General features: G+C 40.9%; 4 protein-coding genes and 1 pseudogene across 8 annotated transcripts; 3 read left to right on the forward strand and 2 right to left on the reverse strand.

Moving 5' to 3' along the window:
• Nucleotides 1-4,385: 4,385 nt before the first annotated feature.
• Nucleotides 4,386-47,280, forward strand: LOC309598738 (ATP-dependent translocase ABCB1-like; annotated as a pseudogene). Its single transcript has 20 exons — nt 4,386-4,404; nt 10,321-10,414; nt 13,503-13,694; nt 14,048-14,219; nt 15,475-15,599; nt 18,714-18,890; nt 20,172-20,186; nt 21,605-21,715; nt 24,680-24,805; nt 24,993-25,196; nt 25,590-25,808; nt 32,671-32,838; nt 33,718-33,864; nt 36,239-36,367; nt 37,294-37,371; nt 40,199-40,282; nt 41,157-41,357; nt 45,027-45,127; nt 46,091-46,233; nt 47,169-47,280. The product of its transcript is annotated as an ATP-dependent translocase ABCB1-like (transcript).
• A 6,995-nt stretch (nt 47,281-54,275) lies between these two features.
• Nucleotides 54,276-74,926, reverse strand: CROT (carnitine O-octanoyltransferase). Of its 4 annotated transcripts, XM_082319607.1 has the most exons (17): nt 74,804-74,926; nt 73,966-74,089; nt 69,234-69,358; nt 68,267-68,448; nt 67,958-68,082; nt 65,161-65,269; nt 63,360-63,453; nt 63,142-63,267; nt 62,600-62,701; nt 61,892-61,975; nt 61,684-61,791; nt 61,261-61,391; nt 59,767-59,890; nt 57,584-57,662; nt 56,596-56,689; nt 56,300-56,419; nt 54,276-55,189 (listed from the first exon to the last, which is right to left on the reverse strand). In XM_082319607.1, exons 2-17 carry the CDS (start codon nt 74,078-74,080, stop codon nt 55,069-55,071), a joined length of 1,839 nt encoding a protein of 612 aa, XP_082175733.1. In that variant the 5' UTR covers nt 74,081-74,089; nt 74,804-74,926; the 3' UTR covers nt 54,276-55,068. The 4 variants fall into 4 exon arrangements, 3 of the variants coding, with proteins under 3 accessions (XP_082175733.1, XP_082175734.1, XP_082175735.1); XM_082319608.1 differs by lacking the exons at nt 68,267-68,448; nt 74,804-74,926 and having other exon boundaries at nt 73,966-74,085; XR_014228968.1 differs by lacking the exons at nt 54,276-55,189; nt 56,300-56,419; nt 56,596-56,689; ... (4 more) ...; nt 61,892-61,975; nt 63,360-63,453 and having other exon boundaries at nt 62,679-62,701.
• A 20,378-nt stretch (nt 74,927-95,304) lies between these two features.
• OLAH (oleoyl-ACP hydrolase) lies at nt 95,305-102,679 on the forward strand (the record flags this gene model as incomplete). Its single annotated transcript, XM_082329610.1, has 7 exons — nt 95,305-95,362; nt 97,434-97,565; nt 99,250-99,388; nt 100,012-100,111; nt 101,129-101,304; nt 102,213-102,298; nt 102,546-102,679. Exons 2-7 carry the CDS (start codon nt 97,436-97,438, stop codon nt 102,677-102,679), a joined length of 765 nt encoding a protein of 254 aa, XP_082185736.1. The 5' UTR covers nt 95,305-95,362; nt 97,434-97,435.
• A 586-nt stretch (nt 102,680-103,265) lies between these two features.
• ACBD7 (acyl-CoA binding domain containing 7) lies at nt 103,266-111,271 on the reverse strand (the record flags this gene model as incomplete). The annotated part of the gene is made up of 4 exons (XM_082315161.1): nt 111,067-111,271; nt 103,593-103,710; nt 103,427-103,489; nt 103,266-103,339 (listed from the first exon to the last, which is right to left on the reverse strand). Exons 1-4 carry the CDS (start codon nt 111,076-111,078, stop codon nt 103,266-103,268), a joined length of 267 nt encoding a protein of 88 aa, XP_082171287.1. The 5' UTR covers nt 111,079-111,271.
• Nucleotides 111,272-112,789: 1,518 nt separating this feature from the next.
• RPP38 (ribonuclease P/MRP subunit p38) lies at nt 112,790-116,284 on the forward strand. The gene is made up of 2 exons (XM_082306837.1): nt 112,790-112,877; nt 115,238-116,284. Exon 2 carries the CDS (start codon nt 115,269-115,271, stop codon nt 116,121-116,123), a length of 855 nt encoding a protein of 284 aa, XP_082162963.1. The 5' UTR covers nt 112,790-112,877; nt 115,238-115,268; the 3' UTR covers nt 116,124-116,284.
• Nucleotides 116,285-120,189: the final 3,905 nt, after the last annotated feature.

Here is a 120,189-nt window from a genome sequence, read left to right on the forward strand (position 1 = left end):
CCCCAGCATTGGAGCAGCCAGGTGACAACGTGTTCACCTGGACGATGGCTGAAATCTTTTCGCATATCTCACAGCTCACTCAAGGATAGGAATTGGGTGGTTTCCATCTCATTTGTGAGTTCTTCCTCTTCCTCCTCCTCTTCTTGTGATCTGAATCTGAATTCTCTCAGTGCCAGGAGGCACACAAGGCACGAACATCATTCTTCCACTTCGATTGGTCTGCGGCTGCGTGCTCTGGAGTCACCCAAGGGCCACAGCGCAGTCTTCTGTTGGTTTTTTCCTCAAGACATGACCGATCCAGTTCCATCTCCTCCTCCTCACTTCATTACTGATTTCCTCCATCTCCGAGTTGATGCTCGTTGTTTCTGCAACTTTTTTTTTTTTTCCGGGAGGAGGTAGTTGGCCTCCTGCCCAACCCCCATGACTTGGAGGGCCAGTGGTTTTTCTGTCAGGGTGGCCTTCCCTTAGGCTGCGTTGGTTCGCGGCACCTTCTTCAATTTTATCCGGTGCACCCTCCAGAGAGGGATCCCCTATCCACCACCCAGGGGACGCGCCTTCTAGCCATGCAGCCCCAGCTGAAGGCTCTTCTTGTGATGGCCCTGCTTTTTCATCATCCCTTTCTAAATGAGCTGACTTTCACTTCCAAGATTTCTTCTTGTGTATAGGGGTGACTGATACCAGCAGGGGTTGGTTCCCTGGTTCAGCAGCAGTACATGTGGCCAGGGTTGGAGTAACCACAGCGCCTGTCATGGGGGCTGGAGTAGCCGCAGTGCCTGTCATTTTGCCATCAGATCCAGAGACCTTCTCTTCCCCTTGAGGGTACTGAATAGTGTTGAACAGGGCTTGGTAGGCATGGGCCAGGCCCCAGCACATTGCGGTGATTTGTGTCTCCATAGAATTGCCAGGGTGACAGCATACTTTTTCCAAATATTCTACTAATTTTTCAGGGTTTTGCACTTGTTCAGGAGTGAAGTTCCAAAACATTGGAGGTGCCCACCATCCTAGGCATTTGCCCATGCTATATCCCACAAACCCTGCCACTCATAACTATCCAGCCTTGGGGCAGATGTCTGGATAATATTCTTAAATTGCTTATTAACCTTAGACAAAACCAAAACAATATTCCTAAGTTAAGAAGTATCTTAACTACCCAAGGATGTTCAAGATACTGAAAAGTTATTGTAATGAAGGAGGAAACATCATAGAAGAAGGTAGGAAAGGTGCCATTCTGTATTTGCTCCATAAAAAACCTCTCAGAGGAACAAGTATAATTGCTAATTGTCTCCATGAGGTGGTGCTCAAAGTGCAGTAGTGGCTTCAGTACAAAACTTAAATACCAGATAAAACTCAAGGCCAGTGTTTTAATAACAAATCTCCCAGCCAAAACATCACTAATCACTGCAGAACACAGCAAACTGCAAAAACCAACACCAATCTTTAACATGTACAGAAAAAAAAAAAAAAAAGTATGGTGCAGGTCAGATAAACTAAGGTTGAGAACAGACTAATCAATATCATGACCCGCAACTGTTAACAGATATAAATTCCTCAACAAACTCTGGTTAATCTGTTATTAACTCAAACACTGTGCACCCTGTTGGGTGCCAAAAAAGGTTGCCATGGTTTAACCCCAGTCGGCAGGCAAGCACCACTCAGCTGCTTGCTCACCCTCCCCCCCCCGGTGGGATGGGGCAGAGAAGCTGAAGAGCAAAAGTAAGAAAACTCATGGTTGAGATAAGAACAGTTTAATAATTGAAATATAATAATAGTGATAATAAAAAAAAATAATAATAAATTGTAGCAAAAAGGCAAACAAGAGAGAGAGAAACGAAATTCAGGAAAAACAAGTGACGCAACCACTCACCACCCACTGACCGATGTCCAGCCAGTCCCCAAGCAGCAATCACTGCCCTCTGGCCAACTCCCCCCAGGTTATACACAGAGCATGACATCATATGGTATGGAATAGCCCTTTGGCCAGTTGGGGTCAGCTGTCTCAGCTATGCCCCCTCCCAGCTTCTTGTGCACCGGGCAGAGCATGGGAAGCTGAAAAAGTGGTTGCCTAGTGTAAGCCCTACTTAGCAACAACTAGAACATCAGCGTGTTATCAATGTTATTCTCATACTAAATCCAAAACACAGCACTATACCAGCTACTAGGAAGAAAATTAACTCTATCCCAGCTGAAACCAGGACATGGAAGAAGAAGCGATGGGTCAAATTCTGTCTGAACATGAGAAAACAGTTTATTATTGTGAAGGTGGCTGAACACTGAAACAGGTTGCTTAGACAGGTTGTGGAGTCTACATTTAGATATTCAAAACCGTACTAGACACAGCCCTTAGTAACCTGCTCTACTTGATCCTCCTAGGGTTTGGACTACACGGTCTCCAGAGGTGCCTGCCAACCTCAGCCATTCCGTGATTCTGTGCAGGAAAAATCATGGTCAACCGTGTGGATCCAACCAATTAAACAGATCCCTTCCATACGGTGGTTTCCAGTATGTCAAAACTATTCAATACATCACAAGCTATATTAAGAAGAAAATAGACATAAAAATAACACATGAAAATCACTTTCTAAACTTTTTTCCAAAGAGTACGTAAAAGTATCATGCACCTCAAAGATGACTGGAATATGACAAAAGGAATGCTTTAGAAATACTTTAGGACCTCTGCTTTCACCCCCAGTTTTGGCTGACAGCCTGAGCCAAGGAATCAGCCTTGGGTTGTGTCTCCCCAAGGAGAGAGAGGGGTGTTTTGTCACTTTAACCAACAAGCCGTCACTTCTAACAGAACATTGTTCTGACAGCACGACAGCGAGCCATGCCTTTACTCAGTGAAAGCCAGGGACTGGCAAACGTTTGTGTCAGGAATTGCAGATAGCTGTTTACAGGACAGCCACAGGAAGCTGGAAAGTGGATGCTCAGGTACTGCTGTGGTTGCTTCTCTCTCCTCTCCTGCCTCTCCTGATAAGAGAGGGGCTGCAGCAGCTCTCCCTTTCCCCTCTGCCACCTTCTCCTGCCATTGCATTGCTGTAGGGCCCACAAAGGCCACCCTGAGAACTCATAATGAAAGGAAAACACCTTATGACATTATGAAAAATTCCTCCAACATTATGAAAAGTTCCTCCAAATTCCTAACAGCTCTCACATAGCCAAACCTCATTCTGACTGTTCAAACATTTTTTGATTCTTTTTTTTTTTTTTAAGCTTTCTATTCCTTCTCAACCAACACTATCAAACTCTCAAAAGACAACACTGATTTTCCAGATATAAACACAACCATCTATAAAACTTTAAGGTCAGATAATTCAAAAGATAAAATATAGCATAGTTTAAATCCTATTATAAAACTTACAAGCATTGTCTGTTACCTATTATAAGAGCAGGCTTAAAGAGTCTTTATGAGCATTTGTCATTAAGTATATGACTTTCTGCAAATGCACTCCATCTTCTGGGCACAAGCTGTTCAAACGGGACCACACTGACTCTCATTCAGTTTGAACATGGATGGCTGAACAGTGATAACAAGAGCACCTTCCCTTGAACAGCTTATGGTGGGTTCATGGCCCAGTGTGGTGGTCTGCTCCAGGAAATGGTGCTTTTTCGGTCATCCTGATTACTTGTGAACCTTACAAAGAATAATTAAATATGAACAAAGTGACTTCCTTTGAGAGGCGTTAAGAGGAGACTTCTCAGATGCTTTCAAGAGTGACAGTGATAAAACAGGCTCTTCAAAACTATTCATTTCTGGAGGCAGTGTGCACATAGTCCTTCATAGACCTAGCAGGCTCCAAGGGGGCTGCAAAAGGCTGGCAGGTACCAGTTTTTGAAAGCTTTTCTTTAGAGTTTTATGTAAATTAAGCAAAGTCCAACCTCGCTTCTTGGTCTTAACAAACATAGTCCTACTGACTGTTGAATAACCTTCCAGAACAGGTGAAAACCGATTAAGATCACCCCCCTAGTAAGTCAGCACATTTATTTTGTCTGAGGCAGATTATCAATGTTCAATACTGAGTATTTAAAACCAAGCAAAAATACCAGTGAAATTTCATTCTACTTTAAAATATATTTTACTGTTTATTTTGTATTAATCATGATGGTAAACTGCAGAAATTTTCATGCTTTGAAATAACATATTACCAAGGATTATGCAGAGGACACCACTGTGGGTCCTGCTTAAAAACTGAAGGCAAGCTGGTTTCAAACAGCACATCAGGATATAGGTTTTCAGATTATTCGCTTTGCATTCTCTCCGTTGTACATTACTGGTAGTTTTTCCTGAGGTAAGTTGTTTCTCAAACAGACTAAAATGCATTCTGAAGATGAAATAAAGTCTTACAGAAATGCAAAGGCTGATAATATTGCTGTATCGTATCAGGGTTATGGATCTGATGGCAAATGGTAAGTATAGCAGTTAATTTAAAAATATTCCCATGAAAAATTGGACCAGATGATCTTTGGAGGTTCCTTCCAACCTGAGCTGTTCTATGATTTTATTCTACTAATGTTTTACCTTTAACTGGATAGGCTTAAATTTTACTGGTAAACAATACAAGAATAATCACAGTTTTCCTTTTTTGGAAAAGTCTTTGATATGCATTATTCTCTTCAGACAGTACAAACACAGATATAAAAATGTATCAATATCTGTATCGAAATATGGACAAATAAATCTAAATATAGATAAATTATTAACAGATAAATCCAGCTGAACCCCGCACGTCAGGGGAAGCCTGTCTGAGGAACAGAAAGCCTTGCTTGTACCTTGATGCTATGATTGAGAGTTTCTATTGGGGTTATTGAAAATTTCGAAGCTTCACTCATTCTTTTGCAAAAAGATAGTGACAGCTGTATCTATCCTCTTCTGTTAAAAGGCTGATCCAAAATACTGAGAGAGCTGAAGTCAGAGTAGTGAAAGGACAGCTAAGTTACACGCTTCCCCAGGTTCTCTGACGGAAGTGTAACTTTTTTATTCGAATGGAGGGCCAGTTGGGGTCAGAGGTCCTGCACGCTCTCCTCTCTACCTCTTTCATGTTTCAAAAAAAGAAAACTGGGAAGTATGGTAATTTATCATTTTAGTGTTCATCAACTTGCAGTCTCTGGCCTGTCAGAATAAAGCTTACTGCTATCACTGCTAGTTATACTGTACCAAAAAGCTGTGAAAATGTCAGGTAAAAATAAAATATCTCATGTTTTCTCTTTGAAAAAAGAACACACCCACAACCAAACCCCTTATTTCCCTCTGCAAACGAGACAGACTTTAATAACATTCTCAGAGCCTGGCATATTTTGGAAGAAGAGAAATGAATACAAAATTGTATCATATTTTAGAGTATCCAGTGAAAGTCTGATGAGTGCATCAGTGAAAGTCTGATTGAACAAGATGCCTATTTATATTAAAGATTACACTGCCCATTTTACCAAGCATGTTGCCTTACAGTCATTGCTGGGAGTGCCCAAGCTAGAAAAATACAGTTTAATCTCAAAGTGGCAACTATGAACAGAACAGTTTATTTTATCTCTGTCTAGGCAAAGACTGATTATTGTCACTTTTCAATATAAGTTGGTACTGCTCATAATGGCAATGCAATGAATACAGGTTTAGTACCAAAAAATCCCAATTTCAAAGCCCCAAGGTTTTCGCTATAATAGAGTCAGCTTAAGTTCAGTGCTTTAACTAACATCTTTTCAAGTGGAAACCTTCAGTATGAACCTTTGAATTTTTCAAGTGGAAGCAAAACTTCTACATCATTTTAATACTGTCTGTTTGACGCAGATCATCTTCCAACCCCACAAGCCACGTTAATAACTCACAGGATATCTTGTGATAGGACAGGGCACCGCTCTGCAAACTCACAGTGATTTTTCTGAAATTCCACCTGTTCATTTTTTCTTTCTAGTACAAGCCTTCTGACCATCACAAAGCATTGCATTCTTTCTGCCATCACCTCCACCATCTCCAAGTTTGTTTCATTTTCCCCTCTTTGCAGTCCACTTCTCATTTTAATAGCCTCGTTTCTTCCAAGTTCAATTCTGTAGGTTGAATCTTCTGATTACAAGGACCAGTCTGCCCGACTGCAGTCTAATGATCTGAAATCAAAGTACTTTGCTATGAGAGGTCTTTGACAGACAATTGGCAGTAATGTTAGATTAGCCCACCCGCTTAGTTTTCCAAAGCTACTGAAAAATATGGCCAATAGCTACCACTAGGCCCTAGCCTAGACTAGAAAGGCTAGACAGACAGCTTTAATCATCAAAGAACTTCCCATTCTCTTCTTTAGGAAGAAAAAGTGGAATGTAGATAGGAGGACACTAGCAAAGTTTGCAAGAGGACTCTTGCTACATTATCAAAGTCCCACTGTATATTTAGCTACAGCCATTCTTAATACTTTTTCATGGGAGTTGTAATTTTAAATGAGTCTCACATAGGTAGCTTGTAACCTACAGCTAGGCTGTATGGGTTTTTTTTTCCCAAATAGACTCTGCATTAACACAAAACCAAACCAGAAGACTTCTTGAAAATATTTCTGACAGTGTTCAGAGAAATACACTGAGATAACATTAGAAGTTCTTGTTTTACATTCCTGTATCTCCTCCTTGCATGTGAACAAAATTAAGAGTCAGTAGTTGTATTAATAATGCATTAGGCTTGCTTTGATGTTTTAAGTGCTCTTCCTGCTTAAAATACAATCATATTTTTTAGCAGTGGGGACAAGAAGAAACCTGAGAAACTGAATATGATCAGCCTGTCTACAGTGGTAAGTTTCATGCTATTTGTGAGTTTAGCAATCCCAATCTACCATAATGTTTAAAATTTATTATTTTTATATATGTATCTCTACCCATGTTGCAGAGCTATGCTAGAGGCACTCCACTGTTTGTGGTATAGAGTACTCAGAGATCTGCAATGGGAAGGGAAAATGGAGGAGAAAGGAAAGAAAAAGCAGACACAGGAGATGGAGTAAGCTAGCTTAAAATGCTGGAGGTTTTTATTGTCACAGCTACGTCCAACAGATGCTGACATAGGTCTATTAACAGATGGGTAGGAAGAGGGATGTAATACAGACCTGAAACATGCTTGGAGACACAGAAAGAAAGAAAAGGAAAATCCCCAGCATAACGGTAGCATATGCCAGAAAATTCATCTCCCACACTAGCTATACTTTCATAAGCACCTGGCATCACTGCCTAATGGAATACTCTTTAAAAGGCATTGTCAGAAACAAGGAAATCTTAGCTTCTATTTTCAAGTTTTTCTTTTGCAATTGATTCTAATTTATCAGTACTATACTAATTACTAACTAGTGTCTTCTCAGCCACTCTCCCACCCAAATTCATATCCAGAAAACAACAGGAGAGAGTCACAGCAGATTTTACAGGACAATTGCATTCATTTTTAAGCAGGTAATTTGGAAGCACACAGTTTTAATTTTCTTCTTTTATATGCAGGCCACAATATTTTTGCATTTTACATAGTTAGAGCAATCATAGATACAGAGGACCTCAGGAAGTCCTCTGGCCAATGTCCCTCTCAAAGTCAAGCTAAACAACAAAGTTAGAGCAGGTTGCTCAGAGCCTTGTCCAGACAAGTCTGGAAAATCTCCAGGAGCTGTAGTTCCACAGCCTCTCTAGGCACCTGTTCCAAGGCTTGACCACAATTATCTGAAGAAGTTTTCATAACATACTATAAGAATTTCTCTTATTACATCTTTGGTTACCTGCCCTCTTGAGGACTTAAAGCGAAACTGCACAGGAGCTATTTGAATTAGCTTGTTCAGTCTCCTTGATAACCATATTAAGATTTAACAGAGTAATTCAATTTCATGCTTAACTAGTAGCAGACTTGGGATTTATTCAGGTTTAAGTCAAGCCTGAGTCTAACAGAATCTGAGGTGGCTTTAGGGATTTTTTTTTTTTTTTTTTTTTTTTTTTTGGTAAGTGAAAAGATTTCTCTAGTCTCCCAAATACCTATGGAAAACCAATGCCTCTTTACCTCCTGAAGGATAACTCATTTGAAACAAAACTTCTTCCTGCAGAGGAAGCAAGAGAAAACTACTACTGCACAATATAGGAGCGATGACAACTGGCATTACACTCTCCGTATTCCCCCTGCTAGCACTGCATTCAGCAGCGCTCCCATCTTCCTCCCCATTTTCTGAAAACCTGTGGGAAACTAGTGGTAAAAATTCACACATAGGACAAAAGAAAAACACACATTGGTAACTCCTCCTTCCCCACACAGAGGACAAGAAGCACTAAACTGCTCCAACTCACCTGAAAGACCAGGGCAACTCCGTTCAGTCAACAGCCACAGCAAAACCCAAAGGTGCACACCGTGGACCCTACCTACATGCCAAAAAGCACAGTTTCCTTCACTTAAGGGATTATTTCACAGCCATGCCTTTCAGACCATCACTATGGGCTGGGGAAGGAAAACCCATTGATCCTCTCTTTTTCTTGGTTGGGGTGCCTCTGGAAATCACATCCCTGGACCGGTCTGAGCACTTGCACTTATTTTCTGGCAGCAGGGCCAGACATGTCATGCTCAAACTGGTGTCTCCTAGGACTACCCTAGGCTGGCACACTGACGCGGGTCCCCCACCACTAAACCATGTCCCTAAGCAGCACATCTACACGTCTTTTAAATACCCAGTTATTAAAAAAAAATCAGGTGCAATAAATATATAACTCAGCACAAAAGTTCTTAGATGTTTCAATATTTACTAACTGCTCTGTATTGTAGGATATTAAAAGTGACCCAAAGACTATGATTATAGGTCCACTTACTTGAACACACATACACACAAAAAAGGCTCCTAATACAAGCCTACTTCTGTTATTTGAAGAAGAAATCTTCTCATTTAAACACAAGTTTTCTTTCACTAAAGAAAACTTTCTCTTCTTCCCCCTAGAGTAGAGAAAGTTCTTCCAAGGAATGCACATTTATTCCACTTGTGTGACTTAAATGTAAAATTCTGATCTTGAGTTATAAAAGAACGTAGGTCTTAGAGAAATATTTTAGGAGGTAAAAGAAGATGAGCCTGTGTTGCATGACTTTATTTCTCCTGAGATTAGCAAATGACTCTCAGACTGATAGAAAAATGAGATTATCAGAAAAACTGTTTTTCTGCTGCTGAGTTTGAGCATAGAAATTATCAGACTTCAAAAAGACGCACCAGACAGTCCCTTTTGTCCAAATATCATCACCTTTTTCCTTTTCTTCTAAACCAGTGGGAGCCTTGCTCACGTTACCTCCGTGCTATTTCCCACAACTTCTCCAACACCACTTTGTTCCTTTACAGAGAAGTAGACAAGGTACAGAGGGCAAAGAGCTGAACCCTATATTCATACAGTTGCATGGTTCAGCCAAATGCTCCTCATTAAAGAGCATTATGCTTATTTTAATCACCTAACTTACTTGTCAAGCATTGATTTCAAAAGGAGTTAATCACTGCCTCTGAATATTTGGACAAGAATCACTATTACTGGTGCACAGACATGTAATGATATTCCTCAAAGCATCCCTAAAAGAGTCAAACTCTTAAGTGTTGCCACCTCTGTCTCATCATTTGATTTCTACAGAGCAGTTTGTGCACTGGAAAACTAATCTAGGTGTAAATCAAATGTAAATATAAAGTGCAGTATCTAATTCTGAAAAGTTGTTGCAATCACTTCTTACTGCAGAGCCAAACCAGAACAAGGCACATTTATTCTGAAATTAAAGTGCAATACGCACATTCCAGAATTGCTCATGACTGATTAGCTTCACATGTAGATGAATCCTTATACAATTTAATTACACCTTTAACCTCTGGCAACAAGAATTAAACAAAAATGTGACCCCTGTACAATTGGAAGGAAACACCTACTACCATATTCATAAATTTTCTGAACTTTACTTACTTATGAACCTACATTTGTCCTACTTCACAACGCTATTAAATAAGGTGAGTGTTCTAGCTCCAGTGTATTGTTTTTATGAATATTCATAAAATCAGCACACATACCAGAGAAAATACTGTATTTGAAATGTGGAATTCAGGCTAGTGGTTGTAGAGTAGCTGAATTTAACTGTCTTTTCAACTGTTTATTATCTTACAGGTAGAATGTTCACTTCTGGCTTCAGAAAATGCTTTGTAATATGTGTTGCATAGCAGCAGTTCCCTTAAACATGATTAGGGGCTAGGTAGGGTGCTAGGTAGCTGACTGCTCTTAATCTTCATTCAGCATTGTTGGGATAGGAGTTTACAGAAGGAAATTATTATCATGTGATTTAATAAAAATAATCAACAAGATTTTCTTTATTTTTTTCTTTAGCAAATTTTTCTTTATTGAACCATATGTCAGTGAACTTTTCTATAGAAGTTTTTTCTTATGCTCTGATGGAAGAGTTGGAGGAAGAAATGACCAGGTAATAGGAAAATTGTCATTCACTTCATGGCTATTCTTTCTCTGTAATAGAGATCTCAAGCAATTGTCCTCTAAAGATTATTCTAATATTTAGCCCACGATTAATCTTGCTATAAATATTTAATGCAACTGAAGGAATTCAGGTTTTGTTATGGCTTTAGGCTAATGCCATTGTATGAGTCAGAGGCATCTTATATTTTCCCACTCTAATCGCAATCTGCGCCAGATGGCTCCAGCAAACTTACAACCTTTCTGCCAGAAGCTCCGGAGGAGGGTTATTCCTCCTCTTCTTGTGTGTCAGGATAGCTCGTTCTCCTCCCATGCCAGTTCTCATGCCTTTCTCTCAATATGTGCTCCTGCTCTTGCTCTTCCTCCTTGCCCACATCCTTCCCTCCTCGTCCTCCCCTTGCACTCTCCGGCTCCCATTTTGCCACCAGCCCTGCCTGCCTGGCAAGCTAGCTTCTCCTCTTCCTGCCACAACTTTCCTGTTCACAGTTTTTCCTTTTCTCTGCTGCTTTCCTACCTCTCTCCATAGGTAACCACCATAAAAGAATAAGGCACAGTCCAATGCATGAATGGTGGCCACTCACCTGGTCCTGAGGGAGGAGGTCCTGGGAGTTGAACAAGTGCTGTGCCAGCTCTGCAAGGGTTTTACAGAGATTCCCCATTTCTTGCTCTTTGGCTTTCTCATTTTCATCAAAACCACAAATGTTTTCACTGATGGCTAACAAATTCCCTAAAATGTTGGAACTGATCACATGCAAAGCCCCCAGACTACGTTGTGTTCTCCGTAATTAAATGACACCAAATCAGTTAGCAAAGACAACTAATTACTTACAAACTCTGAACCATGTTTTTTCTATTAGCTTATAAACTACTTAAAAAAGACAGTACATAGGAGACACTAGCAGCTGTATGAAAACTGTGGATACTGTTTTTACATAACTCCATCAGCTAGTGAAGTTTGGATCCAGTTTTATGAAAGAAAGTGAAATGAAGTTTCTTGTAATTCAGAGAACCTACTCCCTTTCTTCCTCACCAGTGCAAAACCCTCAACATCAAAAGCTCATGATAACTTCTTAGGCAAGCCATTTACTCACTCCATGTTCTTACTGCACAGGATCGCACGTTAAAAATTTGCTGATAATAAGTGAAATTCTGAAAGACATCCCTTAAAGACAAACACCTTGTACTCTACCAGAAATAAACCAAAATGAGACAATTATGAAGTCATGCATGATGGAGTTTCCATGAAATTTCCAGGTTTTCAGTTTTTGTTTAGTCTTTGCCACTACAAACAGAGGAATAACCATCCAAAGGGCACCCAAGTAATAGTAATGATTGCCATTGGGAAGGTAAATCAAGTACTCCTTGGTACCCTTTCCTTCTATAAGGACAAAGAACAGACAGTGAAGTTGAGAGACATCAAATTTAAAAGTGGTAAAATAAATACTTTTTATATGCCCAAAAAATCTGCAGAGCTCATAGCTAAAAAATATAAATTAGGCCAAGAACTTACTATGGTCATGTATTTTTAACATTTTCTGATCTGATGAAATTGAAATAGGGACTGAGATGGAACAGTTGGTCCGATTACACTATCTCACTGACAAGCTGTTTCATGTTAGTCTAATAATGTTTTTTCACAGTTTTCTAAGGTATTAAGCACCAGTTATTTTCGGAGACAGGCTATGGGGACACGTGGTGTCATCGTCCGAGGAGTTTGCAGGTTTGTGGTTGGAGGGGGGGGTGTTCCTTTTTTTCTCTCTCTTTACCTATACCCTATCTCTTCTTTTGTCATCTTTTGCCCTTTTCAGGTTTTCCTTCTGTTTCTACTTTTTTTAAGTCCTAGTTCCTCTTTCTTCATGCCCCTTTCTGAAATGGAAAGAAAACCCTAGTCTGTTTGTTCAACCTCAGAAAAGGGTATTTGTTTTGTAAGCAAGCCAGGATGGCCTGCTCCTTGAAGGGAGCATGAAATCACAGATGGCAAATTCTACTCTTGTTGCACAAACCCCACTGCGTAGGATAAACATTAAGAATTATTGATATAAAAATTATGCAGCTCAATTCTGGAACTGGTATCTAAACATAAACATTGGGTATATTTGTCATGCAAAAAAGCTGGCAAAATCAGAGCTATACCTTTCTTAACAATTGTCATCGAACAAATAATTCACATATTGTCATATATTTTTATTTTCCAATTAATTGTTACTAATGATGTTATAAAATAACCATAATTAATAGGGATTTTGAACCAAAATTAAATTCATTCCATTGTGGTTTAGTATAAGCTACACATTTGAACAAATGCATAAATGCTGTTTTTTCCCCAGTTTTGCTGGTTTTTGTATGTTTTCTATTATGCTGGCAATGATTAAGAACAACATTCAGCTACTCATTTAATTTTAAGTTATTCATTAATGTACTAATATTTTTCAGTTTCAATATGATATAATTTGTTTAATTGCGGTCATGAATAAAATATCTTTGGCATTCATTTGTAACAAAAGCACTTAGAATAACTTTCCTTATTGCTTTTTCTTTTTTTTTTTTTTTTGTATGTATGGAGCCTTATTTTGTTGTAATTCCATGAATAGTACCTAGACTTTTTTTTTTTTATTTTTCCCTAGGAATGTACACATTTTTTAAAACTAAACTAACATTTCTCAGATGACTAAACAAAACAGTTAAATGATGATAGCATGCAAACAATTAAAATTCAATGTCTCTGTCTTTACTTCATTAAACTAAAGTGGGTATCCTGGAAGATAACTGACTTTTGTTTTTATGCCATTTAAGTATTTTTAAAATTCCTGTCTTAAATTTCATTCGTTGTAGAAAGTGTTTCTAAGAATAAATATGTCATTATAAGCTTCATTTTTTTAATCTATGTCTTCATGGACTTTGAGCCACTACTTTTTAAGTTAAAATTTTTGTGTTATGTTGTGGAAGTTAGCAAAAGATAACAACTGAAATTTGATTCTGGAAGAACTTAAAAAATATTCATTATATTGGAAAAAGAAATGGCAGCTATCCCTGTTTGGAGTAGAATTAATTCAGTTTCCAATCCTTTTGTTTCCTTTCAGATATGCATATTATTACTCTAGAACAGGAGCTGGTGTTCTTTTTGCTGCCTACATTCAGGTTTCATTTTGGACACTGACTGCTGGCTAGCAAATAAAAAGAATCAGACAAGGATTTTTTCACACTGTAATGAGACAGGAGATTGGATGATTTGATGTAAATTATGTGGGAAAACTCAACAGTAGACTTGTGGAGTAAGTATTAAATATCAGTTAATTGCCAACTGAGTATTAATTCTAATTATTGAAAATCAGTTGTAATACTTCCCTCAGAGCAATGTTATTTTATCTTATTATACGTCTCTGTAAGTTATACCGTTGTTTATACAGATCCTGACATGTGTATGGATCATTTATACAGATCCTGAGGAACAGAGATGCTGGCGAACGCTGCTCCATGCCCTCTGTGGCTGCAAACTTGTAGCTGTGTTGAATTGCAGGTGTTAGAAACATGATGGAGCACTGACAAAGTGAACTGTATCCAAAGAGGTCATTTCTGTCTTTTCCGCACTTTCTTATATGTTTGGATATAATTTGGTTTTTTTCAGTGATATGTCCAAGATTAATGAAGGCATAGGGGAAAAAATGGCAATGTTCTTTCAGGCAGTGGCTGCCTTTTTCACTGGATTTATAGTTGGCTTCACAAAAGGTTGGAAATTAACACTTGTGACCCTGGCACTCAGTCCTGTTCTGGGATTCTCATCAGCTCTCTGGGCAAAGGTAGGCAAAAAGCGTGAGTTTTCAATAAACCGGTAAGCTATATCTTCTATCATCCCATTTGGTATTTTTAAGACTTGGAAATGCAATCTGTCTGTTAGTGAATTTAGATCCTGCTCACATGGAGGAAGGTGTGAATAGGTGCATGATGACACTGGTACAGCTGAAGACGTGCAGTCCCTCCACCATGGACACAGCTATCCTCCTGCAAAGTTTATGTAAGTATAACATACCCTCGTATGAAAGGGTAAATAAGTAGTACCTTTGCCTTCTTCACTGGACTCCAGGGCAATTACACCAAAATAACTGAATATCATCGGTGAAAATAAATAAATAAAGAAATGAAGTAAAATGGCACCGCTGAGGTCATCGCACGTAACTGACAGTAAGTTCTGGCATGAACCTGCAGCAAACCAGGTTTCCTGTGATAAGGCCCATCTGTGGGCTCTGAGCCCAAGGCAAGGAGGGCATTAGCCCCCGGGGACAGCACAAGGACACAGGCAGACACGGCCCAGCAGCCAGCACACCCTGAACTCTGCTCCAGATCGTCCCTTTGCCATTGGCTTTGCTCCCAATAACTTACTGAAAACAGCACGCGAGAAGTGAATGCAGACCTCACTGAGAGAGAAATAAACTTCATCTATAGAAATACAATTGCTGTTGGCTAGGACTTTCAAAGGGGCATCAGGGTGTTGAGTACCAACTGGCTACTGAGTTTCAGTGACACTGGCCAGCCTTGCCCTTTCAGCTGAGAGGAAAATCCCAACCCTATTTAAAATGTGCAGTCCCTAATACTTCATAGTACGAGTACTCTGCTGTAACTTCCTTGCAGCCTACCGTGTGTTGGGAGGATGAACGTTCCCGTGCTTGTCGGGCAACTAATTGTCCTGACGCAAACCAGAACTGCCTGACAGTGGTGGTGCAAGTATTTCTAAGTGTAAGGGGTCTTAGTCAGCTCCTCTGGCTTTCCAAAATGATGAAAGTATAGAAGAACTAAAAATCCAACCTCATTTTTTGGCAGCAGATAACATGCATTTTTCTAGTTAATATATTTTATGCAATGCAAACATTGTCATGATGCCCTTCAAATTTCTGCCTGGGAAGTCAAATGTGGATTCTTTTATAAATCTTTATAATAAAACAAAGTAGATAGGAAATTCAGTACAATAAATTAAGAATTCTTAGACATCAGAACAACACTTGAACTCATTCTGGTTTTGTTTGAACGGGAGAGTTAAAATATTTTGCTTCTACACAGATAATTTCCGCATTCACGAACAAAGAGCTCACTGCATATGCAAGAGCAGGAGCTGTTGCAGAGGAAGTTCTGGCAGCAATTCGAACTGTGGTAGCATTTGGAGGACAGAGAAAAGAAATTGAAAGGTGAGAATCAAGTTTCCATATGTTGGCTGTTTTTATAATAGTGACTAAAGAGATTTTGAAGTTTTTTTATATCTTTGCTGCTGATTTTTTTTCTTTTCTCTGCTTTTTTTATTAGCTTCAAAAAGCATCCTAAAACACGCAGAGATGCAGTCCTTTTCCCAAAGAGAATATGGTCTTACAGCCCTCATAAACCCAGTAAGAGTTGTAAGCAAAAAAGATAGGCACGTGGCAAAAAAAGACAAGTATAATACTAAGGTCACAAACAAATGCATGCACATGTATTTATTTGTATTCTACTATGGAACTTCATTCTTGCCATCTTTTTGATCTTTTATCTAAAGATAACCAGCATGACCACAAATACTGGCAGGAGTTTTTCAGACTCAAAGTTCAATAACAACTGTGTCATCCACAGAAAACACACACCATCCCCTGACCTGCTTCTCCCTTTACACTCCATCCGCCCCTGCTGCCTGGCTCAGGCAGCTGAAAGAATTCCTTTGGGTATCTACTCCTCACTTCCCAGTTCACCCCAGCATCTTTCTTTGGTTGCCCAGTGCTGTTCATCACCCTCATACCTCTCATCACCTCTTTTGCCTACTCATCCCTAAAGCACTGTTTGCCAGCCGCTTCCTGCCAGGAGTGAGCTAATGTGATGTAGGTCTTTCCTCATGACCCAGAAGTGGGAAGGACCTCCCCTGTTACTGGGACCAGGTCCTGCTGTTACAGTAAACAAATGTATCATCTAATTCCCTTGCTAATAAGTGTAAAAGCTCCATCCTAAAACCAGGTAGTCTTTTTAACTCTGCTGCTGCAGGGAGGCTATTCTACTGCTTGACTGTCTGAAGACCGGACATCTCTTTCCAATAAAGTGTATGCATAGTTCCTATATATTAATTTGTTACTGTACCAGCACTGAACATTTGCTTTAGTAGTTCCCTCCCATGGGTTTACTCGCCTGTGCTGTTTATAGAAATAAATCATAGACTATCTCAGGTGGCATCTTGCTAGGACAACCAAATTAAGTTCTTTTAGTTTTCTCGTACAGTATAGGTTTGCCATTTCACTGGTTGTCTTTTATTTTACATAATTATAGTTCATCTACTTCTCTTATTACTACCCTCCAACATAATGTATCTAATTCTGTAAGACATTTTGGTATTCTTTTGTCCTGGTCCTCTCACTGGCCCTCTGTACTGATCCTCTTAGTTTTGTACCATCAGCAAATTTCATTATCCTGAGTATTGTTTGCATGCCCAGGTCACTAAAATAAGTAAAAACAATAAATCCCAAGACTGACTGAAAAATTCATGTTGTCAGCTCCCTTGGGTATTATAACTCCCCACTGAACACCACTGTCTTGCTTCAAACAGCTCCTTACCTTACCACTCTTTCATTACTTCAAAACTATTGTTTAATTGATAATTTATCCTATGGCTTTAGGATAAATTGGCATTAGGTGGCATTAATGAAGTCCCAATGGATTAGTTTTACTGTGTCACACCTCTCTAGAAAAGACAGTATTAAAGAAAAGTAACTGGGTTAATTCTTCGCTCTCATAACCCATGACACATTTAATTTCTTGTCATTTTGTATGATTTTATTTTATTTCTGTTTATTTCTGATTTTCTTATTTTCTTCAGAATTTGTTTGCAAGATTTATGTGCTGTTTTTGTCAGGCTACAAGCTTGTAATTCCTGAGGTTACCGTTTCTTCTGTAATACTTCAGTCCTGTGGCTCTATCCACAATTTGAAAACAATCACTAAAAGTGCTTACTACTGGACTACTGTTAAGTTTGCCAGTTTCTCCAATACTCTGGAATAAAGAGTCCATGATCACCATAAGAGGTACATTCCTTCCTTACTGCTTTCCCTTTCAGGTCAGATGTGGTAATTAAAATACCCTAATTCACATTGGTCATCCTGCTTTTGGCACCGTACACATTTGTGGGGGTTTCTTGTAGTGCAAGTTGAGGCTGAACTACGGCTTTGGAGCTATCCCCAGTGCAATTATCATCTCAATGCTTTTTAATTTCTAAGACCTGTGAAATGGAAAACCTTTGTTGCAGACCTTTTTTGTATGTGTGCATCTGTAATTACTTTAACTGATTCAACCTGCAATCATTTTATCTTTAATTTTTATCTATAACCAGCTTTATCTTAATAGCCTTAAACTAATTCTAAAAAAATGTCCTTTTGTTTGTTCAGTGACTATTTAAAAAAGAAACTTCTCAGCTATCAGTTCCCAGAGCACATGGGTCACACAGCTATTGCTGCTGTTTGATTCTTTAGTCTGTATTTATGATGCCTCTCATAGTCACACGCTTCTGACTGAATTGTTCTCTCTGTCCATGCCCAAATCCAATCTAGACTATCAGATACAAGCACCATCCCAATAATATCTTTTACATTCATCACCAAAGAGACTGTGACATAAATTGAACCCATTTTCTCCATATCACCATTTCTTCTTTCTTTACAAAGTACTGCAGCACTCATGCGACAGTTATATCATCCTTGTTACCTTTATTTCTGACCCAATACCAGTATTTTTTTTTCTCTTGTTATTGATTCTTCGACTCTTTTAACATTGCTGCACTTTCATTAGTCCTCCTATACATCAGAACTGGTTTTAAAATTGATATGAGTCTCTCCCAAATTTTATACTTTATTCCCTCAGAAAGTTTATCCTTGATCCTAGGCGCCTACTACAAGCTACTCAGATCAAGTCTGCACATTAAGAGGAGACATCTTTCAGCCAGTTCTTCCCATGGCTAGGCACTGCTTACCTTTCTTCATAGCATCAGTAATATTCACTCACAGTTGGAAGATTCCTCTGAAAATCACAAGATTAAAGCTGTTTAACAGGTTGCCACAGCTTTTTCCACTCATCCAGGAATTGTTGCAGATAAAATTGATCAGCTCAGTCTGTCACAACATGAAAGACAGTCAATACATTTTCTTCTACTCTTAGCAAGATCTTTCTCAGGATTGGATTACTGTTTACCAAAATATTTTATATATCTTTGATGTATTTTATGGGAAATTTATGAATATACACAATGAAAGAAAGTATTTTCCTGTATGTTCTGGTTTTTTGTTTTGTTCTTTCAGATACCAAAAAAAAAAAAAAAAGAAGATGCCAAACGCATTGGTATCAAAAAGGCTACTTCAGCCAATATTTCTATGGGTATTGCTTTCTTTTTGATATATGCATCATATGCCTTGGCCTTCTGGTATGGACCCACTTTCATACTCTCCAATGATCATACAATCAGAGAAGTCTTTACAGTAAGTATTCACTAGTAGCTGAACAATGTTTATGAAAAATACTGAACTGATCCTGTATAATCTTATTGGAATACGTGACTTTAAATTTTAAGTGGGGTTGCTTTTCAAACTTTAGCTTTTCAAACCACATGTTTCACTTTTTCACCCCTGCTAACAAAAACAAAATCAGTACAGTTCTGCATACCACTGATATTTCTGTAAGTTGGGTAGCAACATAAAAATCACATACTTCAAAGTCCCTTGTTAAAAACTCAGCTTGGATCAATAATAGTTAGCTGTTAATTTTTTATTCAGTCACACCAGATCTTGGCTAAAGGACTGAGGTATAACTTCTAGGAACCATGATTCATGCCAGGTGGTTGCATTCAGGAGAGAAAGACAGGGCATCAGGTAGCATTCCTTTTGTAACTATGTTAGCTCCTGCCTTAGACACAGTTCATTTACCTACAGTCTTTATCTACTCTGATATCAGGTTGGACATTTTGTTGGAGGGCTTGGGGTATGATAGCGTGGTTGAAGGTTTGATCCCGGTCACAGCCTGCCTGCTAACAAGTTTACACCTGTGATAGGTCAGTAGCTCTTGAAGCCATCCTCTCAATTATGCTCAGGTGCAAGGCTCTCTAGCAAGTCTTTGAGGAGTGGCTCATTTAATTGTTCCCACTTCTGACCAGGTGGGTAAGTCCATTTTGTGGCTGGCAGGACCAGGGAAGTGATCATTCCTTTGTACTCAGCACTGGTAAGGCTGCACCTTCAATACTGTGTTCAGTTTTGGGCCCCTCACTACAAGAAGGATTTTGAGGTGCTGGAGCATGTCCAAAGAAGGGCAACGAAGCTGGTGAAGGGTCTAGAGAACAAATCCTATAACGAGCAGCTGAGGGAGCTGGGGTTGTTTAGTCTGGAGAAGAGGAGGCTGAGGGGAGACCTTATCGCTCTCTACAACTACCTGAAAGGAGGTTGTAGTGAGGTGGGGCTTGGTCTCTTCTCCCAAGTAGAAAGTGATAAGACAAGAGAAAATGGCCTCAAGTTGTGCCAGGGGAGGTTTAGATTGGATATTAGGAAGAACTTCTTCACTGAAAGGGTTATGAAACACTGGAACAGGCTGCCCAGGGAAGTGGTTGAGTCCCCATCCCTGGAGGTATTTAAAAGACGGGCAGATGTGGTGCTTAGGGACATGGTTTAGTGGTGGAATTGGCAGTGCTAGGTTAATGGTTGGACTTGCTGACCTTAAGGGTCTTTTCCAGCCTAAATGATTCTATGATTCTATGTTTTTGTTCATTCCAGGGCAAAGCCAGGCAGGTGAGTTTGTACTACTAACATCCTGCAGAAACCAGCTGGGAAGCAGCTTTGCTCTCATGTCCTCAGTGAAAGCCACTGGTGGAGCAGGGAAAGCACCTGCAGCCAGGCTTCTGCCTTATCTGGCAAGCAGTACATGACTGCAGAGCAGGGGGTATCTCTGGTCCTTCCAGCAGGCCGTACTCTTTGTCACCTCTTCTGGACAACTAACAATTTACACTGTAATGTAAGCTTGATTTAATACTTAGATATGATTAGAATAAAATGCAAATAAGTCTTCCCAACATCTGAAATGGGTGGCAGAGTTGCATTATTCAGAAAAAACACCCAAACACGAAAAAGTCAGACCCAAGGCTGAAAAATTAGCTTAGAAATTAGAGTCTGCTTTTGGTGTGACAAACAATTTTAGGCTCACACAAAGAGGTTTCCAGTTTCCTCAAACATTTGATTCTGTTCTTGCCAGTACTACAATGGAGTAGATTACTGTGCCTTTACTTTTTGGATTGAATTACTCTTGGGTTTATGTTGTATGAAAAAAGAAAGAGATTTTTTCCTATGATTAATGACAAAAGTAACTGGTGAGTAATTTGTGTTCAGGTGGAATTAGAATGCTGAAGTGTCTGCTGACAGTTTTACCTCTGAGATCACATCTACTTTGTAGTTCAGAGATGTGAGTGCAGCTGTTGTAATTATACCCACGCTACCTCAAGTAACTAGCTGAGATACCAGTAACAGCAGCACCATGCCTGGCAAGGATTGGTTTGAGCTATAATATTTACTTACCAGACTTACGGTACATACTGGTTGGCTGAGGCTGTAAACTGGTACATACTGGGTGGCTGGCAGGGGCTGTAACCTTGCTACTATAGTATCATAGTGACTACAATGCTATTTTAAAACTAATCTTGGGTTGTCTAAACAAGTTATATTTCTGCCTTTGGATATTAGTACACTATTCCTGATTCTAGACTGTTCTGGGAGGAATGAAAACAAGTACATTAAAACCTAGCTGCCTGTCTCTGCTAATATGGCACAGCTGCTGCCTCCTACAGTATATCAAAGGAAGGAGTGTAATCGTGAGCACAAATTACTGTTAGTATGCAATGGCTGGATGCAAACGTGCAGGTTACTCCTTCCTTTCACTGATGTTTTAGGTTATTTTCTGTGTTCCTTAATTTGCACCAGTGAAGACTTAAGGCCCTGAGCATTTGCCTTGGTTACTCACCTCTGACAGCAGATCTGCCAGTGACCTGGACTGGCAGCTTCATGCATCCATGAGTAGTTGCAGCTACTTTGCAATGAGGCCTGCTATGCCTTGTTATACGGTAACATTAATGTCTAAGATTTCACAACCCTGTGTCATGCTAAAATGTCATTAGGAATCTAAACAATGTTTTTTTCCCTTTTCTTGACATGCACAGGAACCTCAAATTGACAGCATGTCCAATGCAGGCTACAATCTGAAACACGTTAAGGGAAATTTGGAATTCCAAAATGTTTAATTCAATTATCCTGCTAGGCCAGATACTAAGGTATTACGCATGGAGGTGATACAGATTCCATTTAAGATAACTTCATTGCCTTAGAGAAAAACAATTGCTATACTTTAAAAAAAAAAGTCCTAGAAATAATGGAAACCTTTGCTTTTATCTAGAATGGATAACACATTTTAGCCAGAACTGGTTAGTTAACTAAATTAAGAGCCAACCTTTTAAAATAAAATGTAACTACATGAAATTTCCACTAAAAACTAAAGGGTTGGAGATTCTTATAAGTCACAAATATAAAGAAAAATGCTAATTGTAATAATACTCATTTTAACCCAGTAAAAATATGATAGCAGTATACTGATATGCCAAATTGTCCACACTTTAAGTCTGGTAAAAGTATTTATCTGAGAAACTGGCAGCAGATCCAGCACCTGATTTATTGCATTTACAATGCAAAACCTGCCCTTTGAAGGAAGAGATTGTTTTGTTTGAGAGCTCTCACTAAGTTAAGTCTTGATGCAATTAACTGGGGAAGAGTTCTGAATGATTTCTGAAAATATATTTATTAAAAATGTCTTGGAAAATCATCTTCTTTTCCAATGTGAAGGAAGTCCACCTTCACTAATGTATAAAAGTGGATCTGTTTCCATTTTGTTCAGGTAGAATATGAAGATGGAGAAGAACGGGGCTTTCTTAGTTGACTTTTAAAGAAATAGACAAAGAAAATATTCCAGCCGTCCAGTTTCTAAAGAGATCAATTGAAATCATTTGGCACTTAAGTTAGCTGCCATTAGAATCAATACAAAGACTATGAAGACTACTGTTTTCAGTGAATTCTGCTTCAGGTTTCTAAAACTTTTATCAGATTATCTGGTATTAGAGAAGGGCTTTTGTCCTGATTTCAGCTGAGACAGAGTTAATTTTCTTCCTAGTAGCTGGTATAGTGCTGTGTTTTAGATTTAGTATGAGAATAATGTTGACAACACACTGATGTCTTAGTTGTTGCTGAGTAGTGCTTACACTGGTCAAGGACTTTTCAGCTTCCCATGCTCTGCCCGGTGCACAAGAAGCTGGGAAGGGGCACAGCCAGGACAGCTGACCCCAACTGGCCAAAGGGCGATTCCGTACCGTATGACGTCATGCTCAGCCTATAAAGCTGAGGGAGTTGGCTGGGGGGCAGCGATTGCTGCTCAGGGACAGGCTGGGCATCGGTCAGTGGGTGGTGAGTGATTGCATTGTGCATCACTTGTTTTGTATATTCTTTTATTATTATTATTATTTTCTCTTCCTCTGCTGTCCTATTAAACTGTCTTTATCTCAACCCATGGGTTTTACTTTTTTTTTTTTTTTCTGATTCTCTCCCCATCCCACCGGGGAGGGGGCGGGGAGGGTGAGCGAGTGGCTGTGTGGTGCTTAGTTGCCAACTGGGGTTAAACCATGACATTCTTCCTCTATCTATTACAGACGTCACATTTTTAGCACTTAATCCTGGTGAGAAAGAGCGAAGGATGTTGCATAACAAAGGAAAACGAGAATGATGAGGAAGCCAGAGGAGGCAAGGGAACATAATGTATTAATGGAAACACCATTGCATATTGCCACGTTGTCTTTGCCTACTGACAACAGTAAGGTCTAAGAGAGTAATGCAGAACAGAAGACCTCACTCTTCATTCCTAAACTTGTGCAGATATATGTGCACATCAATGGCTGGGAATTCATCCCATGTGATAACTGCAGGAACACTTGCCCAGCAAGGGCTGCCAAACCTGCCCAAGACATGGAGCAGGTGTTTGTGTGATGACTGTGCCAGGCTTGTTGTTGTCACAACTACATTTTAGCAGGGTTCAAACTACCTAGGCTGCTTCTCTAATATTAGCTTGTGGTAGGATGTAGATAAAAACCTAAACACTGCCCTCAGATAGGCCCATTCTGCCTTTTAGCACTTTTTATCTTGCATGGTTATGTGTGAGAAAATACTGTGAAGATACTTTATACTTCTCACTTCAGTGGAGGACAAAGTATTTGGCCCACGGCTGACTGAAATAGGTGAAATGTTTCCATTTGCATCTTCAGGTTTTGGATCGGGCTCTTAGCTTTTATCTTATTCCCAGGGCTAGCTTCCATGTAAATGTCTAACACTGTAGTAAGTATATTACCGTGTAAAAACTTGCAAAACAAAGAATTTTGATTGAGTTCTAAGGTAGCTTAAGGGTTTAAACTAGGTTGTCTCAGTTCATACTTGCTCATTTTGCCATCACTTGACTCTCACAATTAAAAATATTCTTGATAAAAATGGCCGTTTTTCAGTGGGTTTAGTATTACTAAAACAAAAGAATGCTTTCTTTACCCTGTTGTTCTGAAACAAGAATAGTCCTGACAAATGTTTAATGGAATATCGGCTCTCCCACTTCTTTTAAGCTAAGAACCTCCTCATGATGGCTTCCTACTGGGTTACTCATAATGAAATAATATGATGTTTTATATAAATCTGCACAAACAAAACTATAAATTGTTTCTCTTTCATAACTGAAAAAGAAGTATCCAAGAAAGTGTTCCCTTCCATCTCATTACACAGAGGTTTACGTATGTCGCTCTGCTTTTTGAAGTTTTAGAGAAAGCTACAGAGAAAAGCTCCCATAGGCCAACAGCAGTGTAAGAGGGGAAAGAAAAGTTCTTGTCCTCCACAACTGCAGTGACTGCTGTGTGCCATCTTCACCACCATTCTGAGATTGGGCAGTAAGTTTGCATGGAAGGAAGACCTTCACTTTTGCAGTAGGTGTGAAATGCCACATTTTGAAGGGATGAGCAGAAGGAAGAATCTCTTCATAGTGTAGTAAAACTTCATAAACTCCACGTCAGCCCTTCCACAATTTCACATTTAGTTCTTCCCCTTTGCTAGCTAGAGCTCTCTTGCAAAATATTGTTGTAGTCTTTAGAGTTTCTTCACATTTACACTGACATTTTCACATACTGTTATGTTTTTGGTTACTTTTCTTATATGCACAGATACTGAAGGGCTTGAATCTCAAGGTTAGTTGTGGCCAGACAGTGGCCCTGGTTGGTGGCAGTGGCTGTGGGAAAAGTACAACTGTTCAGCTCATCCAGAGATTTTACGATCCCAAGGAAGGCACGGTAAGATACCTCAAGTGAGACGACTGCTGTGCGTGTCACAGTTGTTGGAAGTCTAGTTCTGGCCTCACTGCCCTTGTTCCGATGGCACAGTAAAGTCTCCCCTAAAAAGGCACGTGCCAACCTGGGGAGAGAAGTTTCTTGACCAAAACACTTAGTAAACAATTTTTGTCTGCTTCCCTTTGTTTAGGTCACGATTGATGGGCAGGATATTAAGACCTTAAACGTAAGGTATCTGCGGGAGATTATTGGTGTGGTGAATCAGGAGCCCGTGCTCTTTGCTACTACTATTGCAGAAAATATTCGTTATGGCCGTGAGGACGTCACCATGCAAGACATTGAAAAAGCTACCAAGGAAGCGAATGCTTATGACTTCATCATGAACCTATCCAACGTAAGCAAACCAGCTGTCCTGCTGAAATAATTTTTCCTAAACCTTCTTGTGCCACACAGTTCATTAGAAGGGATTCTCGTAAACAGAGGGAGCTATCCCTGGAGCTGTGAATAAGCAGAGCTATGCAGAGCTTCCGCATAACTTTTGAGAATAAGGTTAATTTGAAATCTTTAGGTCATGACTTGGTGGGCGTTTGCAGAACTATTAGAATTCCAGGGACACAAGCGATTAGGCAGGTATATCCAAGTGGGTGTTTACCCTGTAGCGTTTTAGAGGAAGGAGAAGATGCTGCCGGGGTTACTAACACTGATGTGCCTTTTCTTTACGTTGCCTTTCTTTGCTGAAAGGTCTGTGCCACTGAGTGTTTTGGAAATGCGTGTGGTTGTCTTGTAGAAGTTTGAAACTGTGGTTGGAGGGGCACAGCTGAGCAGAGGCCAGAAGCAAAGAAAAGCAATTGCCCGAGCCCTGGTTCACAATCCTAAAATTCTTCTGCTTGATGAGACAATGTCAGCTTTGGATACTGAATGAGTTGTTCAGGCAGCACTGGACAAGGTCAGTATTGCTCATTCGTTTAAAGAGCTGCAAGAAAGAGAGACCCCTAAAAAGTCTAAGGTAAGCCTGAATTTGGCAAATACTCTCTGTTCATACAAGGACTGGGAGCTCTAAATGGGGATGAATAATGAGATGCTTTAAAAAATAAATACGTTAGCAGTCAACTTTCAAGTTTGCCAGCACTAGCTCTATCAAGTCAGGCAGACTTCCCAGTGGTGAAGTGTTTTTGTAAGTGCCCATGGAATTCAGTTAATGACGTTACAGAATCATAGAATTACTTAGGTTGGAAAAGAACTTTAAGATCAGCAAGTCTAACCATTAACCTAGCACTGCCAATTCCACCACTAAACCATGTCCCTAAGCACCACATCCACACATCTTTTAAATACCTCCAGGGATGGGGACACAACCACTTCCCTGGGCAGCCTCTTCCAATGCTTGACAACCCTTTCAGTAAAGAAATTCTTCCTAATGTCCAATCTAAACCTCCCCTGGTGCAACCTGAGGCCGTTTCCTCTCGTCCTATCACTTGTTACTTGGCAGAAGAGACCAACCCCTACCTCACTACAACCTTGAGGTACTTGTAGAGCGCGATAAGGTCTCCTCTCAGCCTCCTCTTCTCCAGGCTAAACAACACCAGTTCCATCAGCCGCTCCCTATAGGACTTGTGCTCCAGACCCTTCACCAACTTCGTTGCCCTTCTTTGGATCCACTCCAGCACCTCGATGTCTTCCTTGCAGTGAGGGGCCCAAAACTGAACACAGTATTCAAGGTGCAGCCTCACCTGTGCTGAGTACAAAGGGACAATCACTTCCCTAGTCCTGCTGGCCACGCTATTTCTGATACAAGCCATGATGCTGTTAGCCTTCTTGGCCACCTGGGCACACTGCTGGCTCATGTTCAGCCGGCTGTCAACCAACACCCCCAGGTCCTTTTCCACCAGGCAGCTTTCCAGCCACTCCTCCCCCAGCCTGTAGTGTTGCATGGGGTTGTTGTGACCCAAGTGCAGGACCTGGCACTGACCCTTGTTGAACCTCATACAATTGGCCTTGGCCCATTGATCCAACCTGTCCAGGTCCCTCTGTAGGGCCTTCCTACCCTCCAGCAGATCGACACTCCTACCCAACTTGGTGTCATCTGCAAATTTACTGAGGGTGCACTCCATCCCCTTGTCCAGATCATTGGTAAAGACATTAAACAGAACTGGCCCCAATACTGAGCCCTGGGGAACACCACTTGTGACTGGCCGCCAACTGGATTTAACTCCATTCACCACAACTCTTTGGGCCCGGCCATCCAGCCAGTTCTTTACCCAGCTAAACACATGCCCGTCCAAGCCATTAGCAGCCAGTTTCTCCAGGAGAATGCTCCAGGGAAATGATGTCAAAGGCTTTACTAAAGTCCAGGCAGACAACATCCACAGCCTTTCCCTCATCCACTAAGCGGGTCACCTTGTCATAGAAGGAGATCAGGTCAGTCAAGCAGGACCTGCCTTTCATAAAACCATGCTGACTGAGCCCAATCCCCTGGTTGTCCTGTACATGCTGTGTGATAGCACTCAGGATGATCTGCTCCATAACCTTCCCCAGCACCAAGGTCAGGCTGACAGGGCTGTGGTTCCCCAGATCCTCCTTCTGGCTCTTCTTGTAGATGGGCGCCACATTTTCTGACTTCCAGTTGACTGGGATCTCCCTGGTTAGCCAGGACTGCTGACAGACGATGGAAAGTGGCTTGGTGAGCACTTCTGCCAGCTCCCTCAGTACCCTTGGGTGGATCCCATCCGGCCCCATAGACTTGTGTGTGTCTACGTGGTATAGCAGGTCGCTAACCATTTCCCCTTGGATTATGTGGGTTTCATTCTGCTCCTTGTCCCTGTCTTCCAGCTCAGGGGGCTGGGTACCTGGAGAACAACTGGTCTGACTATTAAAGACTGAGACAAAGAAGGCATTAAGTACCTCAGCCTTTTCCTCATCCTTTGTCACTATGTTTCCCCCCATATCCAACAGAGGATGGAGATTCTCCTGAGCCCTTCTTTTGTTGCTAATGTATTTATAGAGACGTTTTGTATTGTCTTTTACAGCAGTAGCCAGATTACATTCTAGTTGGGCTTTGGCCCTTCTAATTTTCTCCCTGCATAACCTCATGACATCCTTGTAGTCCTCCTGGGTTGCCTGTGATGGGTAGGACTGAACTGTAGCAGACTGTCCCAAACAAGCTTTAGTCTTTGGAGCAGTGGAGAGCTCAGTATGGGCTAAGAGCTAAATATTCCCAACCAGGTTTGGGGATCCATGTGATCTATGTTCTTATTAATACCCAGCAAAGTAATTCAAAACCAGCTCGGGGGCGTCTTCAAGAGCAGCTGCTTCACGTTGACTGCTGTCTAGACGTAACTTCTAAACAACATAGAGAATTGAAAATAATAGCAAATCTTGTATTTCTTGTTGTCTTCTCTAAGCTAGCGTATGAACCATTTACAAAATAGTTCCACCTATTCCTCAGGCTGAATCAATCGTATTCTCTGGGTTTTTTCCTCCCTCTGTTTCTCCCTCTCACTATGCATCTATGCTTATCCCCTGGGTGAACACAAATTACCTGCATTGCATAAACATTTTCAGCAATGATCACAGTTTGTCTATGGACAATATCTCCAGAAAGCATTTTGCCTTCATGTGCTATTCTGCCTCAGGAGAAGTACCTTACTCTGCCCACTTGTCGCGATTTAACCCTAACCGGCGACTAAGCACCACACAGCCACTCGCCCACTCCCACCCGGTGGGATGGGGGAGAGAATCAGAAGAGTAAAAGTGAGAAAACTTGTGGGTTGAGATAAAGACAGTTTAATAGGTAAAGCAAAAGCTGCCCACACAAGCAAAGCAAAACAAGGAATTCTTTCACTACTTCCCATCAGCAAGCCGGTGTTCAGCCATCTCCAGGAAAGCAGGGCTCCATCATGCATAACAGTTTCTTGGGAAGACAAAATGCCATCACTCTGAATGTCCCTCCCTCCCTCCCTTTCTTCTTCTTCCCCCAGCTTTATATGCTGAGCATGACGTCATATGGTATGGAATAGCCCTTTGGCCAGTTGGGGTCAGCTGTCCCAGCTGTGTCCCCTCCCAGCTTCTTGTGCACCCCCAGCCTCCTCGCTGGTGGGGTGGGGTGAGAAGCAGAAAAGGCCTTGACTGTGTAAGCACTGCTCAGCAGTAAGGAAAACATCCCTGTATTATCAACACTGTTTCTAGCACAAATCCAAACCATAGCCCCATACTAGCTACCATGAAGAAAAATTAACTCTACCCCAGCCAAAACTAGTACACCACTGTGCAGGGCTGTCTGGAAGAATCAGGCAACAGAATCTACGTTCTCGTCTTCAAATATATTTTAGTATCTATTTTTTACTTGGATGCCTAATTGCCACTAACTTCAGTGACAGTTAGACTCTCTGTCCACTAGTCCCAATTCCTGATAATTCACTCTACTCCGTGAAACTAAGCTAGCTGGAACACTCAGGGATCTTCCTCCCAGCCCACGCCCTGTAAAGTGAATCCCAGAGACAGGAGGACAGAGAACTGCTGATTGAGATATATTTGGTGGGATCCCAACTAACTGTTGTCATATAAAACTTATACAGCTAGTTTAAACAAGTTACAAGTCTCTCACCTTTCCTGCCTATCTTTAAAATATGTTGTATGGTGAGATGAATCTCCCTGTTGACATTTCTGGCAGAGCACGCCAGAAAGATTTGCTCGGACTAGGCTAGCTCTGATTGCTGATGTTAAGCAAGACGAAGCTAAGCGGTTGTGTGCCAAGCATTCATTTGTCCTCCTCTTGCCTACTTTTCCTCGCTGTGCTGAGCATGTACCTCTATAGAAGGTTTACATCAGATCTAGAGTAGACCAGTTTTCCCTGCAGGCTTCACCAAACCTCTGCTGAATCTGTGTTTACTGTTTATGTGGATGGGGCATTCTGTTTTTTGTAATGAAGGCCCTTAACTTGATTTTCTTCTACATTTTGGTGTGATTTTAACTTTTTATGATCATCTCAGACATAGTGAAGCTTTCAGACTAACAAAAAAATGCATACCATTTTTTATAGGAGGGTTTGAATGGCTGTCATTTCCAATTCTTAAAATCATGTGATAATATTAAGATATCAGGTTTAGCTGGAAGTTCATTGAGAATATTCCACACATTACAGTTTTCTCTTTTATTTCCTAATTGTAAAACACTTATTAAAACATTATTCTAGCAGTTCAAAATGTTAAGTGAAGATTGTTAAACTGAATTATATGAAGCTTGGATTCACTATTTGGGTCCTTAGATAGTAATATCAATTTATCCCAGCACACACTGTCACGATGTGCCTGTAAAAACATCTTTGTCATGCCAAACTACATACTTATAGGATTTATTTTATTATTCACGAGTAATTAAAAAGATTGAAAAACAATGTAATAGAAGTATGATTTTAAGTACAATTTTAGATAAATATTTTCAGCTAAGCCAAACAAGTAATTTAGAGCAAGTAAAATTGCTAAGTGATTAATTTTTAATATTTGTGAAATGCTCTGAAATAGAATTGTCACTGACATGCTTAATGAGAGATAGTCTTTTTTCAGTGGAAACTGGATACATAACCTGGAAGGATATTGAAGGGGCAGTTTCAAAAAAAGAACCTTTAAATATTTGTGTTTAAAAAGTAATAGTCTGACATAAAAAACCAGAGTACCTTAATTTATATTTTCAAATAAAATATGTTTTGCATTATTTGATTTAAGTTACATTTTTGCTTTAGTTTCCCTCAGAGGAACTGAAAAATATTGTGAAATTCAAAATTTCTCAGTTAACAATTTCGATCTTTACTAGAACACCATTTCCAAGGAAAATTTTTCAGTTAAACTTTTTGTTCAACTCTAATACAAAGAAAGGAAATATTATAAGTACCTGACAATGTTAATGTGGATAGCTTTTATCATATTGTGTGCTATTGACCTAACTGGATTGAATTGCTCCCAAAGGTACCTCCAGCTTTGTAGTGTTTTCTCAGTAGAGAAACTCTATGGGGAAAAAAGCTTCCCTGAAGAGTGCTAAACTTCATATTAAGTGAAATATGGAAGTGTAATTCAAAGTTGAGAATTACAGGAATTCTAAGCAAAAAAGTTTCTTTAAAAGTACAACATTAAAAATAAAGTATGTGAGAAGGTAAAAATGAAGATTGTGGCAAAAATGAAGTTCCAGAGCTGATAAATTCTCAGACTACTTTTCCAAATCGTAGAATTATAAAATAGCTCAGGTTGGAGGGGACCTCGGTGGCTCATCTAGTCCAACCCCTGCTGAACTCAGGGTGGACTCTGAGGTCAGAGCAGGTTGCTCAGGGCCATGTCCTGTTGGGTTTGGAATACTTCCAAGGATGGAGACTCCACACCCTCCTCAAGTCACCTGCTCCAGTGTCTCCCACTCTCATTGTGAAAACTCAAACTCTTTTACGCAAGTACTTCTGCGAATCACCAGCATCTTAGTGACTCAGGCTCCTGAAGTTTTGTCATTCAGACATGGTCTATCTTGAATATTTTTATAATTTCTCAAGCTATTTCCTGAACTTCTCAAGCAGTTTCTCTCAGGCCTTAACTTTGAAGCAGCTGGAAGTTTTGCTCCTATTCTTCATGGCTCCCTCCTCATGTTGAAAGTCCCTCTTGTTGACTTTCTGATTCTCTTTTACTTTAAGGGCCTTTTATACCATTTTTGCATTTTAAAGAGGCTTTCTGGTGGGTCTCTTCAGTTAACTTAGTTAACTCTCCTGTATGTTTTCAGAACAGTTTAACATGACATAAAATGAGAAGAGAAATCTATGTGGCTAAAACTTCCCTCCCCTTACAAGTGTTAGTGTATTGGCAAGTTTTTTACTGAGTGTAGAAAGGACTTAATGAAAGTTCAATACTTGATTAGTCTTTGTAAAATTACTCTTGTTCTTATCAATCTTCCATTTACTTAACAGGAATTGCTTTTATTTAGAATTGATCATCATTTGAAAGTACAGGCTTATTTGGAATCATAGAATCATAGAATGGTTTGGGTTGGAAGGGACCTTAAAGATCACCTAGTTCCAACCCCCCTGCCATGGGCAGGGACACCTTCCACTAGATCAGGTTGATCAAAGCCCCATCCAACCTGGCCTTGAAAACTCCCAGGGATGGGGCATCCACAACTTCTCTGGGCAACCAGTTCCAGTGCCTCACCATCCTCACAGTAAAGAATTTCTTCCTAATACCTAAACTAAATCTACTCTCTTTCAGTTTAAAGCCATTACCCCTCAACCTATCACTACACTCCCTGATAAAGAGTCCCTCCTCATCTTTCCTGTAGGCCCTGTTTAAGTACTGGAAGGCTGCTATATGGTCTCCCCAGAGCCTTCTCTTCTCCAGGCTAAACAACCCCAACTCTCTCAGCTTGTCCTCATAGGAGAGGTGCTCCAGCCCCCTGATCATCTTTGTGGCCCTCCTCTGGACCCCCTCGAGCAGGTCCATGTCTTTCCTGTGCTGGGGGCCCCACAGCTGAACAAGTACTCCATGTGGGGTCTAATGAGAGCGGAGTAGAGGGGGAGAATCACCTCCCTCGACCTGCTGGCCATGCTTCTTTTGATGCAGCCCAGGATACGGTTGGCTTTCTGGGCTGCAAGTGCACATTGCCAGGTCATATTCAGTTTTTCATCCACTGATACCCCCCAGTCCTTCTCCGCAGGGCTGCTCTCAATCCATTCTCTGCCCAGCCTGTATCCATGCTTGGGATTGCCCTGACCCACGTGCAGGACCTTGCACTTGGCCTTGCTGAACTTCATGAGGTTCGCACGGGTGCAGCTCTCTAACCTGTCAAGGTCCTTCTGGATGGCTGTAAACAATTCTTTAGCATCATACTGTGTTTCATTTCAGGCATCAGGAGCTGAGGATCAGTTACAGGAAGAAGGTAATGCACCAGCTGCCTCAGAGGAAGCACAGCAGGGATCAATACTGACTGGACAGAAAAGACAATCCACTCAGAAAAGCATAAAAAGGTTCAGAATACAGAATGATGAACTCTATGTAAAAGCTGTTCAGCTTGTGAGTGTCTCTGTATTCTTACCTGCATGTGTTTTCCATAACTAATGGAATGAGAACAAAATGGGATCCCACTCAAGAGGGAGTAAATTTTTAATAAAATGTGTGAAGGCAGCCTACGTGTCTGGTTAGAGACATACATTGACAAATTCACAGAAGAGTTCTATGGAAACAGTCTTTTCCCCTGAAGCTAAAATTAATTTTTCGTTGTGATACTTGAAATAGTTTATTTGAATAATATCACGAAACAAAATTACTTGAGTATGGGAATAGTCTAAGTAGCCAGTTAATTCATTTAATTATAGAACAAAACCAAAACCAGGTAATTAGTCATATAACTCAAATAACACACCCTGAATAGAGAATATTTACTGTTTTTATTTAAATGTTTTGCTATCTATTGTCTGTGTTGGCAAATAAATTCCTGAAAATTAAGATATAATGATCAAGCTGGCTAATGACCTAAACTTGCAAGCAACCATATTCAGCAATGAGTAAGGAGCAATTCTTTTAACATTCAATACCATTAAATGCAAAAAGTGGTTTAAATTTGCAACTTCTTTTTCTGGATAGTCCCAGGAAGGGTAAGTGGAATTTATGAGTAATCCTTTCATGGAAAGGCTGAAATTGTTGTTGTTCGAAGAAATGAGAGCTTATATAGCATTCATTAGTCTTTTCCTTCTTCTTTTGTGTTATTAATATTGGGTACTGAGTAACAGTAGGAATTTCTGCAGTTAATTAATATGGTTTTTAAAGATCAGTTAGTTTGAGGTTTCCCAACATGGAATATGGGATAAGGAGCATATTGCAAAGAATATACACATCCCTCATTTCCATCTGTTAATGTATTCTATTTATCCTGATGGAATCCTTTTATTTTAGGATAAAAGCGTACCTCCAGTTTAATTTTTTTAAATTATGGAGTTGAATAAAACTGAACGGCCGTACATTGTTATTGGAACTTTATGCGCAATTATCAATGGGGCCTTGCAACCCGTATTTTCAGTCATCATTTCAGACATTATAGGAGTGAGTATAAAACAAAGAAGTAAAAATCTTCATTGTATGCTTTACCTTTTGTCATTATTTCCTAATTACCTTTATGATACACCAAGAAAATGATAATTTTTTTTCCAATTTGCACTGCAAAGGTGAGGAATGGGCAAAGATCCTTGCTATGGAGAATGCAGAATGTCTGCTCAATGTCTCACAGAGCAGTGATGCAAACTGCACATCCTCAAACAGATCAGCTCACTGCCGCTGAATGAGGAGAGGTTGTCCTGTGACCTCTCCGAATCTGCTTCACCCTTACCCCTTTAGACAAGGCAGTATGTCAGCATGAGCAGTGCAGGCCTGAAAGGTGATCCTTGTGCTGTCTTGCTCACGTGTGCTCGGCCATAGCCTTTCAGAAGGTATGATGTGGCACAAAGCAATGCAAAAGCAACAAGATGAAAGGGATGTGAGATAACACTTCTGAATAGACTTTTTATTACAGAGAGAATTTCTGTAAACCTGAATTTATGGTGTTTGTTAGAAAATGAAGCTACATTCTCAAGCAAGCAACACTATTTGTACTGGTGGGAATTTTCTAACATTTTCTGTCAGAACACGCTATTTTGTTGGAACGGTATTAATATTGATACAGTGCAGGATATTATTGCGGTTTTGACCATGCAGGAGAGAGACAAACTGAGTGCGAGAGTACAAGTATATGCATTTATGTGTGCTTATGTACTCATGCCATATGGTACTCATATGCCGTACCAAGAAAGAATATACAGTCGTGTTACTTGCATGAGTTGTAGAAGACAAAGATTATCTTATCTGTCTCCTACAGGAATCTGAATCAGTTTAGAAACAAATACAACCCTGGAAGCTGAACCTCAGGTTCATGTTTTGACTCTTTTGGGATGAGGCTCTCGGTCTTGTTTATTCATGTTTTTCACAGTTTCACTACAAAACAAGAAAAAGGAAAAAATGAAAACACAGCAACATCTGCATTTACCAGAGCACTTTTTACAGCCAGTCAAGCTGTAGTATATAACATGAAAGATACTGAAATAGCCTATCTTAAATCTTTTGTAATAGTACACGAGGTGTTACCTTCCAAAGAACTGTTTGGGAAAAGAGTATTATGCCGGTATTACTTCAGCTCTTAAGGCAAAGAGTAATAGAAAACATCCCTGAGGGAAGGGGAGCATGCTATGCAGTTGCAATCTTTCAGCAGTTGTCCCCAAATCAGTCCAACATGGAAAATAATCTGACAAAGGGCAGAAGATAGATATATATTGGGAAAAAATAGAAGTAAGGTCCTTCCTTTCTAAAACATTAATTCACTCTCAAAACTTCTAAAAATATTTTCAGGTATGATAGGATTTATAACAAAACTATATTAGAAAATTGAAATAATTGCATTGCAAATTTTATTGCTATGGACCAAGGTATAAAACAAGGTAAACTGGAGTCACTCTGAGCAAAAAGTAAATAAATTTTTCCTAAGGCAAATTAAATTTCATTAAAAAATTAAAAATACATAATGACAGTTACTCAACATCAAAAATATGCAAACACAAGGCAACAACAAAAAATATACAACATCCACAAAGATCTATTTAAAAAACTTAGAGAGCTTGGAGACCTCAAACCTTATAAAACAGATTTGTGTTATCCAGACTTAGGAGCATTATCTTTATTTCTCTACAAACTTGTTGAAACCAAAACTATATCATCTTCTTGCTTCATGAACTATGATTTTTTTACCATATATAAAAGTAGGATGATGGCTTGATGATACTACATCTTTAATATTCATTTATCCATTGCTGAGATAAATAAGTACATGGAAGCTTTAAATGGAAAATTATTTCCATAACAAAGCAAACTCCCCATACAATGTAAATCGTATTTATTTTTTTTTGTTAACATATAGAAAACAAACAATAGAAGTCTGTTTATCACTGAGTCTCAGCCTAAAAAAATAATGGGTCTGTGAAATATAACACATCATATTAAGAACAATTTCCATATTTCTCTCTCAGTAACTAATCATTGTTTAACGTGCAATAATCTTCAGCCAGTGACTCCAGAAATGCTATTGTAGAGTCTGAAGACATGCCTCTGCATTTTGCAGGTGTGAATTGCAATAATAATTTACTGATGTAGGTTGTTTACTGATGTGTGTTACCAAGTTTATCTTGCCAAAAATACCAGTCAAGCCTTCATTGACGAGACATGTAATCACTTCAGATCTATAAACTTCAAAGAAAAAAAAATCTTAGTTCAACAAGAACTGGCCTTGTTATCACTTTAAGTGTCTGTAATGCATATAGCATGTATGTAACGGTAATGGGAAATTATTGCGCTGTAACTTAAGTAAATTAATTTTCAAAATCTTCTCTTGTAGATGTTTGTAGAAAAAGCAGAGGCTGCCGTCGGGGACACAAATAGCATCTATGCACTGCTGTTCTTAGGTTTTGGACTAATTTCTTTTGTCACTTCTTCAGGTAAGTTTTTGTTACTGCAATTGTTCATGGTATTTGAGGCACTATATAAATTTATATATATAAATCAATTCAGTTGTTATGTGACTTGATGTGCATCTCATTTACATGCACGAATAATTTTAGTTATTGCTCAGCTACCTGTGTTGGCCTTGCCCAGTCATCTGTAGACTTCTGAACACAACCTTGCTACCTTCTGCCAAGACAACAGGCTGCCTTTTCTGAAATGACCTCCAGCCCTTGCCCTCTCTTCAGGCAGAACCAACCTCCAAATTTCTACTTCTATGATGCCCTTGGGAAAGAAAAGAAATTGGTGGTGTAGCTGTTATGGATATTTCTCCACCCAAATGTGTCTGCCTGTCTCCCTCATCTCATTTCTGTGTAGTCTGACCCTGCATGGCCCTGGCCCAGGAGTGACAGATTCGCCAATACATCTTTGTGCACACAGAGTTGTGTTGTAGTCAGTGAGTATCGGTGCAGCTTCAGAGGCTTCCCCTAGAAAATAACCTGTAGCACTACAGTTTTTTGACTGTAAGCTCTTAGAGAAAGAAAGGGAAATCCCTGGTATTTGTACAGTGCCTAAAACAAGTATAGGGTCTTACTTATGATACCACCGAGCCTGTAACTTTGAAGTGAACAGTTTCAGTTTGAGATCAGGTGCAACAAAAAAATTCCTGCCATTAAATTATTGTCTGGTGGGGCTTGAAGACTGTTACATAGTATATACTTGTTTCTTAAAAAACAACGTCTCATTCTGTGCTCTACCCGTATAGGTTCTAAATTTAGCTTTTAAAAACTTTGATTACCTCAGATATTTTTTACTTAATTACTAGAATATTTTTTACTTAATAATATTCTTTTTAATATATATGCAGATGGTCACTTAACTATTTATCTTAAACAAACAAAAACCGTGATTAGGCAATAAAAAAGGTGGTGTTTTTTTTTCCTCAAACAGAGTTTTACATTTGGCAAAACTGAGGAAATCCTTACAATGAGGCTTCAATCCATGGCATTCAGAGCAATTCTGAGATAGGTAAAAGCATTATATATTTTGCTTCCTGAGGCTTTAGATATGCTTGTTTGTTTACATGCCATAAATTTTCTTCATGTTTATTTAAGTAGTCATGCTGCGATCATATCCATAAAGATACCAGACTGATTTCTTTAGCTCAATTTATAAACTGACTGGACTAAATCTTCATAACAAGGCCAAGTAGATATTTTAAATGGTTTTAAAACCTTTTTATTAATATAACTAATAAAGTTAATCTTGAAATCAGTGTAAGAAAGCTCAGAGGTGATGGTGGTGTTTATTTAGCTTATTTAACAAAATCAAAGCACCCAGAAAAAGTAGGCTGTACTCTAAGAGGCTGAATCTGAAATTCAGATCAGCCTTCAGGGTCAGCTAACTCCATGTATAGTGGAGGTTACAGGACCTAGATATCTGACTAGCTGCACTCACTAAACTGGTGGCTGCTCCTGTGTAGCAGGCACAGAGCCAAAGGCAGCCATGGTGGTGGTAAGGGGTAGGAACAGGGCCCTGCTGTCAGGCGAAGTACATTCAGCAGCAGGTGAAATTTTTTTTAAATAGTCAGCCTGAAATCCAAGCACAGCAGTCTCTAGTTGCTAAGCAGTAAGGAGGATGGCAAGGATCCTAACTGTGTGCATAACCAGCTTTATCACCAGCGTTTGATGGTTGGCATTAGTTGCTTCCTGGAGCCAGTGCTGTGGCGAGCTGCTCAGCATCCCTCTTCCGCTGCAGTGGCTGTAATGTACCAGTGCAAACGGGTAAGCCCTACCTGGGAGGCACAGCCTGCACTCATATCTGCCCTGCAGGCTTGCCAGCACTTCCAGTCCATATTTCAGCACAGCTACAACTAACTCAGGTATTTTTGCCTCTTTTGCTTCCATTCCTACCTTTACAAGTTGCTTTTCCTACCAAGTAATTCTTTTAAATTCACCATGTATTTTAAAGAAATGTTGGTATTTAGTATCTTATTATCAATCCACAGCGTAAATTCAATCCTTCCCTGAATTTTTATAAAATTTTACTCCCAGCTGACCCAACTGTAGGTGTGCATGTGATCCCTGAGGCAGTAGAAAGCGGAGCAGTGTGAGAATACACACATTGCTCCCTTGCCTTTCACTCGCCACAGACAGTGGCCTATCCCGACCATGCTAGCCTGATACATCTGCAAGGCTGGGACCAAAGAGTCGCTTTCCAAACAGGCATAACCCCACCACTTCTTCAGCCCATACAGCTGAGTGAAGTTTTCCTGGTCTCCACAGAGAGAGACCTTCCTTCTTGAGCAGTTCCCTGAGCCGCATCAGCTCCCCTTTCGTTAATCCCTTTCACTGGGGCCCAGGTGCCCCTTCTTTCTGGTTTATATGGGAAGGGATTATAGGTCACCTCCTTGGAAATTAAGTCCCATGAGACTTTTTTGACTAGCCCAGGAGGAAAGTGAGGTCTGTCAGACCGGGCTGAATTTCAACAGATCCCTGGAGGAAGGGCTTGAAAGACCCTAAAGGTAACAGAGAGGTTTTCATGGTCTAAGGAGTCAAGTAATGTCATTATATTCACTTTTCTCACTCTGGTGTGAGAATAGTGTTCACCTGGCATCATGTTCAAGTATCAGGCACTACATCAGTGGGACCTGGGAAGATTTTGTGTATTAGCACCAACACATGTGGTACGTTCTCCTTATCACGTAACTCCAAAGTAGCCATCTGGCTGTGTGAGCCTAGAGCCACATTGAAGCTGTTTGTTTTACACCTTTTTTTCTTACTGTATTTAAGAATACAGTACTTTACTGCACTTAGAAATAATCCTTCGCCCACAATAAAACCCCATGAAATCACAATGTAGCACGTTTTTTGATGTCTAAAGCTTATGCATTTATATACTAATGGTAGGAAATATAAAAGCTCTTACAGTAACCTTATAAACAGATATTACACAAAAATACCATACTGTTGATAAGAATTATGTGTGTATAAAGCAATACGGATATTTAGATTGTTTCACGATAATAATCTTTTGGTTTTGATATTTGACAAATCTGGAGGAAAGATAGAGTGAATATTTTATTTTTACTTTCTGGGTTTAAATAAGACAAGTGTTTTGCATTTAATTCAGATATTTTAGTTTTCGAATAAGTGCTTTAGAGTCACTGCTCCCTCTGACCAATTAATCTGAATTACTAATGAGATACAGAAGTATATGATTGACAAGATTTTTTTCCCCTGAAAATAGTGTTTTCCAGATGAGGAAGAGGTAGTCTTGAGTGATCTCCCAGCACTGCATATCATTTTACGTCATCTCAGACACCACAGAGATTTTGCAGCAACACTCAGACTTTCGAAACACTTCACAGCAGACTTACAGGTTTTCACAGGACTTGTAACTGACAATTAAGATGTATTTTTAGCTTTATAACAGGAGAAAGTATATTGTTTAGTTAGTAGTCTTTGCAGATGCATGTTATACATCCAAGTAATTGTCCCTAAATGGCAGATTCCTTGGTATTGCTATTTAGTGAGCATCTGATCATCAAAACCATGCTAAATGCACAAGCAAAAATTTCTTATAAAGCTATATTTGATATGAAATAATGTGGTCGTGTTTGTGCTATTGCAAAAAGGATATACAGATTGTTAACACAACTTAGGTTTGAGTTTTGTATTCCCGTATCTTTATTAAACTTTTTGGTCTATTGTATTTATGGTTACATATAAAAAACATCGTATCGCATGTGTCATCCTGTTGTAATCCAAAGCAATTAAGTTCTCTTGTGCAACCTAATTAGATGATGTGCAGACTAAAGTTTTTAAGATTATAATAACTCTATTTCATGTTGTAGGAGATCAGCTGGTTTGATGATCCCAAAAATAGCACTGGAGCATTAATTACAAGACTTGCTAATGATGCCTCACAAGTGAAAGGAGTAAGTAACAAGCACTGGCAATGTTCATACCTGGTTTGGCATGGAGTAAGTTACAGACTGGATTTGACAGGTAGAAATCCCGCACACACGGTCATCTGGAAGCTGTTATTATTTATTAAATAATATAATATAATTTATTAAACAATTATTTATTAAAGAATATTTTGGTGTCACACAAAACTTTAATATAATAATAGTAGGTCAGATATGTATTTTATATATACATCTATCTTTGCTTTTAGTTCATACTAATGTTCAGTCATGTTATCACTAGTATAAATGAGTCATCCAAGGAGTCCGTTTATTTAAAGTTATTTATCCAACCTGCTTAGATGTCTAGACAGCATTGTGTTTCCATGTTAAATGTTACAAACATTAACAAAATGCTTAAGTGTATGCCTCAAAATGAGGATTGCTCTCATTGCAGCACTGTGTTTGTTCACACGCTTAAAGTTAAAAGTGGCCAGAGAGAAAAAATGGTCATCTCGGACCCCCAGTTAGGAAATGTCACGTTTCAGGAGACGTGGCAGGTTTGAAGTCATGGTTCTATGTATAAAAAATATGAGATTTATGAAATGTCATTGTGTTTTCTTTGGCAAAACCTGAAAACAAGGACTATAAGTCTGAGTGAATAGATGGAAGCAGAGGAGGAAGGCTAGATAGGATGCAGAAGACTTGAGGGAACGATCTGTACAATAGAATGGTTTTTCAAAAGATAAAGCATACCGTTCTGCAGAATATTTAGACAAAATTAGGCACTTTCAGATGTCCTCTGGTGAATAAATCTCAATTGTCTAGGTAATAAACATTTACTGTCTAGTTTTCAAATAAAACAGAGTAATTTACAACAGTTTCGTTCTTATCCAGGCTACAGGTTCTAGGTTCCAGACTGGCACTAATTGCCCAAAATGTAGCTAATCTTGGGACTGGGATTGTTTTGCCATTGACTGATGGATGGCAGCTGACTCTTCTGTTTTTAGCCATTGTGCCAATTATTGCTGTAACAGGAATGATTCAAATGAAGATACCTGCTGAACACGCAAAAAAAGATAAGGAACTGGAAATCACAGGAAAGGTGGGTTCGGTGACGCTTTTATCTGTTTTTATGTTGTACTACATAGTGTTGCTTAATAGGGACGTTGGTGATGGATCAAGAATGTACTCCTCAAAGTAAAAGACTGCATTGCTGTATTGTTCTGACAAAATGGTAATGTAGCAAATATGAAGCTGAAAATTGAAAATGTGGGCTATTCATTTATGATCTCAAATAGTTTGTACCATTCAGAGCATACTAAGCATTTTAAAAGTCCTGGGTCCCTCATGCCTGTCCCAAGTCTGCGTTTGGGTTCCTATTCTTTCTCAGCACTCCGCTTTTTTTCCCTTTCCTTCATTTCTTGCCAGCTTGTTTCCTTGCAGAGCCCCTCTCTTCAACCTGTCGCGTATCTTCTATTTCTCTTACCTTGTAGTTCTCTGTGGGCTTAGTATAAAAAGGCACAGTATAGACACTATCAGTAACAAGGACGCATGAAAACATCACGGTGACAGTGTAGCTGACCGTGCCCTGCAATCCCTTGCTCTGGTTTTCATTCCTTCCCCTCTCAGCTGAGAAGGGGAGCAGGAGCCTGGGAACCTGCTTCAAAGAATCTGCTTCAATGTGAGCGTGGCAGCAAAGAGTTCATTTCATAACTTGGAGAAGAACTGTTTTCTCACTTCCCAAGACGTGCTGTCTCAGGACAGACCGTGCTTTGTGAGGACTGGGTTTTGGACACTCCCCAAGCAGCACAGCACCTGTGGGATCTTCTCTTCTGCCGTTTCCCTCCCTCCCATTACACTGTGGTGAGTTGTGCAGAGGAGTCGGGGCACAGCAAACCTCTCTTTCCATGATCTATATTAGGAAAGTTTCTCAGAGGCATTTCTGTGCTTCCAGGCTGATTAGCCAATGTTTTTGGATGTTTACTCCTAGCCCTTTTCACAGTAAAATAAAAAGAAAGGATATTCCTCTTGGTTTTGCCTGCCAGGCATTTTGGTATAAATCTACATAGCAATGATTCATTGTAAGGTCAAATCACAAGGCATCCGCAGAATATTGTTGCCTGACACACACAAATGAGTATTCTCTAATAATATTTTTTCCCAATAAAAATGTAACAAATAGTCAAGAGAATTCAAGGGAATTAACTCATCTTTTATTTATCATGAATTCTACAACAGTTTTCAGCTGAGGCTGACAATGCAACTTGAATTTAACAAGGAAAGTCTCACAACAATCTTTTGAAATAAGTATGCGGTGCAATCATTATATGATCTGGCTAAAATTGTTAGCTATTTTCTATGTCTCTTTCCAGATCAGCCTCAGCTGATAACAGTGGTTGGGAAAAGGCAAGAGAGGGTAATGAAGGGACCAGAAGTGAAACTTGGAAACCTCGTGAGCCCACAGGTTGGCTGTTAGAAAAACAAAGAAACAGTCTAAAAGAATCTTTCTTCTAATAAGAGCAAATTCTTTAAAGGTTGTTAGTGAGACAACTGTAAAGCTTCTCAGCCTCAAGGCATATTTAAATTGGCTGTGCAGAGAAAAATTTCACTTTACCTGTCTGTAAAACTATTTTTATCAGTAACACAGGCATAAAGACAACACAATGTTTGTCTTTGTAGGGGAGCCAGATAATACTTACATGCAGTTATGTTAGTTTTTCCACTTTATTTAATTATTTCAATATCTTATCCTTCATGTTACTTAGTTTGTTGTCTTTCTTCTTTGTAGATTGTCTAAGCATTTATTCTACTTATTATGTAGAAGTAATGATGTAGAAAGGAGGGCCTGCCAAATGCATGGGTATAGTTAAGTTTTTGGAGGTTAGCTCTCATATGTTTAGAGCTGCTAGGCTTTTCCTTTTTCTTACTGAGTTGAAGGCTGAGTCATGTTTGCTTCCAAGCTGTTTTCTGCACTTACAGTAAAGGCTGATGATTCACAAGCCTAGAGGTGTTTTGCTACACATTAAAATAAGAAGTTAAAAGAGATTTATTTTTAAAAGAATATATATGTTGAAAAAAAGAAACCGGTTCTTCTTTACATGATAGGGTAATTAAGAAAAAATACAAAATACTGTCACTAATTATTCGTAAAGTTTTGCCAAACAAGTAACCTTCTTGAGTGCATTCTTATGCACTGAAATATTTTATAGTTATCTCATAGTCAAGTTGTTTACAGCTGATTATCATTATCTCATGCCAACTTCCTTGGAGACTACTTGCAAGAACAGTTACATGACTGTTAGGTGGTGACCTGAATATGTGTTTGTGGCAGATTATATTAATCAGAACAATTTTTTGCAGATCCTCAGTTTCTGGCAAAATTTAAAACATATTTCCATAGCAATTCAGCAAAATGTTTCACTCTCAACATATCAAGCAAACCTGAAGGAAAATAAGTCCCAGGCATTTCTAGCTCTAGGTAAAAATCTACTCTACTCTTTAAAAGAGGGGTTCTTCCTGGAAAACTGCCTATGGAAAAATGCCATCTTCACACATGAGAGAGAAAAATAAATTACTCTCATTGAAAGGTAGTGCAGAGACAACATAGCTAAAGGAGAGTAAATGTATTTCATGCTTTCCTTATGAGCAGCACAGTTCATCACAGACTTATCTACTGGAGTCAGTTATCTCCTGGTACAACGCCCAAGCGCACGATTTGGAGTGGTACAGACAGCATGCGGGGCTTCTGCGAAGACAGTGGGATTCCACAGTGTACAAATCTCACATGAGTGATAATACGTGAGAAAGAATTGAGCTTGAGTCCCAGGTCTTAGGTGACTTTCTAGACAGTGGATAATTTTTTTTTCTTTTCCCATAAAATGAGTACATTGGAACTAACCTATGAGCTGGAATGAGTATAGTGCTCCATGAATATACCTTACCAAATGGCTTTCCAAGATGCTTTACATTTTGAGTTTTGATTTGCTGGATTCTCGACCAAGGCTAAACCAACTGTTGTTATGAAAAGATTTGCTGATGATATTAACTACAAGTAAATCCCCTTAATATTTGGGGAGCATTAAGAAAATTAAGGCATGAGCTTCCACTAGTTTTCAATCAAGATTGGGTACCTAGCATCATTAACCATTTTGGAAAGCCTTTACTGTTCTTTCTTCAGTGGCAAAACAGGAAGATTTTCAAAGATATAAAATTAATAAAATTTAGATGTCAAGCTGCCATATGGGCCAGGAAAATCTATCTCTACATTTTTAGGAATGGCCTGTGGTTCTGAGTTTTTCCTTTAGGAGTTTTGAAAGATGCCCCATATTCCAAAAATGCTGAGAATGCACCCTGGAAAAGATTATTTCTTTACAGGTGAGCTCAAAATCACTAGTTGCTCTTGAAAATGTGGACATATGTTTACCCTGCAGTTGCAAATGCATTTGCAGGTGGTGCAGGCTTGCTCAGTTTATCCTGACTGGGCTCCCGCAGCAATGCCAGCTGCATGGCATCATCCTTGTGACAGGTTACGCGAGCCCACTGGAAAATAAAATCCCATTGCCAGCCAGTGCTAAAATATATGCTGTCTCAACTTCGCTGCTATAATCCATGCTAATTGAATATATTTAATAGCAGCATATCTACAAACGTTGCAACCACGTTTTCAACAGTATTATAAACATACTTATGTTGTTATTCTATTTATCGGATTATGTTTAAAAATTTCCATATAATCTTATTTCTGCTGATGAATATCTGCTCTCTGATATGGATTGCTTCAGAAGCCATAGAACATATTCGAACTGTTGTTACTTTGACTCAGGAAAGAAAATTTGAGCTTATGTGTGGACAAAGTTTGCAAGCATCGTATAGGTAAAAGAATGCTTCTTTAAAAAAAGTTATTGAAATGAATGAACATAAATTAACACCAGTAAACTGAATCACAATTTATCTCTGTCAGTGCATCATAAAATCTTTCATTCCAAATTCAGCTTTGACATTAAAAATATAGATTATCTTTCCCTTCAAGCTAATGTGCTTGACATTTTAGGTAATGTTCTAAATGTAAAGTTCTAAACGACCTTTTTTTTTTTTTTTTTTTTTTCAAATTCTCCAAGGTGATGTTATTGGCTGCTGTAATTCTGGAAATAGAAGCCTTTATTAATTCTTATAACCATGAGCCCTTTCTTCTGAGGGAACCTCTTATTTAACAAACCAAAAGTCAGTTTTTACCTGTATGTTTAGGTAAGATTCCTATAAAAATCTGTGGGATTTTCCTGAGGAAGGAACCAAAAGAGTGGAGCTGCATAGCAGCTTCTGTATTTGTTCACTCTGCTATTTTTTCGAAGTACTACTGCAGATCACGTAAAACCTCATGGATGGTCACTTGCTTTAGTTCAATGTAAGATAAAGCACAAAGATTTGTTCTATTGAAGTCGTTTCTGCGTTGTAGAAATTCTAAAGTTCTTGATAATTTTTCTCATGTGGCAGTTAGTTGAAACTTTGAATTGCAACTGTATTATAATTTTGAAAATAATTTTAGTGAATGTATGAGGTGAAGACAATACAAATTGTATGTATGTGCTCAAAATATTTAGAGTTAGAGCAACTTCTTCTGTCCCAATAGTCTCATTGATTTTTGCAGACAGAGAGGAAACTGAAGCGTACAGGAATGATGATGTCTTAGGTTAGGGTCTTACAAAGAGCTGGAGATTATGTTACTTCAAAATACTAAGGACTTGTGGTTTCCTTTGAATTATAGGATACTCTTCACATTCTTGATTGCTACAAGTGAATGTACAATATGATCACAATTATATGTTTTTTCTGTTACAGAAATTCAGTAAAGATGGCACATATCTTTGGATTTACTTTTGCCTTTACACAAGCTATTATGTACTTTACTTACACTGGGTGTTTTAAAAGTTTGGTACCTATCCTGTGAGAAATGGACATATGCGGTTTAAAGATGTGTTTTTGTAAGTATCTCTTTGTTAGGTTCTTTTTTGTCCATGTGGGAGAATATGTTTGATTTTTCTATAGGTATCATGAAATCATGGAGTATAGAACTGAAAAAAAATCAATAAATACTTCTGTCTTCCATTCTTCACCCTTACATTCCCCTTCCTTCCTCACACTATTACAAATACAAAATAAGTGATGCTTTTAGACTGTCTTTAGCTACTTACATACAATTTCCCTTGTAATCAGCTTGCCCAGGGTAAAACGAAGGCAACATGAAGACAGGTAAAGCAAAGCCATTTCTTGTTTTCATGGCCAACAAGGTTTCTTTAACAACAGAATCACATGGCTTAGCTGTAGGGAGTGTAGGTGGACAAGATTAAAAGGTAATTGGAGCAAGTAACGAGTGAAACTGAGGTGAGGAAATTATAAGCCCTGGGAGAGAGAGGTGAAGAGCAGGAGAAAGGTTCAGCAAACACCCAATCTGGAAAATGCCCAGCCAGAGCTGAAAAACCTTCTCCAAGTGTTTCCAGTGAGTTGTTCCCACCAACTGGCACCTTTCCAACCTTCTCTTTCCTCCCTCCCTATCTCCAGCACCTAACCAAATGTTTTGCTTTTCTCCCTGTAGCTGAAATCCCTGTCCGTATTTGTCAATAGCCATCTTGTCTCCCACGCACATCCCATGCTTGCTTTCAGTGCTTGCCACACTCTTGCCTGGCATAAAGTCCTGCTGAAGCTAAAGCTGCTGCTTACTCTAATTACATCAACCCCTTCTCAAATACCAGCATTACCCTCCCTTCCCCTGCATATTCAAGCGAATCCCTTCTCCTCATGTATCTTCTTTCCTACTGCCCTTTGCTCATCCCAGAAGCTCCTAATCTGCTCATTAAAGCTTTTCTTGCCTTTGCCACATCAATGTCAATGTATTTTTCTCCTTTTTATCTTTACAGAGGTTTTTTTCACCTATGGTGTTTGGTGCAATGGCATTAGGACAAAGCAATTCTTTCACTCCAGACCATGCCAAAGCCAAGATGCCAGCTGCCCACTTGTTCGTAGAATCATAGATCATAGAATCACAGAATACCAGGTTGGAAGGGACCTCAAGGATCATCTGGTCCAACCTTTCTAGGCAAGACAGTTCATGCTGTTTGAAAGGAAGGAAGTGAAGGAGAGAAGCCTGTAAGTAAGCACAGTGTTATGCACAGCATAGCATACTCCTCTAATTTCAAGCCTGTTTTTCCTTTTTTTCTCCCACTCCCATAATAGCTACTGGGAACAAGTACTGTGTGAGTCCATTCACATCTGACTCATCCAACCAAATTGGGGTTAAGCTTTGCTTTGTGTCTTCTCCCGCCAAAACCTCAGCTGTCTCTTGGTGAAACATCTTTAAGAGCCAGTGGAAATAGGGTTAATGCAGCAGAGATCATTTTTCAAGACTTTTTTGCATGAAGCAACCTGAGTATGGATATTGAACATATAACTAGGCCTCTAATATTTAACCAGAATTTTTTGAGGGATAACTTACTTGCAAGTTGTCCATAACAGATTGTCACATACTTTAGTAACCAACAATGTATATGAACATATGGGTGCATTGTGGCCTGTCATATAACAAAGGGGACAGAACGTTCCAGAAAACTATTACATATATATTATAAACCTTGTGTTTATTATATATATGTGTATATATGCATATATACACACACACACAGATAATAAAGGAAAATAGCTATGAAGTCTTATGAAGTATCATACATTTGCGCTGTTATGTTGATTGGTCATTTGCATATGTCTATATTTACATTTTATATATACTCATTCATATGAACTATATTTCTTCTTGTGTAGGCATAGATCCACATTACATATATCATATTACATTTTATAGTAAATTAATTAGAAAAGATCTTTAAGTAGAGGGATTGATTCTGCGCGTAGATCAAAACTAGTAGATTATTCTCAGTATCTTTAAAGACAACAATGAAAAAAATCAGCAAAAAACATGCCAAGAATCTGAACGAGGTCCTTGCAAAGCAGACAGAAGTCAGCCACCTAGAGTTATTGTTAGTCTTGAAAATGTAATCTTGTTTAACAGATGGTGTAAGAGAAGCTGTCAGAATTTGTGTTTATGGAACAGAATTTTATTTAAAATATGCCTGCAGAGTAGAATATTTAGGAGAGAATTTGTGTTTTCACAATAGCTCCTTACTACATATTAATTCCTGGGAAAAAAAGAGGTCTGATCCTTTGGAAAAACTCCCACTGATCTCTTTTATAAATGCTCTTCATAGTCTTATGATCCATTACATTAGCCTAAAAAAAGGACCTAACTCTACTGTTTTAATCAGAAAATATTTGGTAGAAACATAACATTCAACGGTGTGGCAATTAACTACCCAACCTGACCAGAGGCCAAAGTGCTCTGAGGTTTGAACATGAACGTAGAAAAAGGACAAACTCTGGCTCTTGTTGGTAGCAGTGGCTGTGGAAAGAGCAGTGCTGTTCAGCTGCTTGAGAGATTTTATGATCCACTCGGTAGAGAAATGGTCAGCGTTCCACATCGAAGTGTAAGTTGCAGGTACATGATACATGCTTACTCTATTTTCTAATATAATTTATTTGGTTTTTCCCCCACTCTTAAGTAATCTCATTACATGTTTGCTAGTGTAACTATTTGCTTTTGTCAATGTTTCTAATATAATTTTTTGTAATTTTTTGAAAATTAAGGGCAGGAACACATGGATTTTCAATATTCTCTATGCAATCATGGGGAAAGTAAAATTTCTGAATTTCCCATGCCATTTCAAGTAACTAGAACAAGATCGAATGGACAGAAGTTGCTGCATTGGCCTGACCAGAACCTACTGGTATCACTGAGGTTTAGTTTAATTACAGTAAGGATGGATTGTTGGAAATTTAACAGCGGCACTGCTTAGGGTAGCCACCGAACTTCATTGCATCGTCACCTAGCATGTAAAAACTCAGTCAAGCGAAGATGAAAAAAACTTGAAAAGCTCTTCTGGGATCTTGAAGCATCTGGAGGCTGCAGATAGATGCCTGTGCATTCCCAGGACAATTTTGTACTTGCCAAATAAAGCGATCTCATATTTAATCTGTTTCTTCACTTACATCCGTATTTCATCCATAGTCAGGGCTTCAGTTCAGAGGATTTGGATCTTTCCTCTAAAAGTCAGAGAAAAATGTGACCACCGGCCTTCCCAAACACAGATATCTGCCTCCCACCATAGTCCCAACTCTCTGTGAAAGGCAAAACTGTCATCTGTAGCTCAAAACTGCAGCCTGAAGTACAGATAGCCTCCTTGACAGATGGAGATGCTGGAGTGACCTTTTGGCTTCTTCTCCCTGGAGTTTGTATTTGGTTCCTGATGCTTGTCAATGAGAGAGTGACCTTGAACTGTGAGAGATCTTTTTCTGAGACTGGAAAGAAAAACTTATTCAGTGCTTAATCATTTAACTGCTTCTGTTACATTCTGAGAATAAGAAGACGGATTCATCTCATCAACCCACACAGAAAGCAGCTGGCAAGTCAAGTTATTCCTTACAAAGGGGTCCCTAGTCTCATACATGCACAAATACATTTTTTCTTGTAAAGATAGAAACATTTAGCCTGTTATTTTTCAGTTGATCATTGTATTGAGGAATCCAAGCTCTGGGTTAGGGCTCCCTGCAATGCCAGGTACTGTATAAACAGAACGAAAAGATGATCTGGGCTCCAAGAGTCCAAAGTCCCAGTGCACCCACAGGAACAGGACAGTGGTTTAGTCCACAGCTCATTAGCTCTGCTTTAGATGATAGAAGTCATGAGGATAAAGCAGAAATATGGACTGCTGTTTGTTTTATTTCAGACAAAATAAGTCTCTGCATAACGGAGACGGTTAAACTTATAATTGTGGATGCTAATGCCCAGGTAAGGCACGGTGGGAGAAGAGGAGGAGTTTAAGTGCTGATTATATAGAGTTTTACACATGTATCTCATCTTACATGAGCAAGTGGTGGTAGATGAATTTTTGTCACTGATGTACAAGGATGATATTCAGTTATGGGATTAGGGACTGCTGTCCATTACTGTCCCCCATTACTGCCATTTGAGAGGCGAGGACATCTGACTCCCAGATCAGCATAACAGAGATGGCATAAAGCTGCTAATAAAGGAAATGGCTGTGGAAACAGTTTGTGGCATAGATCTTCCACTGGTTTCTGAAACAGATCTTTCTGTCACCAGCATAGTACCAAATGTCTCCAGTACCGATAGCAAGATGACAGAGAAAGTAGATCTGTATTGGCTCTTTTAGTTCGGTTCATAAACAAGGGGGGTGCAATACAGTGGTTTCATACAGCTGGAGTTTTTCAAGGTTCACAGAGACATCTGATGTTGTTGTATTGATTGCAAACATAACTAGGCTTTAACACTCATCTGCCCATCTCTGCTGCCGTGCATAAGTGCCTAAGTTAACAGACTCAGGGTATGAAATGGCCTGAGGGCCCTGTCTGCTAAAGGCCTTTATGTTGCTAAATTTAAAAAAACACAAACAAAACACAGCCATCTGTAAAGTGCTATGATTAAAATATATTCTTTCTGACTTCTTAGCTCCTGGATGGCCAAAATGCAAAGACTCCAGATATCCAGTGACTGAGAGCTCAGATTGGTATCATCTCACAAGAACCAATGTTGTTTGACTGCACGATTGCTGAAAACATTGCATATGGGGACAATAGGCAGGAGGTGTCACGTGAAGAGATTGTCAGTACAGCAAAAGAAGCCAATATTCATTCCTTCCTTGAATTACTACCAAAGGTAATTAGGCCCTCATTTCCAACTTGCAACTGGGGAAAAAACCCACAGTGCCTATTCATGCTTCCCTAAGTAAATACAGGTTAAAAGCATTTAAATTTCTGTGACTTACCAAACAGACATTGAAATTTGGGATTTTTTCCCCCCCAAAAGACCTGAAGGACAAGCAGAGAGCGAGGAGGTGACAGTGGCTGCAGGCATTTTCTCCGTCCCACTGCTGCAGATGCCTGAATGCGAGGGGTCTGCGTCTCTGCAGGAGAAGTGTCTGTTAATAAAATAACCTGGGTGATACTGGTACTCAGGCAAGTCATTCGAGATGGGAGAGCATGGAGCAAGAGACATGCAGAAAGTACTGAAAAAGAGGCTGGGTACTACTTCCCTTTAATTAAGTGCTAAGGCAGCCTGAGGAGCGCTGGTCTCACCCTCCTTTTTTCAACATCTCATTAGTCAGGGATGTAAAGTCGCACACAGAGTTGGCTTGGAAAACCAGGGAGAGACCTGCCACCTTGTGCCTGCTTCCTTCTCTCCCTTTTCCTATTTATACCTGTTGTTACCTCCTGGTTGCATCTGATCTGACAAGGTGAGTCTCTGGTATAGCGGATCTTTTTGCTGCAAAATAAATAGCACCTTGGAGGAGAAAGCAGTTTCTACATTGGTTGTGAGTAATTATTCTAGGAAAAAAAAAATCCCAGAAGCTGATCTGCTCATGTCCCGCTGAACAGCTGCTGGCAGGTGAATGCAAGCAAAGGCTCTCCCTACCCACTGTCTGCACGGATCAACTGAAGCCGACACCTCCTTGTCAGCTCGCTCTTGGGGAAAATATGGGCTAGGACAAATATTTCTCAGTCAATAAATTCCCACAGGATTAGGAGGTTGGTGGGTTTTCCCTGCAAAGCCTCATCCCTCAGATGAGAGATGTACATTTGTTCACACAGCAGATAACAAACAGGGGACACACAGACCTGGAATCAAATTTCTTGAGTGAATTTGTGTCAGAATCCTGCTGTTAGATGAAGCTTCCTCTACACTGGGTACAGAAAGTGAAAAGGTACCTTGGCTTTGCAAACAGGAATAGGGATTTGCAAGTTGGCTGGTCATGCCAACAGGATGCTTTTTTTTTTTTTTTAAAAAGCCAAACAAACAAAAAAACCTTATGAACCCCCCCCCCCCCCATTCTAAAAGCAATTCAGTATTAGCAATTTTCAAGATAATTTTATTGCAACATTTAGCATCTTTGTGGGCACAGAGCCCAGAACACCAGGTGACATTAAAGAACTCCTAACCTTCAGAGTACTACAAAAAAAAAGGGGGGGGGGGGGGGGGGGGCATCTTAAAAGTATGTGTACTAAGTTCACCATACCTAGTGCTTAGAAACTAGAAGGGACCCATCAGCAGCTCCTGGCTGAAAAAGGCATCTGCTGTTCTCTGGGCAATGTTCAAAGTGGGCCACGCAATGGGTGACAGGGGGCAGTACCTGGTGCTGAACTGCAGCTGTGCAGCTGGTTCCGTCCTTTGTGTGAGACTATTAAGGACATTTCACTACTGCTGGTTTTGGTAAAATTCTGTAAATAGTTTCCTTAAACCCCATAACTAATAAATAACTGAGGTACATTTGCTTTAAGAACCCAACCCTCTTCTTCCACCAGCACAAAAGCTGGTTTTACATCCTCAAAACAGATGGGCCCAAAGCACCGTTCCAGGTATGGCTTTCTAAATAAATTCACGTGCAACCCAGAGCAGGGGAAAAAGCAAGCTTGTTGGGACTGGCATCTGGCTCAGTCCCACCAATGCAGAAACCTGGCTCCTGTTATCGGTTTGTCGGTGCGCTAATGGGTGCAGCCAATTTCTGCCACCCCCTGCTTTAGTCTCAGTGTCTTCAAAGCAAATGGTGCCTGTCCCATGACAACGGGACTGCACAGCTTAACCACTCCGACCTGAAATCAGAGCCCCTACTGCATTATGCTCTTTCTGCGCTGATTACATGTTTTCCCAACTCCACAGACACACACACAAAAAACAAACAAAAAAACCTGTTTAACATTTTATGCTTTAGTCCCACATAGTCCATAGAGCATAAACTTAGTAGAACAACTTTGCATCAAAAATGCTTTACTCCTCACAAGGAAATTAACACCACGCTCATGAATTCATGCATCCACAGCACATCACAAGTAGCTCTAACTCACAGAATTGAATTTTATTCTCTCTGGATACACTTCTGCTTTCAGTTCCTCTAAGCAAGGCACAGACTGTCCCAGATGAACAAGAAATTCTACTTACGCGGGTGATTGAATGACATTTTCTCAATGATACACTTGCTGAAATAGTTTTCCTTTTTCCATACTTCTGCCAGGATTTCTACACTCCCAGAAATCCCCAGGGAGGCAGAGGTAGGTGTGTGAAAAGTAAATGCAAAATTACACCCTTCATCAGATTTCAGGCTGTTTCAAATGAGTGTTCAAAGCAAACTGTCCTTGTCACTGTTGCAACCAGGTTTTTCACCCAGTTGAGGGGTTAAAGGTTGTAACTGTCAGACAGAACTTGCCAAAAAAAAAAAAAGAGAGAGAGAATACAAATCATCAGGCACAGCTTGATCCAAAATCCTCATCTATCTCACGGAAATCACAGCATCATAAAGACACATGCTTCACTGAGAGATTTCAGAAAGTCATTTACCTCTGAGAAAGAGTGGTTATTGTAAGCACTCCAGAACAGGAGTGGATTCTTACTCTGTAAGAGTTCTGGAAGACCTCAACTCAACCATTAAACAATGAATGGTTGTCAGATTTAATTGAGAAAGCACATAGAAGTAGTCCCATAAAGGCAGGGAAGACACAGGCTGAAATAATGAGACTGTTTTCTGAGGCAACAAGACAGAGTACGACACACCCTGGCCTGTTACTCAGAGAAGCATCAGGCTTTGAGGAAGGAAATAAAAAGGGAAACTCTGTTCTTGCTACTGTGGAAAAAAATATGCAACAGAGCTTCCAGAGGGCAGAGACTGCTTCAGTCTTAGCTGCGGATGCAGTTGCTTCTGTAAAACAAATAACAATCTCTGACCTCTCTCAACACTCAAAAAAGTAGAGAAAAAACAATGGGTACTTTAGAATCTCTATTTCAAGTTCATCTGTCCCCGAGATCATCTCTCTTTCACCAAGTTTAGTTGCTGCACATTGAACAGTCCACCCATAAATCAATCAATACAAAGCTCAATTTTAGAAGAATTTTATTTCTATGACAGGAAAATACAAAGCTGCTCAAACAGAGGAATCACATCTTAAAATCCTGAGAATCATATCAAACTGCATTCAGTGCTTACTTTTATTGTGTATTGTTAGGGTAAAGCAGCAGACATTCACAGCTCACTAGAAGATGAAAACTGAGGAATCTGGAACTCATATGCTGCTTTCTGTGTTTATTATTGAGAGCTCCTTTTTCAAAATACTTCAGATTGTAGTGCTCTCATACTACAAATGTAGTGGGAACATCCCTGTTCACGGATACAACATTTATTTGGTATAATCCCAATAGCAAAAATGAACAATAACTTATAAGATAACATATAGCCTTATGGAGGCAGCCCTTCTATTTCATAACCCACTATGAATAGGAAGCGTAATGACCCAAGAGGATAGGGTGGTTACTCTTAAGTACGCAGTTAAGTGCTCCGCTGGCATAAACAATATCAGTAGACTACAAAGTATTCTGTGTGTTACTACTAAGATCATAAATACAAATCTCCCATAAATTCTCCACTTCCAATACCCTGTCTCTCAAGTATGTTTGCATTACTGAGGCGTATTTTAATATTGCATAGTTCTACACAGATAAGGTACTACTGCTTGCATTGTTGTTGCAAATGGCTACATTACTCTTAAATGGGTACTGTTACCACAGTAAATCCCATAAAAATAGGTAGACTTCACAGAGATCATTAAATGTCTTAATCTGAATATAACAGTACTCTTGAGTAGCATTTCATTTATAAGTACTACATATAACTTGTGAGCTTGCGAAGGCTTTTACATCGTTATCAACCTTACAGCTGAGCTGCAACTGTTAATTGTAGCATGTCCTGAAGACACCGGAACACAGTTCTACACAGCACTTCCGCGTCAGTCTCTGGACATGATTTCCAAGAACAACAGGTAGCAACAATCCTATAAAGATAGAAAACAATGAAGTTACCACTCTCAATTGTCATGGTCTAGGATAAAAGTCACACAAATTGCCCTGAAATGTGAAATTATTGACATAAATTCTGAAGCAAAACTTTTCACATGAACATACTCTCTCAACATTCAAAAAGGACTCAGATCCCTAGAGTCTTCAGCAGGCAATAATGCTGACAGATCTTGAAACTAGATACTTTGATTTAAATACCCATTTCTACATACGCAGTGACATAACTTTTCTGCTTATATTTGAAAATACTGTGAATTACATTTCTTCTCTGCAGCTAGTTTAAGGTTTGAAGTACTTTTTTTTTCTATTTACCTAACAAAAGGTAGGTCTTTATCTAATTCTATTTATCTTAACAAACAGAGCCATAGAGCAAAGTATAAATGGTTTGTATTCTCAAACTGAATCAAATCTGCACACAATCCATAGTTAGCTTTAGGAAGAAATAATCTGAATTACAGCTAAATCACAAAATAGCAAGTTATCTCAACACATTATAATCAAAGTAGTTTATTGATTTGATAAAAAAGCAATAATTTTTGTCCATAATACCAATAAGCCAAAGTTGGATCTTTTCTAATCCTACTGTTTATTTTATGAGAAGTGAAGCCAAATGTTTTAGCTTCTCCTTGTTACTCAAAGAGGTCTGGTTTGAGTCAAGAGATGTGTGTGTCACTGCCAAGAACGATGGACAGTGTGCTCGCCTGTCCTCTATCTGGTCAATCTCAGTCAATTGCTACTTTTTAAAAAACACCTTTGCATGTTACGTTTAATGATCTCTAAAACGAAAGCTTATTTTAAAATAAGTTAACTTCTTTTGTTCCTCCCTTCTTTCACCTTCCCCTCTCTTTTCTTTCTGCTTATTGTCAGTATCTTGGTGCTCACTGCACCTCCACTGCTCGTCCTTCCTCCTGCATGTGCTTTCCCAGAATGTTAATGCCTCTATTCTCATGTACCTCACTTCTCAACCTCTTCTGACACATTCAGCCATGTTTCTTCTGTCTTTCCCTTTCCTCATTCTAGTTGTTAGCCGCCTTTCCCTTTGTGACAGAGACAGAACCATGCCCAAAATGACATTATATCCTTACCTGTCATCTCTGATTGCATAAAAAAAGCCATAGCCATGATGTACCATAGGGAGTGCAGATCCATTAAAACTAGTGTAGCCAGTCAGACTAGTTGAAAGAACAAAATTCCCACCTCCTCCACTGTAAAACAACACAAAACAAAATCAGCACTTTTAAAGATAATTTTTAAAAAAGTGAGTTTTACAAAAAAGTTCTTTTGTCCTAGAGATCGAGAAATCAGAACGCATAAAGCCAATGTAACAAAGTCCTTGGAATCAAGGGATGCAACCTCCCCACAGGACAAGAATACGAATTACCTAGCTGTGAAGGCATTATCCATGTAAAGTTCTGGCACTGGCAGTCCTTGCTCCTGTGCTATGAGTAGGAGACCAAGAAGATGACGATCAAATCCTGTCAAATAAATGCAAATACTGCATCATTAACAGCAGCATTTCCCATTTTTCTGCTTTTTCTGGTCTGGATAGCTGGAAGCTCAAATAGCAGCTGAAGGACAGACAAATGACAAGAGTCTACTAGAAGCCAAAATTCATATTGTAGCATACATAAACATGTCCCAAATATTTGATCTAAGAGACCTTTATCACTTTCAGCTTGCAACACTAAGCCCAAACGCAAACAAACTAAGTAATATAAACCCAGCACAGTTCCTGTGGAAAACAAAAACTGAGAAAACTTCCATTTCAGCCAAGGAGGAGGAGCTCCACACAGTGAAACTGGCCCACTGGCAATTACGTGGACAAGATGAAAAGGCTTTCAGGGTCACAACTGCCTAGATAACTCACCAAGTAGGCTGCAGAGAGTATCAAGGTTCATCAGGTGATTATTTCCCAACTACTCTTTCTCATTCATAGAATAGCTTGTCATGCTAACACAGGTGGGTTAGAATTTCACCCAAATCTCTCCTCTGTCTTAAAAGACCACATTTCCCACTTTCCAGCCAAGCATATATTTGATCAGAATGTATTCTGAAATAACGTTTAGCTGGGCAGAAAAAGTGAATTAATATTCCAAGTGAACGTGTCTTTGGGGCACAAGGAAGGGTGCAAAGACTAGGTTTTCGTTCCTCTCCCCGAAATTAAAGTATAAAATGTTAAGGGGTAGTTTTTACTCAGGTTGAAAACAAGGAGACAGAGAAAATGTATTAGCATACAGCAATATTCCCTTTTCACGCACAAGAAAAAGCAAAACAAAAAGCTTCTGCTTATCTTACTTTCGCTTATTTTATTTATCCCAGAAAAAAAACTTTTGAAAAAACTTTTGCTTATTTTATTTATCCCAGAGTACCTTTTCCATTCTCACATTCTTTCTTCATTTTATTGTGCTTTGCAAATGCTTTATGCATCAGCTGTAGTCGTTGATAAGTCTGTGTAAAGTAGGGGAGACAGGATTGGGGCGGGGGGGGGGGGAAGAAAAAACAATCAAGATAAGTAGCACATCAGGAATCACAGATCAGCAAGTTTTTCCCTTTCAGTTTCTAGCAATTTTAGATGGAAGAAAATGGAAGAACTTGAAAGGTACATTAGAACCTCTCTCAAACTCTTTCCCCCAAATCCAAATTCCTTTTTCAAGCAAACTTGCTCATTTGTTTCCTGTATCTCTGTTCTGTTACTTAGATCACTTTTGCACTGAACAACACTCTAAACCTCATGTTCTTTCCCAAACAAGCTGAAACAATGGAAACTAGCCACTGTGAAAGAGAGTAATCAAACCCAAAACCTTCCTACAGTACTACTTATTTAGAAACACACTGGCTTTTAGCAGGTGCAGTTGCATTTACATGATCACCATGCCCTGAACTGGTCAGGCAGTTGGACTAGTAGGTCCCTTCCAACTGAAATATTATATTCTATTCTATCATTTTTCATGCCAAAAAAAACCTGAAACCCAGATGAAAAAAATCTGTGAAGGAAAAGCAGAAAACAAAACAAAAAAGACCCTAATTAAAAATATGCACAGATGCCAACTGCATTCCCAAATTTTCTCTGCTGATTGAAATATTACTTCCATGACAGTAGTTCTGCCCAACATTATGGTTTTGCCAATTTTATATCGAAACTTGCATATTAAAACCAGAGATAACAGAACACAAATACATATTTTGGTAAAGGAGACCTAGAGAAACATCTCTAGACACCCAAGATCTTGGCTTCTAAGATCTTAGATCTTACTAGCTCTTTAACCACTCAAGAAGCACCCTTTATCCTTTTCTTCATTACACGAGAGGCTGCAGCAGAGAATGTGAAACAAGGGCAGTAGCCACTCAACGCAAATAAGAAGAAAAAAAAAAAAAAAAATCAAGCTACTAAGCTCAAAAGGGGCAAAAGAAAAAGATGAGGCAAAAGGATTTTTTCCGAAGTACCTAACTTTAGGTGTTTTCTAGTACCTTAAAAACAGACTTTAAAGCATCTTAATTTCAATACTATTGAACAGATTCAATGCTTTTTTTAAGCCCCAAGTGTTCACCATAAAGAAAAGCAATAGGAACACATTTGGAAATGCTATTTAAAATTACAAAGAGAAAAAGAAAAAGGCTACAGTTAGTGTTGGAAGTAACAAACCTCTATGTGTATTACTCATAGAAGCCTACTAATTGGTTAGAAGATAACTGAAGAGCAGATAATAACAGGAATCCATATTTGTAATAAGAAAGCAGATTTGAATAATGGCCAGAAAACTGAGTTTTAAAGCTGCAGCACATGCCAAAAGAAGCCAGTGAAGACCAGGAAAATATGCTCTTGAAGACTATAATTATCAATCACACATACTTCCTGATAGCCGTATTTCTGTATGTTTCTCAGATACATTGATAATATAGAATCTTTGAATTTCCTGAAAATATGTAGCCCTTTCTCTCAAAAATCTTCTCCTTGCTTCATTTCTCAGGCTCTGAGAAATGTGTAGTGAGGGCAACAGAAAGAGTTTTAGTACAGCTCTCACTTGGCAAGAAAAGCATGAAATGCTATGCCAGCCAAGCACCAGAGGGTAGTTGCTAGGAAAAGAAAAGGTCATCCGTTCAGCTATCCAGAGACAAACTCTGAAATACATCCCTGTTGCCACTAGGACACAAACAGATTTCAATCTTGCTCTCAGACTCGGTGATTAGATTAACATTTCGTGATTTCACTTAAAAATTAAAACAACAACAGAACCACTCCACAGCAGAATACATTGGTTCCAATCCAGCTACTTTTTGAGGTGTGGAAAAAAAAAAAAAAAAAAAAAAAATCAGTGTGACTGTAACTCAAGACACCTACATTCTTGAAACCAAAAGGTAAATAGGACAGAAAACCAAACAAGCCCACACATGACAGCTCACCTCAGTCACAATGACCAGAGCCAGACTTCAAGAAACCCAACATTTTAAATCTGTCTCACTGGAAACGTTAGAGACACTAACTGAGTTTTAAGCAGTTCAAATGACAGGCCTTCTAAATTCATTATGGTTGAAGTAGGATTTCAGTATTTACACTATCAGAAGGATCCAGCATGGACTTGCACCACTCCACTGCTTCCATAGTACACGATCTTATGGTCTCTGTGCGGCCATGATAGAAACGCCTGGTCGTGGCAGTTTCATAACAGGAGCCCGGGCTAAGAAGAAAAATAGGGAAGAGTATCTCATTAACTTAACAAAACTATATGCTCTCTCAAGGAGGAAAAAAGTCCTGCCAAGTATCTTACACATCTAGCTTAGTTACAAGTATCAGTAAGCCACGAATATTCTTTAAATTTTGTGTCTGAAAAAGAGCCACAAAGGAACTCTGCAAGCTTTTATGAGACAGATGACTGAAAAAGTGCCAGTCCTATAATCATACCTTGAAAAGACTGGGTTGTCATGGCTATTTTCTGCAGACTACAGATCTACCAGCCTCTAGTATAAATAAGCTGAAATTATGCAAGCTTCAGTTTCACTCCATATTTCCATTAAAGAAGCCATCTACACCGTCCAAAAACTCAAAAATACAGAGACACACTTGAAATAAGCAGCGTGTCCCAATGCATTTATAAGGAAAAGGCTCAAATCCTTCTCTGTTGCATACTGACACCCATCCAGCTTTTCCCTGGAGGATCCCCAGCCCTATGATAGTCTACCATTTAATACACAACTAACATGAAACATACTTGTATGTTTACAACAGACTTAGCAGGCTATTTTAGTCAATTTATTCCAATGTTCAACAAACTGAGATCTACCGATCTTTCTTGTGATGAGACAGGTATCTCCAGTGACTGAGCATCATGCTCCTATGACAAAACCCTCCTTTTTCTGAAGCAAGCAATGCTCGCCAGGTCAGTAATGACTTATACAAGCCATAATCAGCACTATTTAGCAAACAATAATTTGGGAACACCAATTACCAGGAAGAATGCTGCCTTTTACCAATAATACACAATGAAATGACACACCCAACAATGTAGAGTCAGGCATTTGGAGGGTCACTACCTACATCTCTGTTGTTCTGCCCAAACCTTCGCATGTAATGTTGCTAAAGAAACTGAGACACTGAGGTTTGCGAGGCTTTTTACGGGCTTGGAAGACTGGTGGCTGTTAGTTGCTACAGATAACACTTTCTTCTCCATCTGAGCAACTATTTGACATTAAAGAATCCTGACCCATTGCGCATTTGGTGTTCGCCCAAATATTTAATGTGTACAGCCCACATCTAGTTTTCATGGATTGTCTTCTGCCCTCCATTCCACAATATGTACATGCATGATCCCTATGGGCAAAAGGAGGCAATTCTTCTGAAGCCAAGAGCACCAGCCGCGTGGAGTTCAACAGCGCAAAATGAGGCCCTATGCAACTGTTCATTTAAAAACCCCTTACTTCTTCATTCTTTTATCACCATAGCAAATTACACACTGGCATTGCAAGGCCACTGCGTTATATCTCCAGATCCACCCCTTTACCCAAGAAACTAGTTTTTTTATTCCTAATCTGGGCAATGAGATTTTCTTACCGGCCATGGCATTTGTAAAAAGCCAGCTGCAGGGCAAGCTGCACAAACGTATCAGGATGAAATTTCTTCTTTTTAATCAATGCTTTGCCAAAGGATGTGAAGGCATAAGTCACTAGCTGCAAGTCAGATACCTGTCAAACCACAGGAGGAAAAAAAAAAAAAACACCGAAGTCAAGAAACTGCAAATACCACAACTTGATTCACTTCAAATAAAGCACACTCAACACAAACCAACAATGTAACAAATTAAACCATGGTGTTAAGTCCCTTGAAACATCAATTCACCAGTAACATATTTATCCCTGTTCTCCAGCATGGAGAAAGGCCAGCTAAAAACACGCAAATAGAACAAAAATTTAAACAAAAAAACCAAAAAAAACAAAAACCACAGTGACAATTAAGAGAGGCAGCAAGAAATTCCACCTTTTTGTAATACCATTCTTTAGTACATTCAATTTCCTTTATAACTTTTTGATCCACTGTGAATACAAGTTCCTCTGGCCATGGAATATCCCTCACTTTATCTGATCCCTGGGAAGATGCGGACAGAAAGAAAGAGAGAAAACAGAAAATGTTATTTACAAGAAAAATCACATTAACTAATACATTTGAAAGTTTAAAGGATAGGTACCTTCCACTTTCCTTCATTTTCAATAAGCTTCTTATCGACGTAAGAGAACATGGAAATTAAAGCCATGGCATCAAGAGGAGAATGCTAGAATCATATAAAACAAGATATCACATTATTTGCATAACTGCAAGAGGATCAAATTGCTTTTTTCCCCTACCCCACTCTTTTTCCTGCAGACCAACAGATTTACTGCATAGGGTTGGACTTGCTTTTCCAGTTCTACAACACACATAGAACTACTGTCAGTCCACCCACTGTTTTGACTGCTCTGCAGCCAGACAGAGAGGCACAATATACCACTGCTGTAGAAAAGCAGATTTCAGACAAGATATAGGCCCTTCTGGCCATTCAATAACAAGTTCAAAAAAATAGGAGTTTAAAAAACACAGCTGTTCAAATAGCTACATAATACAAAGAGTTAATTTTAAGCCTTCTTATGCAACGTATTTTTTGTCATTGGAACTCCCTCATTAAACACTTTTAGAAAAAAAGATTATGACTTCAGATCTCATGTTCTTAATTCAAGTATGGTGTAATATCAAACACTGAAAGCAGACTGCTTTTGGAAACTTGCCAGACAAGGTGCCTGATAAACAAGGCTACACTAAAGAGGAACACACTAAACATTTAAAATAATACTCTGAAAGGGCAAACGTAGTAAATAAATACTTGAAAGTTTTATAAGGAGGAAAAATATTTTCAACTTACGTCACAGAACGCGCTACAGGTTCCATTGGAAAAGAATATGCTACTGTAGGATTTATCTCCCCAGCGTACAGTTGGATCACCTGTTAGACCCAGCCTTGTAACCTAAAGCAAAAGTTACACACTGTGGGTTTTAAAAAACACTGAGTATACTGCCAACCTCTGTCAGCTAAATCAAGCCTACATTAAGATGGTGAGACCTCCTGGAGAGATAAGACATTTTCACCCAGTTCAACATGAAACATGATTATAAGCCTCGAGTTTTTAATTTAAAGAGTGATAAGTTGATTACTGTATTTTTGAGAACCCTGAAGGATAGAGGGCTAAAAGATTATGAAGGCAGATTTCAGCCATTCCCACTTCCAATGTCCTAACAATTCAAACTCTTTAAGGATTCCTATGGATCAACAAGAAGCATTATCTGCATATTTATCTGCTTAATTTTCTCTGTTCTGAAAGAGCAAGAAGTGCTATTTCTGCATATATGCAGAAGAAATTTTTATATAAAGAAGATCAGATCTGAATAATCAAAAATCCTTAGCTACCTCGCTGTAGTCCTCAGGAGTTGCATGGGGACTAGAATCATCGAGGCAGACGACAAACACACTTTTCTGAATTTTTTCCAGATGAGTTAAGTTCTTGGGATCAAGATCAATCAAATATTGACGTAACTAGAAAGCATAAAAAGACAAAGCTAAGTGAAATGACTATTTCCAGGGATCACAATGCTTTTCTCGGGAATCAACTGTTGAATTATTCCCACCTCTGCCCATTTTGTCCTTTCGTTGCTTGTTAAGGCTGCCAGTCCTGGTCCATCTGGTTCACTATGGCATCTTTTCTGTATATAAGTAAGTTGCCTTTAAGATTTCAAAAACTGAAGTTAACAAAGAACATCTGGAGAGAAGATAAAAGTCCCCCTTTTTATCTCTCTCTTTTGCCAAGCTGGAATTTTGGTTCCACGTTCGCAAGCTAATGTGAATTTTCAGGAAGCATGAATCAGCTTCCTCAGACTCTAAGGGCAGCTGAAGACCTGCTTTGTTTTCAGTCACTAATGGTTAATTCAAATTGCAGCTACCAGCCCAGTACAAACTTAGATGTATACAACCACGATCCTAACGTGTTATGCACTTAACTTAAAACTAGATTTAAGACTTCAGCAGTGCAGATCAAACTTTCCCGAGCCCCAGACATCTGCAATACTGCAACTTTGCACCTTTTATAGCAACTGATACAAGGGAAAAACTTCCGCTCAAGGTAAACCGTGAAATTTAAAGCCAAACAGTAGCTACAGTACATCCTAAATGTAGAAACTGAACTACACAAGAATACTTCTCTTCCCACCATTTCCTTGCATTTTCCCTTTGAAGAGCTATTAACAGAGAGCTAATTTTTAGTTTGCAAATTTGTTTTTTCACATGCTGTTCTAGGCATTAAAGAAACTCCACAAATTACAGGCATTTAAACTGGCTTGTCCTGTGCTCTGGCACTCTTGCCCATTAAACTTCACCACTGATCATTAGTTACACAGTTGTCAAAAGTATAAGGCACCCACGATGAAGTTGTTAAAAAAACCAAATAAACAAAAAAACCCAACCACTAAACCAAAACCAACCTGCCCTTTCTATAGGCAACAGAAAGTTTTAGGGTTTTTTTTGTCTGTATTCCAGGTGTTCATTTCTTCGTTGCTTGCTTGATCTAACAGGTACAACTACAGAAATTAGAACTACATGTTGAAATATCTTAAGTATTAAAGTACCAGATTTTTTTTAAAAAAGTTATTTTTGAGCTTGTGGCCACAACTGCATTGCCAATTTGAAAAGCTGGCACCTCTGCACGCTACTGAGAGATAGGAGATACAGCACGGAAAAGCTTTAGACACTGCCAGTTGCACTAATACTGAAATTTACTATTTAAAGAACCAAATTCTTTTCTCTGTTCCTTTGCAGCAGCTCGGGACTATGAAGAGAGCCACAAAACATGGCTGGTTGTCACAGGTCTGGTGCAAAGACAAGAAATGCAAGTGAAATGCTGCTGTATTGCTCTGTAGCTAGCAGAAAGTCAATCAGTGTATACTGTGATTTTGGACTCTGCTGCACTCACCAACAGGAATTCCAGCCCCTCTATTGTTGAGAAAATGGACCATAAGTGTATTAGATTTGAATCAACATGACAGTGGTGCTTCATCTTTGATAATGATTAAGTAGCAATGAAACAACTATCAATGTGGATTGGTCCTGAAAGGAATGACATTACTTACAATCCTAATAATTCCATGTCAAGAAACTTCACACATAAATGATGTTTCCTACTGAAACGTCTTCATTCAGCCCTTTTGTGTGATGTTCTATGGGTGTATTGCAACAGTACACGATCATCATGCTTCATGGCAAAAAGATACCATCCACTAAACAAGAATTTACTCAAATCTGAATGCTCAGCTAGAGGAGAAGCCGTAGCCTCTCTCACACCTAATTCTTTGCGGTGAAGGGGATAGAAAAAGAAAGACTCTCTTTGGTAAGTAGCTTGAATAGGACAGCTTATTTGAAATAACGTAGTTTGAAAACCTGAAAATCTCTGGAGGAGTCACCATATTGCCTTCATGTATAGCATCAAATGCAAACACTCGACCTCGACACAGGACTACTATGTGAGATGGGCATTCACCTTCAGTCTCTGAAATGAAACAAAGAAAAAAAAAAAAAAAGAAAAAAGAGAGAAATGAAAATCCAACCGTGGGGATAAAGTGAGTGACAGATACAGGAAACACTTAACTAGTCCTACAGACCCATTCTTTGTTCAAAATGAGGCAGACTTTCCTACAGTTAAAAACAGGAAAGAAGAAAAAAAGAATAACTTTTGAAATCCATTAGCATGATCTTATTGCAAATTTGAAGACATTTTAAAAACTGTCAGAGGAAATATACAGAAGTACATAGCTTTCACGGTATTTAACTACAAGTCATTGTCATTACCTAGTAGCAAATGTTATTTATCTGTGTATCTTGTAGGCAAGAACACCCTCTGCTGAAACAAGTGTTGTTTGTTGATCTAGCAACATTGCTCTCTTGCTTGAGTTTTGTTTAGTTTTGGGTTTTTTTAAGGGATGAATATAACGCAGCAAGCCTGCTGCTAAGACACTTTGCAGATGACTGAGTCCTTCAGTTGTCAGTGTTTATGCGACCAGCTTCAGTTATGCAGCTCAAGATCCGAGACGCACTACCATGTCAACCAGACCTGATCTGTAACCTGCAAATTTGTAAAAAGGGAGCACTGACACACCAATTTGGCCACTATACAGAAACATAAATGGTACTGGCTCACACTAGGCCAGGTACACTTGCATAGCGTTGCCTTATTGAATCCATCTATCTGGAAGTAAGACTAAATAAAGTTGGAAAAGATTCTGACAAAAACCAGATGTTAAAACCCCAAGAAACGTGGTTCCATTTTTCTCAAACTGAGCCCCTGAGCTACATCTCTTCTAACCCAGTACTCCACCCTGGGAAAAAGAAGAAATGTATGCTACTTTACCCACAAGTATTTAACTGAACGGGCATCCACAGAAGTCTTAATCTTAACTATAAGGCTTTTACACCTATCTTTACGGTCCTACTTTCTAAATTAGATAATACAATTCAATACATACCTGATTAAAGACATTCTAGAGTGGACAATTTGTCATTTCATGTAAACCTCACCTTCATAGATCATGAAATTAATTTCTAACATAACAAAAATCAGAAGGGATGACATCAAATTCAGTTACTTTAGGCAGTGTCCTCCTAACCTTAGCTGTCTAAAGCAAGGGGTAGAATTAAGTTTGGAAGTTCACATACCTAGAATTACGTGTCTGAGATCTCACAACAGTTGGCAGAGATCGATCCAATACGCTTAATGGTATCTAATGAGCTCTTCACTTGCTCTCATTAAGGTGTCTGCTGCAGGTTGAACTGAATAGCTCTCCAGGTTCCACCGATCAGGCTTTCTTTGCTTTTACTGTGGTCTTTGACTTCAAGCTGACATTACCTGTCAAATTTTAGGTGTCCTACTCTGCAATCTGAATACTACTTCAAGTGTTCAGACCATGTCAGTTCCCTCTATAACCAAAGGATAAAAACAGATCGCTCTCCAGATGGCAATTCCTTCTGCCTGTCTTAGAAACCTGCATATTTTGATGGCCCAAGCCCTTCTCTGGAGGTATTAATATTTCTCCATGAATCACAGAGAACCAAGACAACTAACTGGACTAAATTATTTCATTTGGAGGCAGATGATCTACATGGAAATGGATATCACCTGCTGTGTATTACATGAAAAATGACATAAGCAATATTGTTTAATAAAGTTCTTACAATATTTTAATGCAGAAAAGGGACATGAATGACATAAATTGCATCTCCACAGGATAATAGCTTTGTTTATTAAGTGTGATCAAAACAGAACATTGAATTTCCACCATTTGAATGTTTCTTCTATGTTTTGGTACTTAAACTGACTCCTCAGCTGTAATGCTAAGACAAAACCCTTGAAACTTGCCTTCAACTTTGCATTTTCTCATCATATCCTGCGGTATGGAGATCCTTATATATTTTCTATAGAGCAAAGCAATACCTCCTCCTTCTTGAATTCCCAAGTCTTACAGGAATTCACATCCCCCATGATTATCTAGAGTGACACTGCTGAACAAATCTGGACGCATCAGAATGTGTGTGGGAGGGATGTTATGATTTCAGTTACTTGATTACCAATACTAGAGTATTTGTTAGTGAAGGATGAATAAGAACATTACACTTTTATCCTAGCTCTTGATCTTCTACCCCAGAAAACTGTTGGGAGTTTAAGAGAATGGCTTCAAGAAGCACTATGGAGTACTTTCAAGACTGAAAATAGAAGAAGCCGACCAAGCCAAGAAACAGCATAATGACAGAAAATAAGCAAGAATTATCTCAACAGAATGCATGGGAGCACACTCAAGAAACACATTCTGTGGGAAAAGATGCAATTAGCAATGATGCTGAAATTCTGTCCGTATAATACACAGAATTCACCCACATTTATAACACATGGAATTTGTCTTTTTTCAATTCTTAATGCTGGCATACTTATTATAGGCATCAGGCTGGTAACATACAATTTTAAGCAGAGCTTTCTTTTAAACTTATTTAGAAAGGACTAAATATTGGACCAAAAAGGGCACTTGTAGATTAGACATCTTCTTTGCTTCCTTATATAAGCACTCAACAACCAGTATCCGATTTAGTGCTTGAGGAAGCAAGTATTTTATGATTAAAATGACCACTCCATTAGCCCGTTAATACAAAATCATTTGCTTCTATTAACCCGCAATTTGCATTTGTTTACCAGTTTTAAAATAATGGCCGATCGAGTCTCTGGTAACTCCAGGAATTTTGCAAGTGCAGAAGAGCATTCGAAATTGGTTCATGTCCAGAACAACATTCCCAGATCTCTCTATAGCCACCTTCTCTCTGTAGTAAACAAATACACCAAAATTAAACAAGAGAGATGATAATTATGCAAGTAAATCAAGGTAAGACAAACCCATCTTTTACCGCAAGGAATGCATGCCAATGACATAAACATATTTTTATGACTAAAGTACACATAGATCATTAATAATTAGAATAAATTATTTTTTTCTTAAAGTCTTACGCTCGTAATAGATCCCAGTATTTCAGGGTGTGCCATATATATACACATGCTCTTTCTATCTGAGTGCCCTCTTTGGGTGGCCAGTAGTTTTCAATATAGGGAGCAGAGCCTGCTATATTACAGTGTATTTGCGTTGATATGCGAAGATCAAGATAAGTCACATTCAGCCACCAGTCCTCCAGCTGGAAATGAAAAATGTTTAGCGTCAGAATTTAAGTTGTAGTCATTAATTCTTTAATAATCACCTGATTGTTCAACTGCCTGCCTTGAATAGTAGTTCCTATATAACAGAAGGCAGGACAGTGGTTCAAAACTAACTTAGGGTAACGACACATCTAGCTCTTCTATTTTCAAGCTTTAAATAAAATTCAATACTGCTTAAGACTGTTAAACTGTAAATTATGACGAAGAGTTCTTCCCTGATATTCATCATCTTAAACTCTTACACGTCAGCTGTGGCTGCTGTGAATATCAGACAGATTACTCCATGAAGAATGGAGAGAAAGGAGATTTGTGTGACAGAGGATCTGGGATGGACAGTTCATAATGTATTTTTTTCTATCATCATCTGAAAATCTCCACTCCAGAGTGTGTCATATTAAGATTTACAAAGTTCTCATTAATTCCACTTGGTAACAAACCCCCTTGTATCCCTTTCTCTGTTGAAAGACAACTTTAAAACAACTTTTTTTTTTTTTTTTTTGGGCAGGGCAGCAGGGTGGAGAGGGGGGCACAGAGGTGATAGCAGAAGAGCCTGACAAAGCATTCAAAAGCTGGTAGGTAACTTAATATTTCAGTTAGTGAACCCTCTTAACCATCCAACTTTGGAAAAAACAAATCACACATATATAAGTGAATGTGTAAGGAAGATCCTAAGATAAAAGAGTTAAATGGTTCTCTAAATTATATCCTGAACGACCAACTTTCTGTAAGTTGAATTATGATTTCTTACATATCTAATACATACCCAATTCCTTCTCGTTTTCGCTCTTTCCAGTAATTTCTGATGTAACTCTTTCCCAATCCCATTTCCAAATTTTTTAACTATATCCTCAGTCCTTCGATATTCTTCTTGATTTAGAAATGGCTTCACTGTAAAAAGGAAATGTTTTTATTTTAAAGACAACTGCATACGGAGATTTATTCCAAGATTCAGATATCCACAGGCAAGGGAGTGGATGAAAACACTCAAAGTTTATTTTTCTAAAACAAATATTTGAAGGGAAAACAACTTTTAAAAATCTGTAAATAAATCACAATGTGTTCTAATAAAACATAAATACATACTTTTAAATAAATAGACATGTTAGCAGATGAAAGCAATTGCTGAAAAATTGAAATACCTAACAGATAACTAAATCCAATATATTTAAAACTGTAGCTGGAAATACTGTGGAGTTCTGCAACTCCATCAGCTGCCACAGAACTCACTGAATAATTAAATTTACAGGAACTTTGTTTGTAAATTAATACATTGAGCCATACATGTCTGCCACCCTACTGCATCAACCATAAGCTACTTGCCTTTATTTTCAAAGTCCATTCATGGTCTACAAGCACCTTGCCCATCAATTCTCATTCACTGTCCCCATGTTATGCCTACCTTTGAATGACAATGATGGCAGTTACTACTACCCAATTCTTATATTTTAAAATACTTCTGGATTTCTCTCAGATCATGTGCCACACAGGCCAAAGTTATCTGTAAATATTTGCAAAACTAGCCATTATTTTAATCCAAAACCCTCCTTAAAGCCTTTTTACCATGAAATCTATGGTCAGCAACAGGCACTGCTGATGTCAGTTTCCATACAGACACATCTCATTGTCTTCTTATATTCACCTCGCGTGTAACGTATTTTCTGTTACCTTTATACTTAGATTGTGAAGTCAGTGGCAAACAGAATGGAGGGGAGGAGGAAGTTCCTGCCTACACAATGAGGCCTGATTAATTTTTGAGGCTCCTGGACAGTACTGTCAGTTAATTTCTTGTCTGCCTTGCTACCGCTAATCCTGTGATCTACTTACAGCTGTGAAGAAACCAGGAAGGATACTTGTTTAATTTTTAGTAATCGTGTATCTGTACCATCTTTAATCTAGATTTTTACGAGTAACAACAGAGTTTCAGCTGGGCAAAGTCTCAAATACTTATCTATCCTTGTAGAATTAAAATTTTACTTCCTCACAACTGTGACTTGCTGCAAGTATGACTGCTTGCCTGCAACCACTACTTTTTCCTTCTTCACAGATCTAGGGATCATGTAGCCCAACACATCATCTCAGCAGGGTCAGCTCCAGCAGGCTGCTCAGGACTGTGTCAGGTTTTGAATATCTCCAAGGATGGATACTCTACAACCTCCCTGGTAGCAACCTATTCCAGTGCTTAACCACCCTCACAATAAAGAGTTTTCTTACGTTTAAAAGGAATTTCTTATATTTCAACTTGTGCCTATCACCTCTTGTTCTGTTACTGGATACCACTGTGATGTCTGGCTCAGTCTTCTTTACTCCTCCCCATCAAGTATTTACACGCATTGCAAAGATCCCCCCCTAGAGCCTTTTCTTCCCCAGGCTGAACAGTCCCAGCTCTCTCAGTCTCTCCTCATATGCCAGATAATCCAAGCCATCAATCACCCTCATGGCCCTTCACTGGGCTCGCTTCAGTATGTTCATGTCTTGGTTGTACTGGGGAGCCCAGAAATGGACACAGCACTCCAGATGTAGCCTCCCCAGCACTGAACAGAGGACAAGGATCACCTCTCTCTGCCTGCTGGCAATGCTCCTTCTAATCAAGCCCTGAAAGCTGCTGCCCTGCCTTGCTGCAAGGGCACACTGCTGGCTCACATTCAACTCCATGTCCACCAGGACCCCAGGGGCTTTTCTGCAAAGCTGCTTTCCAGCCAGTCAGCCCCAGCTTGCGCTGGTATGGGGGGTTATTCCTCCCTGGGTGCATGACTTGGGATTTCCCTTTGTTTGTTGAACTTCACGAGGCTCCTGTCAGCCTGTTCCTCCAGCCTGTCAAGCTCACTCTGATGGCAGTACAACTATCTGGAGCATCAGCCACTCCTTTCAGCTTTGTATCATTTGCAAACTCAGAGGGCTCTCTGTCCCATCATCCAGGTCATTAATGAAGATGTTAAACAATACTGGACCCCTGCGATACACCATCAAAGACTGGCCTACATCTGGAATATGTGCTGCTGATCACAAACCTTTGAACCCAGCAGCTGAGACAGTTTTCAGCTCACCTGACCACGTACTACCTAGTCCATACTTCATCAGTTCATCTATGAGGAAGTTAAGGAAAAAAAACCCAAGCTTTTGATATGCCAAAAGCCTTGTGAAAGTCAATACAAACAATATCTAGATGCAGCTTGAATCGCACCACCACCAGTTGTGAACACAGATGAAAAAAGAAATAATAGAGACAGAGCCATCCACCTAAACCATTTAGCAGTCTACAGTATTCACCCAGGAAACCTGGAGTTGAAAGCCTCCCCAGACAGAGAGTAGTCCGACACTCACGTTTCCCAGAGAGTGACCTTACTACCACACAACATTGTAAGAGAGAGTGATTACTCTCTGTTATTCAAGTTACAAAGTCATTACAGAGCAATATGCACATGCACACAAGAAAGAAAATAAGCAAAATTACTCGGTTCTGGTCCCTGTTCAAGGAGTGACCAAGATTGCTAGGGGACTGGAGCACATGATGATGAGATGAGGCTGAGAACTGAGTTTGTTCAGCTTAAGAAGAGAATGCAAAGGGAAGACCTTGCTGCACTCTGTAACAACTGAATGGAAAGGCATAGCAAAGATAAAGCACAGCTTCTCTCAGAGATGCACAAGAACAGTACAAGAGAAAATGGACTCAAGTTGGAACACAGGAAATTTCTGACAAGGAACACGTGAAGGGTTTTTTGGGGTTTTTTTTTGTTTGTTTTTGGTTTTTTTGGTTTTTTTTGTCATTGCTGGTTTGTTTTTTGTTCCCCTTCCTGCAATCATGAGGGTGATCAAACACCAGAACAGGTTGCCCAGAGAGGCTGTGGAATCTCCATCCTTGCAGATATACAAAACCCAGCTAAGCAAGCCTGAGCAAACTGCTGTAGGTAGACCATCTTTGAGCAGGGATCTGGTCTAGATGAACCCTTCTCAACCTACATGATTCTATGATGACAGGACCTCTTTCCATTTAAAAACTATTTGATCAGATGTAGAAGCAGCACTATTAGGAAGTGGCAGAACTCACCCCCTTTCTCACTAGAGTTCAGTGAAAGTGAATTTTGGCACTTCTTCCAGACCCACAGATCTTGTCTTCCTTTCTGCATAGATCAGCTCCATCCATGAACAAGAACTATCCCATGAAAGACATCTTCAGTTGCATGTTAAAGAACCCTCTGGAAAGCTGGAGCTCTGGGTTTTCATACGCTCAGGCTGAGTCCAAGCTTCTGAGTCTCAACCTCTGGGGTGAGCTGAAAGGCTAAACAACATGGCTACAGCCACCTTCTCTGCTCAAGGCCTACCTTCAAAACTAGGTTAGTCATCCTGAATCCAAAGCAGAGGCAGCCACTGTAAATCCCTAAATAAGGCACCTTCCGAGACATACTCTGTCCAGCTTTTCCAGTTGACTGGCTTTAAACAGACAAGTGCGTTACCAACAGGCACACTAACCAATGTGAAGTGCCTGGGATCCTCCTCCAATCAGTGAAAGACCGGAATTTCCAAGGAATGATTCACAGTATCTATGAAGGGTCACTTGGGCCTTCTGAATTGTTCTTCAGAAGCACCTCCCTTCCTTCACTCACCTTTACAGACTAAACAAATGAAAACTTTAATGTTTCTTATATGTTTCTGCTAAGGACAGAACTCTAGGTCTCACTCTGTTAACATTCCTGTATTACAGGTAAGATGGTGAGACACAAAGCAGACATTCTAGAAAAAAGCTCAATGTCTCTGAGTTCTGAAAATTATTAAAGAAACATAGAAAAATAATCTCAAGATACTAGGTAATGTATCTCTGTCATCCCCGACATATCAAAGCCTGATATGATAATAAAGAACTAACTAGTCATCACTGGTTTATAAACAAAGCTAGACACATGTGCATTGATGTTGTTTTCAAAACTTCTCTCTTATGTGATCTTCTTTAGAGAGCAAACATTTCAGGGCAGAAATCATCCCAAAATGGCCACCACTGCCTTTTCCTACTACTATATAGTTAATAGCATTGGTGAGAAAGAAGAACATTTAAGTATGAAAAAGTTTGAAATAACTTTTTTTTTTTCTTACAAAGATTCTGGGCAAACACAGTCATAAACAACCAAAGTAGTCATTATGCAAAACAAAATTTGTAGATGGAGAAATATCTTTCATTAGACCAGCTGATATAGCCAAAAACCAAAACCAAAGCCTTAGGGGGAAAAAGCTCAAATCAAAGTGTTAACCTTCCCACATGCCCAGTTCCCCTCCATTCTGAAGAAAGGCAAATAGGGATAAAACGTAAACTTTTACTTAGGTTTCTCTGGGCACTTGGTTTCCTGTTTTGAACATGAAAAAGACCTTTTGCACTCTGAACTTGTGGAAATCTCAGTTATATCAGTTGATACAAGCTGTCTCTACAAATCACTTTGCAAACATCTTCAGATTAGCCTGGTTACAACAGCACACACCATGCTACTATTATAATATTAAGTCATTACCTGCGTCAAGGTATTTGCTTAAAGATTCATCAAGAGGAGGTACAGGCAGGGAAGGCAGAGAATCTTGGTACTGAAACGTTCGCTCCTCAGAGGATTCAAGCACTTGGTTTTCCATGATGCAGATCTGTAGCACAACATTAAGAGTCTATTAACAAAGCCTAAGTTTGAAACTGATGATATATCTCCCCGTACTGTTCCACCCACCCGCCCCCCCCGACATTTACACGGTAAATAACACATATCAGGGAAGTGTCCCCTGACAAAGCCAGGATCGAGGATTTCTTGTTGGCCTGGAGCCGCAAGAGGCATACACACAACACGGGGAAACCATGACCAGGCGCCTACTAATGCTTTCTCCAGACATGTCGCGACTAACAAACTCGAGGCCTGTTGCTTTCTTTCCCGAGGAGCAGCCAGCCAGCCCAGGGACACCTACCAAACTGACGCCGGAGAACCGGCCAAGGGGGAAATCAGCCGGACGGCGGCCCGCCCCCGGCCCGGCTGGCGGCCGCCATCACGCAGCTCGCCGCCCCCAGGGCCCCCACAGCCGCAGCAACGGCGGAGGGGAGCGGCCCTCACCAACGACGGCGGAACGGCGGCCCGGGGCGGGACAGGGCCGAGCAGGGCCGGCGGCCGCCACCGCACCACAGCGGTGTTTACGGCAGCTGAGGGCCCGCGCCGGGGAGCTGCCCCGGAGAGGCCGGGGTAGACGGGGCTGGGGGCAAGCGGACAAGTCGAGCTGAGCCGTCCGCATGGCCCTCTCCCCACCGCCGCGCACCCCCCAGCCGAGGAAAGAGGCGGGCGAAGGTCACCGCTCGCTCCGCAGGGCGCTGCTTACCCTGGCCTGGACGGGCCCGCCGCCGCCTCACTCGGCTGGCTGATCGGCCGGCTGGTCGCTGCCTGCCTGCCTGCCGGCTCACTGCCTCCTCCTCACCTTTGCTCCACTTCTAAGCGGGCCCGGAAGCCGGGCGGGGCGGCGGGGCCGAGTCTCCGCGGGGCGGTGGGGGCAGAAGGCCGGCCTCTGGGCGGGCGGTGGGCCGCGGCCCTGGCAGCGGGGTGTGAATAAACCGCAGCCGGAGCCGCCCGGAGGGCGTCCCTCGGCGTGCGCCCTCGGGCCCGGCGAAAGCAAAGGGCCTCCCCAGCTGATGTCCCCCATGGGCTGTGCTTGTAACCGCGGCGGCACCCCCAGCAAGCCTGAGCTCAGCTGCGAGCACCGGCTGGCCCTGGGGGGCTCCTGACCCAGGGGCAGGTGGCCCTACTGCCTTGTGGGTGGGGAAGAGCTCAGGAGTCTGCAAGGACGTTTCTGTGGCCAGACTGGTGGTTTTCTGTGCCTCCTGTTAAAATAGTGTGTGGGAGGGAGGCTGGTGGGGTGTGACCTGCAGCTCCACAGGAGGGGGGGTAAGCACAAACCACCAGCAGGGAGACTGAGTGGGATTTGGAGCAGTCCTCATGTCCCGGAGCAAACACTTCACCACATGGTGAAGCACCGCTTGTACTGGGAAAGACATGTGAGGCCTACCCAGTCCGTCTTGCTGTAGGTAATGAGGTCTCTACTTTCGGGAACACCTGCAGATACTGCCCTTTGGCACGCTGAAGGGGCCTCCGCCACCTCTGCGTATATGCAGGTGATGTGTGATGGAGAGCTATCGCTCACCCCAGAGATTTCCCCCTCTCCCACGGTTGCTGGGGGACCTGGCTGCTCTGAAGAGCTCCCAAGGACCGAGGAGTTCCTGATGAAAGAACGGCAGCTCAGATAGGTTTTGATGTAGTAATAGAAGCAGTGTGATGTGACATAGCCATCAGGGCAGGAGAGGAAGGTGTGTGTCAGACTATCTGCATCATGCAAGAGTCTCTACACGAGGTAGAAAGCTGGGAGCAGGCTGAGGATGTAGCCTGATGCCTGCCATCACTGCTTCCAGGCAGATGCTCAGGACCTCTACAGAAACCCTGTATAACCCTGACCAGATTGCAGACCCTATTACTCGCTCCCATTCCTGTGAGGCTCCAGATGTCTTTGCTATTATACACCGTATGAAGACTGCAGCCTCCTATGGCTCCCTCTTCCCTTGTGGGGACTGTAGACTTCAGATCCCTGTGGCCCTCCTTTTCATCAAAGGTTCCTATCACACTGTTGTGGTTTAACCCCAGCCAGCAACCAAGCACCACACAGGTGCTCACCCACTCCCCCCCCAGTGGGATGGGGGAGAGAATCAGAAGAGCAAAAGTGAGAAAACCCGTGGGTTGAGATAAAGACAGTTTAATAGGCAAAGCAAAAGCCATGCACACAAGGAAAGCAAAACAAGAAATTCATTCCCTACTTCCCATCGTCAGGCAGGTGTTCAGCCACCTCCAGGAAAACAGGGCTCCATCATGCGCAACAGTCACCTGGGAAGACAAACGCCATCACTCTGAACGTCCCCCCCTTCCTTCTTCTTCCCCCAGCTTTATAGGCTGAGCATGACATCGTATGGTATGGAACAGCCCTTTGGCCACTTGGGGTCAGCTGTCCTGGCTGTGCCCCCTCCCAGCTTCTTGTACGCCGGGCAGAGCATGGGAAGCTGAAAAGTCCTTGACCAGTGTAAGCACTACTTAGCAACAACTAAGACATCAGTGTGTTAACATTATTCTCATACTAAATCCAAACCACAGCACTATACGAGCTACTAAGAAGAAAATTATCCCAGCTGAAACCAGGACACACACATTGTTTTTTAAAAGTAAACATTTGCTTTATCCTTCTCCACTGATTCCCAGGTAGGTCCAAAGGCAGCTCAGAGATTAAAATCAAGGGCAATCACATCTTCATCTAAAAATCTGATTAGTAGCCTGTGCAAAGGAACAAAGGTATAATATAATTCTTAAAAAAAAAATGCAGTTTAACAAGAAGTTTGTAGTAATAGTTGCTATTTCTAAGTGGATTTAAGGTTTAGTTCAGGTTTCAGTTCACAGCTGTAAGTCTAGCTTTGAATGACTGTAGCAAAGTCAGCATGTGATAGAAAACACTATCAAACTTGCAATCCTACAATCTCTTGATTATTCTTGCCACTAAAGCATTGGTAATTGGGAAATAAGAAAGACTACTATTTCATATTCTATCACAAATGGCAAGTTTTTTAAATGTTGCTTTAAAGTCTTTAGTTGTAGCTGTGGGAATTGCTATGACGTTATCTAAGTTGGGCCCTAGCCAAAATTTTTCCATCCACACATTTTAGATAACACCAAGACATTCTAATACCCTGTTCAGACTGTAGAGATGGAAATAGGAAGTTTTGGGGTTTTTTTTGCATCATTCTTCATTATTGTACTTGCACAGGAGCACACCTAGCATAGGTGCTGTGAAAGCAAAGTAGATAAACTGTTCATCTGCTGAATTGCTACTTAATCCTACTCTTCTGCTGTTCCTAAAAAGAAAGATTATTATCTAAATCTGTACATTTTTTAGAGCAGGAAGATTAAGGACAGAAGGTGGCATAATAGGAATCACCTCGTCTCCTTTCTTCACTTTCTTCGTGGCCTTGCCATCAATTTTAAAATATTTTCTGTGACATAACCTGCCATGCTCAGACCAAAATGTCAGTGTTGCTATACTGCATTATCACTCACAGCTTATGTGAACACGGCTTTGTTCCTTGACTTCTTTCCGTCGGCAGCAGTGGCAGCTTCTGGTTGCTTCCCCGTTGCTACATGCCTTTGCTGCCAAAATGGCTTCCCATTACCTATCTCACTCTCTCTCCTTCTCTGGGCCGCTTTGTTCAGTCACCTTTTGCTACGTGCAGTTATATGTAAAGCAGTTACTTTGTGGTTAACGCACGCAAAATATAGCCAGGATTATATATATATTATATATAACCTACTAAATTAGTATTAGCGTGTTAACCACCTGCAGAGTCTTTGCTAGTCAGATGGAAAAGGGTCAGCTTTCACTGTTCCCTGTGACAGGTGCTTGATGTTCCAGTCTTCCACCTCATTTCTTTCCCTTGAGATGTTATTCTCATTCCATGTTGATGTCCTTCCTCTTGGTCCTTGAGCTGCTGCCTGGCCCCATCCCAGCAGTCTTTATCTCCAGTTTTACCTTTCTTAAATTTCACAGCTCTACTCTATGGACTTCCTCATAGCTCGTTCTCTCAATGTAATGATTTCCTCAAAAATCTGAGCAAAGGTTATGCAGCTGTGCCATAGCAGAACTAGGCTGATAGCAGAAACAGTAGAAAAGGAGGGGAGGTTATGTCGCTCCTTTTCATGGTCACCTTTGAAGCGTCCACATGGCCTTTATATTTGCAGTTTCAACACCCTGGAAGGTCCAGGTAGTAAAGCTGCAAATGTGTGTTGTGTGACTTTAGTATTTCAGTAATTTTGCATTAGTGATGCTGTGAGCACATCAGCTGCAAGTCTTCCACAAATAAGTTTCTCTATAGTTTCCTAAATTTTTTCATGTCTAAATAAGGGGATGGGTAGACAGCTTTCTGGAGAACAGAATTTCAGTTGGTAAAGATGTCTATTTTTCAGCAGCAGCTTTTAGATGTTAGCAATGGCATTAACCTATTTGCAGTATAATCTGCTAAAAATGTAGCCATGAGTGATACGTTGCTGGGAAAAATATGACCAATGAAGAAAAAAGTTGAGTATACTCCATACTTTTCTCCATTACTTTATAGTGTCTAGGTATAATGACGAAAGATTACCTTAGTCTTTATTTTTCAAGAAGCAAAGACCAGTAGTTTCCTGAACTCAGGAGCTACTGAGACATGGTTTCCTACAGAGTTTTTTCCTGTGCTTTATTCATTTTGCTATCTCCTAAATGCAAGATCACACCATTGCTTTTCCCTGAGTAGGAAAACTTTTAGGGATATGAGTCCATAGTCATAAAAAAACCTTTAATGAATATTACAATGCATGTTACAGATATGCTTTCTCTCTAACTGGACACTTCTTTTTATGACCCTGTTATTTTCCAAAAAGCCTAAGTACCTACCCTTACCTACCCTAGGAAATACATTTTTTTTTTTTACTTTTATTAATGATGAAGTGAATGATGAATGTGAACAAGCATGTGTGTGATGTAGTAATGTGTAAGGTACTGATACAGGTGCAGAAATATAAAATTCCAACTGGATCACAGTGTTTAGGACACTGAGAAATGCTGGTATCCACAGGCTGCACAAACCGCATTTCTGTTGTGAAGATAAAATCAGTAGAGAATGATGTTGCCTAACTGTTCTACAGCCTGCCAGCTCTGTTATTACAGGTTTGCAGATATCAAGTTGTCGATGCCCTGACTTGTTAAGGCTTCCATGTTCCCAGCTAGGTGTCTCAGATGCCTGCCTGGTGTGTAAGCGATCCAGCAGCTTTAACAGCAGACTCCGTACCTACCAGTGAAGTGGATCATTTGACTCCCAGGCTCCCTAGTCCACTTCTGTGCATATTGGTGGGCTGGTGAATGGACGAGCTTAAATCTAAATTCAGTGAATAGACAGCCGTCTGGGGATAGGGTTGCTTTTTCCCTGAATCTGCAAGCAAGCAGTTAACCCATGGATGCGTGAATGGGATGTGTCTACTATGTAAGATTTACAAGTGCCTAGATATCTGAGAAGCCTCGCTGGTCCTCGACTACCCAACTGGGAAGTACAACGCTCCTGCAGTTCACAAAGACTCATTTCATAGATTTCTAGACTGTGCACTATAAAATATATTTTCATTTGGGAAAGATCAAAACAGCCCTGTGCTGCAAGCACTCAGTGTTTCTTTACCTTTGGCTTATGTTCTTTGCAGAGTGGGGCAGTTGAGTCTGTTTCTATACTTGTCCTAGTGACGGGTCAGTGCAAAAGCAGTTTTGTTGTTGCTTGTGTTTTCAGTTGTACTTTTCAATTAATATTTGTCCACCTACTATAAGGTGATGCCATGACAATGAATAAAGCAAATGTAAAGCTCATCATGCCCTGAAAGCCTATGTCTGAAAAGCGTGATTGAAAAATAATCCAAAATTTCTTTAGTACACCACATCTGTGTCCATTTTGTATTCTGCTGTACTAGTAGGATTTTGAAATACTGAAGTGAGTATGGTGGGGGCCCCTGTGATTGTGACTGGAGTGGGTGGTGTACAAGGAGAGGCTGAGAGAAATGGTTTTGTCTTAAGAGGAGAGTGCTAAATGAGGATTTTATGAATGTCTTCACCTACCTAATGGAAGGGTATGAAGAGGACAGACAGAGACAGATTCTTCTTGGATGTACTCAGCAAAAAGACAAAAGACTTGCAGATACAAGGTGAAACAAGGGATTGGATAGAAAGAAAAATATCCTCACCGTGAGCATGGTCGAACACTGGAACAAGGTTACCTAGGGAGGTTGTGGAGTCTCCATCCTTGGAGATACTCAAAACTCAAGAAGGCAGGGTTTGGACTATATGATCTCTAGAAGTCCCTTTCAATGTAAATTATTTTGTGATTTATCTGATTGCTCTTTTAATCTTTTATACAACTCTTTATAGAACTAGAATTTTATTTTCAGCTTATTCTGAATGTGAAGAGAATAAAAGAATATGCAGTCCCCCAGGAAATACTTTCTTAAACCAAAATTCAGTGTTTTTTTTTTCTCACACTGAGCCATTTCTTTGCCAATAGTTCAACAAAGAAACATTCTTTTTGACTGTGAACACTCTCAAGCAGATTTTGTCTGCCATTAATTCATCAGATGACATATCTAACTTAAAATTTACAGGTAATAAAATAAAAGCTTGTTTCTCTTGAAAACTTTACAATCCAGGAAAATCTTGATTATGCTGAGGAATTCTTACATATCCTTTCTTCATTGTAACAGGGTCTAAGTCAGATCTTAGGTATAAGGCAAATAGATGGAAGTAGTGGAAAGATAAAGACAATTTAGAATTTTTTTTTTTTTTAGAACTGCAGTCTTGTAAAAAAGAAAAAAAAAAGGCTAAAAAAAAGACATTTCCCTAACCAGATATGCTTAGATTTCAAATAAATCCAGATTCAGCTGAATGTATGCCAAGGAAGATTATTTATTCATGCAATATTTCTTTCTTGCCTGTGGCTTATACATTTGTTTTCTGAATGAAAATTGTATCAGCTGAATGTGTCTTTCAAACCAGTAAGACAGGCTCTGCCGGTTTTTTGTTTCAGTAGGAATTGTAAAATAATTCTTAAGGGCAAATTACTCCATTAGGTTAGCACAGATGTGTCTTTTTACATCCAAACCTTGGGGCTGTATGTGTAATCTCAGCATGGACTTTTCCAGCTGGTTTAAGTGGGTCAAAGCTTGCAAAAAGGTTGTGAAAGGACCCTTTCCTTATGAACAGGAGGATGGTGAGACTCTATGGGATCAGCTGACTGATGTAGGTGAAAACTAACCTACAGGATAAGTATTAGTTTTCAGCTTGATAAACAACATGCTCTTACTACATAGCCATGTAGTTGCTAGTGTTGAAAAAATATTGGGGTAGAACTTTATGCTCTAAGAAGCTGGGAAGGGCAGGATTGTCTCTTTCATCAGCGGCAATATCAAACAAAGCTGACAACAAATCTCCATCTCTGTTACAGCTTTGTCTTAGGTTACTCTTTGAACCACAGTTTCTCTGCTCCTCATACTTGCCTTCCCCACGGATTTTGCAACAAAGTTAGACTTGATTTGTGACCACTATCGCAGCAATAGCTGCCTTACTACTTCTACTAGCTTTGGACTTCATAAGCATCCCAACCACTGTGACTGCCAACTCCAACACAAGTCCCTCTGGACGCTGTGTGCCAAGCCTTGGTACGCTCTCCAGTTCCTTTTTCTGTAGATTATCCTCTATTCAGCAAAAGAAAGTTGTATCAGACTCCCAAGCTCTGTAGGAGGAAATACAGACTTCCTTGCCTTTATTCATACAAAGGCATTAAACATTTTGATGAGAACTTTGCAGCAAAGACGACATCAATTTCGAATACTGTTATACTACTATTGCCATCAAATACTACTGTAGGTCTTCCTGTGACTAACAAATCTGGCCCCATTACTGATTTTTGACAGGAATCTTGTATTTGTTTCCATACCTTATTAGCATATTTCTGCTTGTGTGTGTAACTTGTGTTGGTCACAGTTTGAGGCCTGCTTTAGCAAATGCTTGAGCAGAGGGTCTGTATGAACAATTTGTGGACCTACCAGTACATCAGCAAAGTTTACAGCCCCTCTATTTTTACCTTTTTAAGGAGGGGGTGTCTACCATCATTCCAAGAAAGTATCAAGTATGAGCCAAAGATGACATGAAGGATCAGACTCTGCTTTATTGGACATCTTGTTATATCTGTCCGTCAGTAAATTCATGCCTACAGCATGGGCTGCTCGTTAACTTGTGTAAATATGTGTGACCAAATTGTCCTTTGGTCCCATGGGTTTGCTGTAGGAGTATGAGGGCTAGAAGGCAAGTGGGAAGATGAGGCCTATTTGTGATGCTGGGAGAGCTGTAGGTGGTGCCATGGAGCAGTAACTACTAACAGCAACTGGTAATGATGGTGACACCTGAATGAACCCAACCCTTTTACAAAGAGAAAGGTATCAGATACCAAAGGAAAATATCCACAGGTCTCAGCACAAAGCCCCTCACCATACTTGCTCTCATGTGATCTAGTCATGGGTGACAACCAACTCAATTTCCTCCTGATTACAGCCTTTCAAGGAAAAGCCTCTGTGTTAAGGATCCTGGTATTAAACTACATCCACACTGAATTATTTCACCAGTACTTTGGCAAAATATTCCTAGCATTTCTTTCTGTTTTGCAAAATGACTGTTCTAGAGAAGAAACAACTTTATTCCTCATTTCATCATATATCTATCAAAATTTCAATGCTGTGACCTGATTGTCCAGTATGTACTAAACAACAGTGTATGATCAGTTAATACTTATGCAAGTGTGCTCATTTAGCTGTTTGCAGAATTGCTTGTGCCTTGCTTGGTCAGTGACCTACTAGAGGTGAGACACTTTGTCTGCTTTCTGGCAACAGCAGGTTCATGCATCCTCGTTAACATCACTGCCTATAAACCAAAAATATTTTCTCTTCAAATATTCTATATAATTATACATAGACATGTTACCTAATATGCCAGAGATTTCAACTCTTGCTGGTGAAGTAAAGCAGCATCTACAGTTACAGGCTCTTCTTCCTATTCTACTTTTCTTGGATTCCTGCTATTTCCACACATAAGCACCTGCACTTCTTCAGTCCCACATTTCACTTCACTTCTGTTTCGGTGGGCTCTTGTCACTAGTCTGCCATTCCTTCCTTGAGCTCTCCTTTCCCATTATCAGCCTCGAGGTCTATCACCCTGGGCCCTTGCTTGTCCATACAATGTTCCTAGCTTACTGAGAAGAGTTTCTTCATGCTTTTCAATAGCTATTTCTGTTTTTTTCTGTGATTCAGTCTCTGGCAATTTTTTACTTGGCTCACATTAAGTATTCATGATTTCTGAAAGATTAAACATCAGAGCTGTTAATGCAGGTTTTTTTCAGCAATTTCTGATCAATATCATTTGTTTCAACTGTTGCACAGAAATCACCTTTCAGCCAACAGTGCTAACAGTTTTTCCCTAGGAAAAATGAATATATACAATATACTGAATACTTTCTCTACCACTGGATTATGAGGCCAAACCTTGACAGTGATAAACCCCATGCCTATTTTAACCATGTCCCTATTTCTTGTAGGTTGGAAGTGGAGCGTGCATGTGGTCATCCCACTGCAAGGTCTGGATTGCTGTGGGACAAGTGTAGTGCCAGTGTTCTCTGTACTATTTGTACCTTCTATACAAAGGTTAGAAAGGAGCAGAGTCCCATTACCTATGACATTTATGCTTCTCCACCTGAGCAGGGTCTCTCTGTACCCTACTAATTTTCCTAATGTTTGCATGCTTTATTCTTGTCAGTCCTGATGCTACTTCATCCACCATTACTTTTGGGCAAGCAAAACTTTCTCTTCATCTCACGTTGTTTCTGCTGCTCCTTCCTCTCAGGGGGAGGACTCCGCACACTCTTCCCCTGCTCCAGCATGGGGTCCCTCCCACGGGAGACAGTTCTCCACGAACTTCTCCAGCGTGAGTCCTTCCCATGGACTGCAGTTCTTCACAAACTGGTCCCTTCCACAGGGTGCAGTCCTTCAGGAACAGTCTGCTCTACCATGAGTCCCCCATGGGGTCACAAGTCCTGCCAGCAAACCTGCTCCAGCGTGGGCTCCTGTCTGCACAGGAGGTCCTACCAGGAGCCTGTTCCAGTGCAGGCTTCCCACGGGGTCACAGCCTCCTTCAGGCATCCACCTGCTCTGGCATGGGGTCCTCCAGGGGCTGCAGGTGGATCTCTGCTCCACCATTAACCTCCATGGGCTGCAGGAGGACAGCCTGCCTCACCATGATCTTCACCATGGGCTGTAGCAGGACATCTGCTCCGGCACCTGGAGCACCTCCTCCCCCTCCTTCTTCACTGACCTTGGTGTTTGCAGAGTTGTTCCTCTCACATATCCTCACTCCTCTCTTTGGCTGCAATTACTCATTTTCTTTTCCCCCTTCTTAAATATGTTATCCCAGAGGCACTACCACTGTCGCTGTTTGGCTCAGCCTTGGCCAGCGGCGGGTCTGTCTTGGACCGGCTGGAACTGGCTCTATCGGACATAGGGGAAGCTTCTAGCAGCTTCTTGCAGAAGCCACCCCTGTAGCCCCCCTGGTACCAAAACCTTGCTATGCAAACACAATACAATGACACACAAGATATATAATAGAATCATAGAATTGTTTAGGTTGGAAAAGACCTCTAAGATCATCTGAGTCCAACCTAGCAATGCCAAGTCCACCACTAAACCATGTCCCTAAGCACCACGTCTACCCTTCTTTTAAATACCTCCAGGGATGGGGACTCAACCACTTCCCTGGGCAGCCTATTCCAATGTCTGACCACCCTTTCAGTGAAGAAGTTTTTCCTAATGTCCAATCTAAACCTCCCCTGGTGCAACTTGAGGCCGTTTCCTCTCGTCCTATCGCTTGTTACTTGGCAGAAGAGACCAACACCCACCTCACTCCAGCCTCCTTTGAGGTAGTTGTAGAGAGCAAAAAGGTCTCCCCTCAGCCTCCTCTTCTCCAGGCTAAACAACCCCAGCTCCCTCAGCTGCTCCCCATAAGACTTGTGCTCTAGACCCTTCACCAGCTTCGTTGCCCTTCTTTGGACGCGCTCCAGCACCTCGATGTCCTTCTTGTAGTGAGGGGCCCAAAACTGAACACAGTACTTGAGGCGCAGCCTCACCTGTGCCAAGTACAGGGGCACTATCACCTCCCTGGTCCTGCTGGCCACACTATTCCTGATAGAAGCCAGGAAGCCATTGGCCCTCTTGGCCACCTGGGCACACTGCTGGCTCATATTCAGCCGGCTGTCAACCAACACCACCACGTCCTTTTCTGCCAGGCAGATCTCCAGCCACTCCTCCCCAAGCCTGTAGTGTTGCACGGGGTTGTTGTGACTGAAGTGCAGGACCCGGCACTGACCCTTGTTGAACCTCATACAATTGGCCTTGGCCCATCGATCCAGCCTGTCCAGATCCCTCTGTAGGGCCTTCCTACCCTCCAGCAGATGATTGACACTCCCGCCCAGCTTGGTATCGTCTGCAAACTTACTGAGGGTACACTCCATCCTCTCGTCCAGATCATTGGTAAAGACATTAAACAGAACTGGCCCCAATACTGGACCCTGGGGAACACCACTTGTGACCGGCCACCAACTGGATTTAACTCCATTCACCACAACTCTTCGGGCCCGGCCATCCAGCCAGTTTTTTACCCAGCAAAGAGTACGCCCATCCAAGCCATGAGCAGCCAGTTTCTCCAGGAGAATGCTGTGGGAAACAGTGTCAAAGGCTTTGCTAAAGTCCAGGCAGACAACATCCACAGCCTTTCCCTCATCCACTAAGCGGGTCACCTTGTCATAGAAGGAGATCAGGTCAGTCAAGCGGGACCTGCCTTTCATAAAACCATGCTGACTGGGCCCCATCCCCTGGTTGTCCCATATGTGCCATGTGATGGCATTCAGGATGATCTGCTCCATAACCTTCCCCAGCACCAAGGTCAGGCTGACAGTCCTGCAGTTCCCCAGATCCTCCTTCCGGCCCTTCTTGTAGATGAGCATCACTGGGACCTCCCCGGTTAGCCAGGACTGCTGATACATGGTGGAAAATGGCTTGGTGAGCACTTCTGCCAGCTCCCTCAGTACCCTTGGGTGGATCCCATCCGGCCCCATAGACTTGTGTGTGTCTACGTGGTGTAGCAGGTCACTAACCATTTCCCCTTGGATTATGGGGGCTTCATTCTGCTCCCCGTCCCTGTCTTCCACCTCAGGGGGCTGGGTACCCCAAGAACAACTGGTCTGACTATTAAAGGCTGAGGCAAAGAAGGCATTAAGTACCTCAGCCTTTTCCTCATCCTTTGTCACTATGTTTCCCCCCACATCCAATAAAGGGTGGAGATTCTCCTTAGCCCTTCTTTTGTTGCTAATTTATTTATAGAAACACTTTTTATTGTCTTTTATGGCAGCAGCCAGATTAAGTTCTAGTTGGGCTTTGGCCCTTCTAATTTTCTCTCTGCATAACTTCACGACATCCTTGTAGTCCTCCTGAGTTGCCTGCCCCTTCTTCTAAAGGTTGCAAACTCTCCTTTTTTTCCTGAGCTCCAGCCAAAGCTCTCTGTTCAGCCAGGCCGGTCTTCTTCCCCACCAGCTCGTCTTTTCACACATGGGGATGGGCTGCTCCTGTGCCTGTAGGAATTCCTTCATGAAGAATGTCCAGCCTTCCTGGACTCCTTTGCCCTTCAGGACTGCCTCCCAAGGGACTCTGTCAACCAGGCTCCTAAACAGGACAAAGCTGCCCTCCAGAAGTCCAAGGTAGCAGTTCTGCTCACCCCCCTCCTTACTTCTCCAAGAATCTAAAACTTTATCATTTCATGATCGCTATGCCCAAGACGGCCTCCAACCATCACATCACCATCACGAGTCCTTCCCTGTTCACAAACAACAGGTCCAGCAGGGCACATTCCCTAGTTGGCTCCCTCACCAGCTGTGTCAGGAAGTTATCTTCCATGCACTCCAGGAACCTCCTAGACTGTTTCCTCTCTGCTGTGTTGTATTTCCAGCAGACACCTGGTAAGTTGAAGTCTCCCACGAGAACAAAGGCTAGTGATCGTGAGACTTCTCCCAGCTGCTTATAGACTATTTCGTCTGCCTTTTCATCCTGGTTGGGTGGTCTATAACAGACTCCCACCATGATATCTGCCTTGCTGGCCTTCCCCCTGATTCTTACCCATAAACACTCAACCCTATTGTCACCATCATTAAGCTGTAAGCAATCAAACCTTTCCCTAACTTACAGGGCTACCCTACCACTTCTCCCTCCTTGCCTGTCCCTTCTGAAGAGCTTATAGCCATCCATTGCAGCACTCCAGTTGTGCGAGTCATCCCACCATGTTTGTGTGATGGCAACATAGTTTTCCTGCTGCACAATGGCTTCCATCTCCTCCTGTTTGTTGCCCATGCCGTGTGCATCGGCATAGATGCACTTCAGTTGGGCTATTGATCCCACCAGCTTTCTGGGGGAAAAGCCCTAGTTTGTACATGACCGTTCTCAGGTGCTTCTGTGGTTTCTAACACATCCATAGCCTTTGCGTCTTTGCTGCCACATAGATCTCCATCCCCTACCTCCACTGAGAGAGCAGACTGACCTCGCTAGCACACCGTCCCTCAAACATTGGCATGTCAGCCCCAGGCTCATCTCTAGTGAGCCTGGTTTTATCCCTTTCCCCCTTCAAATCTAGTTTAAAGCTTTTTCAATGAGCCCTGCTAATTCCTGTCCAAGGATCCTTTTCCCACTTTGAGACAGGTGTACCCTGTCTGTCACCAGCAGGCCTGGTGTTGGGTAAACTGACCCATGATCAAAAAACCCCAAATCCTGTTGGTGACACCACGCTCGGAGCCAGGTATTGATCTGCTGGCTCTTCCTGTGTCTTCCCTCATCATTCCCTGCAATTGGACGGATAGAAAAGAACACTGCTTGTGATCCTGATCCCTTAACCAGTCATCCCAAGGTCCTGAAGTTTCTCTTGATTGCCGTCGGTCTTCTAGTTGCAACTTCATTGCTGCCTACCTGAAAAATGAATAATGGATAGTAATCTGAGGGCTGTACCAGGGTAGGAAGCTTTCTCTTCACATCTTTAACGCGGGTCCCAGGGAGGCAGCAGACTTCCCTAAGAAGTGGGTCCGGTCTGCATACTGGGCCTCCTGTTCCCCTCAGAAGAGAGTCTCCTATGACAATGACCGGTCTTCTTTTCTTTGTGGAAGGGGTTTTGATGCAGGGCGTAGGCCAGCTTAACCTTGGCAACACCTCTGAGCTGAATGTACAATCGTCCTCGTCATCGTTCGGCTCCACTTGCAGAGCCCCATACCTACTATGCGAGGGCCTGGGAAGGTGGGGCAATCACGGAGGAGACGTGCCTGCTGCACCAGGCAGGAACTTGTCGCCATTGCCCCCTATCCCTTAAATCACTGTGTTCAACCAGGCAGAGAGAGCATAGGCAATCATCTTCCATGTCATGGGTCCTGTCTGCCTGCTGGGCCTGTCTCAGGGAAGGCAGGGTGCGATTCCAGTAGTCTCTCTCTCTCGCTCTCCCTGATACTCCTCAACCTACTCACCTCCCCCCGGAGCTCTGCTCTAAATGGAGGAGTTCCTCTACCTGGGTGCACCTCCCACAGGTGTGCTCACTGCTGCCATCCCATACTGAGAGTAGGGCACACCCTGCAGCCTGGCACCTGGGTGGCAGCGTGTTCCCACCAGAGCTCTGTCTGGGAAGCTGTGTCAGTTGTGGTGGGTGCAGAGCTTGGAGAAGGTATGGCTTTCTGCCGGGTGGAGACCATTGCTCCCTGGTGGAGCTGGCAGAGCTTCAGCGTCCTTCCTGCATGCCCTCCTGCACGAACTGCCGCACCACACCTGTTCGCCCACCCTTTTTGCTGGCGCTCCCTAAGGGCTTCCTTTATATCTGTGGGGGTTGCTGTTGCTTCTGGCCCCACTCAGGTCTCATCAGCTGCTGTCGTGCAAGCTGCGGGTTCCCGGTAGCTCTCTCGGCTCCCATGAGGCTCCCCGGGTTTGGGAAGCCCTTCTGTTCTTTCTCAGAAGCACTTTTGTTGGTTGTACCAGTGAAGCACTTCTATCAGTTACTATGATGCTTCAGATAATGATAGGTCAACACATGTTCATCTCCTCCTAAGACAGCAACAAAAATGTCCATTTAATTTTCTTTTATTTCCCATGGCCAGCCCTGTATACAGACTGACCATTTTTATGTAACTTCCAGGCTTTATTTCTCTTTACAAGTCTGGAAAGTCAGCTTTTCTACTGGAACCTAGTCCCTCCAGGCTTCCTGTTTTCTCTGAGTACTTTTAATTTTATTTTCTTTCTTGCTCAGGAAGAATTTCTGCAAATTCTGCTTTTCTCTCCATGTTTCATTTACATGACTCCTATTTTATTACTTGTGTATAATTCTCTGAGGCCATACTTAAGAGTAATAACAAGTTGTGATGCATGCTATTTTTGATTACTTTAAGACTGTCTCTGTCTCAAGACTGTCCTAGAGAGGAGGCTTACTACTGCTTTCCTTCAGATGGCGTGAGATCTGCTTAATTGCATGCCTCTCCATATAAGCATATAATGGTGATCTTTAAGAGAAAGATTTAAGTGTATCCTTGCTTTTATCCGTTGAAGTTGAGTGACCACGAAATGAAGTATAGTTGCAGTAAAGGTGCTAAAAATGGTGCAGATTTGTTAAAATAATAAATAATTATTGACAATAAATAATGACTGACAGAGGAGAAAACAAATTAAACCGCTCACACTATATATAATCCAATGTATTTCACAACTGTCAATATTAAAAGTCAACCTTTATTAAGCAACATACACAACTTAGTTCTTTAAATCCTATGTGTGCAACTGAGAAACACATGCTGCTTTGCTGCTTTACCTCAGGGATCTGTATGTGCTCATTTTACTGCTCAAAACGAGTCACATCATTGAAATACTGTTAGTGAATTACAACTGCCCCAGCAATGTTGCTATTCTTAAACAAGAATTACATTGGTGGGTTTCCAGTATTAATAACTACTGGATAAAAAATTACTCTTGCACTATTTCATTATAATTTCTGAAAGAATCATACGTACTAGTCATCCCATAAGTGTTTCACCCACTTTTAATCCTGCAAATTGCTAGAAATGACAGTTTAGTTCATGCATTTCTGTTGCTATAATCTGCAGAGTGCACGCTGCTTATATAGCATAGCAGATGTTGTCATATACCATCAATAGATATTAAATAAGTTTCGTTTTTCAGAGAATGAGGACATTTCCTGACTTACCATTAGGTCCATTTGTATTAGTATCGTGGTCCAAAAGTGACTGAAAATTGCCATAAAGCAGCAACTAAGAAACCTTTAAGGATGAGGAACTTCTGAGGAGTATCTGAGAGTCTGTGAGAGAGATCGATCACTGGAGCCGTACTCTGCCATCTGTGATGCATGGAAGCCAACTCAGCATGGCCACTATGGAGGCAGGTCCTGGATCTGCTTCGTGCCAGGAGGAAGGCAGCATCATAAGGGATAAGGAGAGGTGGAAGAAGGTTACAGCACGGAGCACTAAGAGAAACCCCTCCTTACCCTCTAAGTTACCCTCTGAGATACCCTCACAGAACAGGTACAAGGCCCTGGGTATGACAGATGAAGCGCATAATGAGATAGAGGAGGAACCCGCGCAGGCAGTCTTGCCAAGGTCAGAGGGACCAACCCCTCACAACAAAACTTGCATTAAGACCAGCACCGAGAAGAAACAACCACAAGAACATTTACACTGCTCCTGGGAGCACAGAGGGCTCAGAAGCGTATCTGAAATACTTGTACACCAATGCACACAGTATAAGAAACAAACAGGATGAACTGGAAGTGTTGCTCAGCTCCCAGAGCTAGTATTAGTGAGACTTGGTGGAATGAGTCCCATGATTGGAGTGCTGGGATGGAGAGCTACAGGCTCTTCAGGAGCGATAGGCAGGGCAGGCAAGGTAGCGGTGTCACACTATACATAAGGAAAAGGTTTGATTGATTGTACAGCCCTTACAGTTAGTGATGATGTGTTTGAGAGCCTCTGGGTGAGGATAAGGGGGATGGAAAATAAAGGAGATGATGTTGCAGTGGGTATCTACTACCGATTGCCCAGCCAGGATGTAAGCACTGATGAGTTATTCTATAGGCAATTAGGAGAAATTTCAGGATCGGTAGCCCTTGTCCTTATGGGAGATTTCAACTTCCCAGACAACAGCTGGGAATATCATACTGCTGTGATGAGAAGGTCTTGGAAATTTTTGAACTTTGTTGGAGAAAACTTCTTGTCACAGGCACTCAGTGAGCCAACTAGGAAAGATGCCCTCCTAGACTTGCTATTCATGAATAGAGAAGGACTTGGAGGGCGGGGGGGGGGGGGGGGGGGGGGGATGTGATGGTAGGTGGCTCTCTTGGCCACAGTGATCATGAAATAGTTGAGTTTAAAATTTTCAGTGTAATGAGAAAAAAGGACAGCAGAGTTGCTACCCTGGAATTCAGGAGAGCAGACTTCAAGCTATTCAGGGAGCTATTTAGCAGAGTACCCTGTGAATCTGCTTTTGAGGGCTTAGGAGTCCACGAACCACCTTTTAGATGCACAGGAGCAGGCAATTCCACTGTGTCATAAGTCAAGCAAGCAGGGCAGAAGACCAGCTTGGCTGAACAGGGAAATCCTCATGGAGCTCAAGAGGAAAAAGAAACTGTATGATCGCTGAAAGCAGGGCCAGGCTTCACAGGAAGGTTACAGAGCTGTAGTTCGTATATGCAGGGAGAAGACACAACAGGCCAAAGCTCCATTAGAGTTGAAACTGTCCAGTGTTGTTTCAGATAACAAGAAGGGATTTTTTAAGTACATTAATAGCAAGAGGAGATCTAAAGAAAACATTGGACTGGTATTTGTTGAAGATGGTCATCTGACTAATAGGGATGAAGGAAAAGCAGAGGCATTCAATTTGGTTTTTGCCTCAGTCTTTAATAATACTGATAGGCCTTGGGCTGCCCGGTCCCCTGAGTCGGAGGACCACGAGTGTGAGAACAGTGAATTTCCATTTGTGGACACTGAAATTGTAAGGGACCAGCTGTATCAGCTGAATGTTCAAAAGTCCATGGGGCCTGATGGGATTCATCCCAGAGTACTGAAGGAGCTAGCAGATGTTATGGCAGGACCCCTCTCGATCATCTATCAAAGGTCTTGGGAGTCTGGGGAGGTCGCTGCTGACTGGAAGCTAGCCAATGTTATTCCAATCTACAAAAAGGGCATGAGGGAAGACCCAAGGAACTACAGACCGTTAGTCTTCCTGAAGGGAAGGGAGAGAGGAAGTGGAGAGGGAGGTGCTGATCCCCTTCCTGAGGAGGGGAAGCGGAGAGGGAAGTGCTGAGCTCTTCTCCCTGGTATCCAGTGATAGGATGCGTGGGAATGGTTCAAAGCTGCGCCAGGGGAGGTTTAGACTGGAGATTAGGAAGCATTTCTTTACAGAGAGGGTGGTCAAATACTGGAACAGGCTTCCTAGAGAGGTGGTCAATGCCTCAAGCCTGTCAGTGTTTAAGAGGCATTTGGACAATGCCCTTAATAACATGCTTTAACTTGGTCAGCCAGTTGGACTAGATGATTGTTGTAGGTCCCTTCCAACTGAATAGCCTATTCTATCCTATCCTATCCTATCCTATCCTATCCTATCCTATCCTATCCTATCCTATCCTATCCTATCCTATTCCATTCCATTCCGTTCCGTTCTGTTCTGTTCTATACTAGTACTGAGTTGGCAAAGTTGGTTATTGTCGTGGTTTAACCCCAGCCAGCAACTAAGCACCATACGTCTGCTTGCTCACTCCACCCCTGGTGGGATGGGGGAGAGAATTGGAAAGATAAAAGGGAGAAAACTCGTGGGTTGAGATAAGAACAGTTTAATAATTGAAGTAAAGTAAAATAGAACAGTTAAATAGGTAAAGCAAAAGCTGCGCACACAAACAAAGCAAAACAAGGAATTCATTCCCTACTTCCCATCGGCAGGCAGGTGTTCAGCCATCCCCAGGAAAGCAGGGCTCCATCACACGTAATGGTTACTTGGGAAGACAAACGCCATCGCTCCGAATGTCCCCCCTTTCCTTCTTTTTCCCTCACTTACATACTGAGCATGATGTCATATGGTACGGAACAGCCCTTTGGCCAGGCTGGGTCAGCCCCCTTGGCTGTGCCCCCCCACCCCCATGCACCCAGCAAAGCACGGGAAGCTGAAAAGCCCTTGACCAGTGTAAGCACTGCTTAGCAACTATTTAGCAACAGCTTAGCACTACTGAGCAAGAACCAAAACATCAGTGTATCAACATTATTCTCATCCTAAACCCAAAACACAGCACTATACCAGCTACTAAGAAGAAAATTAACTCCATCCCAGCTGAAACCAGGACAGTTATATGCAAAGTCCTCTCCTACCTTCAGCCCTAGAAATGGCAAACATAATTTTGATTGAGAGTGGCATCTCCTGGAACTACTTAATTTGTGAAAATATTATTTTTTCATATGAAAACCATTAAATTTCTAGTCCTTTCATACCAAGAAAAAATTTAGAAGGCAAACAAAAACAACCAACACATACAATTTATAATTTCATTATTTTTAAGGAAATATCATGCTATTTGATTAATGCTATACTTTCAAAAACTTATTCTTAACTTATTTTATTTTCAGCCTTAGTTAGGAAATATTTGTTTCCAGTAGTATTTTATTACTTTAAGGAACATTGTTAGTGGGCCTGATGTTTATAATAGCTGACGTTCATAACATTAACACTGGGTGTCATTTTACAGGTGGTACAGTTTGAGGTAGGAATAAATAAAACATATTACATGCTTCATTATAAATTGTGCCTTATAATCAAATACCTCTGATAGCAGATATATCATATGAAGAAGCAGTATTAGGCATAATCTTACCAGTCAGGACTAGCCAATATAAGAGGCTTTAAATTGTGCACCTTCGAAACATAGGTGTGCCTCATCTTACTTCATAATAATTACAACATAAAAGTACTGTGAAAGAAGCCTTAGCAACAGTTTGCACTTTTGCTGCCATTTGGAAGTGGCAGCTGCAGGGCCCGGGACCAGCCTTCAGTTCCCACAGAAACTGCTGCAGTCAGAAGCGCTGATTTAGGCTTCCCCAGGAGAGCAGAAATCAGAAGTGAGCAGAAGACTGCAGACCTCGTTTGGGAAAGGAGCAGTGCTTACTGACTGGCTAGGTCAACAGGCAGGCTTTTCTCTTAATACCACAGATTTTTCGGTTTCCTAGAAATGTCAAAGAGAAATGTGGAAGAATGAAGAATAATGTGAAAACTACAAAGTAGTCCAGCTTATGTGTCTCAAGTTAAGCATCAGAACCCATTTTGGCACTCAGGTTGCTTAGTTTTGGTCACTGCTTTTGAATATTTTTACTTTATTTACCATTACTGATATTTTTGGTAGAATAACACAAAAAAAAAAAAAAAAAAGGCACCAATATTCCTAGTACTACAAATGCACTTACAAAATATACTGGTGTTTTTAGGTTGCTGACAGCATCTGGTCCCCAGGAACACGACATAGGAGATAATATAAAATCATTGTATGTAATCACAGTGTGTTGTTCATGCACTGCAATGTCTTCCAGCTTGTAGAAATTATAACTGGCCTACGAACCAAATGCAGTGTTTTATCCAAATCAGGTGATGGTCTTCTACGTTAACATTTTCAGACCCCTGCAAAACTGTCTCGCAGACGTGTGAGCACTGTACTTTTGAATATAGTTCTTACAAAAGGCTGGCTTTTCTTGGTTACTTTATGCAGACTTTTTCTTCAGTGAGGCTGTGGGCCTCTGTGTATTAAAACTGCTGTAAGTTCTGTACGGTCATGGACATATTAACCTCTGCTTTTTAAATCCCTGGGCTTGATGTGGTGCACCTTCCTTATATTGCTGCCAAATGCTCTGTGTGACACCTAACACGTGATGCTTCTGTCTCCTTTTTGGGATGCCGTGTGCCTCAGTCCCTGCCTCTTATCCAGGGCGTGGGCTCCTCCCCTTAAGCACAGACTTAAAGCAGGTGGCTGTGCCACCTGGGTGGACATCCCCTCCTCTCCTGCAAGGCTGGCTTTGCTCCCGTATCTGCTGATACATACAAATTCTGATTCCTGCTTCTTGCTGTGCAGCGCTGAGAAGTGGGTCCACCCTCAGGCTGTCATTTCCCAGCACTGGGGGTCTTCCCGACCATTAAGGTATTTGCATGTAAAGTAAGCTGGATGCTGAAACCTGTATGGGTAGAAAGTGTGAAAGATTTTCAGTGACTGGTAATGTATCTTTAAATAGTTGAAGGACTTTGACTAAATGTACTTTATCATGCTCGAAATGTTTGTATCGCTTTTGGAATCAGTTTGAGAAGAGATTTTGCTTTTCTTACTTGACTATTAAGTTAAAACACCAGTTGCAGAAATGTTTGAGTTTTTGTGTCTTTTTGTGGAAGAAGTGACTGTGTAAATGGGACTAATGGTACTGATGCTAAATGAATCTATCAATCGGAGGAGTTATGTCTTCTGCAGCACTGGTTCCACTATCCTTCAGCTATTTTTAGGCTTACATCATCTGCCCATTGATTTTTGATACAATTTTGTTTGGCTTGCTGTTCTTATAGTTTCTTTGAACTGATTCTTAACAAATGTTGACAAACTTTCTAGTTTAAACATACATGAAAAACCAGAAGGTTTTAGCCACAGCAACATTTGGGTAGCTTTTCTTCTGCCTTGCTTGCATTACATAGTTTTAAAATAGGTATGAATTGCTGCCTATTCTGATCTGGTTGCTTTTCTCAAACTTTTTGTGCAGTTAAAAAGACTGCATGTAGGCATACAGGTGTATTTTATGATGAATCAGCCCTGGCATACACCGAGCTATATTCACACCAAGAAATAATACCTGTAACAATTTTCAGCACTTTGGAAATGGAATTTTGCTGCTTGTTATCTCCTAATTACTATTTTCTCAGTCTTTTTAACAAGAACATGTGAGTTTATTCTAATGGTTCCAAAAAAACATTTTTTAAAGTTCTGTATCACTATTGCTTCTAATTCATTTACCTTTACCAGGTATTTCTATTGCACATGGTGTTCCCAGGTTCTTTTGACAGAACACAGCCTGATATGCTATAGGTTGTAGGATGTCACCTCAGTGCTTATGTCCACAGATCTAATCAGCAAGAAGGACAAGAAAATAGGGAAAGAAGAATAAAAATAGTTGAGAGTTGCTTTCTTCTTCAGATAGTAAAGACAGTATCTGATGCTAGAGACAAATGCGGCTGGCATCTTCGATGCTATTTTTCCTTCTCAGCAAGAAGGAAGGAGTAGTTATAAATCTTGCTTCAGCTGTTACTTCTGTCAGTCAGTAAACAAAAATACTAAAGCTGCTGTGATAAAGCTGAATGTGGCTCTGATTACTCCACCATCTCAAAAAGGATATAACAAAATTAGAAAAAGTCCAGAGACGGGCAGCAATGATAGTCATGAGTATGGAAGCACTGCCATGTGAGGGATACCTAGGCCAACCAGGCCTTTTCATTCAGGAAAGAGCTGACTGAGGACAGAGGGAATACGAGAGAAGATCTCAGAAATGCTCAGTGGCAAATCCTGAGAGATGCACCATTCACTTTCTTTACTGTACTACCCTGTGGCCATCAAGTTGTAGGAGTTGGATTAAAAATAAAGGAGATCATTCTTTATGCAACAGATAGGAGAGCTGTGCAACTCATTGCAAGAGGATGTCGTAGATGCTCACTGTTCATAGGAATTTAAGGGGAGACTAGATAAATACAAGAAAGAGAAATTCATAGATGTTTCCTGTATATAAAGAAACTGCATCCCTAGACATCCATTGTACCACTGTAGTAGAGGGAATATTGAAGTAGGTAGTCCTTACGTTTTCTAGGTTTTTCGATGGATCTTATATTTTTGTGTATGTTCTAAAAGCCTGTGTTTTTAAATGATCATCCTGAAATCCCATATAAATTTATTTTGCTGCTTGTTATGTTCTTTGTGGTCAATGACTCAAATAGGAGAAAATATTAACCAAGGGTATTGCCCAGTAGTATTCCATCACCATTTATAAAAGCCGAACTGGTTTCCACTGTTGCATGAAGATCATCTCATATTTAACGTGTTGTATTTGTAGCACAAGCAGTTCTGATGACAGAAAATATTGCAGCCCACTGTTTCAAATTAGACTTAATTCACTCTAATTTTCCTGTACCTGAAGAGTCTTCTTCTAGAATGATGTGTTGTTTTCTTGGGTTTTTTTTAGGAATGGAGAAGGTGGTTGTTTGTCCGTACAAAAAGCCAGATGCTCTCTGTAGGCTGATTTGCTTTTCGTGGGCTGCAGGTGGAACTTCTGAACTTGCTGCATGGGGCAAACTCTTCAACAGCTCAGTTGAAGGTGAGTCATTTGCGTAGTTATAAGCAGAAGTTAAGCAAGTCTGAAATACACGGTAGCCAAATCTTTTGAATGGAATATAATGTTCTTAAGAGCACTGCAATCTTTTTCCAATGGGTCTTATCCAGAAAGGAATTCCATTACGAATTAGCATTTCCATTAGGGTGCTAAGTGTACTAAGTTTCTGTAGCACCTTGGATCAAATTATATTTGACTAGGTTAAAAAGTTGTATCTTCAGAGCTAAATTTCACAAGACTATAGTATGCTTGACTGTTTCAGAAACTATTGGTATGATTCAGAAACTGCAATACACTGGCATATTGTTAATATGTTAAAAAAAGGCATCAGCAAGGTTAACAGTGAAGATATGAGAGCTATTTTTAATGTTGAGAGACTGCACAGAATGAATTGCCATTATCCAGAGTATTTGCGTGGTTTTGCACTCCTTGTACCAAACCTGAAGTTTAAACTATGGATTTATAACAGTGAAATGACGTTTAGTTACAGTGCGAAGTAATTCTCATTGCTGTCGGGCTATATCAGCACTAAAAAGATCCATTGCTGAACTATTTGAAGAGGAAACAAGGCCATTTTCCAGACCTTCCACAAAGAAAAAAAAAAAAAAAAAATTAGCATTTATAGAGAGCATTGCCATTGCAATTGTACCAGTCCTCAAAATGCTTGTATGCTTCCTGTAAACAGTTGCGCAAGTCACATCAAATTTTCCTTGAAATTAAAAAAAAAAAAAAAAAAGGAAAAAAAAAAAAAAGCTTTTGTCCACTGGAACTACTTCCAACAAAGTTGCTAAGGAGATGGCCAAGGAGCAACTGCTGATACAGATGAATAAAATCAGGGTGCACCACGCTCTTTCAGAGATGTTTTGTGCAGAAAGGAAGTATAGAACACGCAAACTTTTCTGTACTGCTATCTATGGTATTAGGTAGTGGTTTATTCTTACTCTTCTAAAATACTTTGCGTCTGACCCAATACTTCCATATGAGTTTGGCAGTATGCGTGATGTCAAGGAGATTTTGGAAAACCAACATTTTTTTTCTGATCTATTCATTCCTTACTTCCTCTAAACAGTCAGAGGAAAATCCCCAATTTTGAAAGGAATATAATAAAAGCATGTAATATGTCCTTCCATATAAATATAAATTGCCATAAATATAAATTGCCATCAGTTTATACTATGATTCTGCATTTTACTACATGCAGTGCTGAAGAGCCTGCAAAGAAGAAAACAGAGACCATATGATTCTAATATAGTTTAACTTTCTAATGCTGCCCTTGAAAAGATGTACTTTACGCAAGCCTCAAACTTGCTATTATTGAAATTAATGAATTTGTGGTTGTTACTAATACTAATAGTATGGTAATAAAGTTGCTTTGAAACCTCAGCTGAGATCAGGACCTTGTGGGGTTTCTGAGCCAAGGCATTTATCAATCCGATCAATTGGAGAAGCAACATTTATGAGTAAAGGAAGGGCTGGAAACCTCATCTCTCACAGGATTAAAAGACAGTAAGAGCAATAGCAAATACACTGTTTCAACTGTAAGGAGGATTCATGTAAATAATCTATATATTCTGCAGAATAATTTTAACTAAATTTTTTAATCTAATTTAGTGTTTCTATTTGAAATAACTGTAATTCTTTTCCCTCCCTTCCTCCACCTCTGCTGCAGTGTGTTCTATAAGGCTTCCTGGAAGAGAATCTCGTGTTAACGAGCCTTTTGCGAAAGACATGGCAGACATCGTTAATGAAGTTACAAGTGCTTTGTTAAAAAAATTGCAAGAAAAACCATTTGCATTTTTTGGTCACAGGTAAAAATATGTACATTTTTAGATACCCTGGTGAAGGAGCTTTATCTTTGAACTCCAGTAGACAATTACTTGCCTTTATTTGCAAAAACATTAGGAAAATACACTTCTGCAAAGGTCTTTTGTCAAGTTATCCTAAAACATGCCATTGATCTCAAAGACCCTGGTTATTTGTTTGTTACTTCAGGCACCATGTCTTCTAAAAATGGCAGTGTTGTGTTTCGTGGTTTTTTTTTTTTTTCCTTCCCCACTGATAAATCGTAATTGTGTTTACTGTTAATATTTGTATCAGTGCTTGCTCTATATGAATGCAGGTGGTGAACCACCCATAATACACAGCGATTTTGAAGATCACTTAGTCCCAAGTATTCAAAATATCTGTCCTTACTGCAAATTAAGGAGACTGCTAAAAGAAAGAGATTAAAAAAGGTCTGATTGGTAACACTAGACTGTATAGGAATATACTTCATGTCAGTTAGGTAATATCACTATAATTTACATGTCACACATGGTTTCAGTAACTGTTCAAGATAGCCAGTTAGCACTGAAATTCAAATTATATTTAAACTTTCCAGTTTTTACATATGTGTTTGCTTACTTTGCTTTAATTTCTCTTTTCGCTGCAGTTTTGGATCTTACGTTAGTTGTGCAGTTGCGCTACACTTGAAAGAAAAGTACGGACTAGAGCCGATCCATCTTTTTACATCAGGGGCACACGCCCCAGTCGTAAGTTACAGAATCATTAATAGTACGAAACAAAACAGTATGTTAGCTACCAAGAGTAAAAGTAACATTTGACAGCATGGTATGCAGAGTGGCTTTAATACAAAACGAGCATTGCTTCTGAATGCATGCAGAAAAATGTTCTGTTTTCTTAGAGGAAATTAATTCCGAGGCGGACAGAGAATTTCGTGTTACAGAATATTCACTGCTGCTAACCTTAGCCTAGGGAGAACAGTCACCTTAAACTAATGCTACCTTTTCCCAGTACTGTATTTTTTACTACGGCCTTTCGTTTAATACTAAAAAGTAATCAAAACAAAACGTAAAGTGCGACTCCCTACTCTGTAACGTGTGAAATAACTCTCTTAACCCAGTCTTTCATAAACCCAGCCCCCAGTACCTTTGTCTCTTTCTTTCCCTTGTCATTCTTTGTTGGCTTTTTAATCTGTCCTCAGTTCCTTCTGAGGTCCTGGTGGTTCTGCTAGTCTTTCTCAGGAAAACAACAGTGAAGCGGCTTTTTCCCAGTCCTCCTGTCCTCAGTCAACATTTGCTATTTCCATTCTTCTGGTTTTGGGGCTTCTTAGCAATCCTGAGTATGAGCTAGTACTTCATGGAAGCAATTATTATTCCTCTGAATTTCCATAATCGGTTGGTCTCTCCAGTCCTACATTAGTCGGATTTCTGTCCACTGCTGGGCTTTTCTTTTTCTTAAATAGATTATTTTATTAGTTGTATTTCAATAGTGAGAGTCAAACTTAGAATAAGATTAAATTAACGGCTATTTGTCTGTGGAAGTTTCAGACCTTGAGGGTACTTGGCTCACTCATCATCTGTATTTTCAGCAAACACAGTCTACTAACCCTTTCCAAGAAGTATTCTCTGTGGCTGTTAAAATAATCAGCCATTGTATTTTCGAGACAGACAATCCTTGTACTTTTTTACCAAGCCAACTCTTAATGAAAATATTTTTTTAAAGTATATTATATACAACACCTGATCTGTTTTGTCTGGTCCTGACAGTCTAAAGCATTGCTTCCCATGAAATGCATAAACATATATGATGCACAAGATGAAGACATTGTTAGATATATAGAACTTCTTGGAGGAACTCCTTCTGAGTATCTGCAAAATGAAGAGTATAGGAAACATCTGCTAGTTGCTTTAAGAGAAGACATGAGAGTTCTTCAGACATTTTCGTAAGTTCTACAATGTTGTATTACATTTATATTTGTATTTATGGTTTTAATTCTGTCTGATCATTTCAGGTTTTCTTTTTTTCTTTCTCTGTAATTTGTTCTCATTTCTGTTACAAAAAGAATATGAAACAGTAAACATCATTTTCTCCTTTGTGTGTTCTTCCATTTATATTCTAGTATTTAAGCCCTAGATGAAAACACAGCTTACTGTAGCAACCACTACTGTTATTACTGTCGGGAACAGGTCACGGTAGAATTACAGTTCTACTTAGGATCCAAAGTTAGTAGCCACTAAAAGGAATATTCTTGCATCTTTTATTGTTTTCTGAGGCTAATAAACTCAATGGATCATGCTTCAGGATCACTGCATTGCTGATCCAATGCCCCCGAGCCTAACCAGAAGCAAAGAATCCCTGTGTTCTACACATCTGGAGAGCAACTGGCCGCTTCTGTCCTAACTGCTGTCCCCACTGGATGTTACACAGCAGCTCACACAGCTGAGTGGTTAAGGTGTTTTACCTTCGCAAAGACAAGGATACTCTGGGATGTGGGACCCATTTTAGCCATAGGAACCTGACGCTGATAAGGCCCTGAAACATTAGAACTTGAATATAAGCACACAACATAATCATTTATTGTAGGTGAGAATTTTTATTGCAGGTTGAAGCTCTTTTTTTCCCCTAACTATTGCATCATTCTTTGTTTAAAATTTTAGACCTAATTTCAGTAGGGTAAGGAGCTAAGAATCTTACAGATACAGTAATTCCTTCTCCCGATGTTCTGCATAATCTAATTCCTGAAGTTTGTTACGTTTTGGAGGAGAAAGAAAAAGCTATTTTGTATGTGGAAGCAAACCCCAAATAGAGGTATCTTATGGGAAGTTTTATTACTACTTTTTATGTTCACAGTTTTGAGAAGCCAGAAGGCAGCACCCCCTTCTCTTGTGATGTTACCTGCTTTAACGGGTCTGAAGATAAACCATACGATTTAGAAGGTATTTTGCTTAAATAGTTTTCCTCTTATACTTACACATTTTCCTGTTGTATCGAATCAGTTAATGAAGAGTTTTCTGGAGTCTTTTATCTCCTTCTTAAGTGAAACAAATCAACAGAGCAGTCTCATTGTATGACCCAAAACAGTTGATACAGGATTTAAAATAATTATGTAGTTATGTAGTTATAGTTATGTACAATGACCACAATAGTTGACATTTCTCTGACACTTTAAATATCCTTTTTTAGCCTGGCACGATCTAACAAGTGGAGATATTTCCTTGTACAAGCTTCCTGGACATCACTTTTATCTGCTGGAACCTGCCAATGAAATTTTCCTGATAAAACACATAACAAGATGTATAGAAAATGCTGGTCTATGAGTATTTCCCTCTATTCTAATGGCAGAAGGTGTAAGACTAGTCCACAGCACTTCATAAGAAGTCATTCTTTCTGTACTGTTGCATGCAGTTATGCTTAAGAGTTGTTCTGTTCCTCCAGATCTTTATTGTAATCCTTTAAAAGGGGGAGTTTTTCTGATTTTTTGAAAATAAACATTGGCTTTGGGTCTTAAAAAAGTTTTCATCTTTTCCTTCTTCTCATCTTGCATGTGCACAAACCCTTCACTTCATTCCATGACCTCGTTTGCAAAAAATGACAGCTATGTTATTTTACTTTTAGAGCTTCTCTGTTTGCGTGCTCCTGTAAAAATGCTAAATATCATTTAATACCCATAAAAATCTACAATTCTTACAGAAAGTTTAATTTATTAGACTCAAATTTATTTAGAATAAGATACAATCTAAATATAGAGTATGTATGTAAATACCCTTTACAGTCAAACAGCTTATGCTTAAAAGATTTTTACTGTCAGACTACAAAATAAGGAGTTAGTAGTGCTTTTTCTCAACAGAGTTAGTTCAGTAGCTAATGAAGTGTTAGTTATTAGTGGGAATTATTTTGAGTATTCTAGATCCCGTATTTTTCTACCATTGCTTTTGCTTTAGAGATATAGGCATTCATGGCATCCTCCTTGGATAAACCTGCAAAGAAAAGTAAGAGTCATTATCTTTCCACATTTGTCATCCTATAAACATGACTACATGATGTAAATTTAATTGGTGTAACACCTTTCTTCAGGTTCCATGCTTCCCATTTGGCTTTGCCTTTCAAATCTAACATTCCTGGACATTCTGCCAAAATAAATGCATACCTTTGGTTATCATGCAGGTTTATATAACATTAGCTTGATTTCATCAAGATATGGGAGTAAATGTGAAGTACATATAGGAATACCAATATTAATATCTCCAACAGTAGCCTGTTTGTAGAATCCATATAGTTCCTTCAGTTCTTCATCAGTTGGTCTTGTTTTTAATTTTTTTACATCTTCTGCAGCACCATCGAAGTCAGCCTGATGAAAGAAAAGAAAGTGTTAGTTTCCCTCTCAAGGGGTGTGCTGACAACATTAAGTATAGCACTCACAGTAGTATCATTAGATACTCTCAATTACTTGGGTTTAGTGGTAAGTCTAGGCATTTTCCTATGAAAGAAACTTAATAAAAGCGTAAGCTATTAGAAAGGGAACCAGGCCTACTTAGCTGATAGGGTCAGCACTGCTAAAATAAGTAAACCTCTTTTTTCCAACAGTTTTACATCTAAACACTTGGAACCATCACAGACTGTCTAGTATCAGGATATCTACAGATATAATCATGCAAGCAGCCTATGCGATGAATATAGTGTATAGGTCTCTGACAGTCACACTGGGGATATGAAGGCGTTCATTGAACTTCAGAGCCCAGCAGTAATCTCTGACTCCTTTTGGCCCTGACTGCATGGTGTTGACTTGAGCAGCAGAGCTCGAATACCCTCTGAGGGGTACTGCCCACTTCCCCCTTCATTTCTACGTCTCTGCTGCCAGTGCAGTAGGTGACCAACAGCTGGCACAGACGTACCTCACGCTGATGAGCAGCGCTACTGCCAGGACCACCTTCAACACCCAACTCCCAAACACAGTGGAGCACAAGAGTGAGGTATAAATTTACTCCTGTCATCATCACGCATCCCACATTCACATCAACCCAAGGCTATAGCCATTATTCTCTCCATATACTAACTCTCAGGCTAGACTTTAGCAGAGTTTGGAGTCCTGTTTCATGCTGAGGCCATTTTAGAGAGAGCTAGATTTTGTACAGTGACCACAGACCCACCAGGTCACTGCACTACTATAATGCAAGTAAGATATAGGCACTTTAATACACTATATGCTGGTTTCAATAATTATTCTAGCTTTTGAGTTGGATCTGCATTTGCAGAAGCATGGTATATCCTGCGAGATGTGCTATTACAACATATATTAAACATGTAGAAAACCAGCCTACAACTTTGTGCTAAAATCAGTGACGTATTCAACAATGGTTTCGGCACGAGTGCTGTGGCTCTGTTTAAGTAACTGAGATGCTGGCATTACCTCAGCAGTCTGTACTGTGCTTCCTTAGACCACATTTTCCTTTCTCTAGTTACAGGAAAGATTTTTTTTTTTTTTTTAATAAGAAATTGTAATCCACATTTGTCTCCTTAATTGATGCCTTTCTCCTTGGCAAGCAACTGTGCTGAGCAGACCAGGTGATAGAAATAAGCAGCTATGCATGAGAGCTGGGTTCACGATAGCATTCTGTATTTAAACAGAGAGAAAGTACAAGAGAAAAGTTATTTCTGTATTTAAATTCTCATAGCCAGATTCCAAGTGCCATTCGTCTGCTTAAAGCTCTGAAACTTGGTCAAATAAAGTATACGATTTGGCCGAATTAGCGCATTAAATTCTAAATCAAATGACTTCCAAATTATATTCTTAAATCAAAAACTTTATAGACTAGAAACATGTAACTATGCTTATGCAGTTTGTTCCTGTTTTAACAAAAATAATTCTCAATAGTAATAAAATGCAACTGTACCACAGAATTACAGAAAAACATGAAGCTTTAAGTCCAATTTTTTGTGTCTGATTTCTTTTAAGAACAACTAAATGCTGTGGATTTTTCAATTTTTTTTTTTTTTTTTAACCAACCAAATATTTGGGAGTGCTACAAGACAAATGCAGGATTTTTCTAGAATTAAAAACCAGAACACCCAGAATGTATTATACGTAATTTAGAGAAACCAAAGTCATGTGCTCCAGAGTACATATAAAAGCTGAATCAATAATGGTGAAAGCACCTTACAGCATCTCTTCTCAGCATTTTTTTTTTTATTTCCATGTACTCTATTGTTTACTTAAAAAAAAAAAAATCTGCATTCTAGCAGGAATTAAACTGATCAGGAAAACTATTTTAATTGAAGTAACTGGATTTAGTCAGCTTGGATCAGAATTAAAAACAGATTATATGGACAACAAAAGCTCTTTTGCTACTTTGTTCTGCATAAAGAAAACATAAATATTTTCTTCTACAAAATTTAATGTCAGAAATATGAAACCTGATTATTTGTTTTCCTGAAAGGCTAGAAAACTGGAGTGCAAGCTTTCTCACCTCAGTTCAAAGAGTAAATTGTTAAACATTTCATAAAGTCTCTTCTGTCCCAATTCATCAAAGAGTTTATGTAATATTTGAGGGGCTTGTTTAGTTCTGTTTTAAACATAAACTAAAATCTTCACTCTGAGTTGCAGCTAAACCGAGTTTAAAAAAAAAAAAGCGGCCTACATGGTAAGTCCTTGAACTTTCAGGCAGAAGTTGCACTAATACACAACTACTGCACAAATTACACACATACTGTATGAGCAGAACCTGTTCTCTGCACCGCAGTCAAATTCAGCTTTTCTGACGGCTGCAAGCTCTCGGAGTCAATACCACCGTTCTCCTCTCCGTTTGCAGAACCCGAGCACTCTTGACTAGGGCTCCCAAATACTTTAATGATACAGACAGTAATGGTTGCCCAATGTTCCCCTTAGAAGCCTGACAAAGTACAAATTCCAGAGGTGGTACCCTACAAATAGTCACACTGGTATAAGTAAATAAATCTTGGAAAGTCTACGGAGGGTCCCATTTAAAAAGTCATCATATTAGCAACTTAATGATTTAAATTAAATAATAATAAAAGCAAAAGTTTCCCCCAAAGCCACTTCAAGCGTCATTAAAGCATCTAGTTGTTACCAACTCACTAAGCCTAAGGATTTCCTCTGTTCCTTCCGTAACTGTACCTTACCTCTGATCATCTGTTGCTTATTAATGGGAGGGACCCCTACCACAGGGAAGAAACTCAAGAAGAGGACACGACAGTTAACAGCAAACACTCTTCAGGACTGTAGGAGGGTTAGGAGGTATACAATAGCATCCATAGAGTCCTCAGCCTTCACAGTATGTAGTGACCTTTTTATAAAGTGATGCTCATATTGAGAGGCCTTTTCTAACCTGTATAGGGTCGCATTTTGCAGTCTGAAAGCAAAGGTGTATCCCCCCACTGCCACGAAACAAACATTTTGAAATCATCTTAAAGTAATAAGGTCTGCGGAGCAGGAGTTATATCTTCTGACAGGCCTGAAAAACAAATATTTCTGGCACTTTAGCTAAACAAAATAATTTCAGTTTGATGTAATGTTTTAAATTAGCAATAGTGACATTAATATTGATGTAGATTCAGTACTTATAAATAAGAACGTCAGATACGTATATTCATGAATGGATGGTTTTGCTGGTGGTGAAGTATCTCAATGTATAGGTCAGGAGACACAGTTTTAATATTTGCCACGAAGTGCAAGTCCATTAATTTTTGTTCTTCTAAAACCCCTTTAAATTGCAGACATTAAAAGGAAATAGTTAAATATAGAAACATTTTATGAATGTAACTATACAAGAATGAAAATCTTTATATTTCAGGTCAAATCAGTAAATGACAAACCTTTAGAAATCTCTTGTCAGCTGGCCAAGTTTTCATGATGCACACAGTAGTACACTCTGATCCCCAAGGAATCCCTGCTGCAAAATCTTTGTAACCGCGGCTGGACTGCCATGGTTGCAATAGCTGTGGCTACAGACAGGTATTTCAGATAATTTAATTTCTTCTTTAATTACTGAATCTGTCTAACAGCAATTAAGTAAAGACCGGTACAAAGAAGCTCCTCCTAATTACTCTGTAAGCTTTGGCATTAGAATTTCATTGAACTTTATGAAGTTTACAGCACAAGTTGTAATAGTATTTCCCTTAGGATCAGTTGGTAGGATAACGTGAAAACTGTTCTCCACATCTACTTGTTCTTGATGTCATAGAAGAAAAATCCATACAAACAAGAAAACGATAATCTCAAATTTGATTAGAGAAATCAGTTCTTTCTCCAGAAATGATAGCTTTGATAGCTTCTAGCTTAGGCGCAAACAAAAACATTTTGTATCATGCATCATTCAATCCTTGGCTTATCCTAGATGCTCAAAAGAGAAGCATCTTTGGCCATAAAAGAAAAAAAACAGTGCTTTAGTAATTAATCACAGTCCATAGTTCATGTGTGCTTCTTGTAAGCAATATAAAGTCCTCACTATGAGGAATTCCTAATATTTGTAATAGTAAGATTTGCTTTCAGGAAAGCCTTGCAATCTTCATTTTTCTCATGCGGTATTTTCGCTTGTTCTCCTTCTGTAGGGTAACTGTAACGGAATTTCCTATGAAATGAAATGCTTCATTGTTGGTAACAACAACACCTGAAATGCTTCAGCAAGTTCAGATGTTAAACTCAATTTTTCACCAAAAATTGCCAAGGGCCATAGAAAGTAAGTAAATATCACTATCCTTCCTTTTAGAAGCAAAACCAGAAAGGTGAATCACACGTCTGAGGCTAGAAAGTCGCCAACAGCGCGGGGAAAGGATTCAGAGCTTTAGGGCATGAGTGCGCTGTCCTGTGCCTTAGGCATAGCATGGGCACCTTCGGCCTGGGAGCATGGGGGTGGACGGACACGTCGCTGTAAGATAAACCGCAGTCTGAACTCACACTGCTTGTGAGACCGTTTGCGGGACTTTTTACCTCACTATATACCTTGATAGACAGGTAGCTCATGCCTCCGCGAAGACAGGCCTGGTCCACTTTGTGCTTCCCTCAGGGCAGGAGCAAGGACATGGGCGCTTACTGCGGAGGAACTCAGATGCTCCGAATTTACACCCTGCCTTACCCCAGCGTCACTCCAGACATGCCACGCTGCTGCACAGGGTTTCAGACACTGCTGCGTTAGAATACGAAGGAGTTTTGCACTCAGGTACCAAAACCGTAGTCTAATTACGCAGAAACACACGTCCGCACATGCACTAACAAAAATACTTTTAATAGATATACAGCATTTATTGTGCAGATGTGCTCAATGAGGGGAATCAAAATCAGCAATGCAACTAACTTAGTACTGAATTAAAAATAGTGTCCAAAAGAAACTGGAACTGTACATCTTTGACACTTCTAAAAACAAAGCATTTATGTTCACGCTGTTGGTACAGATATATAAAAGGGATGTACGTTTGCTTATGAAAATAAATGTGATGGGCCACCACCCTTAAGTTTTCTTTTATAGGTAAAATTTTATTAAAATAAATATTTAATTCTTAATCCAAACACCAGTAGATGTGACATACTTGACTATACCTATCCCTCACTCCTACATCACAGACATCTCTTGATATTATCCATACACGTACAAACAAAAGCAGCATTGATGTTCTGTTAAAAGTTATATTACGAAGCGGTATCAATAATAAAACATAACTGAATTGCCACAATTGATTAAATAAGTTTTATGTTTATACGGTGGCCACTACAGCACGTGGGCCTCTGCCAGCATTGACGTACAAGGACTATTCAAGTCAGTGGAAATCCTCCGCATGCCTTGAATTGTTTTCTGATCTAAACTTCACAATAAGAATGAACTAGAAGCTTTGTTAGACTTGTACAGACAAAAGAGAACTCAAAAAAATAAAGGAAGGAAACCGTTAAGTAAATAAGCTTCTTATCTTCATATACTTTTATTCTATTTAGATCTATAGGCAAATATCACAAGATACTGGTTTAAAAATATGCAAATGCATATCTTGCACAGCAAGAAATATGCAAAAATGAAATTTAAATACTAAACACTTCTTTCTTCATCCCCCTCTGGCCAATCATTGTACACAGACTGTTGCTTAGGATTTGCTTGCTTACACAACATGCTTAGGAGCAGCCTATAAAAATATAATTTCGTTTTAATCATGTGCTGATACAATTCCCTTCAACTCCTCAAATTAAAGGCATAAGTAAATATACAGACATAAACATACACAGATGCATTAAAGATAAATGCACAAATTATCAGGCTATCATGACACTCTTTTTGCAAAGAAAAAAGCTTGAATGAATTCTTCATTTAGAGCAGAATATTTTACCAGTTTGCAAAACTTATAAATGTTTTACAGCCTCCCTCATTAAAACATTTTTTTATTTATTTTGTCCTCATTCCCATACAGCTTGATTCAATGAATTTTAAGGATATGGATGGTAGCTGTCAACCACAGAGACAGTGGATAGAAAGCCTCTATAATGTCTAATGCAGGATGTGTAAGATACCGTAATATTTTAACCACTGATTTTTGTGTGAAAGTGTAACTGTATACAGCAACGGCATATCATACTGCACTCAGCTCTTTCTAATAGTGATTTATGGCTCATTGCTTAAATGTCAAGATAATAAATTTATTTTCTAGAGTGAATTCAAGGCAGAATAAAACAAACTCTAATTTTAGTGATCACTAACTAAACAAAGGTGGTGTTATGTTTGGGATTTGGCAATTCTGACCCACTGAAGAAACAGGATTCTTCGTCTTAGCTGTAAAATGCCACAATGAAACCTCTGTGCCATTCGATATAATTGCAGCTCAGAAGAAAACTGCTGAGCTACTGGCAATACTCTCCCTGCATCTAGGTCAGAGCATTATGTTGCTCACTCTTTGCAAAACACGCACACTAACCAAGCTGAGACGGACATTATAATGAGACCGGGATAAAAGGGCTTGCAAATTCTGAAGTGAAAGGGATAATAGAAAGCCTAATGAAGAAAAACAGCCTAATCCATCAGGCCTGGGCAAGACAAGGGAAGAATGCATAGTTTGCTACAAAGGCAGGAGGCTAAAAGCCAGCAATGCAGATAATTTCCTCAAGAACTATTTAAATCTATAGTCAGAGAGAAGGTAGAAGGAAGCTTTCTGTAGCCAGAAGGTAGAAAGTAGAAGCTTTCCTACCAAAACACAAGCCCATCAAAATGTACCACTCCAAAGATGCACACACCCTAAAAAAATATGCACAACTCCCTTAAAAATTATTCATGCTTCCCAAAGGCACATATACCACTGCTTCAGTGCCAGAAGATTCCCACCTCCTTTTATAGCTCCAAGTAACTAGCTAGATCCTAAAAAAAAAATTTGTACCTACCGTTCAATGCATAATCCAGTCCTAGCAAACTCAGATGCACACGTGAAGAAAAATAATTCACGCATGCTCTAAACAGGTAAAGCTCCAAAAAATTACATGACCTATGAATAGTTCAAAGTAAGTAGCGTGTCTCTCACCCTCCACTTGCAAAAAGTAATGCATTATTTAACCTCCAAAGGCTTAGGCAAATTTCCCACGCCACAAGGTAACCTTGATTTTGCAGTAATAATCCTAAAGAAATACCACTGTCTCCGACAAGGCATTGCACAGACAGACAGTGCATCCCTCCCTCTCCTCTCCTTGCATCCCTGTCTCACCAAATGCAGAATTGCTGACCTGGAGAGTCATGATGCTGCGAGGATGCCCAGGGAACGGCCGCGCTCCGTTCTCCGGCAGGGACGCGGCACTTCTGCCTCTCAGCTCCTGCGGCGCGAGCGCGGCGGCGGGGGCTGCGCTCCACGGAGGGCGTTGGGCTGGGTACGAGTGACCTCAGATCGCTCGCCGCAGCAAGGCCACGCCAGGGCAGGACACGGGGGCTCGCTCCCACTGTGCTTCTTGGGACCTGCGGAGACAACTGAGTGGCTACGAATGCTGGGGAAGGGACAGCGAGGGCATTAAGCCCACCCTAGTTTCTTCAGAAAGCCTGAGCTCATTTCCATACCCCTGAGGATCAGGCCACCAGCCTGAGAGCAGAGATACAGCAAGACTTCCAAGCCATTTGTTTGAAAAAGGAATTTCTTGAGTGATTTGAACCACAACCAGCCCAGTTACTGCAACTGTTCCCTCTGCCGCAGCCCCTGCCCGTGCCCCTGCCCATGCCCAGCCCTGCCTGGGATCTTGCACCCACCAGCTGCAACTCCATGTGGGTCATCCCAGGAATACCACACAGGAGCAGTTACACACACAAAATACCTTGAGAATGCTGTTTTTTCCTTTGCTCTACTAAATACAGAATAAAAAAAAGAATATTAAATGAACTGATAAACAAGCCTACAACTGCAACCATTAAAAGAAAAAAAATCCATCCCTGCTTATCTATTGTATCAATTCATAAATTATTTATATTCACACCTCTATACATTTATATTCAGCATTCCTCAAGCATGGTTTAATCACAATGCTATATGCTTCAGCATTTTTAAATCCACTAACTTCCATAAACCCGGGACTTAACAAGAAAACAAACCAAGTGAATGTCAGTAAATAAAAGGAGATAAAAAAAAAATTTGAAAGCCGCTCCATCAACTCTCGTCTCCAGCGCCAGGAAGCGACGAAGCTCTGCTCTTTCAGGTACAAGAGGCTGCGCGCAACCGTGTTGTGCACTAAGGTGAATGAATATAGAAACCCAATGCATTTGTAAAGATTTGTTAATGGCTCACGGCAGATTGTTGGAAACACTGAACGTAACCAGCTCTTACCTGTCACCTTATTGTTACGTTACAGAATACGACGTACGCGCACAATACATCGCATGTTAAACGCCAGTGAGAGATGCCCCTACTGCTGCCAAGTCCCTACGAAGCACCTGCTGACGTGACTTGGCCAGACTTCATTAGATGACGTACAACAAAGCAGATGTACTATCATCACCTACAAAGCAATTTATGGTAGCGTTCAAAACGAGGAAACGCCAGTGCTCAACCTGCGGCGAGACCCGCCAAGCGCAGGCTTCGGGCATCAGCGTTTTAACGCCGCCTTTCATCAGACGGCGAGGCGCCGCTTCTCCCTGCGGCCCGGCCGCAGCCCCGGGGCCGGCAGCGGGCGGCCTCCCGGGGAGCCCGGCCCGGCCGCGCCACCCCAGCCGGGGCTCGGGTGCGGGCGGCTCCGCGCTGCACCCGCCGCCCGTGACCAGCCGGGCGTTCCTCGGCCCGGCCGGCCGAGCTACGCGCTCCCCGCCACCGCCGCCGGCCGCCAGGCCGCTCCCTCAGCCTCAGCCCGCTCCGGACACGGCCCCAGGCCGGGAGGACCCGCCCCGCCGGGCGGCAGCGGCTGAGGGCGGCCGGAGGGGGCGGCGGCGGCGGGGAGAGCCCGCCGCGGCGGCGCAGAGGCGGGCCGGGGGGCGGAGCGGGGCCGCGCTGGGCGCCGAGGTGCGGCGGCCGGCGGCGTGCGCCCGGGCAGCCGGGCGGCTGGCGCGGGCCGCGGCGCAGGTAGGGCTCGCTCGCCGCCGGCGGGAGCGGGGCGGTTGCGGCCCGGGCCCTGCTGCGGCCCGGCGGTCGGGCGGGGGAGGCCGGCCCGCTCCCGCGGCGGCGGCAGTGGCAGTCCGGGCCCGGCCTGGCCTGCAGCTGCTCCGCGGGCGGGTAGGGGCGCGGCGGCCGCGGGGAGGCGGCTACGGAGGGCCAGGCGGTGAGGTGGCGGGGCCGCGGGTGGGGTCCCCGCCGGTGGGCGCTCAGCGCGTCCTGCTGGGCCGCGTTTCGGCCCGCGTTGCCTTGCCGGCGGCTGGCTGAAGGCTGAAGGCGCTCCCGCCGCGGCCTGGCGGGGAGGCGGCTGGGGAGGGGCCTCCGGCGGCGGCGAGCGCGGGCGCTGCTGCCCCGCTCCTCCCTCCGGCGGGCAGCGGGGGGCCGGGACAGCGGTGCGAGGGGCAGGGGCCTCGCCTTTCTTTTTTTGTCTCGTTGCTGTATTTCCTATTCCTGCATGCTTGTGTTCCTCAGTAGTGCCCGTTTTGAAAAGAAAAATGTAATCTTTCAACTGTGAAATCTCTCGTGTTTTGCTCCTTTCTCATACACGAGTCTGTTGCTGACTCTGCGTGATACCCCCTGTAAAAGGTCATCAGAGCATCCCTAATTGAAAGCTTTTAAAAACGATAACCCAGAGCTTTTTTTTTTTTTTTTTTAAACCTATCATAAGCTTCCATTTCTAACTCAGGCACGTGTAGGATTTCTAGTGGTCATTTCCATTCTTTAGTTGTTTCTACTTTTTGGTTGTTGCCACTGTGATGGTAAGCAAAGAGGACTAGATAACTGCCTGGACGATAGCTCCATGAAGGACTAATAAACCAAGTCGGCAGATCTTCCATCGCTGATGCTCCCATTCCAGGAGCTCGGGAGCGGAGGGGAAGGGCGGCCCTGCCCTCCCCGGACAGTTTCTCCAGTTCCCAGTGCTGGAGGCAGACGCCTGGGCTGGATGGACCATCGCCTGGGTGGCCCTGCAGGGCATTTCGTAGGCTCTTCTGAGAGAGGGACGCGGTGCTTTGTTGTATTTTGAAATACTTAACGCAGTTTTACTGTTCTCTGAAAACTGCTTCTGTGTTTTCAACTCTCATTGTGGATAACAGCTTCACAGTTCGCATTGCACTGATCGAACTCCATTTGATGCATTTCCCCTGCTGGCTTCCAGGCAGGGGTTTAACTGAGGGAAAATCCTTCCAGATAGATGTTGCTTTATGGCAGTACCTACTGTTGGGGAAATTTCAGTGAAGATGGCGTTTGTCTTTTTTTTAATTTTATATCGGGGTAGCTTACTACCAGTACACAGAGAACTGATATGACTAGCAAAATGATATCTTGTGAATATCTAAAGGCTGCCGCTCAAGAGATGTACATAAATGCTATTCATAGGCCTACTTGGGTAACTAGGAAACCTAGGAGAGAGTCATGTCATATTTCTCCCGATTTGAAACCTGAACTGTGCTTATTCTGCAAGCTTGGCTGTGCAGCAATGAAGATATTACTAGTTTAGCAAGGAGATGATGAATAGTAACCCAAGCAGGAGTATGGGGGCTTACTGAGTTACCAGGGCCTGTCATCAGGCCTGCCTTCATGTCTTCACTGTTACTCTGGACTGGATCAATCAGAGCTAGAACAATTACACTTTCTTTGCTCCTGTTTCATTTTTCTCATCCCTAAAGGCATGGTCTAGGTGACACAAGAGTAAAAGACCCCTTCTGAACTTTCTGGAGGCCTGTAGAGGATTGCCTTCCTTCACTGAAAGCATAAATTAAGAGTCTGCAGATTTCTATCATACCTTCTAAATGCAGACAAACACGAGATGTGGATTAAAGAATAAAAAGGCAAATTAAAGTTTTAAAAATCCTAAATAAATTCAGGAACTTGGAGCTTGTTTCATGTTGTGATTCTGTTTGTTTTGGGTTTTTTTCCATAATAACGCTACAGTGCAGCTGTGCAACAGTGAAAATTGGTGCTTCAACTTGTCTTTGGTTTTTTTTGTTTGTTTGTTTGTTTTGTTTGGAGTTTTGTTGGTTTTTAGTCTGTAATACCTCCAGCTGCTTTCCTTCAGCTTCAGAAGGGTCTCTTGTCACTGGTGTTGCCTTGCTGTCAAGTTTGCTGGGTTTTTTTATTTATTAAAAAAAAAAAAAGCAGCACAGCATGTGCCTTGTGGAAGATTTGTTAAGGATTAGCACTGAGCTAATGTGAGGAGGGTGATAGTTGCCAATATCACTGTGAGACGTGATGTTTCTCTTCTGCATTCCCAAGAGAAGCTTCTGGCAATGATGTCCACAGCAAACAGTACACTATTTGAACTAATGTTTACCTCTTTCTTCCCTTCACAGTTAGGGTGGCAAAACGCAAAAGAACCTCAGGATGGCTGTAGTGCAGCAAGGGACCGCAACGCTTCGTAAAGCAAAGAAAATCACTGTAAAAACATCTCTAGATAACCCCTTTGTTTTTCAGTGGAAAACCATAGATGGAGAAGATATGCATTTTATACTACAGACCTTAGAAGAAAGGATTAAACATATTGGACTTAAAAAGATTGAGACTCCAAGAAAGAAAAAACGTTCTCTTACAAAAAAACAAATGGAAGGAAAGTGTGATGCTACCACCAATGAACTCCCTAAAGAAGAGGAAACAGAAGGCCATCAACAAAAACCAGGATGGACTGACATAAGTATCAGAAGACAGCTTGCTATTGGAGTTAATGAAGTTACAAAAGCATTGGAAAAAGATGAACTACTTCTCTTGCTGGTGTGCAAGTCTGCAAAACCTGCCATGATCACATCGCACCTCATTCAGCTGAGCGCAAGTCGAGCCACACCAGCAGGCCAGGTTCCCCGTCTCAGTGAAACAGTTGCACCGCTTCTTGGCTTAACATCCATTTTAGCACTAGGCTTTAAAAAGCAGTCTGATAAATTTACTGAAGCAATAGAAGCAATAATTCCAAAGATACCAGCTTTGGAAGTGCCATGGTTTCAGTACAGAAGTGAAGAATCCGTGGCCTATGCACATACAGATTCTTCAGAAAATCAGGAACCCGAGCAGCTTGCAGAGGCGCTGGGGGATGAGCTCACAAGGCAGAAGCGGAAGCGTACAGAAAGCAATCATCAGCTCGATCTTTCAAATGTAATTTTGCAGCCTTTGAAAATCAAGAAACTTGTTCCAAATCCCAATAAGATAAAGAAACCACCTCGCAAAAAGAAAAAAGCTCTTTCAGCATAACTGTTTTTAGTTTGGTTCTTCATTTTAAACTGATTTTTTTAAAGCAGTATGGAGTACAGCTCTAACTGAACTATTTTGTTAGGCTTTACAGTGTAAAGTACTTGAATATGAGGTGAACTTGATGTTGATTCAGTTGACGTTCTTCCTGCTTTAATAAAGAATATTGCTCAAACTTGTGTCTGTCTTTTACCTGGGGGTAAATATTTCATTTGCAGCAGGAGATCACAGAGTTAAAATCGGTAATGAATAGGCTGAAGTAATTTAAGACATAAGGAGCACATCTTTGGAATTAATGCAAAGCATTAAACAAACTTTGTATTTTTATACAGATGAACATGCTTCAAGCAAGATGGATTTGAGTTAAGTATAATTATTCAAACAAATCAATACCAAAAGTGAAAGTTTATTTAACCAAAGGTCCATGCCAGTACAACTCTTTTAAAGCTGGTTCAATCCTTGTTTCAACTAAACAGCTGTAACAGCACAGGCAGACTTCCCTTTTGAACTTCCATAGTTTGCTCTGCTGAGCAATAAACTTGTTTTTGTCAAGAATGTATGCAGACTTTGGTTCCATCTAATACCTGTGTTTGATATGCTGAAGGAAAATCTTTATTTTCAAATATAGAACAAAACCAAATTACTACTGCTGCATTTTGAAGAAAGACTTCCATATGCAAACTGTTAACACGCATATCCCATGAGAAAATGTAAACTAACGTGAACTCAACTTGATTTCTAAATGGAGTCATAAAATTATTTCCTGGGAAGCTGAGATAAGCCACGTACTGTTGTATGTAAATTAGATGACAGCTATAACCACTACAAGACTGAAAACATACGACATCATAACTTTTGAGTTTCCTTTAGTTTTACTGGGGACTACAACCAGTTTTGTAATGAGACAGTTGTGTTGTAGGAAGGAAAGGGAATAGAATCATTTAGGTTGGAAAGGACCCTTAAGATCAAGTCCAACCATTAACCTAGCACTGCCAAGTCCACCACTAAACCATGTCCCTAGGCACCACGTCTACTCATCTTTTAAATACCTCCAGGGATGGGGACTCAACCACTTCCCTGGGCAGCCTGTTCCAATGCCTGACTACCCTTTCAGTGAAGAAGTTTTTCCTAATGTCCAATCTAAACCTCCCCTGGCACAGCTTGAGGCCATTTCCTCTCATCCTATCACTTGTTACTTGGCAGAAGAGACCAACACCCACCTCACTCCAGCCTCCTTTCAGGTAGTTGTAGAGAGCGATAAGGTCTCCCCTCAGCCTCCTCTTCTCCAGGCTAAACAACCCCAGTTCCCTCAGCCGCTCCCCATAAGACTTGTGCTCTAGGCCCTTCACCAGCTTCGTTGCCCTTCTTTGGACATGGTCCAGCACCTCGACGTCCTTCTTATAGTGAGGGGCCCAAAACTGAACCCAGTACTCGAGGTGCGGCCTCACCAGTGCTGAGTGCAGGGCCACTATCACCTCCCTGGTCCTGCTGGCCACACTTATTTTCTGATACAAATAGTGCTGCAGCAAAGAGTTGTTCAGACAACCAAAACCAATGGCCTAGGAATTTACTTGGCGCTCTGTATTTTAAGCAAAAGTCAGTATGGTACTGTAGAAGAAAGTGTAAAATACTGTGGTGGGTTGACCGTGGCTGGACGCCAGGTGCCACCAAGGCGCTCTGTCACTGCCCTCCTCAGCAGGATGGGGCAGGAGAAAATGAGACAAAAAAAAAAGAACCTCGTGGGTCAAAATAAAGGCAGTTTAATAAAAGCAAAAGCAAAGGCCGTGCACAGAAGCAAAAGGAAAACAAAGATTTTATTCTCTACTTCCCATCACCAGGCGATGTCCAGCCACCTCCCGGGAAGCAGGGCTTCAGTACACAGAGCGCTTGCTCCAGAAGACAAACAATGTAAGTAACTCATGTCCCCCTCCTCCTCCTTTCTCTTAGCTTTTATTGCTGAGCGGACATCATATGGTGTGGAGTACCCCTTTGGTCAGTTTGGGTCACCTGTCCTGGCTCTGCCCCCTCCCAAGATCTTGCCCACCCCCAGCCTACTGGTGTGGGGAAGGAAATGTGGAGAGACAGCCTTGATGCTGCGCCAGCACTGCTCAGCTGCAGCCGAGACACCGGTGTGTTACCAACACCTTTCTAGCTACCAATGCAAAGCCCAGCACTATGAGGGCTGCTATGGGGAAAATTAACTCCATCTCAGCCAAACCCCATACAAATACCTTAACTGAGTTACTCTGTTGTTCCTTAAAGATGGAATTTACATGTTGTAGTTTTCAGAGATTTGCTAATCCAGACTTTTAGTGCCATCAGCTAGCTAATCTGTGTTTTGGATCTATTTAAAAGTGAGGGTAGTTCATACCAACTATGAAGGGAGGCAGTAGCAGTGATTCTGTAGTCATGATGCTCCCTGAAGTTTAAACACAACAAAGACATTTAATGCTAAGATTTTTCCCCTCCCTGGCTGAGAGTGGCAAGGAGGGAAAGTTTTTTGCCTTGCTTCATAGTCCTTCACACATCATATACTTTGGCTTTTTGGATGCATAAGATTTTGAAGGCATGCTAGAACTGGTGTATTTAATTCTCATGCTGGCTAACTGTAACATTTATATCTTTAAACAGCATGAGGATTAGCTTTGGTAAAGAACGTAAGCGCAGCAATCATCTTTCAAGCACTTTGCTGCCTGCCCAGGTCTGTAGCTCTCTTCAAGGGTTTGTGTCCCCTCTGCAAATCGAAAGTTACTCTAGGAAAGAAATTATAGAAGATGTTTCAGAAGACTGGTGGGAAAGGTGGTAGAGCGAGCCTTAAGTTTGCCAATCTTTGTGAAACCATCTACTAGGTTTTGAGGAGTCTTACCTGGTAGCCATTCGTAGCAAGCTTAATGCACAGGCAGGTTCAACTCTGGAAACAACAGAAGAGCCTCTCCTGTTGAGCTGCTGGCAGGGGCACCCCCATCGATAATACGCTTTAGTTAAGTACCTGCTTAGGAAGCAAGAGTGAGTTGCCACAATTTCCACCTCCTGAGCAACTGTCCTGTTGCGTGGGTGCAGCCGGGGACACCTTCAAGATTCACATCCTCTTGATGCTGTAATACTTCAGCAAAGCACTTGAGGTGAAGAGCATGGCTAGCCAAAAGGTTTGAGCACTCCACAGGGACAGAAGAGACCATGCTGGATTACACAGCTCTTAGGTAACACACACAGGTTCATGAACGGGACTCCAGGAACTGGCCCAACGCTTAGGCTCAGGTGCCTGCTTCCCTCACGCTCTCCAGCCCTGGAAGTCTTCTCTCTCAGCTACAACGCTGCACAGCTGCTACAGGAGCACAACTCTGCCCTCCTTCCCCTCAGTTAACATGCAGCGTGAGCCACGAAACAAGACAGAGAGGTTTGCCCCTCAGATTCAGAAGCAAAAGGCACTGTTTTCCCAGAAGACAGCACAAGAGTGGCCACGCTCCTTCGCTCATGTGCAATCACCCCAAGATCAGGACAGAGAGCCAGGCTGCAGGAAATCCAGGTTCAAGTCTGTCTTCTACCTGGACATATTTGGTCCCATCATGGCCTCAATATTTTTCCAAACAATAGTACTGGGGAGAATTTGCCTTCTGATTTCAGAGAAGAGAGAAGAAAAGAAAATGCCTGCCTACCATTTCTTCCACTTTTTTTTTTTTTTTTTTTTTTTTTTTTTTTGAGGGGAGGGAAGGCAGAGAACATGAGTGTACCATTCACCTAGCATTCAAGACCACCCATCCCAATTAGGGAGAGCTGGGCCGTGATCACTTCTTAGCAAGGAAGTACCTTAGCCAGCAGGACAGAGCTATGCCCTGCTGTCCTCAAGTTAGGCAGCAGCTCGGCGAGGACTGCCGAGGCTCTGCCTTTAGAGCTGAAGCAGAAGGTACTGAGCCCCTGGGTGAACCTCCTCATCCCAGCAGGCTCCAATGCGAATGCCCAGCCGGGAAGGCACCTTCCTGCCTTTTGCGAGTTAAGAATGTAAGTCCTGGATGGAGTTGAGATTAAATCCTTCTTGTTACCTCAGGTATCACTACCATCAATTATATTT

Source organism: Platalea leucorodia, assembly GCF_965183815.1.
Source record: "Platalea leucorodia genome assembly, chromosome: 1".
NCBI lineage: Eukaryota > Metazoa > Chordata > Aves > Pelecaniformes > Threskiornithidae > Platalea > Platalea leucorodia.

Bases quoted from the DNA above. Each gene is read 5' to 3' on its own strand.
- CROT (XM_082319607.1), bottom strand. From the start codon at position 74,080: ATGGAAAACCAAGTGCTTGAATCCTCTGAGGAGCGAACGTTTCAGTAC. The intron at 68,449-69,233 runs GTATGTATTAGA...TTTCATTTCCAG, and splicing joins CGAAAACGAGAAGGAATTGG to CTGGAGGACTGGTGGCTGAA. The intron at 59,891-61,260 runs GTAAGAAAATCT...TTTTCTTCTTAG, and splicing joins TTTTACAAATGCCATGGCCG to CCCGGGCTCCTGTTATGAAA.
- RPP38 (XM_082306837.1), top strand. From the start codon at position 115,269: ATGGCTGTAGTGCAGCAAGGGACCGCAACGCTTCGTAAAGCAAAGAAA.